This window comes from Oryx dammah, unplaced genomic scaffold (genome assembly GCF_014754425.2).
Source record: "Oryx dammah isolate SB20612 unplaced genomic scaffold, SCBI_Odam_1.1 HiC_scaffold_27, whole genome shotgun sequence".
Classification (NCBI taxonomy): domain Eukaryota; kingdom Metazoa; phylum Chordata; class Mammalia; order Artiodactyla; family Bovidae; genus Oryx; species Oryx dammah.
The window spans coordinates 131,519,945-131,622,706 of record NW_024070211.1 but is presented as its reverse complement, the minus strand read 5'-3'; the positions used below and the strand labels follow the sequence as shown (position 1 = coordinate 131,622,706).

The 102,762-nt window shown below is 43.3% G+C and overlaps 2 protein-coding genes, 1 non-coding gene and 1 pseudogene across 4 annotated transcripts; all 4 read left to right on the top strand.

Moving 5' to 3' along the window:
• Positions 1 to 35,895: 35,895 nt before the first annotated feature.
• AMMECR1L (AMMECR1 like) lies at positions 35,896 to 55,899 on the top strand. Of its 2 annotated transcripts, XM_040227861.1 has the most exons (9): positions 35,896 to 36,190; positions 37,709 to 37,818; positions 45,140 to 45,584; positions 47,824 to 47,934; positions 48,237 to 48,351; positions 48,988 to 49,078; positions 50,617 to 50,713; positions 51,572 to 51,625; positions 52,324 to 52,410. In XM_040227861.1, exons 3-8 carry the CDS (start codon positions 45,178 to 45,180, stop codon positions 51,597 to 51,599), a joined length of 849 nt encoding a protein of 282 aa, XP_040083795.1. In that variant the 5' UTR covers positions 35,896 to 36,190; positions 37,709 to 37,818; positions 45,140 to 45,177; the 3' UTR covers positions 51,600 to 51,625; positions 52,324 to 52,410. The 2 variants fall into 2 exon arrangements, with proteins under 2 accessions (XP_040083795.1, XP_040083794.1); XM_040227860.1 differs by lacking the exon at positions 51,572 to 51,625 and having other exon boundaries at positions 35,900 to 36,190; positions 52,324 to 55,899.
• Positions 55,900 to 58,258: 2,359 nt separating this feature from the next.
• POLR2D (RNA polymerase II subunit D) lies at positions 58,259 to 71,974 on the top strand. Its single transcript, XM_040227865.1, has 4 exons — positions 58,259 to 58,405; positions 60,151 to 60,331; positions 66,545 to 66,640; positions 69,582 to 71,974. The coding sequence occupies exons 1-4, from the start codon at positions 58,333 to 58,335 to the stop codon at positions 69,658 to 69,660; spliced, it is 429 nt and encodes a 142-aa protein (XP_040083799.1). The 5' UTR covers positions 58,259 to 58,332; the 3' UTR covers positions 69,661 to 71,974.
• On the top strand, positions 65,985 to 66,057 carry TRNAE-UUC. The gene has a single exon. It is a non-coding gene; the product is annotated as a tRNA-Glu (tRNA).
• A 22,513-nt stretch (positions 71,975 to 94,487) lies between the features above and the next one.
• Positions 94,488 to 94,922, top strand: LOC120854054 (annotated as a pseudogene).
• Positions 94,923 to 102,762: the final 7,840 nt, after the last annotated feature.

The following is a 102,762-nucleotide window of genomic DNA, read 5'->3' as shown; positions in this document are numbered from 1 at the left end:
ATGATCCCGCTTTTAATTAACCTAAAGTTGATTGATTAAGGACCTTAATTACATCAGCAAAGCCCTTCAGGTTTGCCATATGATGAAATCAAATTATGAATGTAAAAAAAAATTATGAATGTAAAATCCCATCATATATACAAATCCCAGCCACACTCATGGGGAGAAGATTATAAGGGGCATACACACCAAGGGGAAGGAAACTTGGGGGCCCTCCTAGACTTCTACCTAACATGAGTTGATTTTTTAAATTAATTAATTAATTAAATCGTGCTGAGTCTTAGTTGAGGCATGTGGTATCTAGTTCCCTGACCAGGGATCAAACCAGGGCCCCCTGCATTGGTAGTATGAAATCTTAGCTGCTGGACTACTAGGGAAGTCCCACAAGTTGACTTAAAAAAAAAATTTTTTTTTAAGTATATAACCAAACTGCATTTTGGAAAACATGTTGCTTTCTCTTGTCTTGAGTTTCTAATGTGAACAAGGTCCAGGACTAAGTTTGAGGACAGATAGAGCAAAGCATGTTTGTATTTTCTGGCTGTTTTATCACAGACCGCATACATCCAAAAGAAAAGCAGCAACAGACAGCAGTATATGCTAAGCAGTAGATCAGGTGTATAAAATAAAAGCACTTTCAGGGTTTAGAGAAGGAAGTCAACACAGGATAGGAGTGACAGAATGAGGTTAACACTTGAACTAGATCTTGAAATTGAATTGAACAAATATTTATTAAGCCCTGAGTGACTCTATGAGGGCAGAAAGATGAATCAGTCTCTGCCTTCCAGGAATATGTAGCCTGGAGGGAGAGACAAATATTGAACCAAATGAAAGTGGGCAGGTTAAAAATTGGTAGACTAGAGGCAGAATACGTAGGGAAGAATCCCCATAAATTGTCGAGGATAGTCTGCAGAAAAGGGGAGAAACAAGAAATGGCAAAGCTGAAGGGCAGGGTGCAAGGAGAAGGAATGACGAGAGAGAAGACCAAGCCTCGGAGTCTTGTACACCTTGCTACTTAATTTTCACTTATCCATAAGAGTCATGGGAATTCTTCAAGGGGCTTGGAGAGGGGAGTGGAGAGCAATAAAGGCACAAAGTATGATTTTGTTTCCTGCATTTCTTCAATTACCCCTGGGAAAGCTGATTAATGTCTCTAAGCCTCAGTTGTTGCATCTGTTTAGCTGGGATAATAGTAGTTTCTATTGCTGAGGTGTTGATGAGACAATTAATGGAATATTCTGTGCAAAGCCTTGATAGTTTCAAAGGGCCAATATTCTGACAGTGATGAGTATTTAGCTACTTTGGTCATAGATGAAGAATCTTTAGGTCAAAAATTAGTAAAGTGTTGGGAGAGGGGAAATTGGGTGAAGAGGGTTAAAAGGTATAAACATCCATTAAGTCCTGGGACTTCCCTGGTAGTCTAGTGGTTAAGAATTCACCTACCAGTGTAGGGGACACAGGTTGGATCCCTGGCTGAAGATGGGGGAAGATCCCGCATGACATGGGGCAGTTAAGCCTGCTCACTACAATTACTGAGCCCATGCTCTAGAGCCCGTGAGCCACAACTGCTGAAGGCCACATGCCCGAGAGCCTGTGCTTTGCAGCAAAGACCCACTGCAGTCAAGAATTAAAAAAAAAAAAGGTAAGTCCTGGGGATGTAACTTTACAGCATGGTGACTATAGTTAACAATACTGTTTAATATATTTGAAAGTTGCTAAAAAAGTAGACTTTAAAAATTCTTATCACAAGGGAAAAAATGTAACTGCCTGTGGTGATGGATGTTAACTAGACCTTTCATAGTGTTCATTTTGTAATATATACATATATCTAATCATTATGCTGTACATCTGAAACTAATGCAATGTTACATGTCAATTATATTTCAACAAAGCTGGAGAAAAAAAATAATAAAGTGTAACATTGTAGTGCTGTTTTTGCAGGGAGGGAGACCCTTTCCGGGGGCCTGAGAATAGATTCTTGTCTAACATTCAGAAATGAGTTGTCAGGGGAGACACACGTGCTGACAAAGCATGAGACTCATTGGGAAGTGGTGACTGAGCAGAGAGCAGCAGGATAAGGGAACCCAGGAGGACTGCTCTGCCTGTGGCTCGCAGTCTCAGGTTTTACGGTGATGGGGTTAGTTTCTGGGTCATCTCTGGCCAGTGACCTTGCTTGGCTCATAGTCTGACCCAAAGTCCTTCCTGGCTCATCTCTCCGTCAAGATGGATTCCAGCGTGAAGGGTTCTGGGAGGTTGGTCATCTCCTCCGCCTTTAGGCCCCTCCTGAATTCTTCCAGTTAGTTTTTGGCAACAGCACCATGTTCCCTATTGGGACCTCCTGTTGTGAGACAGCTCAGGCGCTAGGGTCTGGCAGAGGCAGGTGGTTTGGTCAACAGTTCTCTAATGATATTAAGGAATGAAGTCACTTTTAAACGTGTTTCAAAGTATTTGAAAAACTGAAGTCATAACGAATTTAATATAAATTTATATATTCTCATTATTTTAAAAATATTCAAACTCAAAGAGGTACAAAGAAGAAATTAGTGACTCTCCTGAAATTCTACCAGTTGGGAAAAAAATCAGTGTTAACTTACAGTGATCATAGTCCTGGACATTACTCTTACGAGCGGGACATGAGTTAGTGACAAAACCACCAGCCACCATGTGACCCTGCAATTCCAATTCTAGATGCATACTCTAAAGAACTGAAATACATGTCCACACAAAGCCTTCCACTTGAATGTTCATAGCAGCATTATTCATAATAACCTGAAAGTAGAAACAACCCACATATCTATCAGCTGAGGAATGGATGAACAAAATGTGATACAACCGTTCAGACAGTGAAATATTATTTGACCATAAAGTAGGACTGATACATGCCACACATGGACGAACCTTCAAAACATTATGCTGCACGAAAGAAGGCAGAGACAAAAGCCCACACATTGTACGAGTCCATGTATTGATACATGTGAAATGTCCAGAATAGACAAATCCATCATAGATAAACAGTTGCCATAGGATGTAGGGAGAAGAAAATGAGTGACTGTGAATGGATGAGAGGTTTCTCTTTGGGGCAATAAAAATGTTCTGAAAACAGATTACGGTAATGGTTGCAAAACTCTGTAAATATGAAAATCCATTAAGTTGTACACTTTAAACATGTGAATTTTATGGCATGTAAACTATACCTCAATAAAGCAGGTTTTGTGTTTTTTTTCCAAAAAAAAAAAAAAAAAAAAGCAAGTTTCAGGACTTCCCTGGTAGCCTAATGCTTCGACTGCAGGGGGCACAGGTTCGAACCCTGCTAGGGAATTAAGATCTCACAAGCTGAATGGCCAAACATAAAACAAAGACTTCTCCATGCCAAATTCAGTAACAGAAAACTATAGGGAAATGTCTACAAAAGTCTAAGGGAAAGATTGACGTGTGACTAGTATACACAGCTAGGATATCTCTTCAGATACAAAAGCAACAGAAAGGCTCCTGGAAAAGCTACCCAAAATGAAATCTAGCCAAATAAGAAAGATTCAAGTGAAAGAATTCAACAACAGAGAAGTCAAGGTAAAAAGATTGCAGGTGAAAATGGAATCAAATACAGAACCAAGGACTGGCATGGGGAATGTGGGGGACAGGAGGGAGGCTTAAGAAGGAAAGGGTAGCTATATTGCATGCATACATGCTCACTCACTTCAGTCCTGTACAACTCTTTGTGACGCTATAGACTGTAGCCCACCAGGCTCCTCCATCCATGGGACTCTCCAGGCAAGAATACTGGAGTGGGTTGCCATGCCCTCCTCCAGGGAATCTTCCCCACCCAGGGATCTAACTTGCATCTCTTATGTCTCCTGCGTTATCTGGCAGGTTCTTTACCACCAGTACCACCTGGGAAGCCCATTTATATACATATATGCTTAGAGCTAACTTTCACTGTTGTAGGGCAGAAACCAACAAAACATGAAGTCAATTATCCTCCATTCAAAAAAATATAGAAATAAATCAGGCTGGGAAAATATAGGACCAAGATTAAACAATGTGGGAAGTATGATTTGAAATAAAACATAAATGTCACCAACCAGAGTTCTTGGCCTACTCAATCAGTAGAAACTGATTACAGGTCACACAAGAAATTCAGGCAAGGCTTTATAGAGGCCTCTGCTGCAGCAAGAGGGAGCGAGAACAAGTAACAGCTTCCCTTGCTTGCTTGCTCACTTGGGGAGTGAGTGGAGTTCAAATTTGATCCTAATATGGGGTGATGTTAGAATGTGTCCAGGGGACAGACAGGAGGGGTGGCTTAAGTGGCTTATAACACCACTAAACGGTATTATATGCAAGGGGCATGCTCACTACTCTGCTTCTTGCTCCTGGATCCTCAGAAGTGGCAGTGGAGATATTTGCTTTCTTTGTAGCTCATTGTTCAGAATTTGTCCCAGCTGTGTATGAATGTGGTTAGTTTTAGTCCCTTAGAGTTTCTTTGTATTTCTTTGCTCTAGCAGAATTTTGTACAGGTGCAAGCACTGCAGCAAAGGGTCCCAGGTCCCAAACAAAGGAAGATCATGGACTCCCGTCTTTTAGAGATGATGAGAAAAATGTTAAACTTCCTTCCTCTTCCCCTCCTTCTTCTACCTTTTGACGTTATTGCATGTGAGCATGATCAGTCACCTCAGTCATGTCCAACTCTGCAATCCCGTGGACTACTCCAGGGGATCTTCCCACCCAGGGATCGAACCTGAATCTCCTGCATTGCAGGCAGATTTGACTTTGTTAATTTGTATGTATTTCTAAGGTGATGAGCAGAGCCTCTAGGTTGGACTGTCTTTCAGAAACAAACAACTGTGTTATTTCAATAGCTCAGCGATGCAGGTATGCAGAGGTGCTGACTTTCCACACCCAACACTTGTTGTCCTGGGGCTTGGCTTCACACTGTCACCTAGAGACACGGACTAACCAAGGGTCACTGTCCTGTAGCCTCAACACTGACGACACCTGGCCCTACCTGTCAATACTCCAGGGAATAAGCTGCCAAGTGAGGTTCACCCAGGCTGTGAAATTCTATGAAATTCACCAAAAGTGACCCCTATCACTTTGACTCCCAGGAGGGCGTAATTCCAGATGTTCCTGGTAGAGAGGGAAGGACTGGATTCGGGCAAGCTCTAGAAGGGTCATCTGTGGCCTTGAAGATATCACTGAGATGCAAAGAGTCAGGGGTGGCAGAGACTCCTGCACCTCTAGTGTTGTTGTTTTTTTAATTATGAAAGTAAGATAACACATTTACAGGAGACTTGGAAAATATAGAACAAGGTTACTTATAGTTCCACTATAAAAGATTTTTAGTTGGCGTTTCAATATTAAACCCTCAAAAATTAATAGAATGAATATATAGAGAAGTAGAAGATAACAGACCTGAAAAGCACTGTGAACCAATTCACTATAATTAAGATTTATACAGTTTTTATACAACGGTAGGATACAAATTCTATTCAAGTTCCCATAGACTGTAAACTAGGAGACACTAAGGACTTTCCTGGTGGTTAAGTGGTTATGAATCTGCCTGCCAGAGCAGGGCACATGGGTTTGATCTCTGGTCTGGGAAAATTCCACACGCCAACAGGGCAACTAAGCTCGTACACTGCAACTACTGAGCCTGTGCTCTAGAGCCTGGGAACCACAAGAAGAAGCTACTGAAGTGAGAAGTCTGAGCATTGGAACTGGAGAGTAGCTCCCACTGGCCACAGCTAGAGAAAACCTGTGCAGCAATGAAGACCCAGCATAGGCAAAAATAAATAAATAAATAAATAAATAATTTTAAAAAAGAACCTAGGAGATACTAGAACATATCCAGGGACATTAAACAAGGTGCAAAAATTTCATGGTCTAAAAGTGCTGAATTCACACAGAGTCTGTTCTTTTATAATTGTGGAATTATGTTAGAAATCAATATCAAAAGATATTTGAAAATAACTCACGTATTTTCAAGTGCAGTGAGCCATTTACCAAGAGAGATCTTCAACTTAGTCACCGAAAGCCTTAATAGTTAGACTAAAAAAAAAACCACGGAGAGAGAGATTTCAGAGGAAAAAAGCATTTAAATGAGAAATTAGTATCAAAATGAGAGATTAACATTAAAAAATACTTTAAACAAAATCCCATGTATTTGGAAATTAAATATCCGCTTTTAAATGATTGATGTATCTAACATGACATAACATGGGGAATTAGAAAATATTTGTAATAGAATAAAAATGAAAAGAGAATTTGCCAGAATTGTTGCATGCAACTAAAGTTGCTCAATGCAATTAACTACGATGTGGAGTCTTGAATAAGGGATGAAAACAAATTAGGGACACTAACATAAAATTTTGTGAAATTTGAACAAAATCTATATTTTATTAACTACTGTATCACTTGTTAATTTCCTGTTTTTGTTTTTTACAATATTGTGTTTCTTTATATTCTCAGAATCAGACTAGAAGTTTCAAGCACCATCCAAATTGTCTTGCACTCTAGTGTTTTGGGAAGTCTTCCCTTTTCTGGGGCACCAGCTCCCGCAGCCCTGACCCTGGGTGAGCCTCGGGGTCTCATTCGGCTCAGTGGCAGCCTTGCCGTCCTCTCAGACCCTGTAAGAAGGTGTATGACTGTGGTGTTCCCTGCACAGCCTGGGAACCCAGCTGCTCCTTTCCAAAGAAATCCATGTTTTTTGACAAATTCTTCACTTTCTCAAAGCAGCCCGGGTGGATTTTTGTCACTTGAAATAGAGAACACTTACTGACACGGTGGGCTGCCATCTATGGGGTCGCACAGAGTCGGACACGACTGAAGCGACTTAGCAGCAGCAGCAGCAGCAACTGACAGGGTACTGTTATGGAGACGGCAGTTAGATGTCTGGGAAAACGGCCCATTCTCATTAACTTGTTCTGCGTCGAATGGGTAAGTCCCATGATAGAAAAGCCTGATTTCCGGGCTGGGCATAAAAGATTTCACCCCCAGTCCCCAAATGGGTCCCCTACCAGAATTAGCCCTGATAGTCTGGCTTTTCCGAGACCTCTATTTCCTTTAAAAGAAATAATGCATCCTAGCAAATATGTAAGGACACATCCACACAAGCCCCATTTCTTTCTCAAAACTGAGGACTTGGGCTGTTTCTTCTATCAGTAATTGAGCACCACCTGCAGCTCTGCCAGCACTTCAGCCTGAAAGATAGGAATAGCTTCTCGAGTACTAAACTACAGATAACTGCCAAACAATTTTGTGAAAGAAAGTGAGGTGCCAAGCAGTTTCTCGCTATAAAAAGGGTGTCTACAACCCACAGACTGGGAGAGAATATTTGCAAATCACGTATCTGACTTGTATCCAGGGTATATAAAGAATACTTGCAGCTCACAATAAGAAAGACAACTCAATTAAAACACGGGCAAAAGATCCGTATAGATATTTCTCCAAAAAAGATCTGCAAATCAAAAATATACACATTAAAAGATATTACAGGAATGCAAATCAAAACCACAGTAAGATACCACTTCACACCCAAGTAGGATGCCTATCATTTAAAAAGAGAGACAATAACAAGTGTCATTGAGGATGTGGATTAACTGCAGGGCACATACATTGTTGGCGAGAGTATAAAACGGTGCATCCATTCTGGAAAACAGTCTGGCAGGTCCTCAAAATGCTAAACCTAAGAGTTACCATCAGTTCAGTTCAGTTCAGTCGCTCAGTCATGTCTGAATCTTTGCGACCCAATGAATCGCAGCACACCAGGCCTTCCTGTCCATCAACAACTCCTGGAATTCACTCATATTCACGTCCATTGAGTCAGTGATGCCATCCAGCCATCTCTTCCTCTGTCGTCCCCTTCTCCTCCTGCCCCTAATCCCTCCCAGCATCAGAGTCTTTTCCAATGAGTCAACTCTTCGCATGAGGTGGCCAAAGTAGTGGAGCTTCAGCTTTAGCATCATTCCTTCCAAAGAACACCCAGGGCTGATCTCCTTCAGAATGGACTGATTGGATATCCTTGCAGTCCAAGGGACTCTCAAGAGTCTTCTCCAACACCACAGTTCAAAAGCATCAATTCTTCGGCGCTCAGCCTTCTTCACAGTCCAACTCTCACATCCATACATGACCACTGGAAAAACCATAGCCTTGACTAGACAGACCTTAGTCGGCAAAGTAATGTCTCTGCTTTTGAATATGCTATCTAGGTTGGTCATAACTTTTCTTCCAAGGAGTAAGTGTCTTTTAATTTCATGGCTCCAATCACCATCTGCAGTGATTTTGGAGCCCAAAAAAATAGGCTGACACTGTTTCCACTGTTTCCCCATCTATTTCCCATGAAGTGATGGGACCAGATGCCATGATCTTCGTTTTCTGAATGTTGAGCTTTAAGCCAACTTTTTCACTCTCCTCTTTCACTTTCATCAAGAGGCTATTTTGTTCCTCTTCACTTTCTGCCATAAGGGTGGTGTCATCTGCATATCTGAGGTTATTGATATTTCTCCCGGCAATCTTGATTCCAGTTTGTGTTTCTTCCAGTCCAGTGTTTCTCATGATGTACTCTGCATAGAAGTTAAATAAGCAGGGTGACAATATACAGCCTTGATGTACTCCTTTCCCTATTTGGAACCAGTCTGTGGTTCCATGTCCAGTTCTAACTGTTGCTTCCTGACCTGCATACAGATTTCTCAAGAGGCAGGTCAGGTGGTCTGGTATTCCCATCTCTCTCAGAATTTTCCACAGTTGATTGTGATCCACACAGTCAAAGGCTTTGGCATAGTCAATAAAGCAGAAATAGATGTTTTTCTGGAACTCTCTTGCCTTTTCCATGACCCAGCGGATGTTGGCAATTTGATCTCTGGTTCCTCTGCCTTTTCGAAAACCAGCTTGAACATCAGGGAGTTCACGGTTCACATATTGCTGAAGCCTCGCTTGGAGAATTTTGAGCATCACTTTACTAGCATGTGAGATGAGTGCAATTGTGTGGTAGTTTGAGCATTCTTTGGCATTGCCTTTCTTTGGGATTGGAATGAAAATGGACCTTTTCCAGTCCTGTGGCCACTGCTGAGTTTTCCAAATTTGCTGGCATATTGAGTGCAACACTTTCACAGCATCATCTTTCAGGATTTGAAACAGCTAAACTGGAATTCCATCACCTCCACTAGCTTTGTCCGTAGTGATGCTTCCTAAGGCCCACTTGACTTCACATGCCTGGATGTCTGGTTCTAGATGAGTGATCACACCATCGTGATTATCTGGGTCGTGAAGATCTTTTTTTACAGTTCTTCCATGTATTCTTGCCACCTCTTCTTAATATCTTCTGCTTCTGTTAGGTCCATACCATTTCTGTCCTTTATCGAGCCCATCTTTGCATGAAATGTTCCCTTGGTAGCTCTAATTTTCTTGAAGAGATCTCTAGTCTTTCCCATTCTGTTCTTTTCCTGTATTTCTTTGCATTGATCGCTGAGGAAGGCTTTCTTATCTCTCCTTTCTATTCTTTGGAACTCTGCATTCAGATGCTTATATCTTTCCTTTTCTCCTTTGCTTTTCACTTCTCTTCTTTTCATGGCTAATGTAAGGCCTCCCCAGACAGCCATTTTGCTTTTTTGCATTTCTTTTCCAAGGGGATGGTCTTGATCCCTGTCTCCTGTACAATGTCACGAACCTCATTCCATAGTTCATCAGGCACTCTATCTATCAGATCTAGGCCCTTAAATCTATTTCTCACTTCCACTGTATAATCATAAGGGATTTGATTTAAGTCATACCTGAATGGTCTAGTGGTTTTCCCTACTTTCTTCAATTTAAGTCTGAATTTGGCAATAAGGAGTTCATGATCTGAGCCATAGTCAGCTCCTGGTCTTGTTTTTGTTGACTGTATAGAGCTTCTCCATCTTTGGCTGCAAAGAATATAATCAATCTGATTTCGGTGTTGACCATCTAGTGATGTCCATGTGTAGAGTCTTCTCTTGTGGAAGAGGATGTTTGCTATGACCAGTGCATTCTCCTGGCAAAACTCTGTTAGCCTTTGCCCTGCTTCATTCCATATTCCAAGGCCAAATTTGCCTGTTACTCCAGGTGTTTCTTAACTTCCTACTTTTGCATTCCAGTCCCCTATAATGAAAAGGACATCTTTTTTGGGTGTTAGCTCTAAAAGGCGTTGTAGGTCTTCATAGAACCATTCAACTTCAGCTTCTTCAGAGTTACTGGTTGGGACATAGACTTGGATTACTGTGATATTGAATGGTTTGCCTTGGAAACGAACAGAGATCATTCTGTTGGTTTTGAGTTTGCATCCAAGTACTACATTTTGGACTCTTTTGTTGACCATGATGGTACTCCATTTCTTCTGAGGGATTCCTGCCCACAGTAGTAGATATAATGGTCATCTGAGTTAAATTCACCCATGCCAGTCCATTTTAGTTCTCTGATTCCTAGAATGTTGACATTCACTCTTGCCATCTGTTTGACCACTTCCAATTTGCCTTGATTCATGGACCTAACATTCCAGGTTCCTATGCAATATTGCTCTTTACAGCATCGGACCTTGCTTCTATCACCAGACACATCCACAGCTGGGTATTGTTTTTGCTTTGGCTCCATCCCTTCATTCTTTCTGGAGTTATTTCTCCACTGATCTCCAGTAGCATACTGGGCACCCGCTGACTTGGGGAGTTCCTCTTTCAGTATCCTATCATTTTCCCTTTCATACTATTCATGGGGTTCTCAAGGCAAGAATACTGAAGTGGTTTGCCATTCCCTTCTCCAGTGGACCACATTCTGTCAGACCTCTGCACCATGACCCACCCATCTTGGGTGGCCCCACGCAGCATGGCTTAGTTTCATTGAGTTAGACAAGGCTGTGGTCCATGTGATTAGATTGGCTAGTTTTCTGTGACTATGGTTTCAGTGTGTCTGCTCTCTGATGCCCTCTTGAAACACCTACCGTCTTACTTGGATTTCTCTTACCTTGGATGTGGGGTATCTCTTCACGGCTGCTCCAGCAAAGCGCAGCCACTGCTCCTTACCTTGTACGAGGGGTATCTCCTCACTGCCGCCCCTCCTGACCTTGAATGTGGAGTGTCTCCTCTCGGCCCTCCTGAGGTGACTTAGGGTGTCTTCATTTCTTTTCATTCTTTTCTCTATACTCTGTTCTGTGGCAGTGATTTCCACCATTCTGTCCTCCAGGTCACTTATCCTTTCTTCTGCCTCAGTTATTTTGCTGTCGATACCGTCTAGTGTACGATCTGTTTGTTTGTTTTCTAATTCTTCTAGGTCTTTGGTAAGCATTTCTTGCATCTTTTCAATTTGCCTCCATTCTTTTCCCAAGATCTTGGATCATCGTTACTATCATTATTCTGAATTCTCTTTCTGGAAGGTTGCCTGTCTCCACATTATTTAGTTGGTTTTTTGGGATTTTATCTTGTCCCTTCATCTGGGACATAACTTTCTGCTTTTTCGTGCTGATTAACTTTCTGTAATATGGTTTTTGTTTTAGCTGCTGTAAGACTGTGCTTCTTCCTGCTTCTTGTTTCTGCCTTCTGATGGATGAGGCTAAGAGGCTTGTGTAAGCTTTCTGATGGGAGGGACTGGTAGCAGAAAAACTGAGTCTTGCTCTGGTGGGCAAGGCCTTGCTCAATAAAGCTTTAATCCAATTATCTGCTAATGGGTGGGGTTGCACTCACTCCCTGGTAGTTTTTCAGCCTGAGGCAAACCAGCCTGCCAGTCTACAGGCTCTATGATAGGGTTAATGGTAACTTCCAAGAGGTTTTACTCCAAGGGGGACCTTCCCAGGCTGCTGCAGCCATTGCCCCATCTCTGGGAAATCCCTTGGATAGAGGACAGTGTAGCCTGGTGGATTATAGTCCATGAGGTCACAAGAGTCGGACATGACTTAGCTGCTAAACAACCACAGCCTGCAGACTCACGCCTCCACAGGAGACCCTCCAACACTAGCAGGCAGTTTTGGTTCAGTTTACCGTGAGGTCATTGCTCCTTTCCTCTGAATCTTGGAGCGTGCAAGGTTTTGTTTATGTCCTCCAAGACTGTTTCTGTGTAGAGTCTCTCTTTTCCCCAGTCCTGTAGAAGTCTTGTAATCAAATCCTGCTGGCCTTCAAGATCAGATTCCCTGGGGATTCCCAGTCCCTTTGTCATATCCCTAGGCTGGAAAGCCTGAAGTGGGGTTCAGAACCTTCACAATAGTGGGAGAACTTCTTTGGTATTACTGTTTTCCAGTTTGTGGGTCACCCACCCAGTGGGTATTGGGTTTGATTTTATCATGATTGTGTCCCTCCTACCACCTCGATTCAGCTTCTTTGTCTTTGAATGTGGGGTATCTTTTTTTGGTAGGTTCCAGCATCCTCCTGTCAACTGTCGTTCAACAGCTAGTTGTGATTTTGGTGGTCTCACAGGAGGCGATATCAGCACATGTCCTTCTATTCCCAGATATTAACTTTTTGACATGAAGAATGTTGCAAGTGTTTTTCCTAGGGTAAAACTTTCTCTTTAGCTTTATTTTTCTAACAACTTTACTCATTTCCTTTCACTCACCATCGTGTTAGTAAGCATTTACTAGTGCCTTGATGTTACCATCTCTGTATAAGATAAAACAAAACAAACAAAAACTAAGCTTCTCATTTGCCCTCTTTTCTACACTAAGTTCTCTTATGCCTGGATGTGAAACATTCACGCAAGTTAACATTGGCTTGGCTTGGAAGTTAACCAGACAATCTTTTCTCCTTGAACATTCAGGAATATTTATTCTGAACTTTCCAGTCTGCAGATCCTCTACCTTTCAAAGAACAGGTCTGCGGACTTGCCTGGTGGTCCAGGGATTAAGAATCCACCTCCCAGTGCAGGGGATGGTTTTGATCCCTTAGTTAGGGAACTAAGATCCTACATGCTGTGAGGAAACTAAAACTGCGCACCTCAACTAGAGAACCCATGTGCTGCAACTAGAGAAGCCCTCACACTGCAACTACTGAGTCCCCGTGCCCAAGCACCACAGCAAAGACCAAGCACAGCCAGAAAACAAATAAAACACCAAAGAGCAGGTCTGCAAAGACAGAATGCAGGCATCCATAGGCAGCACTCGGATTACACTCTCCACAAAGCATTCGTCTAGCTCTTAGCCTTAGACACATCCACTCATTCTTGATATCTTTGATGTATAGATGCTATGAGTGTGCTGTGTAAACCTCTTATGCCTAGGACACAATGATGTGTGGTATTTTAGTCCTTGCAGGGCCAAAGGGACATGGGAGAGAACTGCGGCTATGGTGGTTTAATTGCTAAGTCATGTCCAACTCTCATGACCCCATGGGCTATATATAGCCCGCCAGGCTTCTCTGTCCTCTATCCACAGGATTTCCCAGGCAAGAATACTGGAGTGGGTTGCCATTTCTTTCTCCAGGGGGATCTTCTCGACCTAGGGATCGAACCTGGGTCTCTTGCATTGCAGGCAGATTCTTTACCAATTGAGCCACCAGGAAAGCCCCAATGGGGGTTATAGGAGATGAGATTTCATCTCACCTCAGTGTGCTGTGCTGTGTGCTTAGTTGCTCAGTTGTGTCTAACTCTTTGCAAACCCATGGACTGCAGCCCACCAGGCACCTCTATCCTTGGGGATTCTCCAGGCAAGAATGCTGGAATGGGTTGCCATGCCCTCTTCCAGGGGATCTTCCCATCCCAGGGATTGAACCCAGGTCTCCCGCATTGCAAGCAGATTCTTTACCACCTGAGCTACCAGGGAAGCCCATTTCACCTTAGTGTTAAGTAAATCCTGGAAATTACTGTTATGGGCATAACATGTGGATATGCCTACCATCATATGTCTTATAGCAGGGCCTGAGCAAGTGGTGGCAATTAATACTGTGCATGTCAGTATACACTTAACATCATGTTTCCATAGAAACTTAGTTATATTACTTTACCTCCTGAAATTCACAATATAGCCAAGTGCCATTTTAATATGCATTGATATAATTTCTTACTGAGTTTCCTAAAATGTCCAGGCTGAGATGTAGGAAAGGCCAGGGTTGGCTCTTGTTGGCAATGAATAGACAGAAAGAGCTTCCATAAAACAATAAATTGCCATTAGCTTAATTTTTTTAAGGTCACTCAGGAAGACTGTATTTGGCACAACAGTCTTGGCACAGTTATTGTCAGCAAGAAGCTTAATGTGAGGACATGGCAACTGGATCTGCAAATGATTTCCTTGAAGGTAGATTGTGAACAGCTTTTCTTGGAAAGCTTCACTTTCCAGAGCAAACTTGCTAATAAAAGCTTGGGATGGGGACTTCCCTGATGGTCCAGTGGTTAAGAATCCAGCTTCCTCTGCAGGAGACATGGGTTCGATCCCTGGTTGAGGAACTAAGATCCCACATGCCGTGGAGCCATTAAATTAAGCCCACAGGCCACAACTAAGACCTGATGCAGCTAAATAAATAAATAAAATATTTTAAAAATAGAAAAGCTTCCGGGTTCACAGCCACTGGAGAATCTGTATCTCAAGCTGCCTGTACATTCATTTTGTAGACTGTGGTAGTGTGAGGGCTTGGCTGGGCAAGGTTTCCTACTCATCATGTAATAGGGAAGAACCTTTTATCCCTATGACAAATTAATCACTGAAGAAATATTTCCATAAGCTTAAATTGTACATAATGGCCCATCTCTGAGAACCCTACCTCCCAGGTAATTAGCTAAAATATCTTTGTTTTGCTCACAGGAAACATCTTGATCAGGCCCACTCCTGAATGACTGGAGGGAGGAAGAAATTAACACATCCCCTCCAGAGGCTGATGGGAACCACGAAGTGTCTGACTTTAATTTCTCCCCTTTTAGTATAAAAGGAGTCTGAACTCTAACCCAGGAATGATGATTCTCTGGGACATGAGTCTATCATCTTCTCTGTCTTCTGGCTCACAAAGTCTCCATTCCTGGCCCCAACAACCTGAATCTCAATTTATTGGCCTGTTATGCAGGCAGCAGTATGCGCTGGAGTTGGTAGCATTCACCATCATGCTTACGGTTTACTGAGCATGACTGTGTGTGCCCAGGTCGAGCGCTAGGACAAGGCCTTTACATATGTCATTTAACCTGGCCACTGTCGGACAGTTACTAATCAGATGAAAAGCTAAGGCTCAGAGAGGTAAAGTGACCTGCCTGGTAGGTAGAGGAGCTAAATTCAAACCACAAATCTGTGCACTTTGCTCCGTGCAGCATCCTACTCTTAGTCATGGACTGGCAATACTTTCCTCACCCACTCAGTTCATTTGCATACTTACCTGGCCTTTCATCTGATGAGCTGAGTTGGCACATAAATCTGACAAATGTGTCCTGTATGCTAGAAATTGTCAGGTGCCCCTGGCGGCTCAAACCGTAAAGCGTCTGCCTACTATGCGGGAGACCTGGGTTCGATCCCTCGGTCGGGAAGATTCTCTGGAGAAGGAAATGTCAGCCCACTCCAGTACTCTTGCCTGGAAAATCCCATGGACGGAGGAGCCTGGTAGGCTACAGTCTATGGGGTCTGGTAGGCTACAGTCTATGGGGTCGCAAAGAGTCGGACACAACTGAGCAACTTCACTTTCTTTCACTTTCACTTTCTACATATATGATCACTTAAACTTCACAGTTCTAAGAAGTAATTACCTTTGATCTTTTTGTTTGAATATTGTCATTTATTTTTTAAGTAGCATGTCAATACAGAAAAGTGCACAAATCTGAAGTACACAGCTCAGCGATTTTTACAAAATGAACACACTTGTGTAATCATGGCTGATCAAGAATCAGAACAGTGTGTCTTTCCTCCCTTCCTCCCTCCTGCCAGTCCACTCTGGCTAACACATGCAGCTCAAATGAGGATTTGGGGGTCTGATTCAGAGAGGGTTGCAAATAATTAAGGAAATGGCACTAAAAAAAAAAAGTACAGGTTTTGTATCTTATAAACTCAGAATGAAATCAGCAAGTTAGGCCTCTCCTGTCACATAGGACTAACTTCAAAGTGAAAGGCACAGATCATAATTTCAAATGAGACTGTTTGGTAAATGTCCTACAACTTTTACTAAAATACCTTGAATGTCCCATATTGCAAGGCATTTCAGCAGTCCTTATTTTATTTACTTTAGTATTTTATTTATGGATTTGGCTGCACCAAGTCTTAGTTGCATCACACAGGATCTTTCAGTTGCAGGGATCTAGTCTTGGGATTTTAGACTTGGGATCTAGTCCCTCCACCAGGGATAGAACCCAGGGCCCCTGTATTGGGAATGCAAAGTCTTAGCCAAGGGACCACCAGGGAAGACCCAGCAATATTTATTTTAAATCCACATTTCTTTTACAGGTATTTAGCATCTGATATGTACTAGATGCACAGTCAAGCCTGTCCACACTGGCTCCATTCCCATGGATGGTTCCTTTTGGAGCCAGAGAAAAGGCCACCTATAATTGTGGTGCTTTTTTAGATTATTATTTATTTACTTTATTTTTGGTTGTGCTGGGTCTTCATTGTGGTGCACAGGCTTCTCATTTTAGTGACTTCTCTTGTTGCAGAGCACAGGCTGTCCATGCGTGGGCTTCTGTAGTTGGAGCACTCAGGCTCAGTAGCTGTGGACCACTGACTTAGTTGCTCTGTATCATGTGGAATCTTCCCAGACCGGGGATTAAACCCATGCATTGTTACCTGCATTGGCAGGCAGATTCTTATCCACTGTACCACCAGGGAAGTCCTGTAATGGTGGTTCTGACACCAACTAGATGTCCAACAATTCAATTCAATCCAATTTGGACACTACCTACTCATGGTTAGGGGCAGACCCCACAGGTTTAAGAAGTCATTTCCACAAGGCCATCCCCACTTCAGATATAAATTGCAAGTCCTGGGGGGTCCACCCCTAATTCTGACAGATCAGCTACAGATTAAGGGTTCCCCCACCTCCTCCTCAGTTTTAGTAATTCACTAGAACTGCAAGGAGATCCAACCAGTCCATCCTAAAGGAAATCAGTCCTGAATATATATTGGAAGGACTGATGCTGAAGCTGAAGCTCTAATACTTTGGCCATCTGATGCAAAGAACTGACTCATTGGAAAAGATCCTGATGATGGAAAAGACTGAAGGCAGGAGAAGGGGATGACAGAGGATGAGGTGGTTGGATGGCATCACTGACTCAATGGACATGAGTTTGAGCAAGCTCTGGGAGTTGGTAATGGACAGGGAAGCCTGGCGTGCTGCAGTCCATGGGGTAGCAAAGAGTCGGACACAATTGAGCGACTGAACTGAGCTGAACTGAGAATGACGTACAGAACTCAGGAAAACAGTTTGCTCACATTTACTGGTTTATTAAAAAGGATACATCTAAGGGACAGCCAGATGGAAAGTGCAAAGGGCAGAGCATGGGGGAATGCATGAGCAGAGCTTCCATGAGTGGATTTTGGAGAGACACAGAGTCACTCTACCGCACCTCTTCTATGGTAGTTTATTTTTAAACATCCCTGCCTTCACAATTATTTGAAAAGGTGTTTAGTTTGGCTATCTTGAGGCAGTCCTTGCGTCCTTTCAAGATTCTTGAAATATCTCACAACAAGTGTCACTTTGTGATGAGAATTTGCAAGTAATTTTCCATCAAAATAGTTGAAGTCTCTGGGCCTTAATGATAAAATTGGCTAATACAGCTAGTTATAATACCTTGGGGTTTCCCAGGTGGCGCTAGTGGTAAAGAACTTGCTTGCCAATGCAATAGACAAGAGACACAGCTTGGATCCCTGGGTTGGGAAGATTCCCTGGAGGAGGGCATGGCAACACATTCCAGTATTCTTGCCTGAGAGTCCTGTGGACTGGAGAGCCTGGCAGATTATGGTGCATAGCATCACAAAGAGTCAGACCCGACTGAAGCAACTTAGCACACACTCACATAATACCATGGTGTGAAATTTAGAGCCAGTACTAAGTTTCCCATGGGTGAGGTGACTGACTTTGAGCTTGGATGATTGATGGGTTACTTATACCTTAACCTGGCCCCACCTCCTCAGTGTCTCATTCTTCTTGTTAAAAATCAGGATCAGATCATGGACCTGTCCCAGGGAAGATGCGATTGCTCACCCTTCAGAGAAACAGGAACAATAACCAGGCCCCTGAGACCTGCTGCCTCCTTTGCACCTGCCAAGAGAAATGAAGGCTAACAAAGAAGGACCAGTTTCCTTGAAGCTGCTAAAACTGCATTCGTGTCCCTCCTCCACAAAGTCTGGAATGTAGGAAACCAACACCCACCCCACCATGCCCCAGTCCTGGCTCTCAGGAACAAAGGAAACATTACACCTTACTTGTGGGTCACCTGTATTTTGAGTCTTTCTCTTTAGAGTCAAGGGGCTTCCCAGGTGGTGCTGGTGGTAAAGAACATGACTGCCAATGCAGGAGATATAAGCGTCGCGGGTTGGATCCCTGGGTCAGGAAGATGCCCTGGAGGAGGGCAGGGCAACCCACTCCAGTACTCTTGCCTGGAGAATCCCCATTGACAGAGGAGCCTGGCGGGCTACAGTCCATGGGGTCATACAGAGTTGGACAGGACTGAAGTGACTTAGCAGCAGCAGCTTTAGAATCAAAAGAATATGATTCTGGCTCCATAGATGGAACTGGAAAGTTATTCCTTAATGAAACTGATACAAAATAGGATCAGAAAACTGGGTGACTGTTCCTGCAGAAATCTGATTTATTTAGGATCTTCTGATTTTGTGAGGATGGAAGATGGGGCTCAGGGAACACAGAGTAATTCTTCCCTAGCACTCTCCCTCTTCCTGTAGACTTTAGGATTTCAGCAGCTCTCTCAGAGGCATTTTTGTTGCCTGCTGTCGTTTGAACTGTTCCAGGGACACTTTATAGTGTCCTTTTTAAAAATCATAATAATTTTATTTATTTATTTTTGGCTTTTTTGTTGCTGTGCAGGCTTTTCTCTAGTTTCAGAAAGAGGGGGCTACCCATTGTTGCAGTTTGACGTCTTTTCATTTCAGTGGCTTCTCTTGTTGCAAAACACAAGTTCTAGGGTGGGTGGGCTCAATAGTTGCAGTTCCTGGGCTCTAGAGGACAGGCTCAATAGCTGTGATGGATGGGCTTAGTTGCTCTGCTGTATGTGGAATCTTTCCAGACCAGGGATCTAATGAACCTGTGTCTCCTGCACTCAGAGGTGGATTCTACTGCTGAGCCATCAAGGAAGCCCCTTGTTATTTCTTTTAATAGAAGACATCATCTATTGGCACACATAAATGATGAGTCTGGAGGTAGCTCCTACCTCCAGGCATGAACTGTTTCAAACAATACAGTCAACATGGTTTCTCTCCAGCTCCTCCAAGGTCATGAGCTATAAGGTGCCATGACCCCAGCCAGCAGTGCCCAGAGAAAGGTAAGCTGCCACTCTTGTTCAGCAACTGTCTTTGGCCTGAATTAGGTCATGGCGTCAGGCCTGACCACTCACTAGGATGAAAAGGATGAGATGCCAGACCTAGTCCCAGCCTGTCCTTGCAGTGAAGAATGAAGCTGAGCCAACCTGAGGGCTGGGCAAAAGTGTGGTAAAGGTATGTTCCTGGGGATCTCACAATACACTACCCCAGGTCTTCACCCTTGAGCTCCCTCTGGCCAGGTCAGCAAGAATCAGTTCATTTTTATGACTGAGCAGTATTCTAGTTTTCAGTTCAGTTCAGTTGCTCAGTCGTGTCCGACTCTTTGCAACCCCATGAATCACAGCACGCCAGGCCTCCTTTTCCATCACCAACTTCCAGAGTTCACTCAGACTCACGTCCATCGAGTCAGGGATGCCATCCAGCCATCTCATCCTCTGTCGGCCCCTTCTCCTCCTGCCCCCAATGCTTCCCAGCATCAGAGTCTTTTCTAATGAGTCAACTCTTCTTATGAGGTGGCCAGAGTACTGGAGTTTCAGCTTCAGCACCATTCCCTCCAAAGAAATCCCAGGGCTGATCTCCTTCAGAATGGACTGGTTGGATATCCTTGCAGTCCAAGGGACTCTCAAGAGTCTTCTCTGACACCACAGTTCAAAAGCATCAATTCTTCAGCACTCAGTTCTTCACAGTCCAACTCTCACATCCATACATGACCACTGGAGAAACCATAGCCTTGACTAGACCGACCTTTGTTGGCAAAGTAATGTCTCTGCTTTTGAATATGCTAATTAGGTTGGTCATAACTTTTCTTCCAAGGAGTAAGTGTCTTTTAACTTCATGGCTGCAATCACCATCTGCAGTGATTTTGGAGCCCGAAAAAATAGTCTGACACTGTTTCCACTGTTTCCCTCATCTATTTCCCATGAAGTGATGGGACCAGATGCCATGATCTTCGTTTTCTGAATGTTGAGCTTTAAGCCAACTTTTTCATTCTAGTTTTAGACTAGTACAAATGAAGCTGCTGTGACAATTATATAAAGGTTTTTGTGAAGACATAACTTTTCATTTCTCTACAATAAATATCCGCTGGTGCAATTGTTGGGTCCTATTGGGCTTCCCAGGTGGCTCAGTGATGATCTGCCTGCCAAAGCAGGAGACACAGGTTTGATCTGTGAGTTGGGAAGATCCCCTGGAGAAGGAAATGACTACCCACTCCAATATTCTCACCTGGGAAATCTCACGGACTGAGGAGCCTGATGGGCTACAGTCCATGGGGTTGCAAAGAGTTGGACATGACTTAGCAACTAAACCACCAGCACTACGGAAAGTATACGTTTAGTTTTTAAGAAACTGCTGAACAATTTTCAAAATGATTGTACCATTTTACATCCTCATCAACACTCTATGAGGGACCCACTGTCTCTGGATCCTTGCCAGTATTTTGTATAACCACTACTTTTTATTTCATCTCCTCTGACAGGTATGTAAGAACATCCCAGTGTGGTCTTAACTTGCCCAGTGATACTGAATATCTTTTCATGTGCTTATTTTCCTTCCATATATTGTCTTCAATGAAATGTTTATTAATGCATTTTGACCATTTCTTAATTGGATAGTATGTTCTTTACTGTGCAGTTGTGAGAGTTCTTTCTATATTCTAGATATGAGTCCTTTATTGAATATGTGACCTGCAAAATTTTTTGTCCTTTCTGTAGTTTGTCTTTTTATCCTTTTTCAGAAGGTCTTTCACAGAGAAAAAAAAATTTTTTGTGAAATCTAATTTATCAATTTTATTCCCTTATGGATGGTATTTTTATTTGTCATGTCTGAGAACTGTTCACCAAGCCTTAGATTCTGAAGATTTTCTGCTGTTTTTTTCTTCTAGAATTTTATAGTTCTACATTGTAAAGTCTATGGTTCATCTTGAGTAAATATCAAGTGAAAACGCCTTAATGCCAGGTAAAAGTTGTGAGGTTATGTTTTTCTTTTTCTTTTCTTGTTTTTGTTTTGTTTGCCTAAGGATGTCTAATTACTCCTGCACCATTTGTTACAAAGACTCTTTTTTCTTCCACTGAACTGCCTTCTCATCTTTTTGAAAGAAAACAGTTGGCTGTACTTCTGTAGGCCATCTCTGCTTTCTCTATTCTGTAATCTGTTTGTCTCTTAACCAATACCATGGTCTATTTTTTCCCACTTTCACTGAGAAATAACTGACATATGTCACTGTATAAGTTTAAGGTACAGAGCAGATGGTTTGATTTACATATATTGTGAAATGACCACCACAATAGGTTCAGCTAACATTCATCATCTCATATAATAAAATGGGACGAAAAAAAGGGAAAAAAGGTTCTTTTTGAGATGAGAGCTCTTAGGACATACTTTTAACATTGTTCCTTTATGTCAACCACATATAAAGTGTTAACTAAACTCATCACACTGTGCATAATATCTCTAGTAGTTATTTGCCTTATAGCTGGAGGTTTATACTCCACCTTCCTCCAATTCCCCCTTCTCACACCCTTTGCCTCTGGTAACCACAAGTCTGATCTATTTTTCTATGAGTTCTTTTATTTGCTTATTTTTAAATTCCACGTATCAGTGAGATTATGCAGGGTTTGTCTTTCTCTATCTGACTTACTTTACTTAGCATAATGCTCTCAAGGTTCATCTGTGTTGTCCCAAGTGGTAGGATTTCTTCATATTTTATGACTGAATAATATTCCATTGTCTACATACAACACAACTTCTTTATTCATTTATCCATCTATGGATACTTAGATTGTTTCCATGTCTTGGCTACTATAAATAACACTGCTATAAACATGAGGTTGCAGACATATTTTCGAGTTGGTGTTTTTGGTTCTTTTAGATATAGTCTCATGAATGGAATTGCTGGATCATATGGTAATTCTGGGCTTCTATGGTGCTCTGGGAAAGAATCTGCCTGCCAATGCAGGAGACATGGGTTTGATCCCTGGGTCAGGAAGATCCCTGGAGAAGGAAATGGTAACCCATTCCGGCATTCTAGCTTGGGAAATCCCATGGACAGAGGAGCCTGGCGGGCTACAGTTGATGGGATCGGAAAAGAGTTGGACACAATTTAGTGACTAAACAACGAAGGTAATTCTATTTTTTTTTTTTTTTTGAGGACCCTCCATATTGTTTTCCATAGCAGCTAAGGACCCATTTATAATCCAGTCCTTAGTTCACAAAGGTTCTCTTCTCCATGTCCTCCTTAGCATTTGTTTTCTTTTTTTTTTAGGGTTGTTATGATGGCCATTCTAACAGGCATGTTAACTCATCGTGGAGTTTTTTGGTTTTTTAGCTATTATGGTTTTAAACTTATCTATCTATCTATCTGTTGGCTGCGCACAGGCTTTCTCTAGCTGCACTGAGCGGGGGCTGGTTTTCACTGTGCTGCATGCTCGTGCTGCATGGGGTTCGTTGCTCCAAGGCATCAGACCACTGCACCACGGAAGTCCTCACTGTGATTGTAATTTGCATTTCCCTAACAACTAGTGATGTTGAGTATCTTTTCAATAACTGTTGGCCTTTCATATATTTTCTTTGGAAAAATGTCTATTCAGTACCACAGCCCTTGATTACTGTAGCTATATGAGGAAGCCTTAGTATCAGGTAGACTGAGTCACCCCATTTTACTTTTCTTTTTCAAAATTGCTATAGATATTCTAGTTCCTATTCCTTTCCATATAAATTTTAAATTAAGATTTTCTATGTCTACAAAAACCCTTGGTAGAATTTTTAAAGGAATTGCATTAAATCTTTATTTATATAGATTAACTTGGGGAGAATCAATATCTTTATTATACCGATTCATCCAATCCATGAACACACTATGTCTTTTTGTTTTTTTAGATTTTTTTTACCTCCTTCATAAGCATTTTATAGTTTTCATTATATTGATACAAGCCTTTACATATTTTATTAGATTTATACCTAAGTGTTTGATTTTGGGGGGAAATTGTAACTGATATATATCTATACACAATATATACATGTATATGTTTATACAACATATGATTTTTATATATTATATATTTTATTAATATTTGGCTGTGTCGAGTCAGTTGCTGGACACAGGCTCTTCCTTGCAGCATACAGGCTCTTAGTCACGGCATATGGGATCTGGTTCCCTGACGAGAGGTCAAACCCAGGCCCCCTGCAGTGAGAGCATGCAGTCTTAACCACTGACCACCATGGAAATCCCTAACTGGTATATATTTTTAATTTCAGCTTTTATTGCTAGGATATGGAAGTATGATTGATTTTTGTGTATTGATTTCTTTTATCCTGTGGCCTTCCTTAACTCATTTATTAGTTCTAGAAGTTTTTCACAGTCCCCTAGGGATGTTCTACATAGACAATCATGTCGTCTACAAATGGAGGCAGTTTTCTTTATTGCCTTTTCAACCTGTATCCTTTTATTTCCCTTTCTTGCTGTACTGTGCTACTTAAAATTTCTAGCACTGTGTTAAATATATACTTCACTTTTTACAATCCTTTTTTTTGCTAACAATAATTTTTCTCCTTCTAAACCATCTTCAGCATGTTTATTTTTAATTTACCTGTTAAATATTTCTTGTGCACATACTACGTGCACACCTATATGCTGCGAGCTAAAGAGATGGAAGTGAAAAATACCCAGTTCTGTTTTGGAAAAGCTCTCATTCCAGAGAGAGAAACAGACAAGGAAATATACGCAGTAGCCCTCCTGGGAGGGACCAGCATCCAAGAGGGTGAGTAAGGCTATAGGTACAGGCACAATGGTTGTTCAAAGGAGCCCGTGTTTCCTCCACCTCCGCCTCCCTGCTAGTCTGGGCAAGGGGGACTGGGGGGCATGGAAACCCGTGGGGAGGCCCCAGTCATTCCCAGCACCCAGCCTGGGAGCAGCTCTTCCTCACAGCACAGTGGATAATGCAATCCAGAAGATCCAAAACCTCACTTCTTTAAGGTTCCAGCTGTATAAAGAAAATGAAAAGGAGAAAATTCAGTTCTCAAGGGGGATGTTTAAGTCCTCTCTGAGTAGGCAAGAGATAGAACTATAGAGTGGAGGTCTTGTGTCTAAACTGGGCTGCCGGCAGGAGTGGAGCTGTTGTTGTCCTCTCAAGGTACAGAGTCAAAAATACCCATTTTCACTCTCCAGTCAACACAGGGAGCAGTGGGCCTAGCAGCGTGTCCACCTGTGCACAGGTCTGCCCTCTTCCGCCTCCCCAAGCAGAGACATGCTTCCCCTCCCCATCCTGGGCCCTCTCTGCTTGTTCTCTTTGCATCCTCCTTCCTACAGCTTTGTGGTTGGAAGAAAAGTAATCATGAGATTGAGATGTCTGGGCTCTCTGCTTCTCTGAAGAAACGTGTACCACGGTTCTAAGGCTCTAAAGCTTAGAGTTTTTCCATCAGTTAAGATTCTTGCCTTGAGAAGTAAGAAAATACTCATAGCCTTCGAAATTCACTCACATATTCCTTCTTTTGGACAGATACGTTTGTGTGCCCAGTGCTGTATTTATGTGATATTTCATGCTTTGACGTATTCAACATATCAATTGCGTGGCTTCAACTGGAAAGGCTTCATGACAGGGGTCAGTGAGCAAAGATGTTTTCAGGCATATTGAGCTGCTTTTACTCTGCCTTCGTATGTACTCTCAGTGATTCAGTGTTTTCTATTGTTCTCTGTCTGTTCAGTGATTTCTGTTCGACGTGGTTACTTCTGTTCTCCCTGAGCAATCCCCAAGCTAACTGCAATCCTCCTGAGCATGAATAAATCTCTGAGCTTGTGGCTTCTCACTAGCTCCCTCCTTCTGGGGCCCTGTCTCCTGCCTTTCCTTCTGTATTGGTTAGACGTTAGCTGCTTATTCAGTCTTCTTTCCCCCCATCGTGTCTGCACATAAAGATCTCAAAACCGAACAGTGAAGGAAAAATAGATGTCTTCAATTACTCTTTTTGGTTTCCATCTCTGAGAAACACAAAGTAATTATATTAAAAGACTCCTTCTTATGTTTGTAAGGCATTTACTTTTTAAAATTAATTAATTTCTGTGGCTGTGCTGGATCTTGGTTATGGCACGCGGGATTTAGTTCCCTGACCAGGGATCGAGCCCAGGCTCCCTGCATTAGGAGTGCAGAGTCTTAGCCACTGGACCACCTAGGAAGTTCCATGTAAGGCTGGATTTTTGTAATATGCCCACTGACCTCAGAGAGGGCAAAGAAAGGAAAGTGCATCTGACCTCTGGCCCTTTCCTTCGCCTCATGTGTATCTGACCAATGCAGCCTTAGGAGCTAGAAGTTCAGGAAGTCAGCAAGCCCTAAGGTGCTAGACAGTTCAGGGATAGTGCCAGCTTTCAACATTATTGGAATAAGGCCTCAAACTTCGAAGATTTCAACCCAAACCTGAAGGATGTGCTACCGGCATATTCCCAGTAACACAGAGGGCAATCTTATTTTGCAGGAACCTTGAGCTGATGGCTGTGCCATTATTTACCTGTTACTGCTCAGGCCAAGCCTACCTTTCTCTATTCTGCTCTGTGATGCTAGGACTGGAATCTGTAAACTATATTTCCTAGAAGCCCTTGCCATCTAATTTCTTTTCAGGTTCTGCCAATGAGAAGTGCTGGTGGGAGACTGGAAGACGGTGAAGAAGGCCCCTCTCATCTTCGGCTCCTGTGGCTCTCCTCTAGGGCTCCCCTAGACTCTCTTAGAGATCTCAGCCCCAGCCATGCAAGTCTCTCAATCCAGCACCAGCCTGTGGTGGCCCATCCATTTTGTCTGAAACATCTCCTGCATTTTAAACAAAAGTTTCTATTTCCTAGATCTTAACTGATAGGATGTGTGTTACTAAGATTAGGAGTTATTTTCGACCTCCTGGAACATATTCAACTTTCTAATGTATCTGAGGTACCTGCCACTGCCTGTTCCTCGGTCTATGCTGGAAGATGTCATGAATGTAATGATCAGGGTGATGGTCTGTGGAACGTCAGGAAGATTCAGCTCTGCTGGCACAGTGACGGCAGTGAGAAGGAGAGGTGACATAAGCCTGAGGCTAGACAACTGAAGATCTATTGCTGCCACACCTCCTTCCTGCCTGGGTCCTGACGATACAGCAGCCGTTTTTAGGATATGCATTTGAGGATGAACTACACTGAGGCTGCCAAAAAAAAAAAAGGATATTTTGGGGGAAAATCTTAAAATCGCTAGATTCAGAGAAAGGAATGATTTTTCCTTTTTCCTATTTTTTTGGTAGTACCACGTGGCAGAAAATTGTTTTAAAATAAGTCTGGATAGACAAATTGTGGCATATTCATTCAATATGTATTGAATGACATAGTAGTTTATGAAGCAAAGAAAAATAGTGAACTATAGCTGCAGAGAACCAGAGATGAACTCCTAGGACATAACACTGAGCAAAAGAAACTAGACACAAAAGAATTCACACTGTATGAAGCAATTTCTATGACATTCAAGAACAAGGAAAACTATTCCAAGGTGATAGCAGACAGAATAATGGTTAGCTTTTGAAGAGAGATGAATACAGGTAGAGGCACATAGAAGCATTCTGGGCTGCTGGAAATTTCTACGTCTTAATTCGGACGGTTGTTACATGGATGTATACTAAGAATTTACATCCAGTAAGAAATTGCTGAGCTGTACACTTATGAGTTGCATATTCTACATGTGTATCTCTCAATAAAAAAGCAATACAAAATTCTCAGTAGAGAAAAGACATTAAAAGTATTTATAAGATAAACAGATATGTAATTTGAGCTACTGCATGGTAAACAGAAGGGGAAAAGGTGGAAGTAGTGACAGATTTCCTCTTCTTGGGCTCCAAAATCACAGCTGACAGTGACTGCATCTATGAAACCAGAAGACGATTGCTTCTTGGCAGGAAAGCGAGGACAAACCTAGACAGTGTGTTGAAAAGCAGAGATATTACTCTGCTAACAAAGGTCTGTATAGTCAAGGCTGTGGTCTTCCCAGTGGTTACGTACAGTTGTGACAGCTGGACCATAAAAAACAGGCAGAGTGCTGAAGAATTAATGCCTTTGAACCGTGGTGCTGGAGAAGACTTCTGAAAATCCCTTGGATGGCCAGGAGATCCCACCAGTCCATCTTAAGGGAGATCAATCCTGAATATTCACTGGAAGGACTGATGCTGAAGCTCCAGTATTTTGGTCATCTGATGTGAACAGACAACTCATTGGAAAAGTCCCTAATGCTGGGAAAGATTGAAGGCAGAAAGAAAAGAGGGCATCAGAGGAGGGATGGCTCCACCACGTCACCGATGCAATGGACATGAACTTGGGCAAACTCTGGGAGATGGTGAGGGACAGGGAGGCCTGGCATGCTGCAGTCCATGGGGCCACGGGGGACTGAACAACAAGAACAACTTGAGCTTTCCAACCTGGCTTCATTTATTTCACCAGAAATAAATGAAGTTTAGGAAATTTTTGATGAACTGTGTATCAAAGTGAAAGAAAGAAGTCGCTCAGTTGTGTCCAACTCTTTGGGACCCCATGGACTGTAACCTACCAGGCTCCTCTCTCCATGGGATGCTCCAGGCAGGAATACTGGAGTGGGTTGCCATTTCCTTCTCCAGAGGCTCTTCCCAACCCAGGGATCGAACCCAGGTCTCCTGCATTGTAGACAGACGCTTTAACCTCTGAGCAGCCAGGGAAGCCCTGAACCAAAGTGACATACAAAGTTTAAAAGCTTATCTTCTCAAGAGTAATGTGGTTTAATGTGAACACAAAGAAAACACTGTGGGACTTAGTTTATTTATACTACTTCATATATCTGAAAATATTCCACTCACGTACACACTTGTATATATAAAGATTTATTTGAATCAGGTAGTATTCATCTTTTTAGAAAGTAATTAGTTGATTTTTACCTTTGGTTGTGGATCTCCATTGCTGTGCATGGGCTTTCTCTGGTTGCAGCAAGCAGGGGATACCCTCCAGTTGTGGTGTGCAGGCTTCTCACTGTGGGGGCTTCTCATGCTGTGGGGTTCAGGTTCTAGGGTACACAGGTTTCAGCAGTTGTGGTTCGAGGGCTCTAGCGGGCAGGCTCAGCAGTATGGCACACAGGCTTGGTTGCCCTGTAACACGTGGGCTCTTCCCAGACCAGGAATTGAATCTGTGTCCCCCGAATTGCAAGGTGGATTTTTTACCACTGGACCACCAGGGAAACTCTCTCTCTCTTTTTTTTTTTAACTTTTTTCCTGCTCCAGGATTCAGTCTAGGATCAGGTTACATTTGGTGGTCATATCTCTCTAGTTTTCTTATTTATTAAAAATTAAAAAAATTTTTTGCCAAGCTGCAGCATGCAGGATTCCAGTTCCTTGACCAGGGATGGAACTCGTACCCCCTGCAATGAAAGCACAGAGTCCTAACCACTGGACCACCAGGAAAGTCCCCTCAACATTGCTCTTAAGTACCCAAAAGAACTCACCCTTTGAAGGATACACAAGAGTATACAAAAGATACACAGACACGTTTGTGGAGGCCAGAGCACAGATGCAGATTCTGTATCTACTACCAAGACCAGACTCACGTCAGTCTGGAAAGTGGGACAAGTGAAATCTATAACTGTTGTTGTTCAGTCACTAAGTCATTTCCAACCCTTTGGGACCCCATGGACATAAGCACGCCAGGCTTCCCCATCCTTCACTATCTCCCAGAGTTTGCCCAAATTCATGTCTAGTGAGTCAGTGATGCTATCTAACCATCTCATCCTCTGCTGCCCTCTTCTCCTTTTGCGTTCAATCTTTCCCAGAATCAGAGTCTTTTCCAATGAATTGGCTCTTCACTTCAGTTGGCCAAAGTACTGGAGCTTTATCTTCAGCAGCAATCCTTCCAATGAACATTCAGGATTGATTTCCTTTAGGATTGACTGGTTTGATCTCCTTGCATTCTTAGGGACTCTCAAGAGTCTTCTCTGGCACCACAATTCAAAAGCATCAAGTCTTCAGCACCCAGCCTTCTTTATGGTCCAATTCTCATACTGTACATGACTACTGGAAAAACCATAGCTTTGACTATACGGACCTTTGTTGGCAAAGTGAGGTCTCTGCTTTTTAATATGCTGTCTAGGTTTGTTGTAGCTTTCCTTCCAAGGAGCAAACATCTTTTAATTTCATGCCTGCAGTCACTGTCCACAGTGATTTTGGAGTCCAAGAAGATAAAATCTGTCACTGCTTCCACTTTTTCCCCTTCTATTTGCCATGAAGTGATGGGACCAGATGCCATGATCTTAGCTTTTGTTTTGTATTTTTATTTACTTTCTTTTTTAAATTTTGTTTTTATTTCTCTGTTTTTTTTTTTAATCTTAGTTTTTTGAATGTCGAGTTTTAAGCCAGCCTTTTTACTCTCCTATTTGACTCCCATCAAGAAGCTCTTTAGTTCCTTTTCACTTTCTGCCATTAGAGTGGTATCATCTGCATATCTGATGCTATTGGTATTTCTCCTAGCAATCTTGATTCCAGATTGTGATTCATCCAGTCTGGCATTTTCCATGATGTGCTCTGCAGAAGTTAAACAAACAGGGTGACAATATACAGCCCTGTGGTACTCTTTTCCCAATTTTGAACAAGTCAGTTGTTCCATGTAGGGTTCTAATGGTTGCTTCTTGACCTGAATAAAGGTTTCTCAGGAGACAGTTAAGATGGTCTGGTATTCCCATCTCTTAAAAAATTTTTCAGTTTCTTGTGATCCACACAGAGGCTTTAGTGTAGTCAATGAAGCAGAAGTAGATGTTTTTCTAAAATTCCCTTGCTTTCTCTATGATCCAGTGAATGTTAGCAATTTGATCTCTGGTTCATGGATCACAGCCTTATCATGGAGAATGGGCTGCGTAACTCAATGAAGCTATGAGCCATGACATGCAGGGCCACCCAAGACAGAAAGGTCATAGTGAAGAGTTCTGACAAAATGTGGTCCACTGAAGAAGGGAATGGCAAACCATTCCAGTCTTCTTGCTGAGAGAACCCTATGAACAATATGAACAGTTCAGTTTAGTTCAGTTCAGTCACTCAGTCATGTCCGACCCTTTGGGACCCCATGAATCGCAGCATGCCAGGCCGCCTTGTCCATCACCAACTCCCAGAGTTCACCCAAACCCATGTCCATCGAGTCAGTGATGCCATCCAGCCATCTCATCCTCTGTCGTCCCCTTCTCCTCCTGTCCCCAATCCCTCCCAGCATCAGAGTCTTTTCCAATGAGTCAACTCTTCGCATGAGGTGGCCAAAGTATTGGAGTTTCAGCTTTAGCATCAGTCTTTCCAATGAACACCCAGGGCTGATCTCCTTTAGAATGGACTGGTTGGATCTCCTTGCAGTCCAAGGGACTCTCAAGAGTCTTCTGCAACACCACAGTTCAAAAGCATCAATTCTTCGCCGCTCAGCTTTCTTCACAGTCCAACTCTCACATCCATACATGACCACTGGAAAAACCATAGATTTGCCTAGATGGACCTATGAAATCTATAATTCCCATTAATATATCCTGTGAAAACTTATTTCATGGTCACAGGTTGGTAAATGTCTTTGGTGCATCAATGCATCGCCTATCGAATCTGTACATCTAAAAGAATGCATGTGTTTGCTTTGCAGGCTAATTTCATGCTTATTCAACACCCTAATACGAATGAGGCTCACAGTGACAGAGCAATTTTTGACATGTTAAACCTATCATAGCTTTATAAGTATGGTGTTATGGTGTTTTAGTCATTAAGTTGTGTCCAACTCTTGTGACCCCATGGACTGTAGCCTTCCAGGCTTCTCTGTCCATGGGATTTTCCAGGCAAGAATACTGGAGTGGGTTGCCATTTCCTTCTCCACGGGATCTTCCCAACCCAGGAATTGAACCCGGGTCTCCTGCATTGCAGGCAGATTCTTTACCAACAGCTACAAGGGAAGCTAAAGGGTGTGTTGCCTCACCGTTAGGGAATTTAACCCTGGTCTCCTGTGTGACAGGCGGGGATACTCACCACTACACTAACAAGAAGAGCGGCTTTTATAAGTATAAACATTTAAATTCATAGGGACTGCTACAATCCCCATTTTACAGATGATAAAACGAAATCACTAACATACTAACTTGCCCTAGGTCACAGGTGTTCATAGCAGGACTAGAATTTGAAATCATGAAGTCTGATTCCATTCTCTCTTTTGCAAATTATTTTTTTTTAATTATTTAGTTTTTAAAAGTGCTCCACTCAATATGCCAGCAAATTTGGAAAACTCAGCAGTGGCCACAGGACTGGAAAAGGTCAGTTTTCCTTCCAATCCCAAAGAAAGGCAATGCCAAAGAATGCTCAAACTACCGCACAATTGCACTCACCTCACATACTAGTAAAGTAATGCTCAACATTCTCCAAGCCAGGCTTCAGCAGTACATGATCTGTGAACTCCCTGATGTTCAAGATGGTTTTTAAAAAGGCAGAGGATCCAGAGATCAAATTGCCAACATCTGCTGGGTCATGGAAAAAGCAAGAGAATTCCAGAAAAACATCTATTTCTGCTTTATTGACTATGCCAAAGCCTTTGACTGTGTGGATCACAATCAACTGTGGAAAATTCTGAAAGAGATGGGAATACCAGACCACCTGACCTGCCTCTTGAGAAATCTGTATGCAGGTCAGGAAGCAACAGTTAGAACTGGACATGGAACCACAGACTGGTTCCAAATAGGGAAAGGAGTACATCAAGGCTGTATATTGTCACCCTGCTTATTTAACTTCTATGCAGAGTACATCATGAGAAACGCTGGGCTGGAAGAAGCACAAGCTGGAATCAAGCTTGCTGGGAGAAATATCAATAACCTCAGATACGCAGATGACACCACCCTTATGGCAGAAAGTGAAGAGGAATTAAAAAGCCTCTTGATGAAAGTGAAAGAGGAAAGCGAAAAAGTTGGCTTAAAGCTCAACATTCAGAAAACAAAGATCATGGCATCTGGTCCCATCACTTCATGGGAAATAGATGGGGAAACAGTGGAAACAGTGGCAGACTTTATTTTTTGGGTTCCAAAGTCACTGCAGATGGTGACTGCAGCCATGAAATTAAAAGATGCTTACTCCTTGGAAGGAAAGTTATGACCAACTTAGACAGCATATTCAAAAGCAGAGACATTATTTTGCCAACTAAGGTCCGTCTAGTCAAGGCTATGGTTTTACCAGTGGTCATGTATGGATGTGAGAATTGGACTATAAAGAAAGCTGAGCGCCGAAGAACTGATGCTTTTGAACCGTGGTGCTGGAAAAGACTCTTGAGAGTCCCCTGGACTGCAAGGAGATCCAACCAGTCCATTCTAAAGATCAGCCCTGGGTGTTCTTTGGAAAGACTGATGCTAAAGCTGAAACTCCAGTACTTTGGCCACCTCATGTGAAGAGTTGACTCATTAGAAAAGACTCTGATGCTTGGAGAGATTGGGGACCAGAGAGGAGGACGACAGAGGATGAGATGGCTGGATGGCATCACTGACTCGATGGACGTGAATCTGAGTGAACTCTGGGAGTTGGTGATGGACAGGGTGGCCTGGCGTGCTGTGATTCATGGGGTCGCAAAGAGTCGGACACAACTCAGCGACTGAACTGAACTGAACTTTTTTTTGGTTGTACACGTCTTCGTTGCTATGTGAAGGCTTTCTCTACTTGCACCGCTCCTCTTCGTTGTTGTGGTGCACAGGCCTCTCACTGCAGTGGCGTCTCCTGCTGCAGAGCACAGACTCGAGGGCATGTGGGCTTCAGCAGCGTGGCTCCTGGGCTCTAGAGTCACTGTGCATGTGCTTTAGTTGCTCCGGGGCGTGTGGGATCCTCCGCACCAGGGATAGAAGCCCTGTCCCCTGCATTGGCAGGCAGACTCTTAGACTGTACTACCAGGGAAGTCCTTCCATTCTCTCGTAATCATTATTTTAAAAATTGAGATATAATTGACCTATAACAGTTTTTAAAATATTGAGATATAATTGACATGTAACATTGTATTAACATAAGTTTAAGGTATACAGTGTGTTGGTTTGACACATTTATATACTATACTGATTACCACCAGGAGAGTTAGCTAATGTCTCTATCATGTGACCTAATGATCATTTCTTTTTGTGGTGGAAACGGTTAAAATCTAACCTCTTATATTACCATATATTCTTAAGCACTCAAGGTCAGAATAATGGAAAGATAGGGAGAATGACGATTTGATCCGAGGGTATTTTGATAGCGTGGTACAGCAGATGAGGGTGACACTTCAGGACCCTGCATAGCACTTGGGCCCCTCAGTTCTCTCGTAGTTCCCCTTTCCTAACTACTAATACATTACTTTCCCACTGCTTTGTGGCTTTCTTCTTCACTTAATCATTCAGGCTACAAATAATTATTGTATGCCTACTATGTACCAGGTTTCTGAGTTATGTGTGAGAGATGAGATAGTAAGACACAGGCCCTTCCACATTTACGGCACAAATTGCTCTCGTTTCTTCCTCGTTCCTAATCCTAATTTCACTGTTTATTTTTTTGCACCAGTTCAGACTGTTGCTTGCTGATGTGAGGTGACCCCAAAGTGACAAGTCCTAACCCTTTGCTTTTTGGCCTCAGTAAACAACAGAAGTAGTATATGGGTCCTACTTCTCAGTAAAATGCCTTTTCACAGCTCAAGGCAAGGTTTTGTTTTGTTTTTAATTTGAGAGTGTTTCAAACCCAACCTGGTTCCATCATTTACCTACCGGCAGCTTGATAACCGTGGAGCAATAACTTCCTTATCTGTGGATTACTCGGTGACAATATAGTACCACCCCGGGAGCAATAGGCTGAGGCCCTTTCCCAGATGCCATGTTTTAAAACTTTCAGCTGGAAAGACCTTCACTATGTGAAACTGATTGCGATTATTTAAAGTCAGTATCTGGTCTTCTTCAGAAACCAACAAACAAATGACCTCTGGCTTGCTGCCTCCTGATTTTGGCTCTAGACCATGGGATTATTTAATTTGGAGTTTTTCAGTCTGACAAGAGGTTAGAAACTGGCCAACGTGGGCCTCAACGACAGATAAGTGCGTCAAAACTGACAGGAATCATGAAGACTGCTATAGATGGCTTAAAAAAAAAATCGACCTCCTGTTCTGCAAGGCATCATCGTCTCTTCTTCCCACTGCTGCGCTTTGCCAGGTTTTCTCAGAGTTCCAGGTCTGAGAGGCACCCATCACTGTTTCCTCGGTTTTTGCTGCGTACAGGTAATTAAGCTAAAAGTCTGTGGTAGTAGATCTTATTATGCTTCAGTACATTATGCATTCCAGAGCAGAAGGTTTTTGCTGGAAAGCTTCACTGTTAAGATATGATTTGCATTTTTTACTAGATACTTGTCTTTGCTCCTTGAGGACAAACACGTTAGGATTCCTTTGTGCATAAACAAAACTGTGGGCTTGACTGTGTTTTTAGCAAGACTGGAAATGCTTTAAAACAGAGCATGTTTTTGCTGCAGAGCCTAAACTATTTGCCTAAGGTGAGGGAGCAAGGCAGAAATAAAGACTTTTTGTGCAACTCCATCTGTAATTAAAATGAGTGCTAAGTCATCATTCAGTTCAGTCGCTCAGTCGTGTCCGACTCTTTGCGACCCCATGAATCGAAATTACAACTATTTACTCCTAATTAAAAAAAAAAAAAAAAAAAAACTGGTTTTTGTAGTGCTCTTTGAGGCCCCTGCCCTGCCAGTACTGAGGAGTGCTTAGTCGACCTACTGAATTAAGCCTGTACTGTGGACAATTCCACCTGCGTGGTCTCCAGACTGGGACGCAGCGGGTCAAGACAGAGATGGGCTGTTGGCACCACCCGGGTCTGGTTTGCCCTTTCTCACCCATAAGGAGACTGGCCCAGAGCCTGGAACATCTCTCCCGCGGATCTGGCCAGAGCCAGGGGGTCGGCTTCATTTAAAGCTGGTCTGAGCTGCCCCTTCCTGGCTGCTTTCTAAGGCTGCGGCTCGGTCGGGGGAAGCGACGCGCGCCAGGACGCTTGGGTTCTAACGCGGGAGAGGGCGGAGCTGCGAGGCCGGGGCACCCGGGCACCCGGGCTGGCATACCCAGCTAGCACTTAGGCCTTGTCGCGGCGGACAATGCCGCCCAGCCGGCCGCACTACAACTCCCGGCGCGCTCTGCACTCGCTCGCAGAAGCCAAGGGGACCCGGCGTGCTCTGCGCCGGCCGGCCTGACAGCCGAGCGCACCCCTCGGCCGGCTCAACGACCTGGGGGGAACCAGCCTGCAAACCTCCTCTACGCCTTACTGCCCTCCCCTCTTTATCCCAACTGCCTGAGATTCGGCCACAAGAATAGGAAGCAGTCTCCTAAATTCAACCCCCGGAGAGTCGGCACCAGCCAATAAAGTACGCAGAGTCAGGCCACGTGACAGTAGCGGGGCGGTGCTCCGGCGGCCCCGTAATCTCTATGGTTTTGGCGCCTCGCTAGAGGGCGTGTGGTCCACTGGAGGACTCCCTACATTCCTCCTCCATTACCTCACTGCCTCCGGTGGCTGCTGGGATACCGGAAGACTCGGGTCCCGACTCGGCTCAGTCCTCCAGCTGCCCGGGGAATACCTCTAGCAGTTCTTCCCTGCCGCCACCGCCGCCCCGCAGCTTCCTCCTCCGCCCGCCCCCTGCCGGCCTTCTTGGCCCCGCCCCGTCCGCGCCGCGCGTCCGGCCCGCCCGCGGCCCGCTTCTCTCGGGAGCCCCCACCCAGGCGCATGGCTCCATGAAGCAGGAGGAGGAGGCAGAGCGCGAGAGGTCCCGTCTGCCCCGGCTACGTCTGGGCCAGGAGGAAAGGTGGGAAACTCGGTCCGCGCCGCGCCCTCTCCCCCCGCCCCGCCGGGCCGCCCTCTCTCGCTCTGCCCCCGAGCCCTCCGGGCCTCCTCACTCCGCGGCGACTGGAGGGGCCCGGGAGCGGGCCCCCCGGGTTCGGGGCGAGGGTCCCGGGGCAGCGTGGGGAGGGGCTCCCGAGCGGCCGGGGAGGGAGGCGGCAGGCTGGGCCTGCGGGCCGCGTGTGCCCACCGGGGGGCGGGCGGGTCGGGAGACGCGCCGGGGAGGGGGTGGGCGGACGCCCCTGCCCCGGGCCGCGAGGAGAGGCCGGGCGAGGCCAGGCGAGGCTCCCACTCTTTTCTCCGCTCCCTCCTGGAAACAGTCTCGGGTCGTGTAAAGTTTGGTGGTCTCCGGCGCCGCCTGGCGGCCCTTGCCCCCCCCGTCCCGTCGCCCCCTCCCCCGCTTGGCGTCTGGATTCCACCCCCGCGGCTCGGCCTCAGCTGCCCTACCCGTCGCTGGGTCGTCTCCCGACTCCTCCTAGCGCCCCGCGCTTTCCTTCCATCACCTTTTTCTTACCTTTTACCTTTTTCTCTGCCCGCTTGGCCCCTCCCCGCTCTGGTCTCTCCTTTCCCCCCTGTATCTCGTCCTTTCTTTGCTAAACTCTTTAACACGCACGCTCTCGCCTTTCATTAATTTTTTTTTTTTTTAAACCCCACTTTCATTCTGTCCTTCCTTATCCACCCAAAGCCCCTATTTCCATCATCTCTCCACCTGATACTCTGTGGGTTTTATTCCTCCCTCCTTCCCAGGCTGTGGATTTTGCCCTTCATTACTTGCCCTCCTCCGTTCCCTGTCCTGATCTGAACTCCTCACTTTGCCACACTCTCTCACCCTTGTCCCTCTGGGCCTATCCTCTTTCACTGCCCTCTCCTTGGATAGAGTGGGTGGGGCCTGGAGTCTCCTGTTTACATCTTTGGGAATAACTCATATCTACTACTGGGGAGTGGGGAGAGTTGCTGAAGAGACTGTGAAGAGATTTATGTCAGCCTAAGAGTAATGATGACTGACTGTTACCAACAGTTATCATCTCCACCTGGGGTAACAAGGTGGCCTGTCCTCGGGACCCTGCCGTGCTGTCCAGTAATCCTTCAGCACCCTGTTTGCAGAGGATTTGGGAATCTTGTTTGTAGTCTGAAACCAGTAGAGAACCTTGAGATGGTGTATCTTGGCCCGAGAGCAACTTTTGATCTAAATTAGTGGTGGAGGAAGTTTTAATGTGTGTTTCATGTTCAGGTTCAATAAAACCTTTAATCTTCCTTGTCCTCCCTTCTTGGTGTTGACGTCAGGAATGAGGTGATTTAATGCAGGGGGCTGCCCTTGCCACTTTATATTTAGATTTTGAAATGTTTTGAATTAAGGAAAACCTGTTCCTTAGCTTTTTTTTCCTTCCTAGAAATTACTCTGTTGTACTCCTTTCAAAAACCATCTCTTACCTCCTCACTGCCTTGGTTTTGTTCACTCACTGCACCTGCATTTCCATCTTAGGTACAGGAAGAAGGAATGGAATCAGAAGGAAGAAAATTCATTTCAGAGACAAAATAGCTCCCCTCCTCTGTTATAGCTGTTCCCTTGACAATACAAACTTTCTGCTTTCAGTGAGTATTACCTTGGACCTACTTAGAATGGAATTGTGTTGCTTTTAATTTTTGTCTTTTTTTTTGGTTTTAGGCCTGTGCTTGGACTAGAATATATGTTTACTTTGTTCATTTCTGTTTTTCTACTTACATGAGTGTCCTAAACGTGATGAATCCTTCCACTTCTACTTGCTCGCTTTTAAAATAATTTTAATTGGTAAAAAACAAGTTTATTTTCCATAATCCTATTAGAGTGACTTAGATGGTTTTGTAGCATTACACTTACCCTTGGGTTACATAAAGGTTTGCCTCCCGCCCCTTCCCAAATTACTCTTTAAAGACAAAGATCATAACTCAGAGGTTAATATAGTTTCTATCAAGGTCAATTATCAAATGTCTTCCACATGGTTATAATTTTCAGAGAATTTTGGAACATTTTGCCCTAAATCTGCTAGGGTGATACTGTTTTCGTAAAAATAAAATTCTACATGTAAACAGAGTTCTGGGAAATTTTTTATTACTGCTGGGTCCCCTCTGATGGTATACAAACACTTGTAAAAAAGTTTTTCAGAATGCTTCATATCTTATTGGAGCCTCACAATCTCTCTGTGAGGAAGGCAGGGGACAAATATTTTCATTTTACAAATGAAAGAACTGAGGCCCAGAAAGATCTGGCATCCTGCCATAGCTCACATAGTTAAGGGAGGGGATCTAAAAAGAAAACAAAACATGTGGTTTCTTATATTCATGTTTTTTCTTAAGCTAAGTTCACACGAAGGTGTATAGTATTGTGTTTTTCTGAATCTGTAAATTTAAAAAGCAATTGTAGAGGGAGATCTGTTTTTTGCAGGGAAAATTTTTACACAGCAAATGTTTCAGATGTGTGTGTGTGTATGATCGGGTTTCAGAAATACAGAGATCATTATTTGAAATAATGTCCAGAAGATTTTGTGGGTCTTTCATCTGACTATTTCTTGGAATAGTTCCTTAAGTAGGCCAGAATATAGTTTACGTGCCATTTCACTACTCAAATAATTATTAAATTGAATTTCATTTCACTTCTGTGTCACAAAGGAAACTGCAGTCTGTTCCCTTCTGTATAAAGTTGGTTTGAATAGACAACTGGACACTAATAATAACAGAAGAAAATGCAGAGACGGCCCCCTTTTTTTTGCCTTTTTCCTACCTCCCAAGTCTGTTTTTTTGTTGTTGTTGTTGTTAAAAGGTCATGCCCCTGAATAGCTGTTTTGAAACCTGTCTTCCAAAGGTGAACCTATTTTTTTCCTACCTCCTAGCCTTTCTAGATATTTTTATCTAGAAAAGTACTATTGGTTATTGGAAATCTAACTATTTTGACTCGGTAGTTCTGTTAGTACTTAATATATATCAAGATTTCTGTAATAGTAGCATATTTAGCAAATCTAGTTTCTTTTTGTTATATGGCTTCAAACTTAACAGAGGACTTTTGTAGAATAGAACTGTGCACAGCTGTCAGCCCAGTATTCCTTATACTTCCTGGCATCTCACAATGAAAAGATCAATGGATGACTTATTAGAAGTATGAGTCTCCAAAGAGGAAGAACATCAAGGTCATTAGAATAATAACCCCGTATTAATAGTAATAGCAGACGCTTTAATAAATAGTAGTTCTGTGCCAAAGATCAGCTAGATGTTTTTCATGTCTTACTCAAAGAATGCTCACAGATAAACCCTCGGTGGTAGCAGGAGCCTAGATCCACAGAGATGGACAGCCTGCCTGAGTCTGCATAGCCTGTACCTGCTAAATCAGATTTGGGATTTGAGCCTAGATGACGGCTCCAAAGCCTGGACTCTGTCCTCTGAGGATGGGAGCTGCTCTGGGAAGGCATCAGCTTGTTGTTTTCAGTGGACTTTGGAGCCTTGGAGGGGACCCCCAGTGAGGGAAGAAGGCCCTTCTGCCTAGCCAGCCATGTCTGTCAGGATGCCGTCACACCCTCCCCTCAGCACTGGTCTCCACATCATGTTTATAAATATCAGCAATTTATCACACATCATTTCCATTAACTTCTGAAATTGTAAATTGCCTTCCCAACAAATTATGCTCTTAAAGTACTCCATCATTTGAAAAAAGTAGGAAAGTTCTTGTCACATGCAGTGGAACTAGGCACATGGTTTGGAAGGAAAGCCTTGAGCAACCTACAGGTAAGCAGCCCCTGAGGCTAAGCCTGGAACTGACCAACTGCTGTGATTTGGCAGAGAACAGCTACCGGCATAAACCAAACCACGAAGTTAGTGTAGGGGGTGTTTGACCTGATTTTTAGAATGAAGTTAGTGTAGGGGATATTTGACCTGATTTTTAGAATGAATGGTCCACATTAGCTATCCATTTTGCTATGAATTAAACCACTCCTTGGTTTGGGCCGAGTAGAATGGACATTGTTGATATGAGTAGATACTTGTATGTCAGTCACCTTCAGCTTCTGACACACTCAACAGTCAGCCCCTCGCGGTGGAACAGAGTAAAGATCAGGCTGTGCCATAAATACTCGTTTTATTAGAAAGGTTAACTTAAATGAAGTTGCTGGGAGATCTGTAATAAGATTGTTGGTTTGTGTACCATATGCAGGACACTGGGTTAAGTGTTGTGGGAAAAAACCCAGAAATGCAGCCTAGCTTCTCTGACTAAAGGTACTGGTAAGTTCAGTGCTGGCTGGAATCCAGGTGGCTTTGTACGCCACTCACCTTCCCCTCAGGCTGCAAAGGTGCCTTTGTTGTGGACCCTCGTGAGGGTCAGGATCCCTTGAGCACTGTGTGTCAGATAAAGGGCATGCTGACTTTCAACACTGAGAACAATTTCACTGGACACTCGCTAGGTTAGGAGGCCTTAAGAGGTAAAACAGTGACTCCTGATATTTCCTCCAGCCCTTTGTGGAAGTATGGGTATTGTCTCCATCTGGTAGAAATCCAGTTTTAACTAGCTTGTTCTCATAGTTTGTTCTAAAGTAGACGGAGTGTAGGAAAATGACATCACTATTATAGGCCCTTAAAATGGCCTTGAGTTTAGCCAACTGGAAGGCTCCAGAAGGGTCTTTGTGGTATATGTGTTTGTAAAGGTTTTTAACCTGATTCCAGTTACTTCAGATGAACCAACTTGACAGTAGCCATTCGGTTACTCCTATGACCATTGCCGGTAGTTTTTATGAAGTTGGGGGAAGGGTGAGAACAAAGGCATAGTTTTCTAAGAGAGGTAGAATATGTATGCCATTAGGGGTATTTTCAGTCGGTCATAGCAGGTTAGTCTATTGCATTGAAATTATTCTGAGGGATCTTACACTGTGCCCTCAGAAACAGAGCTGTTGGAGAATCAGGTATGTCTTTTGTCATTGTGGGACGGTCCTGGGAGCCGGGTCTGGGACACTTAGTTGTGGTGAGATGCCCACTTTGTTGGAGCTGGGTTAGGAGCGTCTCGCTTGGAGAGGGAAACCTGATGAGATTGATAGGTAGTGGTTGCTGTGTAAATAAAAGTGCTCATTACCAGCACCTTCACAGTCTGTACTGTTGAGTTAATATTTGCTTTATGCTGACAGATAAGTAAAATGTTGGCCCGTTTAAAAAACAAACCTTAAATAATTCAGTAGGATGAGGGAGATGGAGTAAGTAGGCTGTGGATGAAATAAGTTTGGCCCTTTGTTGAAAATTATTAAAGCTGAGTATTGGGTTCATTATACTCTTTTACTTTATGTTTGAAGTTTTCTGTAGATTTAAGTTTTATGGAATAAATGTTAAAGAAATGCCTTCTAATATACTTTTGATGCAGAAAGTCTCTAACTCTGCCTTTAGTCACTAATTGAGAATATTGATTGAATTGTTTGTTCAGTGGCCTCCAGAGAAAACTTGGTCCTGAGGATCCACGAGGTTTGGGTTGGCTCTGTTGATTACAAATCACAGTTGCGGATGGTGTGGGGGAATTGCTAAATGTAATCTCTCAGTATGCCCCCCAACGGAGCGGTGGTTGTGCATTATGGGTAAGCCAGGGGTCTCCAGCTACAGGCCTTGGACCACTACCTCCTGTCAGATCAGCAGTGGCATTAGATTAAAAATAAAGTGCACAATAAATGTGCTTGAATCGTCCTGAAACCAATCCCTGGGCCAGAAAGATTGGGGACCACTGGTGTAGGCAGAATCTTCCTAAGCTTGACCTCACCTGCCTTGGCATGGTTTGAAAACCCTCTGCTTTTTTACAGGGTGTTTCACCCATCAGAGAGCTGATCGCACCTTTGGGGGAACACCTGAGTTACCACTATCTCATGACATTTCTCTCTTCTTCAAGCGGCCTATGGTGTAAGGAAAATGAGGAAGGATTTCTTTTTTCAACTTACTGTTATTTCATCCCGTCTCTTTGCTTCTTTGAACGTTGGGACTCTAGAGGCAGAGCCTCAGGGCCCTATTGGTGCGGTTAAAGATCTAGCTCTCAAGAGAAGGTCCCTCTGCTTGGATGAACACATGCCCTAAACCCTCTGCCTACAGTTACGCCAAGGAGGACAGTCAAGTAAGAGCTCAGAGGACAGTGACAGTCCTTGTGGACTCAGGTGACTGTGGCAGGGGTACTGGTTATAGTCAGGGTGGTGGCAGAGCTTTGGGCTTAGGTTTTGATTTTTTTCCCCTGCTTCTCCTTTTTTTTTTTTTTTTTAAAAGTTATTTTGGCTGCACTGGGTCTTTGTTGCGTCTCAAGGGGGTTCTCTGGTTATGGTATGGGAGGGCTTCTCTTGTTGCAGAGCACGGGCTCTAGAGCCTGCAGGCTCAGTAGTTGCAGTGCACAACCTTAGTTGCTCTGTGGCACGTGGGAATCTTAGTTCCCCGACTACGGGTCGAACCTGTATCCCCTGAATTGGAAAGTGGATTCTTAACCACTGGTCCACCAGGGAAGTCAGCTTCCCTTGGCTCCATTTTTATTGGCAAAATTTTGCAAGCTATTCTAGTTTTTAGTATTCCCTTGATTTTTTTTTTTTTTTTTTAATCACGCCCTTAGCAAAGGGACTGAATCCAGTGGATATTATTGGCAGGCTTCGTTGTTGTTTGTGGCACGGTGGGAAGACCCAGGCCTTGTAGTCTGACAGATAGATTGTGGTCCAAATCCTGAATGGCAGAGTTTCTTATTAAACCTAAATGTCCTCCTTTGTAAAATGATGGTAATATCATCCTTGCTGGGTGGTTCTGAGGATTAAGTGAAATCCTGTTTAAAGAGCATCTGTTTGGTGCTCTAAGCCTTGAGTGTGCAGCAAAGTCCTAGCCTTCCCAGAGTCTCCACCTCTGGGGGGAACAGTCAGATGAGAGCCCAGATGATAAGAGCAGCTAACTTTATGCTGGAAACTGCATGGAAGCACTTCCCATAGATTAAGCTCAAGTCTCCTAACAGCCCCATGAAGCAAGCACTATTGTTATTCCCAGTTTGCAGAAACTGAGGCATAGAGAGGTTAATCCTGGAGGAATCACATTTGAACCCAGGCCATTTGAGTCTGGAGGCAGCATTTTTAACCAGAACCTCCTGCTCCCTTTCTTAACAGTCTGAAAAAGACAGTGATATCCACACTCAGAAACAGTCTATTCATTGGAGGTTTTAATGTATCACATGCACGAGGCTTTCACAAAAAGAAGCCTGTTGCAAGCTAGACACTGAAATGTTCAAACTGTTACTCCTCTGCTAGAGACACCTTTCTTCCGAAGAATTGTCCTAAACACAAAAATGTGTATTTTGTTAGGGATCAGGATATATCAGAAACAAAAGCACTATTTGTGAAATTTTTGTATCTCATTCAATCTAAAGTGACAAGTTGTGTTTGTAGAAATAATGGCATTGGAAATGGGTAAGTACATATCTAATTTTATTTAAAAGATTGTATACATTACAACCAAAATACTATACAATACAGTAGAGTAGTGCCTAAAAAGGCAATTGTGTGCTGTGTGTTCAAATTACAGAGAAAATTTTAGATGAAAATTATATATATATATTTTGAGTAGGAGGCTAAAACTAAGTGAAAAGTGAAAGTGAAGTCGCCTAGTCGTGTCCGACTCTTTGCGACCCCATGGACTGTAGCCTACCAGGCTCCTCAGTCCATGGAATTTTCCAGGCAAGAGTACTGGAGTGGGTTGCCATTGCCTTCTCCAGGGGATCTTCCCAACCCAGGGATCGAACCCGGGTCTCCCGCACTGCAGGCAGACGCTTTACCGTCTGAGCTACCAGGGAAGCCCTTAAAAAAAAACCAACATGTAGTGATATGTGAAAAAACAAAGTACATTTTTCTCAAGTTGGCAGGATTTTATAAACTTTGGTATTATCAACATTGAAATAACTAGGATCTATTTTCATGAGTCTCAATTATTGACATAGATAACAGAAAGGATCTTGGTCATGTTACAGCTATATATCTTTACCTTGGGCTTCTTAAGAAAAAGAATTTAATGGAAAAAGATTCCTTCCTCCCCTTTATCAGCTGGAACTCTGGTTTCCTGGCCCATCTGATGCCACATTTTGTCAGACTGATGGCTTTGCATCTCTGCCTTGCTGTGACAGGGCAGAAATGGCTACCTCACAAAAGGACTGAAGCTTGGGTCATTTGTGTGAATAAAGGTTTCTGCTTGGTTGTAGCTTTTTTTGAATGGGGTCTTGAAAGTATAGAAGTGTAGAAATTGGAGTACGTTCAGAGGTGAACTAAGGAAAATGAGTAAGACCGCAGGATCGCTGTGAGGACAGAAAGGCACGCGGGTGCCTTGGTTAGCGCGCTCTCGCCAGAGCAGCGGCTGCTCTTCATCCTCACAGAGGTCTGGAGCTAAAGTCACGTAGCTAAGTTGAGGTTGGTGATGAGGAAAATGCGGAAAGGGTGTGGTTAACAAGGAAAGCATGCAAGTTCCTCTGGGACTTTTTAGAAACAGAGTGGTTCAGTTTGGAGCCTGTAAAAATGTAGAGAAAGCATCCTGATGAAGAGCCTGTCAGGTCAAGTGCAGTCTTTCAGTCAGTCTCGCAAAGACGCCATTCGCCTGCAGACTGGCTGCCACTCTGCCCTTCTTTCCGCCCAAGGAGGCCTGGGCACGAGGGCGCTGTTTTTGGCCTGCCTCCATTCATGATGGTCATAACCTTTATGGAAAGTGAAAAATAGCTTCCCCTCAGCTAACAGTTGGGTGTCCCTGGTCTGGAATGCAGGCTCTTCCAGCCCACTGTTCTGACCCCCTTTGTGAGCAACGTGACCTGTGAGAGAGAGAACTGGATGACTCCCACCCCTTCCACGTAGACCCTTTCTCTTTGATTTTTGTGTTCTTCTAACTAACCGTTGAATTAATGCTTGGGTGTTCTCTTTTGGATTAGGGTTCTGCAGCATTCCAGACCTCAAGCACTGAATCAGGATGGGAAAAAGACGTTGTGTTCCTCCACTTGAGCCCAAGCTGGCAGCAGGTTGTTGTGGGGTCAAGAAGCCTAAGTTATCTGGAAGTGGAACGCACAGTCACGGGAACCAGTCCACAACTGTCCCCGGCTCTAGTTCAGGACCTCTTCAAAACCACCAGCATGTGGATGGCAGCAGTGGTCGGGAGAATGTATCGGACTTAACTCTGGGACCTGGAAACTCTCCCATCACACGAATGAATCCCGCATCGGGAGCGCTGAGCCCTCTCCCCCGGCCCAATGGAACTGCCAACACCACCAAGAACCTGGTGGTGACCGCAGAGATGTGCTGCTACTGCTTTGACGTCCTCTACTGTCACCTCTATGGCTTCCCGCAGCCACGACTTCCCAGATTCACCAATGACCCCTAGTGAGTAAAGCAGTCGCACACTGGGGACGGTGAGAAAGGCATGGCACCCGCTTTCTGGGGTCGTTTTCTTGCAAGAGTCGTCTACTTATAAAAAGCTTTAACATGGTTTGGGCAAGGGTTAATGGGAAAAGAATGATGAAAAATATCCAGACAATATCCAGAATATCAAAAGTGGATACTAGGCTACATTTGAAGGAGTTGTTGGCTTGTCGTTAAAGTTACATTTTGGGAATCAGGAGGGTTTTGATTTTGATTGTCTTTTGGTTTCATATGACAGTGAGTAGGTCATTCAAACCTTCATGTGGAGAAGTCACACCACCACACCATTGTAGACCCAGGCATTGCTGAAATCCAAGTGAACTATCAGTGTCTGAGGGCCAGGCTGGTGATGAGGAGCTCATTCAAGAATCCCATCACTTACTGTCCGTCCCGTGGGCTGCCAGCACCCCACCAAGAATGTCAGAATTTGTTTTGATGTTTTTAGTTCAAGACTGTCCCAAGTTCCCGTGAGGTGTTAGTGACTTAAATAAGGAATATGTGTATGTAAAGGGTGAAGTCAGATGAAGAAAGGCATGCTAAGGCTTTCTTTCTCAGAATTGGAGGCAGCTTCGAGGTGCATTTAAAGAGCAGTGCTGCTTTTTTATTTTTTTAGGAGGTGCTTTTGGAGGATTCACTGACTGAGAACTGTTAGTGCCATACTGAGGATTGGGTTGGGAATAGACAGGCATGGAGAAATAGTCCCTGCTCTCAGCAGACTTGAGTTGACAGATGACACACACATGCTAAGCAGGGTGTGCCTCACTCTGTCTGGGCAGATAGAGGGGAAGTTAGTCTGTGATTGTGTCAGAGGAGAGGAAACGAGACAATGTGCTCGCCTTTTAGGGAAGTATTCCCACGTGACGTCTGTGGAGAGAGAAATCCTCACTAAGTAGGTGGAGAGTCGGAGCCTTGATCTGAGTGCAGTCAAGTGTGTCCCTTGCAGGAGTGGGACACAGACTGTGGGGAGTATGTGGTGACCACAACTTTGTAGGGTGTGGAGACAGTGGAACTGGATGGGTTTTTGAGTAGGTTTTGGAACATTAACTTTGGCTCGTGCTGTTCAGGTGTTTTACTGAAAGGAAAAGATGGGTAGGTGGGAGATCTTGCCTTGTAGTAATAATCTAAGGTAACTTTAAAGATGTAAGTTGCTTTTTAGCAGTGTTAACTCAAGAATCTTAAGAGGTAAAGGCATAGGAACATGAAGAATTTGGGGAAGAGGAGGCAGCCCCATAACCTGTGTCTAAATATCTATTACTGTCTATCTGATGTAGCCTAATGCAGCATGACTTTGGCCTAGAAAGTGGTAACTTCTGCTGAAAATAAGCTATTTTAAAAAAAAATAAAGAATTATTTATTTTTTGACTGCATTGGATCTTAGTTGTGGCCCATGGGATTCTCTCTAGTTGTGACGCTCAGGGTTTAATTATCCCTCAGCACGTGGGATCTTAGCCCCAGTTAGGGATCAGACTCATTTTTACTGCATTGGAACACAGATTCTTAGCCACTGGAACACTAGGAAAATCCCAGAATAAGCCTTCTTTTTAAAAATACTTATTTATTTGGCTGCGTTGGGTCTTAGTTGAGGCACATGGGATCTTCATTGCATCATCCAGGATATTTTGTGCGGTGAACAGACTCTGGTTGTGGCGCTCTGGCTCAGTAGTTGTGACAGGCAGGCTTGTTGCATGTAGGATTGAACCCATAACCCCTGCGCTGCCTGGTGTATTGATAACCACCAGGGAAGTCTGCAGAATAAACTTTCTCGGGGAGCCTTTTTTCTTCTGGAATCTATAAACAGAAGAGACGGAAATAATGATGGGTGCCGTATGGGGTTGAGGGGAGAAAGTGTGCAGGCTAGTCTGTCTTCAGGAAGGATGGAACTGGGAGACATAGACACAGAGAAAGAGGGTAAACAGGAGGAGGAAGATGTGGAAAACTAGAAGAGAGAGTCCTGAGCAGAGGAGGAAGGAAACAGTGCGTCCATGCGGAGTGGAGCAGAGCTGAGAGCAGGGGCTGCAGGGGCCTCTCTCTCTGCCTCATGGCCGCTTCCTCTCCATCTCCACCTCAGGGCTGCCTGGCGCCCGGAGGCTGCAGCCTTCCAGACAGCCCACATCAGAGAACAGTCGTGTTGGGGAAGAACAGGCGGACAGGGATAAAGCCAAGGTTTTCTTCTCTGATTGCTGCGTGCTTCCTCTTTCAGTCCACTCTTTGTGACATGGAAGACAGGGCGGGACAAGCGGCTTCGTGGCTGCATTGGGACCTTCTCAGCCATGAATCTTCATTCAGGACTCAGGGAATACACACTAACCAGGTAATGACACCACACGTGAGATGGGTAGATTATTTGCAAAATTTGAAAATAACTGCCTGTTTCTTCTGAGTGGTAAAGCTTGAGTGTTTCTTTTTGATAGTCAGGAGCTGTGGGGGCTTTAATCTGGTGAGTCACTTAGCAGTTCAAGTATAGACAGTTAGTAGCATCGGGTTGTTTTTAGCATGTTCGTGTTGATGGGTAGTGAATGTTTTCTGCAGAGCTCAAGAGCCGTAAACTTTGAGGCTCATGATGTTGGCTCCCGATTCCGGAGCAGCCTCACTTATGTTTTCTGTCCCCTCCAGTGCACTTAAGGACAGCCGATTTCCCCCCCTGACCCGAGAGGAGCTGCCTAAACTTTTCTGCTCTGTCTCCCTCCTTACTAACTTTGAGGATGCCAGTGATTACCTGGACTGGGAGGTGAGAACAGCCGCATTTGGAACTCTGCATCTCTCGTTGCATTTGGGTTCGGGTTAGTACATGGTAATGTATCTCCTTCATTGAGCAAGGGTATAAGCATGTGAGAGCTGAGGTCAGAGGCAGTTGTAGGCAACCTGGGTGACAGAAAAGATAGTTCGATATTAGAAGCAGAAAGAAATCCCTTTCTTACCAGTCTACTCTCTCCCGTGTCCTTTCCCCATATCTAATAAATAATGGGATATAGGAGAACATTCCTGATTCTTCTTGGTAAGCCCTTGAATAAATGTTGTTATTAGGAGCCACATGTGAAAATCCAGGAACCCTGATCAGACCCTGTAGCCTGTTCTTGAATATTAAAGGTGGAATATTCTCGATTATTGGATGCGTTACTGAGAGACTTGATTATGTAGCCTCCATAGTCTCAAGAGAGGTGGCTGCACATAGACTCTCCCTTTCCCTGAAGCAGCAGTTTCTTTGGCTTCTATGCCTGAGAGAGAGTCTGTCGTGAAAAGCATGAGGCTCCCCTTTTCTCAGCCCTGGGTCAAGCTGGTCAGAGGACAGTGTCAATTTACATGAGGATAATTGAAGTTCCATTAGAGTAAGTAAATGGCATTTATTGGTTGTGTGTTTTTGTAGGTTGGGGTCCATGGGATTCGAATTGAATTCATCAATGAAAAAGGCGTCAAACGTACAGCCACTTACTTACCTGAGGTTGCAAAGGAACAAGGTGAGTTACACAGACGGAGTGATAGCCTTTGAAGTTGCCAGGCAGAGGGCAGGGGAGAGGACCGCGCTGCCTTTCAGTCCAGCGTGCCTGCGCCTGGGTGGCTTGCGTTCTCTCCATGCCCATCAGATTCTTACAGGATAAGAAACTCCCCAAAAGAGCTGGCAAAGAAAAGGGGTAAATACTTCTCAGGTATCTGTTTCACTTACTTTCAATGAGTAGTAGTATTTCTTGGCCCCAAAACTGCAGTGGTAATTGTAGGAAAAAAAGAACTCAGTAGTTCCTACAGTGGAACACTAAAGGTAGGAAGTGGGTTGGGCAAGTTTTCTCTTTAAAAGAATATTTAGAAGAATACCTTACAATGGTGCTTATTCTGCAGTGTATAACCCAATTTTCTTTCTTTCTTGGAACTAGTCCCTTTTTTAAAAAAATAATATCTAGTAGTTAGGTATGATTGGAGAAGGCAATGGCAACCCACTCCAGTACTCTTGCCTGGAAAATCCCATGGATGAAGGAGCCTGGTGGGCTGCAGTCCATGGGGTCGCTAAGAGTCGGGCCGACTGAGCGACTTCACTTTCACTTTTCACTTTCATGCATTGGAGAAGGAAATGGCAACCCACTCCAGTGTTCTTGCCTGGAGAATCCCAGGGATCGGGGAGCCCGGTGGGCTGCCGTCTATGGGGTTGCACAGAGTCGGACACGACTAAAGTGACTTAGCAGTTCGGTATGAAACTGAAATAGAGAAAAATACTGAGTTCGGTATATCAGTGAACTGATCATGTGGAGGATTGCCTTGTTGGTTCCCGTCATGGAAAGCAGTGGGGATATGGCTTAAAAAGGAGGAAACCTTTTAGCCACCTCTTTGAGGTCATAAATCTGGCCTTTCTGTCCGAGATGGACCAGGAATATTTCCTAGTAGTGAGATGTGATGATAATTTAGGTAAATAATCAAACACTTTTGCTATTTGAAAACTGATTGGGAAAATTAAAATCAAGGCACCTGCTGCAGTGATTTATGGAATTCTGTTTGGTTTTCAGTTTTATATATTTGGTTGTATATGGTGAAAATATTTCTAGAAGAACACAGCAGTATATGTGCAAACAACTTTCTCATCCTTCCTAAGGGAATAGCTTCGGTCCTGCTGTTAAGTCTCTGTAGCAGAAAACGACTCCTAGAAATCATCGAAATGCAGCAAGGCCACATGAAGGCATGCATGCTGCAGAACAGGAACTCTGCCTTGTCCAGAGCAGCCCTGGTTACAGCACTAGGCCAGCTCAGTAGGGGCCGTATTTGCTCCGAGATAGTTGTGCTGGGATCATACCTGACAGGATAGACTCAGAAGGGGAAGGCCACTGACGGTGTGTGCTTGGCATCCTCGCACGCCTCGGGCTCTCCTTGGACTGCCGGGATGTGGGGCCCGCGCCCAGCCACCCTGCCTCCAGCGGGCCCGGCTGCTGCCCTCCTGTCGCTGTGTTAGGGCACTGCCTGCCTGGTTTGGTGTCACTGCACACTGACCGCTGTGTGCCTGTCTTCTCCTCAGACTGGGATCAGATCCAGACGATAGATTCCTTGCTCAGGAAAGGTGGCTTTAAGGCTCCAATTACCAGTGAATTCAGAAAAACCATCAAACTCACCAGGTAAGCCACTGTCTCATTTTCCTTGTCATTTTAACTTAGTTGGGGTTAGATGGAAGATACTTTTGATAGACAGGGGAAGAGAAAAATGTTCCCTGCTAACGTCTCCAAACCAAAGAAGTATATGTGAGGTTGAAGCTCTGAGGAAGCAGTGGCAGCGAAGCAGAGACTCCCCAGCATCCTGGGCATGTCCACAGCTCCGCTGATGGCATAGTTGGGGCAGAGTAGCTGCTAAACAATTGTGGGTGTCTTCGCCAGACCCACTTGTTGGGAGGCTGAGTGGGAAGGCTGAGCGCAGGAGAAAAACAGAAGTCCTGGGTCAGTTGTCACCACATGCAGTCAGGTGGCGTGTTGATGGACTAGTAACAAGGAATCGCCTCTGCCTGTTAGGAGCAAATACGTCTATGGGTGGGGGGCGGCTATTGTAAAATCTGCATGAACTGGACCCTAAATCCCAGCTCCACCACTTCCAGCTGTGTGACTTGGGCCTCTCTGAGCAGAAAAAAAAAAGCGTGCCTTGGGGTTGTTCTAGAGCCTGGTAAGGTAATGTGTGCAGAAATTCTAGTCTGGGGCCAGGCAGTATTGTAGGTGGTCAGTAGATGTCAGTTCTCTTCCCATCCCTATTGAAATTGGAAATCCTGAGAGGTGTAGCTTCTATGGGTTTGTGTGGGCCTCTGTTGGCCTCTTCATCTGTAAAATGCTGAATAATCATGTAGTAACCTCACAGGTCTATTAGGAAGATAACCCCATGTTTTTGAAATGCTTTGGATTCCAAAAAAGAAAAATCTTCAAATACAAAGCATTATTATTATCATTATTATTATAATTTATTTGAACAGCCATTTCCCTGTCAAAATTCAGGAATAATCACCTTGCAGTGGAGGAGTGATTACAGAGGGAAAGAGATGGCTCTGGGTAAGGATTGTCACACCCAGCTCCTGTGGTCTGTAGTAGGCTCCATAGGTTTGTAACACCCCATGCTTTGCATCCTGACTCATGGCTCTTTTTAGAGCAAGGCCAAAGTGCTATGAATTCTGTTCTGATGACCCTGTGGTATATGATATGGCACATTCATCTGGGAAGTGAGACCCAGGATCTTTTAACCTGCTTCATCAGAATTTGACCCAGAATTAGGTATCTGTGCCCCTTTTAGTTATAAATAACTTGTTTGTTGCTTTTCTGCAAGTTGAAGTTGCATTTCTGTCAAATTTATCACATTTTAACCTGAAATAGATAACGCATTTTACACTGGGCATTGGTGCAGCCATCTTCCCGTCTGCCACCCATATAATTTGACCTTGAAATTCTTCATCCAGACCCTAGTAGCAGATTGCTTAAGAGCAGCCTAATGATAAGCATATGAAGTGTTTAAAGGTGGGATGTGCAGAAAACACATTCTCAGGGGTGGACTGTGACTGTGCTTTTTCATCTCGTTCATTTGTAATAACAACACTGTTTTCTTGTGCTGTCTCTCATTTTCTGTAAGTAAGATTGCTCTTGGTCTTCCATTTTATTCTTTGAAAATGTGGAATAAGCTTTTGGTTTACTCTGCTGCGTGATTTTAAAATGAAGTATTTGGGGTTCCTAACACCCTTTCCTGTTTCCTTACACAGGTACCGAAGTGAGAAGGTGACAATCAGTTACGCAGAATATATAGCTTCCCGACAGCATTGTTTCCAGAATGGCACTCTTCATGCCCCGCCCCTCTACAATCATTACTCCTGACACACGGCTGCATGACCAGTCCCACCCCCCCGTGGCCACCAGTGGCTATGACATCATTGGAGCAGATGCCTCCTCTTCCTGGTCCAGTTACTTCTATTACTGCACCATTTTATGATGCTAGCTTCCGTTGCCAAGTCTGCCTCCAGCTGACTGAGGTGGGGGGGGCTTATACTGAATGAAACAGAACTTGAGGGCCCAAGCCTTATCTCAGCCTTTCCTCAGTACGGGGTTCCGTTGGATTGGGGCTCCTCCATGCCTAGTGAGGATTCCGTGTGGGCTCAGAAGACTTTGGCATGCAGGTGCCGCTGCTGATTCGCTGCCTGTGTGTCGGACACACAGTGGAAGCTGGAACTGATGGTCCATGAAGGCTTACCCCACACACACCTGCAGCCTCCCCAGATCAAGTAGGTGTATTCCCCTGGCAGTCTGGGCAACGGAGACCAACAAGAAACATTTTTAGGTTGTTTTAAATTCCTTTTTTTAAACTTGCAGTTTATTGCGTACCGAGAGTTGATCACAACCTCCATGCTTCATAAGCGGACGCCATGTTAGGGTCGAACGTGGGCACCATGAGTCCTCTGTGGCTCCTGGACAGAGGCCCACCTCAAGATCAGAAGCCCTTTGGATGGCGTTGCAGATCTCATTGCTCAATTAGCCTCGAAGGTTCTAATTCTCATCCCACTCTCAGTTGGATTTTTCTGGCACTCTTCCTGCATCGAGTCTCCTGGCATTGAACCGAGCTCTGTGGTTTGGCCTGCTGAGGATGGACTGGGATGCCTGCGGGAGGCCCTGATGGCATCACTGCACGCAGTGTCAAGGGAGAGACCTCTTCCTTACCACCTGGCTACCTCACTCCTCTACTGGTAGCAGTGCCTATAGCTGGATCTAGGTTCTCAGAGACGTTCCAACAAGCACTTGGGTTGGGTTTTAGAAGGATACGTCGTCATAGGAGAGAATCCAGGGTCTCCAAGCTGTTTTTGTTTTCAGGCAAACATCCTGAGAGACCTTTAAGCAGAGGAGTTCCTTTTTCTAGTTTGCCTGTAGAAGTGGGAAAACTGTTAATGTTTCAGGTCCTTTATGGGGACTTTAGAACAAAGCTGTGTAATTAAACAAGGTGAATCTTTATCTTGCCTAACACGCTGGGAAAACTTCACCCCACTGCGGCAGAGTTCCCAATAGCTTATTTTATTTTAGGTCATTCATACTTTCATGTGGCATATTTCCCTTTCCCATTCTTGCTGATTCCAAATAGCTGTCAGCAAGTTTCTCCCTCTTGCCTATTCTTCACTCATATGGTGGCACAGTTCATAGAAGTTGGGAATTTGGAAGATGTTTTGAGAACATTGTCACAGAGGCACTGCTGAAATGATTCACAGGAAGAGGTGGCCAGTTGGAAGACAAGACCCTACAGGTGATACACTGGTTTCCAACAATATGCTTAGAGAACTCTAAAGTGGATTGGGTGTCAGCCCAGTGAACACAATGTTTTGATTTAATTTATTTTTAATGTTTATGTGGTAGTGGTGTGGCTTCCCGAAATGGGCAAATATTCAAGTCAAAAGATCTTTTGAGTTTTCTTCTGCCAGGAGCAGGGGGCGGGGTGAGCAGGGACACAGTCTAAGGAATGACACACATGCTTTTCTAGGCCCTGTTTCTTGAAGAGATGGGTTAGGGTGAGCAGTGTGTTTGGCACCATCCTCTGCTGTTGTTAAGGATGTGGAATGTGCAAGGGAAGTGTGGGCTGATGTCCAGGTGTGCGGGCCAGGCTCCAGCACCGTCTCGCTGCTGGGCACACTCCCACATCCTGCCACCTTTCCCTCGCAGTGTTGATGAAAACAGGCTTCTGAAGATGAAGGAGTTGTTTCATGATTTCCTGCTGCTGAGAATAATAAATGTCTTGTTACAAACAAATGTGACGACGGTTGCTTTTAGGTGCCATGGATTGATGTCAAGGTGGTCAGCTCTGGACTAAACCACCCACCTCCAATTTGTACAACAGTATTGATACATAGGGCTACACTCATTACTGTTCAAGTCTTCTATGTTAAAAGTTGTGTTTAATTTCTAAAGTTTAAAAAAAGCAAAAAAAATGGTGCTAAACTTTCACCCCTGAGCACGCTCAGTGAGACTGGTCATGCAAGCATTTACAGTGCCATGCTCTTTCAAGCCTATTGTTTCTTGTAGAAATGTTGCCCTATTTGTCTTTCCCAGTGTATAGTATTTTTTTTTTTAATTTTATTGAGGGTGGGGTAGGAAACCTGCCATTTAAGAAAAAAACAGAAAATTTAAAACCCCAGGAAATGGGGGAAAAAAATCAGTGCACAAGAATCGGGCTTAAGCCCAGAACCACACTGAAGTGGGCTCAGTGGTTTTTGGAGTGAAGAAGCCTTACTCCCCGCACATTCCCTTATGCTCCCATCCGAGTCCAGCCATGGAGATGCTCGGGTTTCTCTGACATTAGTAAGAGGACTCAGGAGTCGACCAAGGAAAGCTGTTTGGCCCTGTGAGGAATGGCACTCAGTGTCTGTCCTGAATGGAGCCTAGTCAGAAAGTGGTCTGGAAATAAACGGTCATGGTTACCTTATGAAGACGTGTGGCAGGTGGCTCTCAGGAAAAATACTAAGTCTGGATCATCCATATGGCAGCTTTGCGTAGGGAAATGACAACTCCGAACTGGAACTGACCTGCCTTCCATGTTGCTTGACCAGAGCAGTGATGAGGGTGGCCAGTGTATGTGGTGTGAGTGGTAGGTTTAAAGAGAAGGAATGTTTTCTGCTCAGTGTTTCCTTTGTCCTTGGACTGCTCAAGCTGAACAGTAACCACTGTTTTTAAGGGACCAGCCCACTGTGGCTGGTTTGGTTCGGAGTTCGTTTCATCCCTAGCTGTGAGTGCCTTTCGGTCTGGAAAGTTGGCTTGTCTCATAATACCCACAGCTAGGACATTCTGTAATTTCGAATTGTCCTTGTTCATTAAAAGAGAATGTCTTTGATCACTAGAGTTTATCAGTGTTGGATTGTTTCCACTGTGAGGTTCTTAAACTTTCGCTTCATAATATTAAAGCAACTCATGTTAAAGACCATTTCAACACGAAAGGTTTGTAGTTCAGACATTACATATATTTTATTGTTTATAATAAAAAAGTCATCTATACAGAAGTCCTGGGTGTTAATTTTAATATTTGCACAAGATCTGTTTTCCATGGTATGTTAACACCTACAATTTCACTAACTGTTGATGTTATTTTCTATTGAGATTCTGGAACCTAGGGAGCTATTTGTTCTTTTTGTTTATTTTCATTCTTATTTCCCTGAAGCAAGAGACTTTGTATGGCCTTCAGTGCAAAGACTTTAGACCAATTCTTTGTATTACACTTGGTTGCCTCTTGGCTATATAACTTCTGAGTGCAAATCATTGAACTCTTTAACAAAGTATTGTAGAGAATAAATCATAATGGGTAAAAATTGTTCTTTGTCTTGTCTTTTTTTTTTTGAATAGTAGATAGTAGTAATAGTTATTTTTGAATAGTCATTATTTAGAGATAGCCAACCAGATCATATTTATTCAGCCTGCATGTTTTTTGTATGGTGTTGATCTCCAATAACCTTTCATTTTTATATTTTTTTGTGGTTGCTAGCAGTACCACTGGTTTTTTAAGAGCCAAATTTTCTGAACTAAGATTCATAGTTCTTAGACTTCCCAATGAAGCTGACCTTGCCCAGAAAGCTACGACCTGAAAGGGGGTCGTTGGGAAATGCTCAAATTTAAGATAATTCATGAGGTTAACTAACCCAACAATGACCCTGGGACATTGTGTGGTCTGACCTAAAGGAAAATATTTCTTAGTTTTGGATGGCCCAGAAAGCATAAGATGTGTTTAGAGAAAATAGCAAGGAATAACTTCAGACTTTACATTCATATACTGATATTGTTAGTCTTTGGCTGAAATTATTTGCATGGATGTAATTTTATTTTTTTAAGATACCCAGATCCAAATCCCTGATACTTGGCCACAGGTGTACATTATCAGGATTAGATGATGATTTTGGAAATAGATTACAACTGATTAAACAGACTGGGATAATAACTCCAGAATGAGAGGAATTTTGTTCCTTCAAGAGAAATTACGGTTCTAGAGGAGTAGTTCATATTTGTAATACCACCTGTAGTTAAATGGCATGGAAATCCATGTCTTTTTTGTTGTTTTTTTGTGTGTGTGGTAGTAAAATATAGAAGTGTTAGTCACATCTGACTCTCTGACCCCATGGACTCACATATAACATAAAATTTGCCATTTTAACCATTCTGTTGTGAGAAATGTTTACCATGTGGTCAGAAACCAGGGTTCTTGTAAGGATGGAGGAGGTGCTTCAAGTCTGCTCTAAATCTGCTTCCAGATAAATCTAGGGTCTATGACCTTGGCTTGAATATCTGCTTTTGAAAGGCACTCGCTGGGCTGGTTGAAGAACTTGACTCTGAGCCAATACAGTACAAAGAACCATAGTAGCTCTTGAGGAACTTAATGATCTGTCTCTGTATCTTCTGTCGCTCTCTTTTATGATGGAAGTTAAGTCCAGACCTTCCATCAGCTACTCCTAGTGAGCTCCTCTTGGGTACGGCTCTAGGACTGATTCATCTTTTTAAATTCAGGGCCTTGCACTTACGTGTTTATAATGGTTTCCTGAATGAAAATGTGGACAAAACAGCCTGTGAAACATCATTGTGGATTATTTGTTGTTCTCTCTTCTGTTGACTTCTCTTCCTGCTGTATGTTAGGTATGTGGCTAGTACTGGGGCCAGCAAATGTTAAGGTCCAGTTAAGTAGTAGGTAGGTGCTCTGCAAAAGCCTGTTGGATGGATAGATGGGAGAAGGGGGCCTACACTGAGCTCAAAGACTGTATCCCATACACAGCTGGGGCATGTTCCCAGACTCCTCTGGGCACTGGTCTGCAGCTCTAATGAACTGTGTAGGAAAGCGCTTTGAAGCAGTAATAAGCTCTGCCAGCACTATGTAACCTACCATTAATTCACCTGATACATTTCTTTTGGAAACACATACACAAGGCAAACTGACTTTTATAAACTATAATTTAAAGGAATTATAAACCAAAGGAATACAGATGCATACCCTTGTCTGGTAATATCTTCATTTTTTGTGAACAGTTTATATACTTATAGATGGTTCATTCCTGAGCCAAGCAGTGCACTATGGTTATTTCCTGCATTGTACAACCATCTGTTTTCTCTCAAGTTGGAAACAGAATCCTTTTTCATTTGCTTACTTACTCTAAGTATCACCCAAATGTTCCAACAGGCTTCTCAACATCACTATCCACTATTCCATGTTCAGAAGTATTGGAAAAAATCCACTACAAATCAAACATTTTAAATGCTTTGAGGCATTGGAAGAATTACACTGAATGTTTTCAGAGTCACCTACCCAGCTTCCCATCAACTAGAGATCCTTGGGTCGGTCTGCGCGTTCCTGCATCCCATCTAATTCTTCCCCTGCGCCCTGGAAACCGGTATCCTCATCCACACTTCACAGGTGAGATAGCTGAGGCTCAAAAATGTCAACTGAGCAGTCCCCACGACTCGCGGCGAAGGACCTACTATCGAAGAAAGTGATGGTTTTCTCCTGCCGCGGCAGCAAGATACGCCACCCCGCCGCGGCACTTCCAGAGACCTGCAAGACCCCACCGCTCTGGCCCCTCCCCGCTTGCGCCCGAGGCCGCTAGGTCCCTTGGCCCCGCCCACCCCGCGGTTGTCTAGCCTACCCATCGCGGCCCGCCCATCTCCAGTGGGGCCCCGCCCCGTCTCCAAGAACACGCCCCTTCCGTGGCGGCGACCGGAAAGAGCTTCCGCTTCCGACAGCGTGGGTACTGGTTCTCGGCGAGAGGATGGCGGCGGGCGGGAGCGATCCGCGCTCTGGAGATGTAGAGGAGGACGCATCACAACTCATCTTTCCCAAAGGTGCGGCCTGGGCAGGCGTGGCGAAGGGCGCGGAGGAGGAGGGTGCGGGCCGTCTGGGCACGGTTCCGCGGGAACTGGCCAGCTGGAGTCCACACCGGCAGCCCTGGAGCCGTCGGCCCCCAACTCCACATCGCCCCGGGTGGCCTCTTGTTCGTGTTTAAGTTGTTTTCGTCCATAAACTGGGAAGTGCTGGACGGTTGTGTCAAAGATAAAGCCACCACTAAAGGGGTAATGGCATGTTTTAATCATTAATATACTATCGCAGTAGGGAAAAGCGTGAAGCGTGGAATCAGCTAGACTTGGATTTGTGCAAAGGTGACTGGGCGTTTTAAAGGGAGAATGAAGGAATAGGGAGAGGGGTGAGCAGGGCCTCGTAACGAGTCAGGGAACTGAAAAATTACGAGAAGCGGGGGTTGGTCCGTTTGAAGCTCATTTAGATTTGTTAACTGGTGGTTGTGGAGTTAGGCTCCTTCCTTCCCAATACCCTTCGCTCTGGGCTGTGAGACAAGGGACCTATCTTCAAATGTTGTCGGGAACAAATTATTTTGATAGCCTTCAGTTTTCATAAGCAGCCATTGCAAAGCGGCTAGAGTCATCCCAGGGATGCAGCCTTGCGCTGTTAGAAATCGTGTTAGTGTTTTCTTCAAGTCTTTGTGGAACAACCTTGAGTCCTAGTCGAGAAAACGGCGCACAGGAGCCTGGCCAGAGTTTGGTTATGAGAGAAGAGAATCTTTGTCAGATGGCAGCGAGTAAAGCATGGTTTGCTATCAGGGAACTTCTGTGCTGTGTGATGGACTTAATGTGTAATTTAAAAACCCAAAATAAGTAGCTTAAGACTTCAAAATATATCTTACAGGTACTGAAAAACACGAAGTTAGTGAACAGCAACAACAAAGTGGGGAAAACTTTAACAGTACTTGCTGTTTTAAAAAAATTGCCACTAATATATGCAGAGTAAAACATTAAAGTCCACACCTTTTCACCCAAACAACTATAAATAGTGTTTATCCTTCCAAACCATGCTTATTTATAAATATATACTTATACCCTTTATTCTTTGCAAAAATAGGATTATGCTATAGAAATCATAAATTTTGTAGAACTGTTCTATTCTTTTAAAGGACTAGATAGTATTTGATGGGTGGTGATGGTGTTCAGTCGCGAAGTTGTTGTGTCAACTGTTTTGCGACCCTTTGGACTGTAGCCCACCAGGCTCCTCTGTCCATGGAATTTCCCAGGCAAGAATACAGGAGTGGGTTGCCATCTTCTCCAGGGGATCTTCCCCACCAAGGGATCAGGCCTCTCCTGCATTGGCAGGTGGATTCTTTACCACTAAGCCACCAGGGAAGCCTACTTAATGGTTGTACCATAATTCTATTTATTAATGTATATAGAGATTGCTTTCAGTATTGTATTTCATAGACTCAGGGTGAAATATTTCCGAGGACAGCATCATGGACGTTGTAGGCATAATGGACACGTATGTTTGTTTTCTTTTTTAAGGTGTGATAACTGAGGTAGATGGTTTTCTGAATTTCATGATAAACCAGTTTTTGGTACTTGGGTTTTGTCTCGGTTCTTTTTATTTAAGATGTTTTCTTTGAACACTGTACAGTTGTAGAATGTGAAGCCTCTGGATTTCTGCAGGGTCAGAAATTTGCTTATAGTCACTAAGGCAAATGAACATTTAGAAGCTGACTTGGGAAGAAATATTTTCAGCTGACATTTATGCTTCTCACAAATAGAGTTTGAAACAGCTGAGACGCTTCTGAATTCGGAAGTTCATATGCTTCTTGAGCATCGAAAGCAGCAGAATGAGAGCGCAGAGGATGAGCAGGAACTTTCCGAGGTCTTCATGAAAACTTTAAATTACACTGCCCGTTTCAGTCGTTTCAAAAACAGAGAGACCATCGCCAGTGTCCGCAGGTGAGTGCTGAAAGAAAGTTCTTACTAATCCAGACTGTTGGGCACCTGCATGTGGAAGGCTGTCAGCACCACCATCCCCACTCACCCACCCCACCCCTGCGGCCTCATGGGCATCGTCTGTGCGATTCATGTGAGGAAAATGATGTCTTTGACAAACTTTAAAGTAGCTTGTTAGGCCGAAATCCTCCTTGCCTACTTTTTCTGTACCCAAAATCCCACTTACCTCCCTGCAGAGTGACTACTGTCAAAAGTTTGTTGCTAGCCCTCCAGAGCTTATTCCATGAATTCATATACACACATGTCACAAACACACAGCCCTGTTATGTTTTAAATAGAGTGGACTTATTTATTTATCATTCAGCTGATATGTCCTAGAGATCTTGCTGCATTTTTTTTTTTTAAATACCTGTCTATTTATTTATCTGTCTGTGTCAGGTCTTAGTGTCTTCACATCAGCTCTTCACTGCAGCGTGCAGGCTTCTCTCTCATTGTGACTTGCAGGCCCCAGAGTATAGGGCTCAGTAGAGTACAGGGCTCAGTAGAGTATAGGGCTCAGTAGTTTTGGCAGATCCCTTTAGTTGCCCTTTTGCATGTGAAATCTAGTTCCCCAAGCTGGGATCGAACCCACACTCCCTACAGTGGAAGCGTAAAGTGTGGAATATTAACCACTGGACCACCAGGGAGTTATCCTGGTGGAATATATTATTATACAATTATATATATTATATATAATATTATATAATATAGTTGTATATATTGTGTATAATTTATTATATATTATTAATATATCTGTATATAATATACGATAATTATATAATGTTTTATATAATTAATATATAATTATATTCATTAACGTAGCAAGAGGGACTACCCTGGAGGTCCAATGCTTAAGAATTCGCCTTTCAATGCAGGGGACCCAGGTTCCATCCCTGGTCAGGGAACCAAGATCCCACATGCTTAATGGCGTGGCCAATAAATAAACAAACAAACATAAATTTGGATTATTCTTTTGGATCTTTGCCATTCAAACAGTGACTGGTTTTTAGCCTTTATTCTCCCTAAGGCATTGCTTCTCAAATTGGGTTGGATATGCTCTGAGAACAGTGAGGTGCTGGAGCATACAGGAGGCCCCAGAGAAAACAAGAGCTATTTTAACGTTTCTTTGATTTCCTTGGGGATGAACTTTATTTGTATGAATTAGACAGTCACTTGAAGTTTGATACAAATCAAGCCACTGGATAAATCCATTTTTATAAACTGGGTAGCATCTCTTTCTTGAAGTATCAGTTTTGATACTATGTGGTTTTGATAGTATGTGGTTTAATACATTTCTACATTAAAGCAAGCAGATACCAGTATACTGTGAAGTAAAACAAAAAATGTATATGAGTTCTTGAATTAAATCATGAGACTTCAATCCTTGCAGTTGCAGAAAGTCATTATGCCCCCAGGTTGCCTCAGGGTGCTTGTTTGCTCCACTCCTGTGGAAATGTTTGAGAAGTAACTGTCCTAAGGAAAAGCAGATGAACAAAAAGATGTATATGTGCAGACTCTTCAGAGAATTATAGTAGTCAAAGGTGAAAAACAACCTAAATATTCAGTAGTAATTAAATAAATTGTGGTAAATCCGTTTGATGGACTCCTATATTGTCATTAAAAATTATGATAGAAAATGAAATTGAAGGATGTTCACAGAAGTTAAACATGCAGGGGGAGGTCCCAGCGGTCCATTAGTTAGGGCTCGGTCCTTCCACTGCAGCAGCTCAGTTCAGTCTCTGGTTGGGGAACTAAGATCCCATAAGCAGCTCAGCGCAGCCAAAAAAACGAAGTTAAATGTACAGAAAAGGAAGTGATAAACGTATGTGAAGGATAGACTGTTGTGAGGAGTGTGAGTGCGTTCATGGGGAAAGTGTTCCATACAAAACTGCTAATTGTTGACCCCAAAATGACTTGAATACACGAAGGTGGACTTAAACTTTCACAAATAAAAGGTCTTAATACTATAAAAATGTCATTTCTCTTTAAATTAATGTATACATCTAGTGCCATTCTAAATCCTCAAGGGAATTGATGTATGTATGCCCTCCAGGCTCCTCTGTCCCTAGAATTTTCCAGGTGAGAATACTGGAGTGGGTTGCTGTTTCCTACTCCAGAGGATCTTCCCAAGATTGGCAGGCGAAGATTCTTCCATCACTGAGCGACCTGAGAAGCCTACACACAGACACACATACACTCACTCACTCTCTCTCTCTCAAATATGCTCATAATAAAGCTTCATTTGCCATATAATTCAACTGAGATGAGATGGATCTCATACTGGCTGAGGCAAGACACTGATTATTTGGATCCTACCAGTGAGTAGGACAGTCTTATCTAAAATGGTGCCGAGAAAAATATATCCTCAGCAGTGAAAAATAAATAATAATAAATAAATGAATACCCCCCAAAAGATCTTATGTTTGTAAGAATTGTCAGGAAAAAATTTTAAAAAGAAAAATAAAAGGGAATTTGCCCAATAGGATGTTAAAATACATTGAAAAATGACAGTAATTAAAATAGTGATACTTTGGCGTGAGGATAGATCTTGGGACAGAATAGGAAATTAAGGAACACATTCAAATCCAAATTGATTATATTTTATATGATTCCAGTATATGACAAAGATGGCATGCTAAGTTAGTGGGAAAATATTTTAAAACAGAGTTTTAACTCTATACCTTATTCCAAACTGGTTTCTTTAGAAATTAAGAATGTAAATGTAAACTGTGATGCATGAAAGTACTATGTGTTAACATGAGTGAATGTACAATTTTGGCTGTGGTTAGTAGGACTTTATATGTGGGGAAGGTTGATAAACTCTAGTTGGCTGTAAGCTTTACAAGAGCAAGGACTTGATTGTATTCATCACTGTCAATTTCATTAAAGGCACTAACTAGTTTTTAGTTGAATAAGTAAATGAATTTACAATAAATATCCTTAAACTTCCTTATATCAAATAAACTGCTACTGCTAAGTCACTTCGGTCGTGCCCGACTCTGTGCGACCCCATAGACGGCAGCCCACCAGGCTCCCCTGTCCCTGGGATTCACCAGGCAAGAACACTGGAGTGGGTTGCCATTTCCTTCTCCAATGCGTGAAAGAGAAAAGTGAAAGTGAAGTCGCTCAGTCGTGTCCGACTCTTAGCGACCCCATGGACCACAGCCTACCAGGCTCCTCCATCCATGGGATTTTCCAGGCAAGAAAACTGGAGTGGGGTGCCATTTCCTTCTCCAAATAAACTGCTATACTTAAAATGTAAGTATGAGTAAACTGAGAAAGGATTGATAATCCTTAATGTTAAGAGCTCTAAAAAGAAAGAGATGATACCCAGTTTATAAAAATGAACTTAGTCTTTAATGATGAGATTGATATCACAACTTCAAATGACTATCATATGAAGTAATGTTCATCTTCAAGGAAATCAAAGAACTGCTAAAATGGCTAAGCAGATTTAAAAAGAATGGGAAACCATCCCACGTCTCCTGCACTGGCAGGCAGATTCTTTACCGCTTGAGCCACCTGGGAAGCCCTCTTCATTCTTTACCCATTTCTCAATAGGCCTGGGTCTTTGACTGATGTTTTTGAAGCCTCCCCAAGGACTATTTCTCTTGGAACCATCTGAGACCAAACCTCTCCCCTTTGGACCATGTTATAGGTTGAAATGTGTCCCCTCAAAAGATGTTGAAGCACTAAATCCCCAGTACCTGTGAATGTGTCTTTTTATGGAGATAGAATCTTTGCAGATAAGTCAAGATGAGGTCATATTCAGTTAAAGTGGATTCTAATCCAGTATGACTGTTACCCTTATAAGAAGAGTATGACAGGAAAATACCATATGACAATGCAAGCAGAGACTGGTTGTCATATTTACAAGCCAAGGAGCACCAAGGATTGTCAGTGGCACGAGAAGCTAAGAAACTGCAGGAAACAGCTTCTCTGCTAGAGACTTCAGGAAGAGCATGACCCTGACAGCATCTTAATTTCAGACTTCTGGCCTCCTGAATTGAAATAATAAGTTGTTTTAAGCCAAACAAACAAAGAACGGGAAACCTAGTGTAAGAAGTAAGGGAAACAGGCGCCATCTTGTACTGCTGGTGGAAGTGTGTGATGGTAAAGCTCTTTCAGGGCACTGTGTCTCAGAAGGCTTCCAGACAGTCATCTCTTTTGACTGAATAATTCTGCTTCCAGAAATTTATCTTTAAAACACACAGTAATCAGATACATAAAGAAGTATGCATTTACAATGCTGTTCAGAATGCATTATTCAAAATGATGAATAATTGGAAGCAACGGAAGTGTTCAAGAGCAGGACGTTTGCTATATAAATTAAGACACAACCTGTTGAATGCCAAGTCGAAGGAAAAGGTACGTGTGTAAAATGTGGAAGACGGTGACTGTATTGTTGAGTGAAAAAAGGCTGGTTACATACAGAATAACATTTGTTATGATTTCTTTTTTTTTTTTAATTATGTAGAGAAGGGGAAGAGGATCTCTATGAATATGTTAGCACTAGTTATTTCTGGGTAGAATTTCAGGTTATTTTCCCATATTGGGTGGGTTTTTTTGAGGGGGTGTTTGTTATAAATGAGCATGTGTTCATTTTACAAACAAACCCCTTCATATACATATATTTACTACATTATGAACCTGTGTAAGTTTTTCTTTACAAAATGAAAATAGCTTTATTAGGCGACCAAAAGTTAAACAATAGAATGAGTGGGTTTATTTCTAAAACATAGAAAGATGTTTGGAATGGTATACTAAGATGCTAATATTGGTTTCGTTTAGATAGTAATATGGGTGACATTTTTCTGTCTTTATCTTCTCAATTTTGTATAATAACTAGTAGACTTGTAATCAGGTGATAAGGACAGTAAATGTTTTTGTCTGATCAGATAATCAAGGGTTTCACAGGCAGTCCAGTGGTTAAAACCCTGTTTTTTCACTGCTGAGGATGCGGGTTAGATCCCTGGTCAGGGAACTAAGAAGCTGCATGCCGCACAGCACAGCCAAAAATAAAAGTTTTAAAAACAGGTCCTTTCTGAAACCTCATTTACCATGGACAACCTCTGTTTTAAGCAGTTTGATCTCCCTGGTGGTCCAGTGATTAAGAATCTGCCTGTCAGTGCAGGGGACACTGGTTTGCCCCCTGGCTGGGGAGGAGCCCACATGCCCGAGGGGCCCTGATTGCACGCGGCACAGCTACTGAGTGCGCTCTGGGGCCAGTGCTCCACCGCGAGGAGCCGATGCAGGAGAGCCGGGGCACACAAGCAGAGAGCAGCCCTCACTCGCTCCGCTAGAGAAAGCACGCATGCAGCAGCAAAGACCCATCGCGGGAAAAGTAGATAGATAAATATTTTTTAACATTTAGAAAATTTAATGTATAGTTGATGTCATTGACTTGATAAAATATTCTACTAAAATGATATTATCTTTTTAGAAAATATAGTAGATGTATGAGAATCCAGGATATGATTTGTATTAATGATGTTCTTTTTTACAGTTTGAACTAGAAGTACATTTAAAATAAGATGCAGTGTATACACAGATTTGTACAAAGTAAGATATGCCTCTTTTTATTTCTTAGATACATGTAAAAGAGAACTTGAGGCATTCCCTGGTGGTCCAGTGGTTAGGACTCTGCACTTTCACTGCAGAGGGCCTGGGTTCGATCCCTGGTCAAGGAACTAAGATTCTGCAATCCATTCAGTGTGGCCAAAAATAAAGTAAAACTTTTTTTAAAAAAGAATTTCCTCCAAGTCAAAATGCCTAATAGATCAGGGAAATCTAACGTCATGTGTTAAGACATAAAATTAATAACAAAGCAGAGAACAATGGTAGGAAGAGCAGAAAGCAACAAAATAAATTCTTCCGGGAAAGATGGTATGGTCCTCCAGGTAGAGAGCATTTTTTTTCGTAAGTTTTTATCACAGGAATCCTCTGCTTAGGTGTGCTCAGATTACTTTTATTGTCTTTGCCTGATTCATAGCTTCCTGCTCTCCAGGAAGAGAAACAGGAACATGAATTGATTTGAAAGTGGGATTTTGCAGCAGACCTAACCTTAATAGAAAGATTGCAGATGCTTTACATTTTTCTCTTCCTTGCTAGCTACATTTCATCCACTTTTTCTTATTCATCATTTGGCTTGTTTTGATATTTCTCCCCTGTGATCAGCTTGCTGCTCCAGAAGAAGCTTCATAAGTTTGAGTTGGCCTGTTTAGCCAACCTTTGTCCAGAGACTGCTGAGGAGTCCAAGGCTCTGATCCCAAGGTTAGTACTGGTGGTGAAAAGTTCTGTGTGTGTTGAATAAATTCCTACAAGTAGAATTACTCTGTTTAAAAGCTGGGTGATATCTGGATATCACCAACATATTGGGTTGGCCAAAAAATTCCTTTGGTTTTAAAAGTGAAAACGCATTTTTCATTTTCATCAAGAACTTTATTGAAAAACGTATTCACCATTTTGTTCCACTACCTTCTGCCATTTTTCAAGCAATTTCATAATTCCATTTTCCCCAAACTTTTTATCTTTTTGATCAAAGAACTGTTCCAGGTTCCTTTTACCATCTTCTATTGAAGAGGAAAAAATTGAAATTTTTTCCATTAATAGAATTTTATACAGACCGAAATAAATGGAAATCTGAAAGTTCAGTGTCTGGTAAATTTGTTGTTCAGTCGCTTACTCATGTTGAACTTTTTGCAACCCCATGGAAGGATGCAGCAAGCCAGGCTTCCTTGTCCTTCACCATCTCCCCGAGCTTGCTTAAAACTCATGTCCGTTGAGTTGGTGATACCATCCGACCATCTCATCCTCTCTTGTCCCTTTCTCCTCCTGCCTTCAATCTTTCTCAGCATCAGGGTCTCTTCTAATGAGTCAGCTGTTTGGATCAGGTGGCCAAAGTATTGGAACTTCACCATCAGTCCTTCCAATGATTATTCAGGATTGATTTTCTTTAGGATTGACTGGTTGGATCTCCTTGCAGTCCATGGGACTCTCAAGAGTCTTCTCCAACTCCACAGTTCAAAAGCATCAGTTCTTCGGCACTCAGTCTTCCTTATGGTCCAACTCTCACATTCATGCATGACTACTGGAAAAACCATAGCTTTGACTATGTGGACCTTTGTCAACAAAATAATGTCTCTTCTTTTTAATACTCTAGTTTGTTATGGGTTTTCTTCCAAGGAGCAAGCGTCTTTTAATTTCATGGCTGCAGTCACCATCTGCAGTAATTTTGGAGCCCAAGAAAATAAAGTCTCTCACTGTTTCCATTGTTTCCCCATCTATTTGCCATGAAGTGATGGGACCAGATGCCATGATCTTTGTTTTTTGAATGTTGAGCTTTATAAGCCAGCTTTTTCACTCTCCTCTTTCACCTTCATCAAGAGGCTCCCATGAATATGGTGGATGAATCAAAACTTTCCAGCCAAGCTATAACAGTTTTTTCCTGGTTGTCCAAGAAACATTTGGTCTTGCGGTATCCTGGTAGAAGATTATGCATTTTCTGTTGACTAATTCCTGACAGTTTTTGTCAAGTGCTGCTTTCAGTTGATCTAATTGGGATCTTTTCCAGAAAGAGCTCATAATAAAGAACTCCCTTCCAGTGCCACCATGTATATGTCACCTTTGGATGAAGACTGGCCTTTGGCGTGTTGGTGGTGATTCATTTTGCTTGCCCCAGGATCTCTTCCATTCTGCATTATTATACAGTATTCACTTTCATTGCCTTTCAAACTTTGTTTTTAAAACAATGTTTTAGTTATATTCATGTAGAGAATTGCACAGGAAATACGGTCAAGAAGGGTTTGGTTTGGGTTTTTTTTGCATAACTTATGTAGAACCCAGACATCAAAGCAATTAACATAACCAGGCTGGTGCAAATGATTTTCAATGCTTGATTCAGATATTTTGAGTACGTTGGCTGTCTATCTCCTGTGTGGTATAGCACTGATTGTTTTCTCAATTATTGTGTTGATTTCATCGCTATCAACTTCAGCTGTTCTGTCTGACTGTGGGATATCATCCAGCAAGAAATCTCCAGCACAAAAGTTCACAAACCACTTTTGACATTTTCAGTCAGTCACAGCACCTTCTCCATACACTGCACAAATCTTTTTTTTGCACTTCAGGTGTGTTTTTACCTTTCTTGAAATAAAGCATAATAGGCCAAAATGTTGCTTTTTTTCTTCTGTCTTCTGTATTGAAATGGCTACACAAAAATTCACCAATTCTGATAAGTTTTTTTCTTAATGCATGCTGATGTGACATGCAAGCTGTCACAATATAGTCTAACAATTGTTTTGAATGAAATTAAAGACAACTAAGTGCTAATAGAGCCATCTTAAGGAAAAAATCGAACATTTTGGCCAGCCCAGGAGAATGAGTGCTTTTGTAGTAAGACCAATGTTTTTGTAGTATACCAGTTGTTGGCAAAAATGTGAAACAGCTGAAACTCTGGTCCACTGATGATAGGAGTACAGATTTATACAGTCACTTTGGAGAATAATTTGGCTACATCTAGTAAAGTTAAATACACCCCATGACCCCCAAATTCATTCATGGGTATGTGTCCTAAAAGCAATTCAAACATAGTTTAAAAGGAGACATGTGTTCCAGTGTATATTGCTGCATTATTTGTGGAAACTTGGCAACAGTCTTCAGTTTGCAAGACTGGATAAATAAATCTTTGTGCAGTCATGCAATGTATAAAGCAGTGAAAAAAATAAGTGAACTAGAACAATGAGATATGTCAACATATGCCAGAATGAACGTTGAGTGAAAAAATTACAGAAGGATACATACAGTGCTGTTTCTTATAGTTTAGAAACAGTGCAATGTATTGCTTATAGGTACATTTATGTATACAGTAGTAAGTATAAAAATATATGTAGGGGTAATGAATGCCAAATTTAGGATGATTTTTACTCCTAGGGAAGGAAGAGAAGGTTTTGGAGTAGCGGAGCACACACAGAACCATTGATTTGTGTCTGTCAATATTTATTAATGAGTCAACTAGGGATCATTCTTCTGTACCTTTTGTGTATTTGAAATACTTGATAATGTTTTCAAAGGAAAGGAAGGACATTGAGTTGAAACGTAAAGGTGCCAGTGTTTAGGGGTGAGCCAGCAGCGCTCCAAGATCCACATCTATGAAAGAAGAGGGTGGGAGCACTGTCAGTTGCTGGGACACTCACTCTTGGTTTTCTTCTTGTAGCCTGGAGGGGCGGTTTGAAGATGAGGAGCTACAGCAGATTCTTGATGACATCCAGACCAAGCGCAGCTTTCAGTATTAATCACCCGATATCAGTGCTGCTGGGGAACCTCGTCACATCCCCAGCACAGCGCCCCTGGCTCAGAGTCTGGGGCTGACTCACACCGAAATTCTGTTGCAGAAGACACTTGGCCTTCCTTTGGATAGAACAACCCAGTGCTTCGTCTTGGTTTAGGTTGCTATTTCAAGCTTGCCTGTTGGCCAGTGATGACCTGTACAAGCTTGGAGAGGCCTTGCAGTAGCTGCCCGTGGCTGCCTGAGCTTGCCTCTGGGAAGGACGAGGTGGGGTGACGCGCATACAAGCGATACTGCTGACTGCCTCATAGCATGGTCTTTGGCCCTTGGGTTATTTTGACTCCTAACATTTCATGTTTTAATATCAATGTGTTTGTAGTTTTTTAAGCTCTTCTAGGACATGTAAAACTAGTATGGGAAACAGTCTTACCTAAATGCAAAAGGAGGAATTAAAGCAGACCTATATCACTGTTTGAAATTCTTAGAGAGAAGACGTAGAGCCTTGGCGTCCTTGTGCTTAGCCCAGGAGACAGGAAAGTGGTTTCTGAGAAAAGCAGCTCCTCTGTCATCCTGAGGGTGACCACTGGGTGTTGTGGAGCACACAGCCTGCGATGGATAAGCATGTGGAGTATGTGTTCTTAAAGCACTTAACTTCATCACTCCCAAATTCAGACTTTTCCCTCCGAGGCTGGATGCGAAGCAGGGAGTACTTTGCAGTGTCCTCATGTGGGGCGTCAGGTCCAGACGTCGGGCTGCCTGCTCAGCAGCAGGTGTTCTGTGAGGATTTGCAAGGAGGGAGCCTGCCACTTGCTGAGCCACTAGAGTGATATCACTTGATCTGAGACTAGTTGCATGGAAAATACTTTAATAGCTAAATATTGTGGCTCTCAATTTTCAGACGGGAAATACGCCTGTTTTCTTCACAGTTTGGGGATTTTTCTTTGAAGTACTTGTTTACTCCACCTGAATTCATGATCCAAGGATAAGGATGGGGAAAGAACAAAGTTGGCTTTAGAAAGTCAAGGCCATTTTATGTCAGCTTCCAAGGCAAAAACCCAATTTTCTTATTTTTATAAATTATTTTCAATTTCTGAAATGACATGGTTTCTAAGTCACCATTATTTGAAGGAATTGTCAGTTATACCTCAATTAAAGGAATATTTGAGGAAGTACTCTGCATCCTTGGGCAACTTCACTTCTTTGAGACTCATCAGCTTTCTCAATTGTAAAATGTGGATAATAATAGACACTGAAAGTTGAGAAAATTATTAGTAATTTAGAGTCTGTTGGTATCTGACATACACTATACCCCAGTACCTGTTAGCTGTTCTTAGCTTGCTTCATAGAAATTGGTGCAAGGATTTGGTAGCCTACCCACTGGCACTGGTATCAGACTATGAGAACAATGCAAACTGACTACTTTTTGAAGCCTGTAGACTTAGTTCGTAAAAGAGGCAATTACATGGTTGGCACCAAGCAGTGGAACAGAAAACAGACCTAGATACCAGCTGGAATCTAGGCGTGTGTGCTGTGGGGCAGGAGCAGGGCCCTGCCGCCGTCGCCATGGTGTTCCCACTGGAGAATTTTACACTGTGTAAAGCCCTTGGCACTAATGAATGGCAGGCAGTAAGGCAACTAGAAGCAGATGTAAAAACAGTAACTCGTATCAGGATGATGGGTAAAAGCAGCCTCGTGCTGTGTTACAGGTGCACAGCCTGGTCTGCGCCTTCTGCTGGGCTGGTTCTTTACAGTCCTGGACCGCAGCTCACTGTCCAGGGAGCAGCAGGCCTCACAAGCTCTTGGATCATCTGAAACATCACTAGACTTGTACTGTTTGCAAAAGCAGAATTCAGACACATTGAAATAAAGATGTCATCTTGTCAAAGCCTCACTTCACCGGAAAGCAAAGTGAACCCAAAAAGCTTTTCTGAAAAGTTCTAGTCATTTTGGTTTTATAAAAATTTATTAAACTTGAGTCTTGAAAAACAGCATTACTGAGTGCGGCCTAAGCACAAGCTGCATGAAATGACTGTGTATAAAATCAAAATGACTTTTATGTTTATCTCTCAAACCCACACATTGAAGCCCACACAAAGACTTGTGTATGAATAATTATAGTGTTATTCATAATAGCCCCAAACAGGAAACAGACTGAATGTCCACCAGCAGGTGGGTCGATCAGCAAGATCTGATACAGCCACGGAGTGGAATACCATTTATCAAGAAAAGGGTGAACTAAAGAAATACCTGAACCATTGAAACAAAGGTATGTTGGTTGTGTGACATTCTTTCAACTTTTTGTTAAATCTAAGCCCAGAAGAGCTAAAAGGCTAGTGCGTTGATCACACCTGTTATGTCCATCACCTACATTTAACACGTTTGTCATACTTGCTTTATTATATTTTTCCAGGAAGCATTTTAAAGCAGCATGAGACTTCATTAAAAATTCAAGCATGCATTTTAAAAATACACTCCTGTAAGTTTGCCTATTGCACTTTTAAGAACACCAACAAGAATTTCCTGGTACTTAGTTCAGATTTCTCCTGGGGAAAGTTCTGGGCCAAAGGTCAGTCCGAGTGCTGGTACAATTTAATATATAAAATCAATCGTTCTTAATTATCTAAACACAGAAATATTGAAAAAACACATGGGGCTACTGCCCTCAAGTTGGATGAAACTACCCCTGGGTGAAAAAAGTGGGCCTAAACAGAGTGCAGGCCCTGAACAGTCTGATGTATCTGCATGTGGCTCTCCTGTCTCCCTTCAGCATGAGCTGGAGGACAGTGGGACTAACAGGCTCAATGTTCGAGTGGTGATAGCAGGGTGAGGCAGTTCTGTCTGCTGGAGTCTTGCACTTTGTGTGCCTCACTCCTTTTGCATGACACTAAGAGCGTGTTTGATGGGCTTCCCTGGTAGCTCAGATGTTGAATCCACCTGCAATGCGGGAGACCTGGGTTCGATCCCTGGGTTGGGAAGATCCCCTGGAGAAGGGAACAGCTCTCCACGCAAGTACTCTTGCCTGGAGAATTCCATGGACAGAGGAACCTGGCAGCTACAGTCCATGGGGTCACAGAGAGTAGGACACGACAGCGACTTTGACAAATGACGAGGGAGTGCTTAGTGCTTAAGTAGTAAGTGTTGAGAGGATACATTGTCCCTGTTTCGTAAATACACTGCCCCTGTTTTCAGGACACTGAGGAGTGCAGGGAGAGCAAGAATACACTTGATACAGTTGGAAGCGAGGGCTTAGTGAGACAGGGTGGAGGTGAAGAAGCAGCCCAGAAGACACCTGAGAATTGGGGCAAGGCAACGCTGTCCAGCGGAGCAGATAGGACTGTTGCTTGTCTGCTCCGTCCAGTGTGAGAGCTGCCTGCTACTGGTAGCCCTTGAGCACTTGAGGTGAGTGTCCCTTGAGGAACTGCACTGTAAATGTCTTAAATTTAAAAATGTAGCTAGTCACACACAATCTCCCCAGTGGCCCAGTGGCTATGACACTCAGAATGCAGTGGGCCCGGGTTGATCCCTGGTCAAGGAACTGGATCCCACATGCTGCAACTAATATCCAGCATGGCAAAAAGATTTTTTTTTATTTTATTTAAATAGTCACATGTAGCCAGTGGACAACACAGCTCTTAGCTCCCAACACAAATGTCCTGCAAACCATTGACAGCATTTCAGCAAGATTGACAGTGCTCACATGAGCAGCAGTAATAATGGCGGGGCCATTCATCCAAATTACATCTCCAGAGTTTTGAAGGCTAAAGGTGTATATCATTCTCTGTGCATCACTGAGTCCAGTTTTTGTGTATGGTACAAATTTTGGTTTTAAAAACCTGCCTATTTACTACTAATGCTCATGGACAAAATTATAAAGGCTGTTTTAACGTAACATTTGGTAATAGTGAAAAGTTGAATACTTCATCTTGTGTTGAAACCTCTTTCCTAATTCTGCCTTTTAAGTAGGCTGAAAACTTGTATGTTGAGTTTAAAAAGCAAAACTCCAAGATTTATTACCTTTAAAGGCTTCTGATACTTATATTTTATAATTCCACTAATAAATGTGGTTCAGGCACTGGATACTCCTGGATTCAAACTGAAGTCCTTTTAAATTCAGACCAGCCTCTATCTCCCAAGCGATATCAACACCAGCCCGTGACCACACATGTCCTGAATACATCCTCCTTGTTAATAGGGAACTTCACAGTTCTCCATGTTGAAAGGCATCTTAAAGTTAGAAGACATGTAAGAAGCAATTAAAGCAATACTTTCCAAACTTAATGATAGAATTTAAAAACGTGAAAGATTACATAAACATTTTTAATTGTGTAAAATCACTAAAAAAGTAATTGAGAGACAGAAGACAAGCAGGAGGTGAAGATGTTTATAAACAGCTTTAAAAATAAATTTTAAAATATTGGGACCCCAATTTGAGAAAAGACATAGACACAAGTTACATTCAATTACCAAGTTAATGGGGAAATGTGCACCCTAGTTAGTTTTCAAGAGTGTTTAAATGGGGTGACATTTTTCTCATTTAAAAGATACAAAAGAATACCCTCTGTTTACACATAGTGACACACTTCTTTGTGTCAGGTCCTGCTTTATACGCATGAGGATACAGAAACAGAACAGAACATTACCTACTCTTAGAGTCTGCAGCCTCAGTGAGACAAATAAAAAGCGTATTTCCTGTTTGAAGTCTTTTACTCTCCTGAGTAATAACAAAGACCACAAAATCATCCCCGAGCCCCTCCTCCCACCTCTGTGCTGTTTTTGTTCAGGACTTTAGATTGACTCTGTTTTTAATTACCCTCAACACACATGCAAATACGCGATGTTTACAGTCAATGCAGAGACTTGTCCATATTTTTAACAATTTACTTGCTCATCATTGCCTCTCTGCATCCCTCCTTCCTCCTGGGTTAGTTTTCATTTTCACAGAGGTGTTCCTTTGGTGGTTCTTTGAATAAGAGAATGAGAGTAAATGTTCTCAGCCTTTCTTTAGCCAAGTATGTTCACCCTCATTTTGAGTGGTAGTTGTAGAATTCCATGTTCTACATAGACATTAACTTTCCAGGGTCCTTTGAGGATGCTATTTGTTGCTTGTAAGATTTCTGACAGTCTTAATGTTCCTTTGTAAATAATCTGTTTTTTCTAACTACTTTTATGATTTCCTTCTTGTTTTTTTTTGTTTTACAATTTCACTTCAAGATGTCGAGGAATGGATTCAGTCTTACACTCTGAGAATTTTTGCTGCTGCTGTCTATGGATTCATGCCCTCTATAATTTGGGACAGTTCTTAGTCATCGCCACTTTTAACTGCAGCTTATTTCCCATGCTCCTTCCTCTCTCCCTTTATTTAAAATTTGTTTTGGCCACACCATGCGGCTTGTGGGATCTTAGCTCCCCGACCAGGGGCACTGGACTGTCAGAGAATTCCCACCAAGGTTTTTTTTTAAACAGCTTTATTGAAGTAAAGTTGACATACACATTTAAGGTATACAAATTAATTTATTAATTAGTATATTCTTTAGTATAGCCACGGACTGTGAAGACATCACAAGAATTAAGTGTGGAACATTCCATCATTTCAAGAGAAACTTACACCATTAATACTCACTTCCCCTTCTCCCGCATTTCCATCCTGTTCATTCCTGCTGAAGTGAAGTGAAGACGTCACTCAGTCATGTCTGACTCTTTGCGACCCCATGGACTGTAGCCTACCAGGCTCCTATGTCCATGGGATTTTCCAGACAATAGTGTTGGAGTGGATTGTCATTTCCTTCTCCGGGAGATCTTCCTGACCCAGGGATCGAACCGGGGTCTCCTGCATTGTAGACAGATGCTTAACCGTCTGAGCCACCAGGGAAGTCCTCAGTCCTGCTAACTGAATTCTTAACGTCAGTGACTGTAGTCTCTACTTCATAATTTTCAACTTGATGTTTTCCAAATCACCTTGTTCTTTTTTCCACAGTGTCTTATTCTTTCATCATAGTTTCTACTGCTTCCTTCATAACTTCAGTTCAGTTCAGTTCAGTCGCTCAGTCGCTCAGTCGTGTCCAATTCTTTGCGACCCCGTGAATTGCAGCACGCCAGGCCTCCCTGTCCATCACCAACTCCCAAAGTCCACGCAAATTCATGTGCATCGAGTTGGTGATGCCATCCAGCCATCTCTTCCCCTGTCGTCCCCTTCTCCTCCTGCCCTCAATCTTTCCCAGCATCAGAGTCTATTCAAATGAGTCAGCTCTTCGCATGAGATGGCCAAAGTATTGGAGTTTCAGCCTCAGCATCAGTCCTTCCAATGAACACCCAGGACTAGTCTCCTTCAGAATGGACTGGTTGGATCTCCTTGCAGTCCAAGGGACTCTCAAGAGTCTTCTCCAACACAACAGCTCAAAAGCATCAATTCTTCGGTGTTCAGCTTTCTTCACAGTCCAACTCTCACATCCATACATGACCACTGGAAAAACCATAGCCTTGACTAGACAGACCTTTGTTGGCAAAGTATTGTCTCTGCTTTTGAATATGCTATCTAGGTTGGTCATAACTTTCCAAGGAGTAAGCGTCTTTTAATTTCATGGCTGCAATCACCATCTGCAGTGATTTTGGAACCCCAAAAATAAAGTCAGCCACTGTTTCCACTATTTCCCCATCTATTTCCCATGAAGTGATGGGACCGGATACCATGATCTTCGTTTTCTGAATGTTGAGCTTTAAGCCAGCTTTTTCACTCTCCTCTTTCACTTTCATCAAGAGGCTTTTTAGTTCCTCTCACTTTCTGCCATAAGGGTGGTGTCATCTGTGTATCTGAGGTTATTGATATTTCTCCTGGCAAGCTTGATTCTAGCTTGTACTTCTTCCAGCCCAGCGTTTCTCATGATGTACTTTGCGTATAAGTTAAATAAGCAGGGTGACAATACACAGCCTTGATGTACTCCTTTTTCTCTTCGGAACCAGTCTTGTTCCATGTCCAGTTCTAGTTGTTTCTTCCTGACCTGCATATAGGTTTCTCAAGAGGCAGGTCAGGTGGTCTAGTATTCCCATCTCTTGAAGAATTTTCCACAGTTAATTGTGATCCACACAGTCAAAGGCTTTGGCATAGTCAATAAAGCAATAGTAGATGTTTTTCTGGAACTCTCTTGCTTTTTTGATGATCCAGCGGATGTTGGCGATTTGGCATTTAATTTCTACTCTGACGGGTTATCTCAAGTTCTAGTTCTCTATTTGTTAATTTTGCCCTTTAGAGAGGAAATGTGTCGAATTTATTGACATGTTTTTACAGAGGGGTCTGCAGGTCTCCTAGGCTTCTGGTATCAGTGGCCTTGGAATATTTCTTACAATAACTTCTCAGCATAGTGATTCCTACAACATAGAATGTGTAGCATAAATTTGAATTCAAACCCACACGTGGCACAAGTTTCAGGTTTTGAGTTCTTGGAGGAGACATTTTTTTAACCTGAAGCCTTGAATGAGGGACAAGTGTCCTTGTCCGCCTGGTTCTTTTAGAAGAGCCCACATTTCACTCACAAGCTGTAATCAAGATTGCTGGGAGAAATATCAACAACCTCAGATATGCAGATGATACCACTCTAGTGGCAGGAAATGAAGAACTAAAGAGTCTCTTGATGAAGGTGAAAGAAGAGAGTGAAAAAACTGGCTTGAAACTCAACATTCAAAAAACTAAGATTATGGCATCCAGTCTCTTCACTTCATGGCAGATAGAAGGGTAAAAATGGAAGCAGTGACAGATTTTATTTTTTCTTGGACTCCAAAATCATTGTGGATGGTGACTGCAGCCACAAAATTAAAAGATGCTCCTTGGAAGAAAAGCTATGACAAACCTAGAATGTGTATTAAAAAGCAGAGACAGCACTTTGCTGACAAAGTTCCATATAGTCAAACCTATGGTCTTTCCAGTAGTCAGGTACGGATGTGAGAGTTGGACCATAAAAAAGGCTGAGTGCCTAAGAACTGATGCTTTCAAATTGTAGTTCTGGAGAAGACTCTTGAGAGTCCCTTGGACTGCAAGGAGATCAAATCAGTCAATCTTAAAGGTAATTGTAAGGTCGGACCCCAGTTGCCATGATGGGCCGCCCCTCCTCTCCCCCGCCGGTGGAGGAAGTCCCTAACGGAGGGAGCCTCCCAGATGCCAGGGACCAAGGACAGCACACTCTGCCAGCTAAAGCCGCCCTGCCCCAGCTGCATGAACCACGCCGCCCCGCCCCCGCTGCATAGAGAAACCTATCAGCTCACGACGCCACGAACCAGCAGCCTATCCAAACTCCCATCCGCTAGCCCGGCCATCCCTCGCAACGTGCATATATAAACAAACTCCCAACGCGGTTCCGCGCGGATTCCCTCGACCTGCCCCGTTCGTTCTGGGAACCCCGCCCAGGAGCGCTTCGCCATTAAAGCCCGTTAGACATTTTTTGGTGTACCTGGTCGTCTTTTACCTAACAGTAATAAACCCTCATTATTCATTGGAAGGACTGATACTGAAGCTGAAGCTCCAATACTTTGGATACCTGGACTCATTGGAAAAGACCCTGATGCTAGTAAAGATTGAAGGCAAAAGGAGAAAGGGTTGGCAGATGATGAGATGTTTAGATAGCATCACCAATACAATGGACATGAATTTGAGCAAACTCTGGGAGATAACGGAGGACAAAGGAGTCTGGCATGCTGCAGTTCATGGGCTCAGACATGACTTAGCGACTGAAAAACAACACATTTCACTGAGGAGACAGACCTTCCAGTTCCTGGCATTATGCAGGGGACTCAGGAGAAAGATGATGTGGGAGATCGTAGAGCTGAATGATTGTCAGCGGTAGGAGATGGAGGGCAAGCTGCAATTTCACTCATGCCTGTCGCTGACAGCACAAGTTCTGGTTCCTTGCTGGATTCAATTCTATCTACCCCGATGAAAAAACAGTCTGGTGATATCTGGGTAGTAACTCGTTTTTCTCATCATAGGTGACATGGTAGCACTGAATTGCATCATGGACAGCTCCTGCCATTTACCTTCATTTACCACTCTACATTCAGGTCCTGTGCCTCAAAACCAGAAAAGCCGTGGATTCCTGTTCAAGATGGTGGAGTAGAAGGACACACTCCTCTCCTCCTGCTAGAGCACCAAAGTCACAGCTAGCTGTTGAACAACCACAGGAGGATGCTGGAACTCACCAGAAAGATACCTCACTTCCAAAGACAAAGAAGAAGCTGCAGCAAGAGGGCAGGAGGGGTGCAATCATGATAAAATCAAATCCTATACCCACTGGGTGACCCACAAACTGGGGAACAATAATACTAAAGAAGTTCTCCCACTGTTGAGAAGGTTCTGAGCCCCACATCAGTCTTCCCAGCCTGGAAATCTGACAGAGGGACTGGGAATCCTCAGGGAATCTGTGAAGGCCAGTGGGATTTGATTATAGGACTTCCACAGGACTGAGGGAAGCAGAGACTACAGTCTTGGAGGACACAGACAAAGTCTTGTGCAAACCAAGAGCCAGAGGAAAGGAGCAGTGACCCCTCAGGAAACTGAACCAAAACTACCTGCTCATGTTGGAGGGTCTCCTGTGGAGGTGTGCCACAGGGCCCTCGCTCTGAAGTTCCCCCTTGGTGTAAGCCCTTTTGGAGGTCACCATCAACCCTACCATGATGCCCATAGACCCCAAGACTGGGTCACCTCAGGCCAAACAACCAACAGGGAGGGAACACAACCCCACCCATCAGCAGATAATTGGATTAAAGCTTTACTGAGCAAGGCCCTGCCCATCAGAGCAAGACCCAGTTTTTCACATTGCCAGTCCCCTGAATCAGGAAGCTTACCCAAGACTGTTAGCCTCCTCCATCGGAGGGCAGACAGAAGAAGCAAGAAGAAGCACAATCCTGCAGCAGCTAGGAAAACCACATTACAGTTAATCAGGATGAAAAAAGTTAATCAGGATGAAAAAGCAGATGAAGGGACAAGATAAAACCCCAGAAAGACAACTAAATGAAGTGGAGACAGGCAACCTTCTAGGAAAAGAATTCAGAATAATGATAGTGAAGATGGTCCAGGGTCTTGGGAAAAGAATGGAGGTGATGCAAGAAATGTTTGCCAAAGACCTACAAGAATTAAAGAACAAACAGAGATGAATGACACACTAGAAGCCACCCAGAGCAGAATAACTAAGGCAGGAAAATGGAAAATAAATGACCTGGAGGATAGAACGGTGGAAATCACTGCCACAGAACATAGAAAAAATAACTTTTTTAAAGAATGAAGACAGCCTAACAGATCTCTGGGACAACATTAAATGCACCAACATTCCCATTATAAGGGGTCCCAGAAGAAGAAGAAGGAAAGGACCCGAGAAAATATTTGAAGAGATAATAACTGAAAACTTCCCTAAGATGGGAAAGGAAATAGTCAGCCTCGTCCAGGACACAAAGAGAGTCCCAGTCAGGATAAACCCAAGGAGGAACACACAAGACACACAATAATCAAACAGACAAAAATTAAAGACAGAGATAGAACATTACAAGCAACAAGGAAAGAGGACAAATAACGTACAAGAGAACTCCCATCAGAACTCCTGCTTGACCTCCCAAATTGTGTATAGTTATTTTATATTGTTAAGTTAATCATGTTCCCATTATGGCATTCAGCTGTAGTTATCTTTTATTTTTTTATCTGGCTATTGATTGTGAAAACTGGTAAACATCTACTATTAAAAAAAACTAACAATGCCTTGTCAAAAAAAGAAAAACCCCTTGCCATTTCCTGCATCATGAATCTCTTTGGTTCTTCAGTTACTTCTCCTTTGTCCTTACTCTGGGCCTCCAATTCCATCAGGTTGTCAAGGCATGTTCACATATTTGAAAGTCACAACTTGAAGGTTCATATGTAGGGGATTTACTGTATAGCAAATATCTTGGGTGCTGCCAGAAGTGAAGGTGAGTGGCATGAGTAGTCGTGGGCCCAGAGGGAAAGAAAGTCAGCACTAGAGATGGGACTTAATGGTAGAGAGAGGGAACTGAGTCCAGTAGGGAACTCTGTGGGGCTTCCCCGGTGGCTCAGCGGTAAAGAATCTGCCTGCAGTGTAGAAGACCTGGGTTCGATCCCTGGATTGGGAAGTTCCCTTGGAGGAGGGCATGGCAACCCACTCCAGTAATCTTGCCTGGAGAATCCCATGGATAGAGGAGTCTTGTGGGTTACAGTCCTTGGATCGCAAAGAGTTGGACACAATTGAAGTGATTTAGCATGCACACATGCGGCGAACTCTGCAGCTACAGTGGGCGGACACCAGTACTTGAAGGCTTCTAATGAGGACACAGAGGCCCGACTGGTGAAGTCACTTGCCAAGGCCACACAGGTAGCTCCAAGGAGCAGCGTGAAGGCCAGGGAGACAACAATCTCAATTACTATGGTCCTTTCTGAATGGACCCTGTTCTCTAAGGAAGCTGACATTCCTCCAGGACCTTCTGTCAGTTATGCAGTGATGTTTGTAGATAATAGGATCCAGAAGAGCGTGCTGCTGGATCTCAACAAGGAAATCATGGAGGAACTGGGTGTGACTGTGGTGGGCGACATCATCGCTATCCTCAAGCACACCTAGGTGGTACACTGCTAGGACGTGCAAAGTTGCCACCAAGTTGGTGCCCTGCAGCCCCAGTCCCATCCCAGGTGAAACTCACTGAGGCATCTGTAGGAATTCTTTTCCATTATAGGTTATGAGATATTGAGTATAGCTCCCTGTGCTATACAGTAGGTCCTTGTTGGTTGTCCACTCTGTGTATGGTGGTGTCTGTTTTGATCCCAAGCTCCTAGTTTACTGGGCCCCCTTTCCCCTTTGGTGGCCAGCAGTTTGTTTTCTGTGTCTGTGGATATGTTTTTGTTTTGTGAATGGATTCATTTGTTATCATTCTTTCTTTGGATTCCACATATAAGTGAAATCATGTTTGTCTTTGGCTTGCTTCACTTAATGTAATAATCTCTAGGTCCATCCATGTTGCTGGAAACAGAGTCATATTTCTCAAAAAACAAAACAAGTATCTTAAGTACAGAAAAAGCTCTCTGTCCAGAGCTGATTCTCACTTTTCCTAGTAGAGAAATTGGCAGAGTATGTTATGGCCATTGTTTCTGGACTATATTCATCTGTTAAACAGGTGAGTTTTTCAGGAGCTAAATGGTTTGTAATCAAAATATTTTTGATTTTGCTGGACCTTGAGGGCATCATGCTAAGTGAAGTAAGTCAGACAGAGAAGGACAATTGCCACATGATCTGAGTTATATGTGGAATCTAAAAAACCAAGCTCACAGAAACAGAACAGATGTGTGGTTGCCAGAGGTGGGGAGTCAGGAGTAGGGGAAATTGGTGAAGTTGAGCAAAAGGTACGAGCTTCCAGTTATAAGTCCTGGGGATACAATGTACAGCACTATGACTGGAGTTTAAAATATTGTATTATATATTTGAAAGTTGGTATGAGAGGGGCTTCCCTGGTGGCTCAGATGGTAGACAATCCGCCTGCAGTGCGGGAGACCCGGTTCAGTCCCCACGTTGGGAAGATCCTCTGGAGGAGGGCATGGCAGCCCACTCCAGTATTCTTGCCTAGAGAATCCCATGGACAGAGGAGCCTGGAGGGCTACATAGGGTCCACTGGGTCGCAAAGAGTCAGACACGACTAAAGTGACTTACCACATCCACAAGAGAGGAGACCTTAAAAGTTCTCTTCACTGGGAAAAAAAATTGTAACTATGTGAGATGATGGGTGTTAATTAAACTTACTGTGGTGGTCATTTTCTTATGTTGTACACCATTATGTTACACACCATCAGTTCAGTTCAGTTAAGTCACTCAGTCGTCTCCGACCCTTTGCGACCCCATGGACTGCAGCACACCAGGCCTCCCTGTCCATCACCGACTTCTGGAGCTTACTCAAACTCATTTCCATTGAGTTGGTGATGCCATAAACTAAATCAAAGTTTCATGTCAGTTATATCTCAATAAAACTGGAGAAATACATGAAACTTTTTTTTTTTTTTACTTAAAGTAAAAATTAGATGCTTGAGTAAACAAACACAAAAGAGGTGACCATTTATCCTTCCCTTCCTTATGGAGCATTTAAGAACTGAACTTTCCTGCTTACTCAGGTCAGTATACTTTAGCATGGACAGAGGTCTGCCAAATGCCCTCCTCTTGTCTATGTGGACAGGCGAACCCAGTGTGTGCAGGCTTGCTGACCCCTGGACAGACTGTGTCAACCAACCTTGGCTGCGCTCAGGGCTCCTGAAAACTCAGGGTCCCAATGCCGCCTGGAGCCAGTCTGGCACACAGTTCCTTTTTATAGCAAATTCACAGCTGGGGAAACCACATAGCTCTTCATCTAGAATCTCACAGCTTTCAGCATCTCTGTTTGCATTTCAGTATCACCTGACGGAGCTGACGTGAAGTAGAAAAACCATTGCCTCTGTGAACTAGAAGAACCATTATCAATGTGTCCTGTTCCTGGGTGGAATAAATGAGCTAGTTTTAATAATAATAATAGCTTGCTTTTCTATCTATGACAAGATACAGAAGTCTCTGCCTTTAGCAGAGGCAGCTCTTGGTAAAAAATGTTCTTTTCAGCAGCTAGTCAGAACTCACCTTCTCCAGTAACTTGCTCCTGCCAGTTATAAATTTTCAATAAGCAGGTGCTTTTCAAAACATTTAATGACCTAGAAGCTAAGCCAATGACCTGGATGTTGTCAGGCAGTAACTCTAATTGCCAGATCATAGTGAGGTCCTGGGGAGACAGGAGTGATCAGAGGTTACTTATGGAAATATTTCAGTATTTTAGTAACTAGTATGGCCCCGGGGTTATCTCAGCTGAATCTCTCCTTTCTATGTCTCTCTCACACACACCTACCCACGGATGTCTTGTAACTCCCAGGTTTATTTGCATTTGAAATAGAGAAGGGGAGAAGGCAGGATGCTCTTGAGCCCAGCTGTTTGTGGCTAGATGCTAAGTGTCTTATATATCTTACTGAAACTTCACCACAACCCTTGGGGAATTTTTAAAAACACTCCAAGGCATGCCCTTATACTTTAATGCTCACTAACGCTTACTCCTTGGAAGAAAAGTTATGACCAACCTAGATAGCATATTCAAAAGCAGAGACATTACTTTGCTGACTAAGGTCTGTCTAGTCAAGGCTATGGTTTTTCGAGTGGTCATGTATGGATGTGAGAGTTGGACTGTGAAGAAGGCTGAGTGCCGAAGAATTGATGTTTTTGAACTGTGGTGTTGGAGAAGACTCTTGAGGGTCCCTTGGACTGCAAGGATATCCAACCAGTCCATTCTGAAGGAGATCAGCCCTGGATTTCTTTGGAAGGAATGATGCTAAAGCTGAAACTCCAGTACTTTGGCCACCTCATGCAAAGAGTTGACTCCTTGGAAAAGACTGTGATGCTGGGAGGGACTGGGGGCAGGAGGAGAAGGGGACAACAGAGGATGAGATGGCTGGATGGCATCAGTGACTTGATGGGCGTGAGTCTGAGTGAACTCCGGGAGTTGGTGATGGACAGGGAGGCCTGGCGTGCTGCGATTCATGGGGTCGCAAAGAGTCGGACACGACTGAGCAACTGAACTGAACTGAATGCTCTTATAACCTTCTCCATATCTGATCATTCATTCATTCAACATATTTTATTGAGCACCCACCAAATAGACTGGGATTCAAAAAGGTGAGCTAGATGAGAAGGTTCCAGCGCTCCAGGAGTCTACATTCTAGTGGGGAGAAGCAGACGAGAAAAGCAATGAAGCAGATCAGCCTGAGGAGAGTGCTCGGTTAGATATGGTTCTTGGGGCTGGCCTCTTTAAAGAGCTGCAATTTGAGCTGCCAAGATAGTGAAATCTAAGGGGGAAAAAGGAGTTCCAGATAAGCAGAGAGGATGCAAAGTGGAAAGGCATGGGATGCGGACAGGGGTGTGGGTGCAGAGAAAACAGACTGGAGCTTCAACAACTAGGGCGAGACTAGCAGGCGCCGAGGTGGCAGCAAGGGGTTTGGATTTTATACTCTGCACATTGGGAAGCCATTTGGAGCCTTCAAGTGAGGGGGACATAAGCTCTGGTTTGTGTCTGAAATGGGTCATTCTGGCTGCAGTATAGACAATGGATTAGAGTTGGGTGGAAGAAGAAACTAAGATGAAAAAGGAGAGAAGGGAGAACAGTTATGAGGCAACCACAGTAATCCAAGCAAACACGGCCTGGACTAGAGCAGAGGTCAAGCAGAGCAGAGAATATTTCAGTCATTGTGGGTTACATATGATCATCATCCCGGATTCTTTGTCTTGTTTCTTAATCCTTTAAAAATGTAAATCTCTTCTCAACTAGATACAGGCACACTTTGCCTGGACTAGAATGACAGCAGTGGAGAGGAAATGTGGTGAGGTTTACAATTTGTTTTGAACATCCCATGAAAGCATTTCATTTCACCAAAGAAGAAACTGAAACTCAGAAAAATCAATATTATGTAAGCAGTAAATCACAAAGATAAGATGTAAATTCCAGAAGCTATTTGAATCCAGGACTATGTGACCCAGGGGATTTCTGGTAATAGAAAATATTCATGACACAAATGGGATGAGGCTATAATAGGAGCATTGTGTATGTCCAAAGGGTAAACCCTGGGCTGGGGGTTGAATTTGCCAAGTGCCCCTTAAATTCTGTAACAGGCACTAGAAAAAAAAACAGAGGCAGTGCAGGCCAACATCAGTTCACTATGTGGCAGAACCAGGACTCTGACCCAGGCTTATTGACCTGGGGTCCAGTGTTCTTGCTTTATAAGCCAAAACTGTAGTTGCGTATACAGTATTCTAAATGCAAATTTTTATTTTCTCTAAACACCTCAAAGAAATTATGTGCATTGTCTTCTTTGGTCTTTAATTCAAGCACATAGTTTGTTGTTTCTGATTTGTTGTTGCTATGAAATTGGCCTCTCAGAAAAATCTTGGGATTTCCCCGGCATTCCAGTGATTAAGACTCCACGCTCCCAATGCAGGGGGCATGAGCTCGATTCCTGGCCAGGGAACTAAGATCCCACGTGCCATACAACATTACCTAGAACTCTGCATTATCTGGAGGGATCTCGAGGAATAATCTACTTTAATCCAGTGGGAGGGGATATATGGAGCTGTGTTCAGATGTTTAAAGAACTTACAAGGATGACAATTGCAGCATTAGTGCAGCAGTAAGTGCCACCAGTGTATGGCATCAGATACCCCTCGTCCAAGGTAAGGAGCAGCGGCTGCGCTTTGCTGGAGCAGCCGTGAAGAGATACCCCATGCCCAAGGTAAGAGAAACCCAAAACGGTAGGTGTTGCAACAGGGCATCAGAGGGCAGACACACTGAAACCATACTCACAGAAAACTAGTCAATCTAATCACACTAGGACCATAGCCTTGTCTAACTCAATGAAACCAAGCCATGCCTGCGGGGCAACCCAAGACGGGCGGGTCATGGTGGAGAGGTCTGACAGAATGTGGTCCACTGGAGAAGTGAATGGCAAGCCACTTCAGTATTCTTGCCTTGAGGACCCCATGAACAGTATGAACGGGCAAAATGATAGGATACCAAAAGAGGAACTCCCCAAGTCAGTAGGTGCCCAATATGCTACTGGAGATCAGTGGAGAAATAACTCCAGAAAGAATGAAGGGATGGAGCCAAAGCAAAAACAATACCCAGCTGTGGATGTGACTGGTGATAGAAGCAAGGTCTGATGCTGTAAAGAGCAATATTGCATAGGAACCTGGAGTGTCAGGTCCATGAATCAAGGCAAATTGGAAGTGGTCAAACAAGAGATGGCAAGGGTGAACGTCGACATTCTAGGAATCAGCGAACTAAGATGGACTGGAATGGGTGAATTTAACTCAGATGACCATTATATCTACTACTGCGGCAGGAATCCCTCAGAAGAAATGGAGTAGCCATCATGGTCAACAAAAGAGTCTGAAATGCAGTACTTGGATGCAATCTCAAAAATGACAGAATGATCTCTGTTCGTTTCCAAGGCAAACCATTCAATATCACAGTAATCCAAGTCTATGCCCCAACCAGTAAAGCTGAAGAAGCTGAAGTTGAACAGTTCTATGAAGACCTACAAGACCTTTTAGAACTAACAGCCCAAAAAGATGTCCTTTTCATTATAGGGGACTGGAATGCAAAAGTAGGAAGTCAAGAAATACCTGGAGTAACAGGCAAATTTGGCCTTGGAATGTAAAATGAAGCAGGGAAAGACTAACAGAGTTTTGCCAAGAAAATGCACTGGTCGTAGCAAACACCCTCTTCCAACAACATAAGAGAAGACTCTACACATGGACATCACCAGATGGTCAACACCGAAATCAGATTGATTATATTCTTTGCAGCCAAAGATGGAGAAGCTCTATACAGTCAACAAAAACAAGACCAGGAGCTGACTATGGCTCAGATCATGAACTCCTTATTGCCAAATTCAGACTTAAATTGAAGAAAGTAGGGAAAACCGCTAGACCATTCAGGTATGACCTAAATCAAATCCCTTACAATTATACATTGGAAGTGAGAAATAGATTTAAGGGCCTAGATCTGATAGACAGAGTGCCTGATGAACTATGGAATGAGGTTCTTGACATTGTACAGGAGACAGGGATCAAGACCATCCCCTTGGAAAAGAAATGCAAAAAAGCAAAACGGCTGTCTGGGGAGGCTTTACAAATAGCTGTGAAAAGAAGAGAGGCGAAAAGCAAAGGAGAAAAGGAAAGATATAAGCATCTCAATGCAGAGTTCCAAAGAATAGCAAGAAGAGACAAGAAAGCCTTCCTTAGCTATCAATGCAAAGAAATAGAGGAAAACAACAGAATGGGAAAGACTAGAAATCTCTTCAAGAAAATTAGAGCTACCAAATGAACATTTCATGCAAAGATGGGCTCGATAAAGGACAGAAATGGTATGGACCTAACAGAAGCAGAAGATATTAAGAAGAGGTGGCAAGAATATACAGAAGAACTGTATAAAAAAGATCTTCACGACCAAGATAATCATGATGATGTGATCACTCACGTAGAGCCAGACATCCTGGAATGTGAAGTCAAGTGGGCCTTAGAAAGCATCACTACGAACAAAGCTAGTGGAGGTGATGGAATTCCAGTTGAGCTGTTTCAAATCCTGAAAGATGATGCTGTGAAAGTGCTGCACTCAATATGCCAGCAAATTTGGAAAACTCAGCAGTGGCCACAGGACTGGAAAAGGTCAGTTTTCATTCCAATCCCAAAGAAAGGCAATGCCAAAGAATACTCAAACTAGCGCTATTGCACCCATCTCACATGCTAGTAAAGTAATGCTCAACATTCTCCAAGCCAGGCTTCAGCAATATGTGAACCGTGAACTTCCAGATGTTCAAGCTGGTTTTAGAAAAGGCAGAGGAACCAGAGATCAAATTGCCAACATCCGCTGAATCATGGAAAAACCAAGAGAGTTCCAGAAAAACATCTATTTCTGCTTTATTGACTATGCCAAAGCCTTTGTGTGGATCACAATAAACTGTGGAAAATTCTTCAAGAGTTGGGAATACCAGACCACTGGACCTGCCCCTTGAGAAACCTATATGCAGGTCAGGAAGCAACAGTTAGAACTGGACATGGAACAATAGACTGGTTCCAAAGAGGAAAAGGAGTACGTCAAGGCTGTATATTGTCACCCTGCTGATTTAACTTATGCACAGAGTACATCATGAGAAACGCTGGGCTTGAAGAAGCACAAGCTGGAATCAAGATTGCCGGGGGAAATATCAATAACCTCAGATATGCAGATGACACCACCCTTATGGCAGAAAGTAAAGAGGAACAAAAAGGCCTCTTGATGAAAGTGAAAGAGGAGAGTGAAAAAGTTGGCTTAAAGCTCAACATTCAGAAAACGAAGATCATGGCATCTGGTCCCATCACTTCATGGGAAATAGATGGGGAAACAATCAAACAGTGAGCACCGAAGAATTGACGTTTTTGAACTGTCGTGTTGGAGAAGACTCTTGAGAGTCCCTTGGACTGCAAGGAGATCCAACCAGTCCATTCTGAACGAGATCAGCCCTGGGATTTCTTTGGAGGGAATGATGCTAAAGCTGAAACTCCAGTACTTTGGCCACCTCATGCGAAGAGTTGACTCCTTGGAAAAGACTCTGATGCTGGGAGGGATTGAGGGCAGGAGGAGAAGGGGACGACAGAGGATGAGATGGCTGGATGGCATCACTGATGCCATCGATGGACATGAGTCTGAGTGAACTCCGGGAGTTGGTGTTGGACAGGGAGGCCTGGCGTGCTGTGATTCATGGGGTCACAAAGAGTCAGACATGACTGAGCGACTGAACTAAACTGAAGTGCCATCAGTGTAGGATTCATAAAACAAATAATTGTTCAAACATAAAATAGACAACTGAGAAGCTGAGACTAAGAAAAGTGCCAAGACATGTTGCCACAAAAGGAGCAAGATAAGAAACATTGTATCACATCCTTCTGGCGTAGGAAAAAATAATATCTTTATATACTCTTTCCATATATTATATAGTATATAGGAGGGAAGGGAACAGAGTACAGCCTTTAAAAGAAGGACATAGATGATACAACAAAAACTGGTTAGAACCAACTAGAGGTACTTTCTTGGTGGTCCAGTGATTGAGAATCTGACTTGTAACGCAGGGGACACCGGTTCGATCCCCGGTTGGGAACTGAGGTTCCACATGCTGCAGAGCAACGAAGCCTGCACGCCACAACTAGAGAGCCTGCGTGCTGCAACCACAGAAGTGCGCACGCTGGGGCTGCAGAGTTTGCTCCATAAAGAAATGGCCCACAGGACACTGCAAAGGGCCGCAACTAAGACCAGATGCAGCCAAAAGAAAAAAATTAAAAACAAAAACAAAAAAACAACTGGGCCCAAGATGGTGGAAGCCTTGACTTCCAGTAGACATGGAGCCTCATTATCCGCTCATTGTAATACATCAGATAAACGACACACCCGCAGAGCTCCGCCACGAGTGCTGAGGTCATCAAGGCCAAACGTGGGTGGTGGCACAGTTCCTGGAAATCCTCGTCCCTTCCCCCAAATAACTGGAATAATCCTCCCACTTGTTAGCCTATGAAATTACCCAGTCCATAAAACTATCCACCCCAGATTCCGGGACTGCTCTTGCCGTAGGAGGTGGACCACACTCTGGGGAGTGTTTCTCCCAGGGCCTCTCACCTGGGTCTGAGCTGGCCCACACTCTTTCTATGGCCCGTATATCTCCCTAAAGAAACCTGCTACCCCACTTAGTTCTCAGGACAAAGCCCTCTTGCCTCTGCTTGTATCCTTCACAAGGGTCCTATATTAACATCTACTTATCACTTTGTTTCTTGCTGAATGCCTCCGGTGCTTAGATATGAAGAATCTGAGCTTCCTGAGACCAGGTGTGCTGTTTCAGCTGGCAGATTGTGGGTTTAAGTCCAGTCTCAAGTGTGACTGGGCTCAGAACCCCAGTTTCAGGTATGCAGCTTCATCTTTGAAGGACACGTAAGAGACTGGTAAGAGTGGCTGCCTTCAGAGAGGTGAATGAATGAGAAAGCATTCTTTTCCCTCTTTTCCCCTGTTGTAACTTGGATTTTGTGCCATTTGAATGTATTACCTATTCCCCCCAATTTATAAGGAGCAATTGTTCAATATTTCCTTAAAGATTGTTTCAAATGTACACAAAAATAGAATAGCTCTATGAGCTCTCATTTACCTGTCGCCTAGCCCATTCCCGTCATCTGGCTCTTACTTCCCTCCCATCCATCTCATAAACTGAGCCTTTGCAGAAGCAGAAATGCAGCTCTGCAAGCAACGCAAAGCCTGCTGTTGTTCAGTTGCTCAGTCATGCCCGACTCCCTGTGCCCGCACGGGCTGCAGCACGCCGCTCCCTCTGTCCCCCGCTGTCTCCTGAGCTCGCTTCAATTCGTGTCCATAAAGTCGGTGATGCCATCTAACTATCTCATCCTCTGCCTCCCCCTGCTCCTTTTGCCTTCAATATTTCTCAGCATCGGGGTCTTTTCCAATGAGTTGGCTCTTTGCATCAGGTGGCCAAAGTATTGGAGTTTCATCTTCAGCCTCGGTCCTTCCAATGATCATCCAGGACTGATCTCCTTTAGGATGGACTGGCTGGATCTCCTTGCAGTCCAAGGGACTCTCAAGAGTCTTCTCCAACACCATAGTTCAAAAGCATCAATTCTTCAGCGCTCAGCTTTCCTTATGGTCCAGCTCTTACATCCTTCCAAAGAGTGTCTTTTAATTTCATGGTTGCAGTCATGGTCTGTAGTGATTCAAATCCTACCTATTCCTTTTTTTCCCCCCTACCGATCCTTTTAATCAATCTCCAAACCTCCACTGTGAAGAAATGAAAGTGTTAGTCATTCAGTTGTGTCTGACTCTTTGAGACTCCATGAACTGTAGACCACCAGGCTCCTCTGACCTCAAAAGTTGGACATGACTTAGCACCTAACCAATAACAGCAAGCGCTTATATATATATATATATATATGTATATATATGTTTAGCTATTTGTCTTGATAGTGTTAACTACAAATTGGCACTTGCCAAGGGCATTTGCCATCTGCCTCTGTGGAGACTGAACCCTGTACTACAGCAGCTGTTGACCTTCGACAAGCCCTGAGGGAAGTTGAGTGTGGAGAATGAGGCACTCTGTGCTCCAAGGAAACTGCTGGAATAAGTCTTTAAAGAGATATTTTTAGGAACTGATTTCATGATCCCTATCTCTGCATCTCCTCATATCCAAAAAGCACTAAATCCCTTCATGGTGACATCAGCTCCTTGTGACTAGCAGAAAACCTTTTGTAAAACAAGCGCTTGATTACGCTGAACTTCCCCTTCACCAACATCATATCCGTTGACCTTCCCCACTGCCTCTTTGGCGTGGTTTCTCAGAGCTGTCTGAGGGGCTGTCTCCCAGGCTACAGTCCTCATTTTGCCCCAAATAAAACTTAACTCACACTCTCATGTTGTGCCCCTTTTTTTCAGTTGACGGCAGTTTCATGCTTCCTTTCTCCTCCTTTCAGATTTACTCACTATTGTTATTATTTTGTAAGTTTTATCATTGCGCTATATTGGAATTCATACATTGTACCATTTTTCCCACTGAAGTGGCTGCTCCGACTGCAGACCACAGGCTCTGAGCGTGTGGGCCTCCGGTAGTTACCGCCCGTGGGCTCCAGGGCACTGGCTCAGTGTTTGCGGTTTACGGGCATAGTTGCTCCGAGGCACGTGGGATCTTCCAAGACCGAGGATCGAGCCTGTGTCCCCTGCATTGGCAGGTGGATTCTTTACCACTGAGCCACCAGGGAAGCTTGGGAAACATTTTTTTTTTTTTTGCTAGTGAATATCTCATTTCTGCCTACATGTACGTTTATCAACATTTGCTGAACATTCCTTCTGAGATCATGCTCCCTTTAATTGCCTGTTAGTCTCTGAGAAATCATCTTTATTTTTACTGTTATTTGAGTACACATTGAAGTATATGACTCTATACTGATCTTCTTTTGAAGATCATTAACATTAAGGTGTTATTTCAGTTCCTTTCATTTTCACTGTTGCTGGTTGTTATTTTGGGGGTAAAACCAGTTCTTTTTCATCTTTCCCTTTGTTTTCCTTGCATCTCAATATAGCTGTTTGTGAATTTTTAATTTCTCCACACACCATGGTTTTCATCCTGTTTCTTAAAGCTGAGAATTCATAGATTTTATCAAATCTAAGAAATATTTGGCTGTAACCACTTCAATGTCTTCTCTCCTCCATTCTCTTCACTTTCTCCTTGGAATAAAATTAGAAGGTTATCAGATCTCATCTTGTTTCATATTATTTAACCTTTCTATTTATTTATCTATTTATTTCTTTTTTTATTTGTTTGTCTTTTTTTTTTTTTTTTTATGTTAACCTCCCTAATTGAGTATTCCATTTCTTTGTATAGCTGGGTTGGGAAAATATGTCAGCTCTAACTTCCATTTCTATGTTTTTTTCACCTATCTCTAACCTTTGATAGCTCATTAAATGAGTTTTTAGTTTTAATTTCTGTATTTTTTTATTTCTAATATTTCCAATAGTTTCCTTTAATAACCCGCCAGGACATGTTTGATAATCCATAATTCCGTGACCATGCTTTTAGTTCTACACTTACTTTTAAAAATATTTTAAATATACCTGTGATTCCGACAACTCTAGTGTCTTCAGCCCTTGACAGAAGAAAGAAAGTAAATTTTTAGGTATTTGAAAATGCCTGGGCTCTGTCTTCTGGTTCAGTTCAGTTCGGTGGCTCAGTTGTGTCCAACTCTTTGCGACCCCATGAATCGCAGCATGCCAGGCCTCCCTGTCCAACACCAACTCCCGGAGTTCACTCAGACTCACGTCCATCGAGTCAGTGATGCCATCCAGCCATCTCATCCTGCCCCCAATCCATCCTAGCATCAGAGTCTTTCGGAGTTTCAGCTTCAGCATCATTCCTTCCAAAGAAATCCCAGGGCTGATCTCCTTCAGAATGGACTGGTTGGATCTCCTTGCAGTCCAAGGGACCCTCAAGAGTCTTCTCCAACACCACAGTTCAAAAGCATCAACTCTTCAGCACTCAGCCTTCTTCACAGTCCAACTCTCACATCCATACATGACTACTGGAAAAACCATAGCCTTGGCTAGACGGACCTTAGTCGGCAAAGTAATGTCTCTGCTTTTGAATATGCTGTCTAGGTTGGTCATAACTTTCCTTCCAAGGAGTAAGCGTCTTTTAATTTCATGGCTGCAGTCACCATCTGCAGTGATTTTGGAGCCCCAAAAAATAAAATCTGACACTGTTTCCACTGTTTCCCATCTATTTCCCATGAAGTGATGGGACCGGATGCCATGATCTTCGTTTTCTGAATGTTGAACTTTAAGCCAACTTTTTCGCTCTCCTCTTTCACTTCCATCAAGAGGCTTTTTAGTTCCTCTTCACTTTCTGCCATAAGGGTGGTGTCATCTGCATATCTGAGGTTATTGATATTTCTCCCAGCAAGCTTGATTCCAGCTTGTGTTTCTTCCAGTCCAGTGTTTCTCATGATGTACTCTGCATAGAAGTTAAATAAGCAGGGTGACAATATACAGCGTTGACATACTCCTTTTCCTGTTTGGAACCAGTCTGTTGTTCCATGTCCAGTTCTAACTGTTGCTTCCTGACCTGCATACAGATTTCTCAAGAGGCAGGTGAGGTGGTCTGGTATTCCCATCTCTTTCAGAATTTTCCATAGTTTATTGTGATCCACACAGTCAAAGGCTTTGGCATAGTCAATAAAGCAGAAATAGATGTTTTTCTGGAACTCTCTTGCTTTTTCCATGATCCAGCGGATGTTGGCAATTTGATCTCTGGTTCCTCTACGTTTTCTAAAACCAGCTTGAACATCAGGGAGTTCAAGGTTCACGTCTGGATCTTAATCGTTTCCAGTCCTCATTTCTTTCCTTTAATTACTTTTGTATCAAAAAGTAGAATGAAATTACAAATGTACTTTTTGCAGAGTGTGTGTTTACTCATATTTGAACATATCTAACAAATTATTTGCTCTTGATATCATAAACAGTCTGGTTATAGCCTTTAATAAGCTTAGTTGTGTGTCAGTACTTATCTCAGATGAGCACATTGCTGACCTAAAACATAGTTAGACTCCTCTTATTAAGGTAGAAGAGGGGATGGAGGAGGGAGTGAGCCACTGGTGTAACGTCTGCCACCGTACTATTGAGTTGTCATTTTCTGTATGTGTGACAATTCCTCAAAAGTGTAGCATACCTGAGACGCCAAATTGCTAGAGGCCAGCGGCTGTAGTTGCAGCCATTTTATGTTCAACTGCAGGATGTTTCCCTCGGCCAGAAACGCACTAAGTCGTCTGAGAGTTCAAAGCATTCAGCAAGCAGTGGCAAGGCAGAGCCACCAGAAGCGGGCACCTGATTTCCTGACAAATACGGTAACGCCGTATTAGCTAGTGAAGCCACTTTCTGTGTTGCTGTATGGGTATATACGGCAACACAAATTGGAATAGAATGGAACCCATCGCCTGTTGGCAGAGTCACCCCAAAGGAATGGAGAGGACAGTAATCATCCCAGCTGGTTTAATACTGAATTGTTTCAGAATCAACTCATAATTAATTCCAAGTAAAAGTACTATGTACCCATTAAAATATGGCATGTTTGAAGAAATAAAGTATACTTGAAACCTTCAAAAAAAAAAAAAAGTGTAGCATACCTGAAACAAACATGTCACTGCTGAGATTTTCAAAGTATCTTCGAAACATACTTTTAAAAAATGTTTAAATTGAAGTATTATAAACATATTGAAAAATCTTTCATAACATTGATTAGTTCAGTGAATTTCCACAAACTATGTAATCACACCCTAGATTAAAAAATAAAGACAAAACTCAAAATACATGACTCGAACCCAGCACCCCAAAGTTCCTTCAGACCTCTTTCGCATTAGGCACCAGGGGGTCACCATTGTCAACTACTTGCAAATAAAGGAAATAGTAATTCCTTTTGTGTCAACTTCATTTGCTCTACATTTTGTGAAACTCACTCATATAATTATATTTTAAGGATCCTTCTTCCCTATGAAACTATAGCATACACTTGCTGAAATATGCTAGAACTGGTTCACACATTCTACTGTTAGGAGGATTTGGGTAGTTTATACCTTTGGGAAATTTAAGAATAATGCTGCTATGTACCTTCCTGTAAATGTCTTCTGGGAACATGTGTGTGCATTTCTGCTGTATTCTTTATTCCTCTGCCAGAAGAACCACTGGGACACAGTGATGCCTATGTTCATCCTCGGATACTGACTGAGAGTTTTTCCAAATGTAATGAGTGTACATCTAACCCTCACACTGGCCGTGGAAGAGCATCTGGTTGGTTTGGTTGCTGCCCAGCCTCACCCACAATTGGTATTTTCTGGAAATGTCATATCAGCCATTCTGGGAATGCACAAAAAGCACACTGAAATTTCAGATGCTTCCAGTCAGTTTGCAGATTCTGAGAGTTTGCAGGCAAGAAGGGCAACCTGATCAATCTCTGCCACTGCTGGGGCTTTTCCTTAGCATCTCGTCCAAAATAAAGAACTGGGAAGATGGTTTAGTGCTACTTGATATCACTGTCACCACAAGCCCTGCTGCTGCTGCTGCTGCTGCTAAGTTGCTTCAGTCGTGTCCGACTCTGTGCGACCCCATAGACGGCAGCCCACCAGGCTCCCCCGTCCCTGGGATTCTCCAGGCAAGAACACTGGAGTGGGTTGCCATTGCCTACTCCAATGCATGAAAGTGAAAAGTGAAAGTGAAGTCGCTCAGTCGTGTCTGACTCTTCCCGACCCCATGGACTGCAGCCTACCAGGCTCCTCCGTCCATGGGATTTTCCAGGCAAGAGTGCTGGAGTGGGGTGCCACTGCCTTCTCTGCACCACAAGCCCTAGAAATGCACAAATAGTGGGAGATACAAAACATGAGGACAAATAAGCACTCAGAGGAACACTGTCATCCAACACCCTTTTTGCATTCCCTCATATAGCTAAGTAAAAGCAGTGAGTGAGCAGGCCCATCAGTGTACTGAAAGTTCATCTACATCCTCTGAGTTCCCCCAGAGGACCAGTGAGCAGAGCAGGTACAGGGGGCCCATCTAATGCCAAGTTAAGATTGTCTTTGTCTGAGGCAGAAATGTTGCTTTCTTGATTTTTTTCTTAATCAGCCTTAATCTTGCACATCATAGAGTTAATTTACCGTTTCCTTGGAGGATTGGAAGGGTAGTCTCATGCCCACTGTTTCCTTCTTTCTTTTTATCGAAGTATAGTTGATTTACAGTGTTGTTTGTGTTAATTTCTGCTGTACAGCAAAGTGACTTAGTCATACACATATATATGCTTTTTTATATTCTTTTCCGTTTTGGTTTATACCAGGAGATTGGATATAGTTCCCTGTGCTCTACTCTAGGACCTGGTTTATTCATTCTAAATGTAACAATTTGAGTCTACTAACCCCAAAGTCCCTCTTCCCTTTTGTCAACTCCTCCCCCCATCTTTTGTCAACTGTTTCTGACTTAAGAGGCACTAAAATATGGGAGTATCAGGTTATAAACTGTTGGTAGGGGACCTTTCTCCAGCAGCGATTTTTCCTCTTCAATTAAGACTTTTGAAATTGGCAACCAGGACACATTTGAGACATGTCCTCCAGGAAACATTTATGTCTTTTGGTATTTGTAGGTGTCTGCTATTCTTGCTTATAGGTTTTCTTGTCTTGACCACTGTTTCTCATCTGATTCTCTAAAGTCAGAAGGAGAGCAAACTATCTGTGCGAACACAGTGTGACCTGATCCTCATGGTGCTTTCATTTCTGTAACTGCAGGTGGCCTCAAGAGAAAGCAAAAAACAAACAAACGAACTGTACATATTCTGGGTCAGTTACTTGCTGGGGGAAAAAATCCAGATGATAAGAAAGGTGGGTTTTTCCTTCTGGCTTTTCTCTAGAGAAGCGGCCCTATGCCAACTTTCTGGTGGAAGTGAGGATTGAGAGGAGGCAAAAGAAAATGATTTTCTAGGTAAAGAACTATGGCTGTGCTTCTGTAAGCTGCTGAATTCCCTTTAGATAGTACAGGTTTGTCATGGGGTCTGGGATACATCTTCATGTCATTTTGTGTGGTGTGTCTTTCCCCTAGATTACATCTCCCTTCCATAGCAAAACTGCAAGTGTCAACTTTTTCAGTAAAAATTCTGTCACCTGGGACTGGGTGGTCCAGTGGTTGGGAGTCTGCCTTATAATGCAGGGGATGTGGGTTTGATCCCAGGTCAGGGAACTAGGATCCCACATGCCGTGGAGCAACTAAGCCCGACAGCCACAACTGGGGAATCCGTGCCACCACAATGAAAGATCCCAAATCCACACAACAGCGATCCTGTGTGTGGCAGCTAAGACCCTACACAGCCAAATAAATAAACACATGGATATATAAAGTATTTTAAAAAATCCTGTTACCATCACCTCGTGGGTCTGAGTGCATCCTCTTTCCACCCTAGGTAGGTGTCTTGCAGTCCCATTATGACTGTAACCACTCAGAGTTACTATCAGACCCCAAAGCTAAGAATAAATTCTTCACAGGACTGTCCTTTCTTCAGACACCCAGTCACAATTCAGTGGTCCCCAGACTACTGGTACTTTCAAAAGACTGGAGATAAATTTAGGGGTCCCCATGACCCCCTCAAGTTTGATACTTTACTATTAATGATTCACAGAACTCAGGAAAGGGCTATACTTCTTACTGAAGTTTTATTTTATTATTTACTATTATGTATTTATTACATAGGATGAGGTCTGTGAGAGGATCCTGGAAGCACCCTCCAGCACATTCATGTATTCACCAAACAAAACCTCCACTGAGCTTTAGTGTCTCTAATTTTTACTGGGGTTTCATTATGTAGGCATAATTGACTAAAGCATTGCCCAAATGGTTGAAGTTGATCTCTGTCTGCCCTCCCCTCTCCTAGTCTTTGATCATGGCAAAAGATCATAGGATCTATGATCATACGATCATACCTGTCTGAGAATTGACATTTGCATGGCACCCCACTCCAGCACTCTTGCCTGGAAAATCCCATGGACGGAGGAGCCTGGTGGGCCGCAGTCCATGGGGTCGCTAAGAGTCAGACATGACTGAGCGACTTCACTTTCACTTTTCACTTTCATGCATTGGAGAGGGAAATGGCAACCCACTCCAGTGTTCTTGCCTGGAGAATCCCAGGGATGGGGGAGCCTGGTGGGCTGCCGTCTATGGGGTCGCACAGAGTCAGACACGACTGAAGCGACTTAGCAGCAGCAGCAGCAGCATAGTATTTATATAACAAAAACAGCAAGAGTACGAGCATGAATATAACATTTGGAGGAGCAAGTGTGGGGCACAGGTTTTTTGGCTCCAGTGTACTTCCTAATACATGTTGTCTATCAATACCATAATTATAATTTTACTAATAATACCAGTGTTCGACCATATTGCAAAATGGCAGATATAACCTGAAAAATAAAAGTCAAGAGATACTGACACATTACTAAAGTTCCTTTCAGTCATTCATAATTAGTTCAGCCCATCATCGTGGTGTATATCCAAGACGTCCCCACGGGCCAGGGTCACACAACCATGCAGACTTGCATTTGAGATTGTCAGTTTCCAAAAAAAGGAGCTATCTCAGCTATATATGCTTCACTCTTTCTGGCATCTGGAATAACTGAACTAAGGGCTTTTTTTTTTTTTGAAGAATACAAGATTTATTCCATTGCCTAATCCATATATTCATTCCTTTACCCTCAGTATTACTTCCCCTTCTCTCCTCGGATACAGAACTAATGTGCTATTTCTACACTAGACAATACAGGTGCATTTACTGTGAACCCCATTTTGACCAGAGGAAGTGAAAGCACAACTCACTCAATCAGGTCCTTAAGGATTCTGACATAAAAATATAAAGGTATCATTACAATTTCTTATCTAGAAACCATGTCTGATCCTGACAATTGTAGCTGCAACCCAATCCTGGAGCTACTGGGTCAGTAGGAAAAAAAAATTGAGGTGATGGGGGAAGAAAGAAACATATATAGACATACAATCATCTTTCCCCAGTGGGAAGAAGTGCATAGACAGGGACTTCTTGTGTGGTCCAGTGGTTGAGCATCTGCCTTCCAGTGCTGGGGACAGAGGTTTGATCCCTGGTCTGGGAACTAAGATCCCACATGCTGCAGGGCAACTAAGCCCACACACTACAACTACAGAGCCCTCAACTCTGAAGCCCATGAGCCACAGCTGGAGAAAGCTGTGCATGGCAATGAAGACCCAGTGCAGCCAAAACAATCAAAGAAACTTGGTAGTCATACCAGCAACCTCTCCCACAACCTCTTCCCAGATCCATCAGAAAAGCAGGAGGATCTATCTAGTAGGGACGCATCCTCAGCACCGGTCACGGTGAGTGTGAGCAAACACTTGTAAAGGTGAGTAAGCAAGCCTGTCATAACTATCTCCCTGAGTTTTGGGGCTTCCGAGTTGAAGCTAGTGGTAAAGAACTTACCTGCCAGTGCAGAATACATAAGAGATGCAGGTTTGATTCCTGGGTAAGGAAGATCCTTTGGCTGAGGGCACAACAACCCACTCTGGTGTCCTTGCCTGGAGAACTCCATGGACAGAGGATCCTGGCGGGTTGCAGTCCATAGTGTCGCAGAGTTGGACATGACTGAAGCAACTTAGCACGCATGCATGCCCCTTGTTTTAGAGAAATTAATGATCTAATTGCCTATCCCATTTCTCTATCAGATCACTATTCTGAGAATGAGTGTGTGTTCCTTGGTCTAAAAAAATCTAACTGGGTGTTCTAAATTGGTCCAGAACCTTCTGTTCTCATTCTTTTGTTGTACACTGAGCAACTTCCTTTACCAGCTGGTACTTATAGTCTGGTCCAAAGTCAGGGTCTATTCCCATCAGGATGCAAGGAGAGCCCCCTGGGACTCTGACATTGGTCCCATACCAGCTTTCCCCCTGGGGAATCTGCTCTGGGGCCACCTGCAGTTTCCATCACTGTTGTTGGCTGACAGAACAGCTCTTATTGGTATTTCGTGTCTCAAAGGATGCAAGAAGAAAACATGTAGCTTCATCCACTTCTGTTTTATTGCAGTCCTTGGGCCAAGATGGTCACCTCAAGCAAGCACACTGATATATCCACTCGTCTATTCCAATCAATCCTTAACAAAAGGGTTTTTCTGATGGGCATTGAGACACCCGCCTTTAAAACACTCTTCAAATTTCCACAGTGATTTCCATAAGGCTACATCCTGTTCGGGTATCCTTCTTTTTTAAAGATGTATATTTTTAAAATATCTATTTATTTATTTGCCTGCACTGGGTCTTTGTTGCCGCATGCAGGATCTTTTTAGTTGCTGCAAGCAAACTCTTAGCTGCAGCATGTGGGATCTAGTTCCCTGACCAGTGATCGAACCTGGGCCCCCTGCATTGGGAGTGTGGAGTCTAAGCCACCAGGGAAGTCCATGAGCATCCTTCTGATAGGACTGTTTTCCAGTACTCTCATGCCTGACTATATTGGCCTGGCTCTAGGTCACATCCCATTAGTAAAAAACAGGGGCAAACACCATTCAGTTTAGCCTGCTAATTTATTTTTACTTTCTTTGATCAACATGACAGTCTTCCAAACAGAACACACTCTGTTCACCTTAGAATTGCCATCCAAAAGCTAAGCAGCTCTCTGCTGGTCAATCAAGAGCTGTTTATAGTGTGCTGTCCAAGTGGCAGTGGATTCAGGCAGCCCCTCATGTGGTTCTCAAGTCAGTCTTAAAGGAAAAGATCGTACTTGCTCACAAGTGTGCTAACTCTTTACATTTCCCTTGCAGCATCTGGGCATTGTCCTTCATATTACAGTGTCTCTCTGTGATCTCTCAAGATGTTATGGATAGTTCAGGTTTCAACTATTTTATATCAGTTGTAGGGCAGAGTCAATAAATATCTGATTCATGTTATACCTCCTCCTCAAATGGAAATTCTTTAGTCTAAGATGCCAAGAATTGTTGCAGGGGTGTGGGTGGAGGCCCAGAGGATTTTGCCATAATCCCCAGTCTGCACTCTATACAGCCTCCTTTATGGACCAGCTCTCACATGTGTACATGACTACTGGAAAAACCATAGCTTTGACTATACTTAACATGGTTGGCAAAGTGAGTCTCTTCTTTTTAATATGCTGTCTAGGTTTGTCATAGCTTTTCTTTCAAGGAGCGCCTTTTAATTTCATGGTGGCAGTCACCATCTGCAGTGATTTTGTGTGTTAGTTGCTCATTTGTGTCCAAGTCTTTGCAACCCCATGGACTGTAGCCCACTAGCTCCTCTGTTTATAGGATTTTCCAGGCAAGAACACTGGAGTCAGTTGCCATGCCCTTCTTCAGGGGATCTTCCTGACCCAGGTCTCCTTTACTGCAGGCAGATTCTTTACCATCTGAGCCACCAGGGAAGCCCTGCTGTGATTTTGGAGCCTGAGAAAATAGAATCTGTCACTGTTTCCATCGTTTCCCCAGCTATTTGCCATGAAGTGATGGGACTGGATGCCATTATCTTAGTTTTTTGAATGCTGAATTTTAAGCCACCTTTTTTCACTCACCTTTCCCCTTGCTCAAGAGGCTCTTTAGTTCCTCTTCACCTTCTTCCCTGAGAGTGGTATCACCTGCATATCTGAGGTTGTTGATATTTCTCCTGGCAATCTTGATTCCAGCTTGTGATTCATCCAGCCTGGTATTTCTCATGATGTACTCTGCATATAAGTTAAATAAGCAGGGTGACAATATACAATATTGATGTACTCCTTTCCCAATTTTGAACACACCCTTTGTTCCATGTCCTGTTCTAACTGTTGCTTCTTCACCTGCATACAGGCTTCTTAGGAGACAGGTAAGGTGGTCTGGTACACCCATCTCTTTAAGAATTTTCATTAGCACTTCCAATTAGTACTCTTGAAGGGTAGATTTCTGTGCCTTTGTTTTATCCTAGCAGGGAGGGGAAACATTCTCTAGTTAGACACAATAACTATCTCCATAATACCTTCAAATGAAGCAGACACAGCCACCTCACACAGAGCCTGAATAAACGTTTCAAATTTTATCCCCAAATTTCGCCTTAATTCTACCAACTCTTGTATTTCTACATTTTTCAATTTAATTGTAGGCTCTGTTAGGATTTTCCCAACAGATTTTAGTAGCTCAGAGTTTATGAGGTTCCCTTATCAAGGAGTCTGAGAAACTTCTCCACTCCCTCATCATTTCAAAACTCAGAAGCATAAGGCTTTATGTCCCAGCAAAGGGTTGAGCCAAGATATCCTGGCTCTTTTGTCAACCTTTAGTTTGATAAATCTGCTGACAATTGCCCCAGTTGATTCCAGGTTAATCAACTGGAATCTTTGGAAACTGGAATCAACTGGAATCTTTGGAAACTGGAATCAACTGTAATCTGTGCCCTCTGGTTTTTAAAATTCCTCCAAACTGGGTTAAGTAGAATGGAC

Coding starts and splice junctions, on each gene's coding strand:
- AMMECR1L (XM_040227860.1), top strand. CDS start 45,178: ATGGGAAAAAGACGTTGTGTTCCTCCACTTGAGCCCAAGCTGGCAGCA. Junction 45,585..47,823: donor AGATTCACCAATGACCCCTA/GTGAGTAAAGCA, acceptor TTCCTCTTTCAG/TCCACTCTTTGTGACATGGA. Junction 49,079..50,616: donor TGAGGTTGCAAAGGAACAAG/GTGAGTTACACA, acceptor TCTTCTCCTCAG/ACTGGGATCAGATCCAGACG.
- POLR2D (XM_040227865.1), top strand. CDS start 58,333: ATGGCGGCGGGCGGGAGCGATCCGCGCTCTGGAGATGTAGAGGAGGAC. Junction 58,406..60,150: donor ACAACTCATCTTTCCCAAAG/GTGCGGCCTGGG, acceptor TCTCACAAATAG/AGTTTGAAACAGCTGAGACG. Junction 66,641..69,581: donor TCCAAGGCTCTGATCCCAAG/GTTAGTACTGGT, acceptor TTCTTCTTGTAG/CCTGGAGGGGCGGTTTGAAG.